Below are 144,179 nucleotides of genomic sequence, written 5' to 3' on the forward strand. Positions count from 1 at the left end.
GCAAAGCAAGCAGTCAAAACAGACAGAGGGGCAGCTGGTTCTGCTGTGGACAAAAGGGAGAGACTCTGACTCCATCTGAGGCGCAGAGAAGGGAAAGGTGAACAGGAAAGTAAGAGGAAAACGAGAAACAATGTCAGGTGTTATTTCAAAAAGAGAAGTCCCTGAGGAGAATTCCAAGAAGAAGAAAAGGGGTGGACAGGAACAGAGACCACAAGTTCAAGAATAGGAACAGGAAAAAGTATTCTTTGTTTCCCACGCCTATTAGAATGGCTATTACAAAACAAGCAAACAAATACAAAAACAGAAAAGAACAAATGTTGGCAAAAATGTGAAGAAACTGGAACCCTCGTATGTTGCTGGTGAGAAGGTAGAATGGTGGGGCTGCTGTGAGAAACAGTTTGGCGATTCCTCAAAAAATGAAGCACAGAATTACCATGTGGTCCAGCAAATTCCACTCCTAGATATATGCTCAGAAGAAGTGGAAGCACAGACTCAAGCAGACATTAGTGCACCCATGTCCACAGCAGCACTACTGACAACAGCCAGAATGTGGAGGCAGCCCAGGTGCTCATGGGCAGATGAATGAATAGGCAGAAGGTGTTGTATCCATACAACGGAAGATTACTTAGCCTTAAAAAGAAAGGACATTCTGACATATACTATGACATGAATGAAACCTAAGGACGTTATGCTAAGTGATATAAGCCAGTTACAAAATGACGAATACCGCATAATCTCACTCACATGAGGTACCTAGAGCAGTCAGATTCATAAAGACAGAAAGTAGAATGGCGACTGCCAGGGGCTGGGGGAAAGGGACGGTCAGTCAATGTTTAATGCGTACAGAGTTTCTGTTTGGGATGATAACATTCTAGAACAACATTGTAAATGTACTTAATGCACTAAATGATACACTTAAGGTATAATTAAAATGTTAAAATGACACATTTTACATTACATCTATTTTAACAAAATTTTTAAAAATTCTTTTTTAAAAAGGAAGTTCAAAACACCCCAGAACATAAGTAAATTTCCACAAATCAAAGCCAACTGCACTTAACTGTAAGGACAATAGAGGCCAAACACAAAGCAACAGACACGGACTTTGCTGGTCACCTGATGATAATCTGGCAAACCCTGACTCAGAAGGCATCTGTATGGTTGATTGAGAGACAGGAAGCGTGGTCTCCATTTCCAAGTGCTTCTGAATGGTGCACTCTCGGCAGAAAAAATTCGGAAGGTAAGGTTCCTACCTCCTTCTGCAAAAGCAGGAAATGGTGCAGGAGGCAGGAAAAGCCAGAGGATAAACATTCACTGAAAATAGCATATGTCAAAGGAAAACACTGTCTAGATCAGATCAAAATGATGATAGAAGTGATGCTTAACACAAAAATGAATGAGTTTCTTTATAGCTATATTTTAGTGTTCAAAGTGGGGGGCACAGTCTGTAAATTAAAGGGCCAAAAATGAATGGATTGACACAACCTCAATGTAGAAACTGTTATTAGAAACTTTTTTTTAACAGAAGTATTTCAGAAGCCAGAAAAGATATGGCCTCAGAGTTCAGGAAGGGTGGTAATAGCAAGATTTTAGGGAAAGTTGGAAGAAACACACAGTTCCAGGGCGGTAACCACTCCTTCAGCACTGACACATGTGATCACGTTCTAGAGGAAGGAAAGGTTTGGTTGGCCAGCTAGCACCGATTGTTATTAACAAAAACAAACTTTGGTTTCTTTGGTTTAGTGTTCTATGAGAAATAAGTAAAGCAACTGACTTAATGATAATCATTTTAAGAAACAGAAGAAAAATAATTATTAGTGACAGCCCCAACCGTAAAATGTTTTCAGATATGTCACAAAGGGAATGAATCTGACAGCACCACTGATCTTTTTTTTTTCTAGTTTTTTTTTTATTTTTATTTTTATTTTTTTTAGTAAATGAGAAAATTGGGATTCATTGATACTGAGTGATTCATGCAAAACTTCGCCATTTGTGGCCACATCAAAACTTCTCACAAGATTATCCACAAGGCATGGGGTTTCATTATTATGGCACCAAAAGAGCTGGTGAATCTAAAGAGCATCGTAAAACAAGAGAAGGCAGGATCAAAAAAAAGATCATGGGTTACAGAAGCTGTAGTTTCCTCTTCAAGGTATACGTAAGTATGAAGTGCCATGTAAATCTAATAAACACGTAATCGTATTATTTACCAGCATGGCTGTATCCCTGCGCTCAAACAGTAAGAGGAGAAAAATAAAGATGTGCTGCTTGTGTAAAGGGAAAGGCAGACTCACACAGTTCCAAATACCTGGAAAACATAGTGGCAATAGCAAGCATAAGGGACACAATAGTAAAAATGATGACGATCGGGCTGAAGTTGGAACGAGAGTTCAATTAAACCATGAAAACATCATAGGAATAAGTGGAAATGAGCACGTAGGTGCAAGACTGGTGAGAAGCCTTAGGCAGATGCTGCAGGAATGATCTAGACAAGAGACGAGGGCTGCAGTTACCACGGGGGAGACGTGCGACCTGTCAGAAGACAGCAGGAGGCTGGTGAAAACAGATCTGCTTCCAATTTTTCTGTGTCTTCATTATATATGGCTTGGGCTAGTAGAATTTATCATCTCATTGATACAGAACTTTTTATTAATGGCCTCATCAAATAGCAGGGGCCAAAGAGTCTGAAAAAGAGCTCATTATTTATGGCTAGGTGGAAGAAGAACTGGGTATATTCAATATTGAATCACTTTACAGTTGGAAGCCAGTGCCATTTGGTATTTTTGCATTTCAGTGGGTCAGAAGTGATAAGAAAGCCACGACCCCAAGAAAGTTTCAAATACCATATGCTCGAAGGCTAGTGGGGAGGGGATTTTTTCCTTAAGAAAATCTTCCTAAGATGGAAAGGCACAATCTGAGAAAAGGTAAAAAAGATCAAAGAGGCTAGGATAAAGGCCAAGCACTTTGCAAATGTAAAATAATGTACAATTTGGGGGCCAGATGGCTACAAAAAGTGAAAGATAACAATTAGGGGTCTTGTTGAAAAGAAAGGAAGAATGCAATAAGGAAGATGTAAGATAATGTTTGACATAAAGATTTTGATACAGGAAGACATCGAAGGATAAAAATTCACTCAGAAGAGAAACGAAATGAAAGTAAAAAGGATGGAAAGAAAGAAGTTAAAGAGGCTTTTATAAGTAACTCAATTGAGGGAAAATGTGGGGTTTCTTAAAACTGGGAAAGAGAAATAACAGACCATGTGCGCTTTTCTACTCAAGAAAGAAAAAAGAAAAAGAAAAAAAAACTACTCAAGTCTAAAGTAGGATGTAAATGTGCTTTAATTAGTTTTGACCAGAAAGGTATCAGTTGATGATACTTAATCAAGAACTCCTGTTCCCTTTGAAAAATTGCAGTGAGGAAATGACTATACGGTTTCCTTGCTTCCTACTGTTCTCTGGTTGACCAGCTGTTGCAGGCTTGAAATAAAGAAATCCGAGCTTACACAAGGCTTTCTGGGAAAACAGGTGGGAGAAAAATGCCACCGCCCAGACCAGAGGCAGACAACCTTGCAAAAGTGGGATGCCAGGATGCCGTTCCTGGTTCTTCAGATCCGTGGCGAGGAGTGGGGCGCTGGAAGCCGGGTAAGTGCCCTTCCAACAGCACCCCCATCTCTCCTATCGAAAACTTGCCCCCATACTTTCATATTCCATTTCATCCTTCTTCTTTGGGGCCCTTAGGTTTGGGGGAAGTTAAACCTATTTGACCTTCATTTCTCCAGATATCTATATCAGATATTCAGACGAGAGCTGAAGCTGAGAGCAGTTTTTCTAGGTGGGCTGCAAAGTTTTTCCAAGAAATCTGAAGTAAGAAATGGACACCACGAAGTATGGCATATTCAAAGGGAGGGAAGGACTCAGATCAGCAGAGACTGGGTTACCAGGGATGGCTGGACAGAGGCAGGACATGGCAGAAGAAGCCACCAGTAAGCGAGGAAAGCATGGAGATAGGAGGTAGAAGGGAAAAAGGTACATCACTCCTATTTGCAATAAAGGTAAGACTCCAGGGGTGGAAAACACTCTAGGCTTACCATAAGGTGACTTTGGGAGAGACCTGGAGCACATAGACCATAGTTTGTCAATGGGCAGACCGGACAGTAAGCCAAAAGCCCTCTCAGGACTAACCAAAGTTAGCACCGAGCAAGAAATCTAGCCTAATCATGTACCATCCAGGCAGAGCTAATGGAGGACAGCATATCCTTCTAATGCACCTAAAGTATTATACCCAGGCATTTGGGGATGAAAGGGAGTCACAATAGAGTGTGTGTTCCCCATTTATTGTCGTCTTTTATTTGGACAGTGAAACTAGAAGAGAGCGAGTGCCGAGCATATGGCTATTCATGCAAAACAACCAACATTTTGAAATTAAACTAAAAAATTCAGGTTATAGCCTGAAACATACCAACATTTCTTAATATCCCACAATAGATCCATATATTAGAAGCAATTTCTATTTTCAGTTTTATTTCCTCCCAGCATAAATAAAATCCATTATTTTATTACTTTGTGTATAACGTTGCACTGCCTCATAATTTTCCCAAATTCATGTTTTTCAAGCTTTAAAGGGAAGGCCTGCCATTCCAACATTCCATTATATAACAAACAGGTTTCTAATTTCCCTATCCATGTTCATTCAGAGACTCTGAATGCAAGTCTGTCTGCATGTTGGTGAAGATATTTCAAGGACCACAAATTCTACAATAATGCTGAAGCTTCCCCAACAGGGCTTGCGGTTTGGGTTTTTAAAGTCTTATTCTTCTTCGGCAATTACAGGATGCAATAGGAGAATAAGTAGGGGCTTTTATTTCTACACCCAGGTTTGCATTGGACTGAATCTCAGCAACAATTATCCTATGTTTGGGAACTGTAAGCTCTTCTTTCCCCTGATTCTGCAGATATTATGCACAAAGTTGTGGGATTTCTAGGATAGGTGGCAGTAGGAATTTATTTCCTTCACTACTATTCAGCAACTTAAGGATATTCGTAACCACAGCACATGCAGCTGAATTTAGCTGTTTAACAGAAATGGAGACATTTACATCTACTGCTTGGCACTTTGGTTTTGTCAGGTGACAAGAAATACTGTCACTGCACTATTAAAGTATTTTGAAGGCAAATTGAAACTGCAAGACTTAGACTTGCAAGAGCCTTCAGAGATGCTTTATTGGAGTGTTACTTTTCCACCTGAAGCTGATTGATGCCCCTTCACAGAGATGCAATTGTCTATTTGTTACAAGCTGTATCTCAGTTTTAAAGACCCAGTTTAGTTGCCTTTAGCATGCATCTTGGCAAAGCACAGCATTAGACATTGATCTACTAATCATAATGGAGTCACTTGTTAGAGAGAGAGAAAAAAAATATTTCAAGAGAAAAACTAAAATGGTGACTGAAAGAATTACCAGTCAAGCATTAATTAGAATCTGACTTTTAAACCTCTTTCAGAGACAAACTAGCTGTGATGATTTATTTCCTCTTAAGCCAAGGACCTCAGCACTACTGACACTTTGGTTGGGATAATTCTTTGTGACGGGTGCTGTCCTGTTCATTATTGAATGTTTAATAGCATCCCTGACCTCTACCCATGAGATGCCAATAGTGTCCTACTATACTCCTCAAACCCTGAGACAACCAGAAATGTCTCCAGACATTGCCCTAGGATAAAAATTATTTTTCGTTGAGAACCACTGTCTAAAGCCTTAGTTTCCTCATTGGTAAAGTAAAACTAATGAGTGGAGAGCTGCTACTAGTTTAAGATGAAATGATGCATTTGAAAGGGAATATGGTACATGAATATGAGGTGTTATTATTTTACAGACACATTTATCTATTCACACAGTGAGCTTAAGATATCTTCATGGGTAGCAGGAGATTTGGCAGGTCTCAGCTGGAATAATATCATGACGGGGTTTAGGAGAAATTCATCACCTTTTCAATGCCAAAATTAATAGTTAAGAATTTACAGACACATCGATGTATTTAAACCCCTGCACAACCAGCCAGAGAAAGGATCCCAGTGCCAAATGGGGATTTGCTCCAAATTGTTATTGAGGTTTATTCTAGCTTTGAAGATTCTTTGAAAATAAGAAATTACGGTGAGATTAGTACTTCTAGAATAATAAATAACCGTCCTCCAGAAGCTTATTAATCTCCAGTTATTAGAATAAAATTAATTCTTAAAAGCAACTAAATTATCTGGAAAATGTATACACTGTAGATGTGGTCTCAGAAGCAAACTGCTCAGAATGAAGTTGTAGATCTTCTCTGGATATTCTCCTGAAAAGACAGCTTTTCACCTCTAAGAAAAGTGAAGGGCATTGGTAGGCTTGGCTTTGGAGTGGACAGCTGAGAGGAAGGACGGCTAAAGTGTTCCCATCAAGACAACGTTTATTATCTGGTATAGCTAAATAGTCAAAAATAAATGTGAGGCCAAGTCCATGCAAAGCAGGAATAAGTATCACATAGAGGCAGAAATGGAATAGTCTTGTCCTGGGGGAAACTTAAAGAATACTGACTCCAGATATTTATACATTTTGCTGGGATCTATAACTTCTCACACTTTAAGGATGTCTTAAAAGTTTGAAAGTTTTCCTAGAGAGTTCTGTAGATTTCACTTTTAAGATAATCTGAACAAAAGTATCTATGTGCAAGAAGAGGCCCTTTGCACTCAGTTCTGTTCTTTTATTATTTCTTCCACACAAGATGACAAAGGTTGCTGAATGCGATTGTTAAACACAATTGTTTCTTTGTGCAAGCCACTTTTGCATAATGCCAAGCAAACACAAAAGAATAGGAAATACGAACAAAATGAATTAACAGAAAAGATAAAAAGAGTTTAAAATGGGTATCTTGTTGCTGCTAATGATGATTCAATTAGAGCAAAAACAGGCCATAGCATTGGGAAAATGAGGGCACAGAAGTGAAGAGAATCAACCGGAAGGAGACCTGGATTGGAGACTTACTTAACTCTCTTAAATGGGACATTAGCAAATGAATCCAAAGATTTGGAGCAATGACAAAATATCTAGAAACTTAAAAAAAAAATTTGTTCTTCATTTTAATCCTGTGTTAGCCTTCTTGAGAAACACATCACTTGATGTAGCATCTGTGATACATGCACAATTGTACTACATATTTTAAAACAACTTTAGTTTCTTTCGATTGACAATGTTGGAGAAGAAACAAAATATTATTTTAGAATGTCTAGTTTTTTTTAAATTTTGGCAGATAAAGAAAAGTTCCATGAAATAGAAGACATTTTCTTCTTGGGTTTAAACCTGTGATAAAATGTCACTGACAGACTAATTATAAATGTTTTATATATTTCATGCATATGCGCTCCTCTCTAAACCAATTTAATTCCCATTAATGCTAATCTTGTTAATACCCACTCAGAGAGGAAAGAAATACTCTTAATAAACTATTGATTTATTAGAGCAATTTAAATGGGGGATGTGCAGGAACAGAAGGGAAAAGAGGAAAAGCCACCATTTTATTCACATCTGCATTTCTTAGTTTCCCAATATTAATAAACATTAGGTTATAATTGGTATAAATAGGAAATGGGAAAAAAATAAAGTGACAAAGTGATGGTCCTCCACGCATGAAAAATAAGAACATTGTATATGAGTTGTTAATTGATATATTTTTAGTACGAGCTTCAAGTTTGGAAGTGAGACATTACGAAAAAAAAAAAGGTAGATGCTCTTTCTTAAAAAGAGGAAAAGAAAAAATGAAATTCAAACTTGTAAGTTTTAACTGAAGTGGATTTTTCCAAGAACAAGAAAAGAAGATAGTCAAATCAACAAATTGGTAAGTTTTGCTCCTGCTGCATCTTGTCCTATTCCTAGGGTGGCAGTGGCTGTCCTGTCCTCAATACAAGAATTCAATAATTTCTCTCAAAGTCAACCAAGTTTTAATCAGTCAATATTTCTATATCTCAGGGTACTTTAATAAGCCCAGAGCCAAGTTTGGCTCTTAAAAGCAGTTGTGTCCAGGTCTGAGTGGTTTCTTTGACCATAACTATGTAATGAAACTGGGTGCCATAGGGCCAGCCCGGAACTTAGAAAGTAATAAAAACCTCTCTGTCCCTTTTCAGATCATCTGAAAGCCAGCTAACAATCTCTAAAAGATGCAGATGGCTTATTTCCCATCATCCCTGGAAAAAGTGGCATAAAATAGGGAACAAGTGGAAGACGGGATTTTGTCCAGGGTCCAGGGTTTGATCTGGCCTTACGATGTCATTTAACCTCCCTGAGACTCAGTTTTCCTGTCTGTAAAATGGGGACAAGAATCTCTACGTACTATGCTCTTATACCACGTAGTAGTATAAAGATCAAAAAGACGTGCTTTTTGAAAGCACTATGGACACTGAAGTGTTGTACAAATGTACAGTATTACTAACTGGGAAATGATTTAAGAAAAAGTGCCACCGTAAGAAGGGAGAAAAACGTCAGGATAGACATCAATTTTATCAGGACCTTATATTAAAAAAAGAGAGAGAGAAAAAGATGTTCACCCTCAGGGTTTTCTTGAAATTTTTAATGGCAACTGATGCTTCTAGTTCATGACTGGGTATAAAGAACATAAAATGAAAACTGAAAATGAAAAGCATTTCGATGAATGAAGCTTTCTGTGTATCCAAATGTTTGGTGTTGGTTACACGTTACATATAATGGGGCAGAGGTGAGCATAATCTCTCAGCATTCATTGAAGAAAATACTGCAACAGATATTTTCAGCACAAATATTAAACTGCCTTGTCTTTACCGATTTGTAAAAAAATATATTATATTCTGATAATTCTTTTTTTTTTTTTTTTTTTTTTCTTTTTAAATTATGTGGTCGTCATCCATCCCAGCCAAAGTCGTGGCCAGTCATCTGGTAGAACTTGCGGTTGAAGGGCCTGTAGAAGTCCCGCAGCCTCTGCAGCACCTCGCGGTCGATGTCGGGGTGCGGCCGGCCCTTGGTCTTGCCCAGGCAGTGGGGTTTGCCGCTGCCCTCGGCCTTCTTGAGGCAGGGGAAGCCCTTGGTCTTGTTGAAGTAGAAGTGCTTGTCCGTGATGATGCGCTTGAGGCCCAGGAAGTCCTGCACGCGGCCCAGCTCGCCGGCCGGGTCGCGGACGAGCCGCTCGCCGCTCACGAAGAGCATCTGGCGCAGGGGAAAGTGGCGCAGCCAGTGCTCCAGGTGGCGCGCGTACAGGCCGATCTGCAGCGCGCTCCACGACGTGTCGATGACGCCCGCGCTCCGGTTGCGGAACGTCAGGCTCTCGAAGCTGGGGATGTCGGGCCGCTTGGACAGCGTCTGCGTGTAGTCCGAGATGGCCCTGGTCACCGGGTCGCGCACCACCACGATGAGCTTGGTGTCCTTGCACATGGCCGAGATGCGCGCGGGCGCCTCCCGCGTCACGAAGTAGCTGGGCGTCTTCTCCATGGTGATCTGCCCGTCCAGGGTCCGAGGCATCAGGTCCCTGAGATAGAGCGAGAAGGCGTGTTAGAGCCGGAGGCATGAGCGGCTGCGCCTGATCTGCAGGGACAGGCGGGGCCGTGCACGTGTGACCGCGGAGAAGGCGCCTGGCCACCTGTGCAACGGGGAGCGGCGACACTGCCCGTGTCACAGGTCGTTGTGATGGCTAAAGGAGTCACTACACTTCGACAGCTCAGAAAAGCGTCTGGCACAGAGAAAGTGCCACGTCGAGTTTGTATTGGTTGTTTTACTATCAGTCCACGGTGCTGCAAGAGATTAACCTGGGTCAGGTTCTTTAGGTGAGTGAGAGAAGAGCAAACAAACCAAACTCGGGTCAGAAGGTGACCGACGCCTCTGGGACCCGCGTCTCAAGGTCAGCACTGCTCACCCTGGCCCCCTTTGTATTATGACTGTGAACGGTGGTAGAAACACGCAAAAATACAAGCAGAATTTTGGAGCTGAAAGGTGCATAACATCCCACCTGCAGGCTGGAGGCCAGACACCACCTGAGATGTGACGGCACCTTCACACGGGGTAGAAAGAACAGGACACACACCCGTGTCTCTAAGATCCTGCTGTGTGTCACCTAGCCCTTATTTTTCAGGGAATCCAGCTTTCGGACTGCCCCAAACATATGTCAAAACACAGAGCCTTTGGCCTCTGGATATGTGCCTTTTCTAAAAAATAACACCAGGGGCTCCCAGAGATTTTGCTGCCCACGAGTCCTCACGCTAGCCTGCCTGGACCCCTCGCCACGCCTGGGAAAATATGCCATGAGCACTGGAAGGAAAACGTCCCCCTGATCCAGCCAGGTTGCACCAGCTTTATCACAGTGACCGCTGACAAATGTCTTCACTTCAAAAACCAACAAAGCATGCAGCAGTCAAAATATCATGTTCTTTAGGTGAATTAGAATATTGGCATAAACCCAACTATACTGTTTTGCTGTGCGATGGTGTTAAACTATCCTGAGCTCTTCCTCCAGTTTTCTTATAAACAAAGCAATTATATTTGACATACCATAGTGTATTACAAAAAATACTTATCGTCATGATTCCTGCAGAGTTTTCCTGTAATGAACAAGACTTATTAAATAATACATCTTTTATCTAATGATTTGGAATGTCATCATTATCATGTGCTAAATATCTTGGTTCCTTTCTACATTGGTCCAATGATAAGTGCTTATGTTATAGCATATTTTCATCTATGCCAAAGTAAATCCTGACTCTCTTGTTCAGTACGTTCTTGATAATTCTTGTCTGTTTATTTATTTTTTCTGATAAGTGGTAAAATCACTTTATCATGTTAAAAAAAAATCCCACTGTAATCTTGTTAGAGCAGAGATAGCTGCTCGGTTCGAGCACACTTTCCTACTGAAAACTGGCATCAGGGCCGGCCAAAAAGTGTGGGCAGAAGAGAATAAATCTATTTTCTCTTCAAACTTAAGTGTACAGCCATTAAATGCACTATTTATTTAAAATATATATATATATATACACACACACATATATACACACATATATTCTTATATTAAGAGACTGTCTTTCTAATTCCAAGTTTTATAAGAAATAGATGTTGATGAAATCAATATTTGATTACATATATTCTTAGATTTTATTGCAGTGACTAAATGTATTTTGTCTTTTCACTCATTATAAGAAGAATCAAACTTATAAATATCCTTATATTGAATTCACTTTTTTTCTTGGAATAAACTTCATTTGATGATGGTGTATTTTTCTTTTAATGTAGTCCTAGATTTGATTTGTAATTATTTTGTTTTGGAGTTTCTATCCATATTCATTAATGAGATGTTTCTGTAGTTTTTCTTTTGCTCAATAGCTTAATTAATTGTTAGAGTATGAATTATTCCATGAATAAAATGAGTTGAGAAATGTTTTATAGTGTCTATGTCCTAGAGAAGTTTAAGCAACAAAATAATTTTCTATTCCTTCAGTTGGGTGGGAGTTATCTACAAAGCCATCTAATGCTGGCACTCTTTGGGGTGAGTGTAGGAAAGGAAGTATGATCTTTAAATATCTTTTCACTTTCTTGTAATGAGTATTGGTCCGTTGTAATATTCTGCCTTGTCTTGTGTTGATTTTGATAATTAATATTTTTCTGAAAAATCATCCAGTGCGTAGCTGCAGTTATATCCCCATTCTTAACCATAATTTTGTATTTTTTGCCTTTCTTTCTGCCTTGATTAAATGATCTTTTCTAATTCACCAGTTTGCATTTTAGTTTTAAAGCTGCCTTCTATGTATTTATTTTTAAAATTATGCTTTGTTGTTCTTCAAATTTATTTAACTGAATGCTTCCTTCATTTATTTTCAATCTCTCTTCTCAAGTAAAAAAAAAAAAAAAAAAAAGCATTTTGAAGCTATTATTTTCCATTGAAGGACAGTCTTGGTTCAATTTCCTGAGTTTTGATGTGTACTGTTGTCATATCATAACTTTGTCAATATTTAGTCATTACATTTTATAGTTTCAATTTCCTTTTTGATCCAGGATTATCTAGGGTTGTATTTATTTTTTATGCTAAGGGTTGATTTGTTGTTTTGTTCATAATTTTGTGTTTGGTTTCTGTTTTGCATTTGTAGTAAAGGACATGCTTTGTGTTATGTGAGTTTCTTTTTGTTAACTCCCTACAATTTGTCCTGCCTACACTATTTGCTAACTATATATTGTGAAAAATGCCAAATACACATGAAAGTACAGAAAATTGTAAAATGAATCTCATGTACCTTACATCCAGCTTCAAAAAATTAATAGCTGATGGCCAATTTCCTTAAAAAATCCCCCCACTTCTACTCCTCCACCACAGCAACCGGATCATTTTAAAGTCGATAGCAGACATCATATCAATTGGTTCGTAAATATTCTGGCTCCCATCTACATTAAATCTAGCACAAATTCCTCAACCTTTATGGTAATCTGGTGGCACTGACATTCACTTCATTTAAATGATGCAGGGTTTCTCCTATTTTCATTTTCTTTGGTACTTTCACTCAGTTTATCTTTTCTTTTTTCTTTTTTTGGAGGAGGGAGTGATAATTAGACATTTGATTTCTGTTGCTGCTTTAAAAAATAAATAAATAAATTTGAAATGCCCTTTTCAAAATAACTTTTAATGTACCTCATTACCCACCCTTTAAATATACTTTGAGGTCTGGGCAAGAGTGAGCAAAGACCAGAGAGTTCAGGGTTGACACGAGGGGGACCTATATTGTCACTACCGCCTACACAACGCCAATCCCACTGTGTGGCATGAATTTACAGAACTCAGCACTGCGTGTCTCCCTTCATAGAATCAGAAATTGGCTAGGTCAGCCTACTTTGGGAGCTTAGGTTACACTTGCAATAGATGAGCCAAGAGATCTGTCCAGAGATTGCTGGAATTTCTCAGTGAAAGAAATTTGATCAAACATGTGAAAAAGTTTGGGGCTGTTAAGAGCAAACATCGAAAACACTGAAGTGATAAGAAGGAATATTTGTTGTTTAAAAAAAAAAAGTCAGCATTCCTGTCTCCTTTCCTACAATCTTCGATTTTTGACTACTTTACCTCTAATTTTGGCCACTAAAATAGAGAGAACGTACTTCACTCAGGAGCTCCTGGTTGGCCTGTCTCTGGAAGTAGGAAAAATCTGCAGGAAATTTTCTAAGAGATTAAAGCTATAGATTGTGCTGGGCTGGAGGCAACACTGTTAAGACCTCTTTAAAAAGAAACTATATTGGGCCGACCGCGTGGCGCACTCGAACCATGCAGGTTTGAATCCTACATAGGGATGGCTGAGCGCGGTGTGGCGACACCAAGCCAAGGGTTGCGATCCCCTTACCGGTCACAAAAAGGACACACACAGAAAAAGAAACTATATTTTAAATTATCTTAATAAAGTAAGCAAAAGAGCTATCCAAAATAGGAGTTTGAAGAGGAAACAGCTAAATTAAGATTTCAAAAGACAAACAACATATTAATTACTGTCATCTGCAGGATGAGGAATCCGGCTTGTTTAGCATGGGGTGTGGTGGGGTATCAGGCTTAACTCTAAGCTGACTGCAAGCTACTTTTTGTAAAAAGAAAGAAGTGATAGTCTAATAAACCTTTAAGGAAGCTCACATGGTAGAGAATGGTTGTTTTGTAAAAGGACTCACACAGGATTCTACATTGTAATCTCCCTTTTAATTTCTTCATTCACTTTTTTATTGTAATTTGGATTTTAAAGTTCAAAAAAGTGCTCATCTATCACATAAAATAAAATGAGTGTATAGATTGGAATACCACATTTCAAAGTGTTTAGGAGAACTTGAAAATTGCCCTTCCTTACCTGAGTAAGGTACATACAGTGACTGCACTCTCTGTGAGGGCTTGGGCACAGGATGGGCAGTGAAAGATTGATTCCCATACTATGAAAGGTTTGTAGAAATACCAGACAGGCCATAGGAACACAAAGGTGTGTGCAAGGAGTACACATGTGAGATTTTCCTGAAGACAAAACAGGTGGGGTGGGGAGTGAGATGTTCAATTGGATGATGGGAGGGGTAGGTCCTAGGAAGACTTAATTCCCCAGGCTAAGCAGAACAGTCTACAATTCCAACTTCATCTAAATAGTGAACAGGATTTGGAGACATTTATAGTAGGTATAGGGATCAAAAAATGGGTACAAACCAAAATTATAAGGAAAAATTAGAGAAGTGTATTTGTTTTGACCTGAAGAAGACAAGGATAAGATGAAATTTCACTAGCAAATTAAGGATTATCACAAGGCATTTTACACACATTTGCTCTTTCTCTCCAAAGAACTCAACAAGAATACATGATAGCCAAAAGGTGGAAGCAATCCAAGTGTTCATTGGTGGATGAGTGGATACACAAAATGTGGTTTATACATACAATGGAATATTATTAATCTTAAAAAGGAAGGAAATTCTGACACAGGCTACAGCACGGATGGGCCTTGAAGACACTATGCTAAGAGAAATAAGCCAGATAGAAAAAGACAAACACTGCTTGGTTCCACTTGTATGCAGTAGATAGAGTAGTCAAAATCATAGAGACAGGAAGTAGAATGGTGGTTGCCAGTGACTGTATGGACAGGAAAGGGGGACTTGTTGTTTAATGATTACAGAGTTTTAGTTTGCAAGATTTAAAAAGTTCTGGAGATCGATTGCACCACAATGTGTAAGGAGATACTATTACTGAACCCAAAAATGGTTAAGATGGTAAATTTTATGTTGTGTGTATTTTACCACAATTAAAAAAAAAAAATTAAAAGGACTCAAGAGAGGAGAAGCACTTCAACAGCATTGATAGAATTTAGTCAGACAAACGGTCTTTTTTGCTTTATGGATAATTAAACATTAGAATAAGGTACTGAAAGAGGCTGTGGTTTTGCTTTCCTTTTGCTAGTATTTGCTCGACTAAAGGGTAATATAATAATTTATGAGATTTTGTGGAACTGATCTGAAATCAGAAAATGAGGTTTGTGGCCTGTGTCTGCCCACTGCGGGCTGGGTGACCACAAGCTAGTAATTTAATGTCTCTAAGCTCAGCTTATTCATCTCATCAGAAAAATCAAGCCAAAGATTCAGGAAATCTGGACTGTAATGAGTGTCAGCATGACCATTACCATGCGGAATACCCCAAAGCAATGTTATTCAAAAAGTGAAGCCATGTGTTCTCAATTCCCAACTGCCGGGGGAACCCCACTCAATCCAGCTAACAAGGGTCCAGAGGAGATCAGAGATGGGCCTCTTTGCATGTTTCTGGGGCATCCACACTTCTGTCCATCTGCCCTTCAGACAGCGAGGGTGCCGGGTTGGAAGGCCATGAGCTGACCAAGTTTTCTAGGAGAGCAGAGACTGGCTTGTTATGGCGTAAGAGTGATGAGCTCAGTTTTTCAGGGGATTCCATTTCCCTCGATGGCGTGTGGTGCAGCTGTGCCAAGAAGGAACCTGCATGGCAGCATTTCTATCCAATCTGGACAACCTGCCACTCACCGTGCTGGGGTTTCATTTTGGATCTGGTCAGTTATGCTGGGCAAGTGTCTATGGGCCTGGAGTTGTCTGAACAGCTGTTTGTGGCAAGGGAAATGTTATGGCCAAGCAGAAACCATGATAGACATGCTAAATTGTTCATTCTTTTCTATTCAAGCCCTAAACCAAGTCTGTAGTCTATGGTGGGCATACTAAAATGACCCAGAGGGCTTTCCCTCTGCCACACTGCTGATCGGACAGACCTGCCTCCAAAGACGTGCCTCGCTGACAGTCACTCCAGCACTGGCCACGCCATGACGACCTCTGTGACCAGGGGTACCACCCAGGGAGAGCCCTCCATGGCCTTCAACAACAACACGTATTCATTGTGCACCTAATATGTACAAGAAAATACAAAAATGAAACCCACTTCATGTGCTTCATTCTTACCAATTTGGGCCACTTCCCCTGATTTCCCACTGCCCTCGTACTGTCTTGCTCCCCTCCTCCCTCTGAAAGTGCTACTGTCCCCCTGGAAGCACCTCCTCCTAAAAAAAATTTACTTCTCCACTGCATTTTTAATAAATGGTGTTTGGTCAATTGGTTGTTCATATGGAAAAATAAATCCTGACCTTTGCCTCTTACTATACACAAACCTCAATTCCAGATTGCATGCAGATTTTAATATGAGTGGAAAACAATGACACTATGGCTTTTTAAAAACCTAGGAAAACATCTTAATGATTTTGAGGGGGACAAAGGTGTTTCGATTTCTTAAAGGAGTAACCGTAAAAAAAAAAGATGAATTGGACTATATTAAAAATAGGGACTTCCTGTTTATCAAATGATACCAGTAAGTCAGTAAAAAGGCAAGTTTCAGAATGGGAGAAAATATTTAAAATACATATATCTGACAAAAGATTCATATCCATAATGTATAAATAGCTCCTATAAATCAATAAGTTAAAGAGAAACTAGACAGCATAAAATAAAAGTGAGTGAAAGATTTGAATAGGCACTTCAAACAAAAGACAGTATCCAAATGGTCAATAAGTTCATGAAAAGGCATTTAACTTCACTAGTTGTCAGAGAAATGCAAATTAAAACACAATTCTATACAATGGCACACCTACCTCAATGGCTACAATAAAAATGACAGAATTTCAAGGGCGGGCAACAGTGTGGAATAACTGGCACTCTGCTGGTTGGAGCGTAAATTGGCACGATGACTTTGGAAAACTGTTTGGCCCTATCTACCAAAGCTGAACGTGTGCACACATTGTGACCAGCAATTTCACTCCTAGGACTATGCTCAATAGATATCGAACATATGTTCACCAGCAGACATGTTCGTGAATGTTTACAAGTAATCACAACAGCTCCAAATTCAAGCTATCCAAATTTTCACCAAAACTGGAACTATATACACAAACAAGGAAATACTATACAGCAATCACAATGAATGACTTCAAATCTGTGGACTGAATTTCACAATATTAACAACCATAAAATAAAAAAGTTTACTCTCTATGATTTTCTTTACAAAAAAATTCATACGGGCAAAATTCATTTGTCCCATTAGACGTCAAAACAGTAGTGACCTTTAGGGAACCACAGGGGCTTCCAGAGTGAAAAAAAATATCCCAGCTCATGATCTGGGTGCTGGTTACATGACTGTATACACTTGGTGAAAATTCATTGAGCCGTATACCAATATTTGTGTCCTTCTCTGTATTTGTGTTATACTTAAATAAAGATTTTACTAAGCTCATTAAAAAAAAGGGTCAATTTCCCATAATGCTCCAAACACGCACATGTTTTTTTTCAAAGGGCATTTGCCAAACCAATTTTATCTCCAATATGAGGAACTTGGATCATCAAGGAAAAGGAGCTGAGCTCATATACCTGGGAGTCAGGGGCCCTCTCACGTGACCATTTCCCCTCACCCTGGGCAAATTATAAGAATAGCAGATGCCAAGCCTTGGTCCCACACAGGGCCGCTCATTCTCATGGCACTGTGAGCTCAGTCGTGTGTGCCGTACCATAGAGAATGTGCTTCAAGAGTGTGAACACAAGTACAGAGGTATCTGAAGAATGACTTACGTTTGCAAAATATTTTAGTAACGACTTTCTCACTTAATGCTTATACAGCCTTAAGAGAGATAAGGTAATTATTAAGATCCCCAATTTTCTGACAATGATGCTGAGATGCAGAGAAGCTAAGCAGCATGCTGAAGTTCTCAGAGTCAGCATAAGGAAGGTTATGGGTGGTTTTCCCTACATCTAGTGCAAGGTTATTTCTATTGCATCAGATAGGAGAAAGTCAACAGCCAAAGGGGATTAGAAAAAGAACGTAGAGACAATGGCTTGGATGGAGCAAATTCAACAGACAGAGAACCTGAGAACCTGGGAGAGTTATCCAGAAGGTAGCTGTTGAAGAATCTAAAAGACCTAAATTCTGAATTGAATGCAGATAAGTGAAGGAATTTGTCTGCTTGAGTTGGGAAGTTGTATGAATTAGACTGAAGGATGACGGCATGATTAATGTCAGTGATATATTGAACCTGAGGCAGTGCACAGGGTAGAATAAAGCAGGAAGAGAATGCAGGTGGGTATAATGCTTTAGGAGGCTCTTCCAACATAACCCAAGCTGGAGGCGCTTAAGACCTGGATTAGAGTGCTAATAGTGGGGAAGACAGGGGTAGGTGAGAACCAGACAAATATTTAGGGGAGAACTGATGAGGTTGTACAGTTGAAGGGAACAACATAGAAGTTTTCAAAGATGAAAAGTGGAAAAGTGATAGAAATTTTGCTAAAACAAACACACAAACAGTTATTTTGGAGAAGGAAGTAGTCCCCTCTCCCCCCAGCAAAAAAAAAAAAAAAAAAGTAAGTTTCTCTCTCCATAGAGTTGCAGCTAAGGATCCTAATGGGTACAAACCATTACTGGTGTTATTCCAAAATATGGCACAGGTGGATCACATATCTCTCTGAAGACATAGTTTTATAGAAAATTCAAAACTGGGAATAGGAATGTGGATTTCAGTCTTGATTTTGCTATTAATAAGCTATGTGATCTTGCGTGGATCACTTTATTTCTCTGGGCCTCAGTTTCATTATAAACAACCTAAGGCTCTTGTCCTCAATGTCTCTAGGACCTCCCACCTCTAAGATTCCATGTTTGGTGCAGGAATGTAACTCATTATCGATCTGTCAAATGTAGAGCTTTGCAGAGCTCCATACTGCTCTGTTCTAAAGTGTGGCTCCACCAATCAAATCAAGATATTGCATAAATAATTAGGTAGGGAAATTCTGCTTCAAGGGAATTAGTTTCAAAATCAATGAGGTCTGAAAGAATGCAGTTCAAATAACTGAGGCCAAGAGAAAGTGCTGAAGTCTAATTTGACGTTTCCCAAGCCTTGCAGACAGCAGAAAGACCAGGAAGTCCATGAGCTGAGCGGTCTCACTGTATTCAATAAGGCAACCATGTGGTGGTAAAGGAAACCCGTATCTTCCTCTTTCTTCTCCTGTGCCTGAAACATCAAAATAAGATGTCACAACTAGAAGATGAAGTTCAAGGATAGGGCTACATTAAAAATAACAGATCCAGAGCAGCCAGGAATTCAAGTTCAGGGGCTTTAAGAATATGAACAGAAGCAAATAAACACTTATTAAGCATTTACCATAGACCAAGATATGATGTAGTATTTCTGGAGTCTCACAACAACAGTAAAAACCTAGAATTATTATGCTAATTTTACACATGAGTAAAAAGGCTCAGAAAGATAACTGACCTGTCCAAAGACATATGGTTAAGATTGAAAAGGACAGAATGAAAATCTAAGCTCATCTAGCTGTAAGGTGTATGTTCTTTCAACCTTCCCAAACACCCGGGCAAGATCAGAGCAACTTTTTAAGTTGATGTTACTAGCCATCTTCGATATTCTGCCAAAGTATATGAGTTTTAAATGTATTCCTTCCCAAATCATCTCAGAGTGCAAATCACCCTTCCAGAATCTTGCAAACAGATAATGCACATAAAATGTTTTCCAAAGGCTGTCTTCTGCAAGGGGAGAATACGCTGCGAGGGGAAGTCGCTGAGTTGCAATGCGAAGGTAATTTGCCTTGAGGAGTAAATAAATCTGGCCCATGTACATGTACATTTGTTTAAGTCTATACAACCAAACGGAACCTTATGTCTGTTTCTGGAAGCCTCCAGCAGCAGAAAACTCTAGGAAAAACATGCTCTTTTCATGGCCACGGCGGGAAGGTAGTTCCGGTGGGTCCCCGAAGGCCTGTGCCCAGGAGCAGAGAGAACTGCTGCAAAGTCTCGGTGCTGTCAGCCTGCCGTCCCTCGGGCCAACCCCCGCTCACATCAATATTTCTTTTCCTGCTGTTGTTATGTGGGACTCCACTCAAAACGTGACTTTACTCTAACGCTGGAAAGAAAACTCCCTTTAGTTGTTGTCTGCGTTGGCGTCTGTGGGAGAGGAAGACTTATGTTTTCAAACTGGCTCCCACACTGACAGAATCTGTGTGCCATTCTAAAAATCAAACTGTCATCAGGATAAGTTAAATGTCAGACTCAGAGCCTGGGACACTTTCCAGTGCCATGGCTAGTAGACTCCTGAAACTCTGAACAATCAAGTAAAGAAGGAGAATAAAATGGTTCTTACTCCCGTCAGGTTCTATGGCATAACATGCACCAAAGCCTGTTTCAAGAGAGCAACACGTTTCTTGGACTCCAGGGGAGGAGAGAAAAGTCAAGGATTCCTGATTATTTGTTGGGAAATCTTATGAAAGAACAAAGAATACATCTGTGGTCAGATCAGATCAAAGAGTTGGCCTGAGACAGAAGGGACAAGAGTTATCTTGGATCATAAATTCAAGTCATATTCATTCAACATAATGTCTTCCAAGTTGATCCACGTTGTTGAAAATGACAGGATTTTGTTCTTTTTTATGGATGAACAGTATTCCATTGTCTATATACACTATATTTGTTTTATCCATTCAACCGCTGATGGATACTTAAGTTGATTCCATATCTTGGCTATTATGAGTAGCACTGCAATAAACATGGGAATGAAGTCATGTCCTCAACATACTGATATTTTTTTCCTTTGGATATATACCCAATTTTATATACCCAGGATTGCTGGATCATATGGTAGTTCTATTTTTAATATTTAATATTAAGAAATAAGTCTTAAAGAATTATTCTTTATGTAGTTATAAAAATAACTACAAATAACAGAAGTAAAATATAGTTAAATGAGTCAGGATCAAAAGTCTGATATTTACAAGCCCTTAAAAGTGTGAGAGAGAGAGAGAGCCAGAGTGAGAGAGATTGATTGATTGACGGGGAAACAGAGAAGTAACCAAGAAGGCGGAAGACAAAAAGAAAAGAATCTGCTGGAGATAGGCAGGTGAGAGCAGTATGTTCTCCTAAGCAGCACCACTGAGTGTTAGAACTGGGTGGAAACTTAGAAGTCCCCAAATCCAGCCCCTTTGTTTCACGGATGTGAAAAGGTCTGGTGACTGGCTGGTCCTAGGTAATGCAGCCAAATGAGCACAGAGCTGAGCTGAGATTCTGGGTTTCCTGATGCTTGGTTCATCGCTCTTTCTAAAATTATATCATTCTGCCTTAATTCAAGAAATGTAACATGCCCAGGGCTTGACCACCTTGAAGTTGCAAGTCTCTGAAAAATAAAATTCATTCTTGGAGGAGAAATTCCATTGTAGTGCTTCTGAACCGGGGAAGTTATATTAAATGTGAGTCCTGATTAAAGGAAGATTTGGCTTTTCTTCAGCCTCTCTGGTCCTTTTAACCACATTATAAGGTCCACAATCTAGAAGGGAAAAATGGAAATCTTAATCAAAGTGGGCAGCTCCTGGGCCAAAGGGAGGTGCATTGCCCAGCTCCGTGGCCGTCGCCACAGCAAATCCCCATCTAGGCTCATCGTGGCTCCTGACAGGAGCTTTATAAATGATTAGTTCGAGAGCTGTGCTATCAGCTTTTGTGCTATTGCAGACAGCTGCTTCAGAACAGAGCTCTCTCATCAGCCTGGAATTATCAGGTCTTTGCATCTGTGCAGCAGGAGATGGGGGTGGGGATGTGCTTTCCTTGCTTGGAAACCACCAATCTAGGAAAGTGGGGAAGCTGAGAGGAAGCAGGATGAGGACATGATGAGGATAAATCTGAAATTTTAGAAAGGTTCTTTGTTACATTTTGGCAATGATGGGTTTTTTGTTTGTTCGTGCCTTTTTTTTTTCCCCCTGTTTGCTAGGTTCTGGACACAGAGTAGGTGCTAAATCAATTTGTCTTTTTAAGTTTGTAACACGAAAAGAGACCTGAAGCTCTGATTTTGGCACTGGGGCCTTGGACTACAGGGATATTGTTTCTAAAATGTGCCATCAGCACCCTTTGTGAATATTTCAGTTTTCTTGATTTTGAACAGTTGAAAGTGATACATATTTTGTCTCACTGAGATCAAAACAGAAGTTCCCAAATAATCTTATTCTTACAATACAAAATAAACCTCCAAAATAATGACACCGTCATGAATTGAGGCGTGCAGACAAAACAAACTTCAGAAAGCAACGAGTGTACATTTCACACAGTCCATCATGTGACTGTACCACATGCCACCACGAAGGAGTAAAACCATTGACCCAATAAGGGCACAGACAAGAAGGGCTCTGGCTGTAAGTCCACAATTTGGAAAGTCCCACAAATCACTTACTCACACACAAACTCATTACAGAAACTGTCACTCAAGCCCAGGCACAGCACAACCCGTAACTCTGAACATCCGCTCTCATGAGTAGCACTGTTCAGGCCCCAGGGAAATGGTTCTCCAAACCCCTTGTCCTGTGTCTTCAAATTCCACATGCTGAGAACTACAGAGGTTGTGTTGCTGCCAACACTGGAGACCAACATTGCTTTCAGCTTGGGGGAGGACTTGAGTAAAGGAAATAGTTTGCAAAGAGAAAAGGCAAATTAAGTGACTTATCTAGTGCTTCCTATTAGATAGCCTGAAATAGCTTCTTGATATAAAAGTACAATTTCCTAGTATTACCGAGTGTTCGTTTTTTGGCTTCTCCTCCTATTCCAGTTCATGGTCCTAGAGATACTCACACATTATCATGTTACTCACAAACACTTGCAACCACGTGCAACTAAATTGCACATAGAGGTGGAGGGACATTTTGTATCATGTATCAATAGCAAACAATGCTACTCTGAAACTTGCTAATATATAGGTCTAGGTGACAGGTGAAGCATGACACTGATTCCTTCTAATAGAACATACATGGATGTGAAAGCTAGAATTGAAAACAGTTCTAATTTTATTAAAATGCTTAATAAAATTTAATTACAATTTTAGAAATTCATAAAAAGTCGATTTTAAATAATTTTATTTCAAAATTTTATATTCATTCATTATAATTTGTATTTTATCTTTGGATTTTGATAAATAACCTGGAATATTTTAGAAGAAAAATAACATTTAGAAGAATATAAAAATTAATTTCTTAAATTTATATTTAGAGTAATTTATATTTTTGATCAAAATATATTCAAATTTGTAAGATTGCACTTCAAAAATTCTTTGGGTCAGGGGTCAACAAACTATGGCCCACGGTCTAAATCCAGCTGGGTTTCCTTATTGTGTGATTTCATTTATATGAAACATTCAGAATAAGCAAATCTGTAGTGACAGAAAGCAGATTAGTGGTTGCCAGGGCTGAGGGGAGGGGGAAATGTGGAGTGACTGTTTAATGGGTTTGGGGTTTCCTTTTGAGGTAATGAAAATGTTCTGGAATTAGATAGCCATGATGGTCAGCTATTTTCGTAAGTTTTGTTGAAACATAGCCATGCCCATCTGCCTGCGTACTGTCTATGGCTGCTTTTGAACTACAGCAGCAGGATTGAGTCACTGTGACAGAGACCATATGGCCTGCAGAGTCTAAAATATTTATTATCTCTACCTTTTCAGAAAACATTTGTCAACCCTGCTTTAGACCATCACTGTCAATAGAATAAAATTAATATAAAAATGTTGGTCCTAACCTAATTAGTATTTTGGTGAAATTAAGGGATGAAAAATAAATCGTACTGTGTAAATATATAATAGCTCATGATTTGTGTATGTCTTTACCTTATTATTCATCCAAACATTGCTGGCCCATCAATGGAATACCCAAATGAGCAATAATAATTAAATTGAGTCGCCCTTGGTATTTTGCCAACTTTCAGATATGTAAAAGCAATAGACTTAAGCATACTTTTCCGTTTTGTTACTATGAAGGGATATTTGTCAAAACTGGAGAATAAAATGCTTTTCATTTAACAGTTTATTATCTTGATTTATAACTTTTTAAATGTTTAGACATGTGGTATGTGGGCCTTCATTTGTGCTCTTGTCTAAGGACACAAAAATGTTAAGTGTGGGCCTGAAGAAAATGTACCAGAACTCAGAGAAGTCATCATTATAAGAAAAACAAGGCAGACAGACAGGGTCTCGATTCCAAATAAGCCTAAGGGCCATCAGGAGCTCTGCTCTCCAAATGAAGCATTCACACGTACAGTCCTAGGTGGTTCTACAACAGTGGTGATGTCCCCAGTATTCCACATCTGTGTGATTCAACAGGGATCCCTCTTCTTTCAGCAGGGTGAGCCCATGAAGAAAATAGTTGCTTTCCAAATGGGATTTTTAAAAACTTAATTAAAATATTTTTGAATTACACAAGTAAAAAAGGTTCATTATAGAAAACTTAGGAAATTCAGAGAAGCACAAAATTCTAAAAAGATGTAGTATTTTAAAATACCTCCATCCAGAACTCATTCTATGCAACTTATTTATACAATTAAATTATATGAGGATACTGCAAAAAGTTTGTGAAAAAAAACAGAATTAAAAGATAATGTGAATCTTTCCATGAACTTTCTGAAGTACCCTCGTATTGACCATGCACTTACCTAAACTGCTCTTTGCACTTAGAAATTAATAGGAAGCACCATTCCTGTCAGTAAATACACATCTGCTCCTTTTTACATGGCTGTGTGGTATCCTATTATATGAAATGCCAAAAAGTCTTCTTTTTTTAATTTTATCATCACACAATGTAAACATATTTTTTGTGTGTGTGGCCCTTTACCAATTTCTCCCTAATCCTCTCCCCCAAAGTCTTTAGTGAATCCCTTATTGTTGGATACTTAGGTTGTTTCCAAAGTCACACATTTTCATTCACATGTTTAATTATTTCTTTGATGTGGAAATGAAGGCACATATATATTAAACGCTTTTGAATTGTATTGCAAAGTTACCTTTTATGAAGGTATTTATATTTTGTCTTTAAATTTTAATATAGTATTTTAAATATAGTTCTATTTCGGTATATTAAAGTACTGTTTTCTCATGTACTCAGTATTATGGTATTGCACAATTGCTGCCAAAAAACATAGGAAAATGATTTTTCAATATTTTAATACTTACATTTTAAACTAGTGAGCATTTTCCCATATATTTATTAGGAATATGATTTTTTAAAGACATTTCCTGGTTATGTTTTTTTTGCCTATTAATTTCTAATGTGATAACTTTTTTCTTAGATTTTAAACACTTTCTTTATATTAATGATATCTATAGGCCTCTTAGCTCAGTTGGTTAGAGTGTGGTGCTGATAACACCACCTGTACTGGTCAGCTACAAAAAAAAAAAAAAGAAAAAGAAAGAAAGAAAGAAAAAATATTGGTAAACAGGTACAAAGCTAAAAAGTTACAGTTGGACAGGAAAAATAAGTTTTGGTGCTCTAGGGTGACTATAGCTAACAATTACGTTGCATATTTCAAGACAGCCAGAAAAGAAGATCTTGAATGTTATAACCACAAAGAAATAATAAATGCTTAGCTAACAGATATGCTCACTATTCTGATTGGATCATTATACAATATATGCATGTATTATACCCCATAAATATGTACAATGAAGAAAATAAATGAATAAATAATATTTTTTAGTTTTTTTCAAGTTTTTCTTCTTTTTTTAATTGAAACATAACTGATCGTACATGTGAAATATGTAATGCTCAAATCAGGATAATTAGTACATTCAATATTACACAATGTACTCATTTTTGTGGCCCTTTACCAATTTCTTGCCTACCCCCCCCCCCCATATCCCTCTTTACCACCTCTGGTAACCTCAGTTCTATTCTCTCCTTTTGAAAGTTCAACATGTTATTGTGATTGTTGTATCTTTCTCACTTTCTTTCTTTTTATTTTGTTTGTTTATTTATTTTTTTTAGCTCCCACTTATGAGTGAGAACATGCAGTATTTCTCTTTCTGTGCCTGGCTTATCTCACTTAATATAATTTTCCCTAAATTCATCCATGTTGCTGTAAATGGCAGAATTTCATTCTCTTTTATGGCAGAGTAGCATTCTGTTGAGTATAAACACCACATTTTCCTTATCCAGTCATCTGTCGGTGGACATTTAGGTTGATTCCAACTCTTGGCTATTGTAAATAGAGCTGCGATAAACATGGGAGTGCAGGTGTCCCTTCGACGTGATTATCTCCATTTGTTTGGGTGCATACCCAATAGTGGGATTGCTGGACCGTATGGCAGTTCTATCTTGCTGTTGTCTGAGGAAACTCCATACTGTTTTCCCTAACAGTGGCACTGAGTTACAGTCCCACCAATGGTGTAGGAGGGCTCCCTTTCTCTGCATCCTCACCAGCACTTGTTATTCTCTGTCTTTTTGATAAAAAACAGTTTAACTGGGATGAGATGATATCTTCCTGTGGTTTTGATTTGCATTTCCCTGATGCTTAGTGATGTTGAGCATTTTTTCATGTGTCTGTTGGCCATTCATATTTCTTCCTTTGAGAAATGCCTATCCAGCTCCTTTGCCCATTTTTAAAAATAAATAAATAAATATTTTTAAAAAAGGATATTTATCCCTTGTGTTTCATGTTGCAAATATTCTGGTTTATTATTTCTTTTTTCTGTTTATGTTTTTTAAATATGTATTTTTAATTCTATCAGTCTTTTTCTTTATGACTTTTGGTTTTCCTTTAGGATGTTTTCTAAATAAGGTCTTTCTTACCTTAATAGTAAGAAAATCTATCTCTGATTTTAATTTTATCAAGTTTTGAATTTACTTTAAATTATGGTTGAGACTATATTCTAAATACTTTTCTTTTGAAATATTGAAAAGGTCACTTCCTTTTATCCAATACTGATATGCAATCTACATCATATAAGTAATTCTTATGTAACACTCATTTTGTGTATGAAGTTTTAAAATTCTCTCCTATGTTTATTTTGGCACTAACAGGACACTCTTAATTATTGCAATTTTATGTGTCTCGACTCTGACATGAAATTTTCTATCAATTCTATTCTTTAACATTTTTTATTAAATGCATCTTCTTCCAAATGTACCAAAGAATTATAAAATATTTTTATCAAGCTCCCCTCCTCTCTTACTTCCATTGGAATTGGAATTTCATAAAATATAACGACTCATTTAGGAAGGAATGACATTTTCACTATACGGAGTCCATCAATCTAGGAAGATGATAAAGCTTTAATTTATACAAATTTTCTTTTACGTTCCTCCAATAAAGCTTCTATTTCATTTTATATTTAAATTAATATTCACTAAAATTGACTTTTTTGGAGGACACCTCTTTGAAATCCAATATGTGTATAGATCTGTGTAACCACAACCAGTCAGAACACAAAACAGTTATGCCATCGCTTTGTGATCTTACCGTCCCCTCACTCCTCCCCCTGGCAATCACTGATCTGTTCTCTGTCACTACAGCTTTGTCTCTTTAGAATGTCATATAAATAGAGTCATATAACACACAATCTGTGAGACCGCCTTCTTTCACTCAGCATAATGCCTTTGAAGTTCATTCAAACTGCTGCATGCATCAATAATTTGTTCCTTTTTACTGCCGAGTAATATTCTTTGCACAGGTGCATCACGGCCTGTTACTCGTGCACTTGCTGGAGAACATTTAGGTCAGTTCCAGTTTTCAAAATTATGAATATAAATGCAATAAACATTTGATACAGGTTTTCTGTCAATACGAGTTTTTCTCTAAGCTAAATAGCAAGGAGTAGTATTTCTGGGTCATTTGATACGTATATGCTTAACTTTATCGAAACTGCCAAACTGGTAAAAGACTGCTGTACCATTTTGCATTCCCCAAAGCAATATATGCAGGTTTTCATCTGCTCCATCTTCATCAGCACCTGATATTGTCAGTTTTTTGTTTTGTTTTGTTTTGTTTTGTTAATTCTAGCCACTGTAATAGTTTTGCAGTGGTTTCGCATAGTGGCTTTAATTTACATTTTTCTAATGACTAATGATGTTGAATATCTTTTAATGTGTTTAATTGCCTCTTTGTTAAAATGTTTAATCGGGCTGTTTATTTTCTTACTGGTAAGTTTTAAAAGTTCTATATATATCCTAAATAGAAGTCCTTTGTTAGATACGGGATTTGGAAATATTTTCCCAGCCTGTAGTTAGTCTTTTCATTCTTTGAACAGTGTGTTTGGCTGAGCAAAAGTTTTTAATTTTGATGATGTCCAATTTACTAATTTATTTTATGGATTATGCTTTTAACAGCACGTGTAACAACTCTTTGCCTAACCCTGGGTTATGAAGCCTCAATGAAGCTTCTCGCAGGCAAGTTGTGCACACTTTTTGTTGAGATTATTCCAATATATTTTCAATTTTTCCTGCTATTTTGAATGGGATCTTGATGCTTTATTTTATCTACATATACCTTAAAATGTTGTTTAAGATGCAGAAATTCTATTTCTTATCCATTAATTTTTTAAAACTCTTTCTTCTAATAAATAAAATAGATTTATATTTTCACATAGAATTTTGGTTAAGTAACGTCAAATGAGTCATGGGACATCTTTGTGGTAGATGTTTTCATTTGTATATGTCTCAATATCAGTATCCCAAAGTATATGAGAGTCTTGAAAATATTTTAGGGGGTAGACAAGATATCTAAAATGTAGATGAAGATACTGATATAACAGAATGTATATTCTGACCACTTGCACAGCTGTTATAAAGTCATAATGAAGGACTGTAATGGGAGAATCATGACAGGTGGTCTAACCTCAGGTCCTCAAAGACTGTCCTTAGTATAGCTAAGTCTGACATTGAGTCATGTCCTTATCAACTTGAGGCACAGGTCCTTAAGCTGAGTTCTAAGAACGATTATCAGGAGGCAGTACATCCACAGTAAGTATACATAAAAAAGTAAAAATGAGCATATATACATTTTTCTGAGAGAAAAGTCTGAAATTTCACCAGACCCTCTAAAAAGACCATCCCATTTCAATAAGGTACATTCACATTTTCCCCACCCTCTCATTTCAAACATATCCAACTCACTGCACATATTCAGTAAATATTTATTAAATTATTATTATATGGCTACCATCAAGTTTGACCTCAAGTGCAAGGTTTTTATTTAGAAAACATTTATTGAGTGCCTACTTTGGCCAAGCATCCTATTAGAAAATGGAGCTGTATGGATAAAAAGACAATGTTCCTGCCCCCAAAGAACTTACCATCTAGCGGACAAATAAACATAATAACAAGTGTGATTTCAGTGAGGGAATTATTATAATGAGAGTGTTCATTACGTTCAGGAAGGGAGGACTGAATCTGCCTAACGAATTTAGAGAAGGTTTCACAAATACAGGGTTGCTTGAGTGAAGACTGTGAGGCGGGTAGAGCTATAAGAGGCCTTCCAATGAGTGGTTTCAATGCACGTAGTACTAAGTCAAGAAAATACAGAGGGAGCCAGACATGGAAGATGGAACTAATTACCAACTCTGCTATATGAATATTTATTTTATCATTGGGTCTCATTATAGTTTGCCAGGGTGAAAAGAGTGTGTGAGGAGAATTCTAGAAGTAACAATGTTTGAAAACATGGAGGTATAGGTGATGGTGACATATTCAGGGAACTACAAGTGGCTCAGTCTTGCTGGAGGGTAAGTATGATCGATCCCACAGTCTTAAATACACAAATATTTTATGTAAAAGGATGTCCACCACGGCATTGTTAGTAAAGTCCCCCAAACAGGAAACAATTTAATGATGATTAACTTAACACATCATTAGGGAACTGGTTAAAAAATTCTAGTATATCCATATAATGAGACATTTTACCATGTCAAAAAGATTTAGTTACATCTGTTTCCGATGACTTAGAAAGCTCTGCAAAATAGTATTACAAATAAGTTACAAAATAAGCCATAAAATGATAGAATATTATCTCATATTTGTAAAAACAGGCAACATAAAAACAATGAGTTTTAGGTTGTGTGTGTTAATAGCCCCTTCATCCCTCTACTTATCTGCCCTTTGCCATGGACTTTGCAGCTTTTTCATCATGAGGAGAACCTATTTTCCCATTCCTTGATGCTTTCTTCATCTCTGTGACTTGCTTTGGCCAATGGAACATTAGTAGTTGTAACACGAGAAGAAAGTTGAAAAACCTCTTGCATAGTCTACTCAGGATCTTGTGCCTTGCCATCACTGTGAGGACATATCTGGACCAGCTTTGTCAAGGATGAAGGACACATGGAGCAAAGTTGAGTCACCCCAGTTATTCCTGCAAAAGCCTCTCTAGAGCAGTCTTCCACCAGCTGATTCCCCAGACACATGAGCAAACCCGGCAAAGATCAACAGAGCCATCTGGCTGACCCACAGCTGACCAAAGACACACGAGCAAGGCCAGCTGAGATCCCAAGTTAGCCTAGATCAACTAAACCCTGCAGACTGGTAAAATAAATAACTGTTATTGCATGTCTCCGAGGTTTTGTGGTAATGTTATAAAGCATAATTTTAGCCATAGATAACTGATATTCTATATTTGTACCTAATATAAGCTTACCAAAAATTTGGACAGATGCATACCAAACTATTAGCAGTGGTTACCTCTAGGGAATAGAACTGTAGGTCAACACTGTACTTCAAAACTCTGAAAGTATTGATGTACCCTCTAAGAAATAGAATTGCTACATCTGCTTTGATCCATTTTCTTTCTTCTACTTTTTCTTAAAATGCCAAAAAATAGATTAGATAAGAAAATAGATCTTAATCCTGGTAACTGCCCAGGGCCTTAAGATCAAGTCTGAATGCTTACAGCACTGGCATTGTCAAGAGATTTAAAGTAGTTGCTTTTGTTCTTATTCACAACAGATAGACTGAATATCAATGAATGAGCCACTCAACCTCTTTTGTAGCCCATTTTTCCTTTGTAAAAATGCAGTGGCTCCTGCTGGGGGTGGATCAGATCATTGAGATAATGATTGTGTCTATTATGGGTAGGAAGAAGCTGTTAAAAGTACCCAAAATGCTGTGTGATGGCGTTTGGATGTGTTGTCCCCTCCAAAACTCATGTGGAAATTTGACCTCCAATGTGGCAGTGTTGGAAACTGATTGAGTCATGGGGGCAGATCCTTCACGAATGGATTAATGCTCTCCCTGGAGGAGGGGTAGTGAGTGAGTTCTCACTCTATTAGTTCCCACGAGACCTGATTGTTTAAAGGACCCTGGCACTGCCTCTCTCTCTCTCTCTATCTCTCTCTCTCTCTCTCTCTCTCTCTCTCTCTCTCTCTCTCTCTCTCTCTCTCTCTCTCTCTCTCTCTCTCTCTCTCTCGGTTCCTCTTGCCATGTGATCTGCTTGTACCTGCCAGCTGCTTGCCGTTTTGCCGCCATGAATAGAAGCAGCCTGAGGCCCGTGCCGATGCAGCCCAGAATCATAAGCCAAATAAACCCCTTTCTTTTATAAATTACCCAGTCTCAGGTATTTCTGTCATAGCGACACAAAATAGACTAAAACACTGTGCAAATGTATTTTAAGCTGAAAGTGCTTAGGACCGCAATGATGATGATGGTGGTGATGAGAAAGATTTTAGTTTTAGCCATAGCAAGAGCTGCCATGTGATCTATTAAAATCCTTAAGGTTGATCTAGTTTGGCCTATCAGATGATTAAAATAAGTTAGTTATTTTATAAAAACTGGATACTGATGGATATAGCTATTTCATTCATCCATGCCGACTGTCTATGACATGTGGTTGCTGTTTAAGCTTTACCAAGTCTAGAAAAATTAAAAAAAAGTAATCAGTAATTATTACTGATTTAGTTGGGTTGTTTACCTCACATTAAGCATCAACTAATACTTTTAACTGATTGAAAGGCATTGAAAATAACTATGGACGTCCAAAATATCAGAAGATCACATCCTCCCCCAAAGAGGTCGTAGGATGGGAAAATAGCATGAAAATGGGTCAGGTTTGAGGACTAAAAGCACCTGGTTGCATCTCCTAATAACTACGCAACCTATCAGTATCTGCATCTCAGTTTCCTCATCCATTAAATGGAAATACAGTCATGTACTGCATAACGATGTTTTGTCATTGATGGACCACATATACAATGATGGTCCCAAAAGTTTATAAGGAAGCTGAAAAATTCCTACCGCCTAGTAAAGTTGAAGCCAACATGTTACTCATGTGTTTGTGGTGATGCTGGTGTAAATAAACCTACTGCGCTGCTGTATCTTTACTGTGCCTTTTCTATGTTTAGGTATGTTTAGATACACAAATACTTGCTATTATGTTACAACTGCCTACAGTATTCAGTGCAATAAAATGCTGTATAGGTTTGAATCCCCAGAGCAACAGGCTGTACCACATAGCCTAGGTGTGTAGTAGGCTATGCCATCTAGATTTGTGAAAGTACGCTTTACAGCATCTGCATGGTGATGAAATCGCCTAGCAACCCATTTCTCACAACATATCCCTGTCATTAAGTGGTGTATGCCTGTCATGAAGGCACTCTTGCTATAGAAATCAAATTTGGTTACTTGCCACCACCTCCCGACTTCTACCCTCAAATTAGTAAAGAGCCTGGCAAAGATGAATGAAGAACTAGTGTGCCATGGCTATTGACACTCTCCCTAACTCCTAGAACCAAAAGGTGTTGACTTACAAACTTCCCTTTCCCCGGTATGCTTTCATTTTGTAATGCCTGCTTGAGTGATATAGAACAAGATATGGCGTACTTTATTCAGGACAGTTCCATTATCATCCAATTCTCTTAAATGCATAGTATGTTGGAGGGGAAACAAGTCTTTAGAAATTATATCAGTTCTAACACACATTTAAATATTATAAGATCCTGGCTAGGAGACATAAAGTAACTTGGCCCGGCATTATACCAACCAAATAGGAACAAAACTCTAGGACCCTACTCTCTAGGACACAGCAACCTCTAAAATATTTCCCAAGCAGTGTATGTCTGTAGAATTAATCTGTAGAGATTATAGCTAACAATGCTGAAGAATGTGCAAATATTCCCATTTAGGTTTTTGAAAATGCATTGCTATTCACAAGAAAACTAGAACAACATCACTACATATCAAGTTTGATGAGAGTTTGTTCTGACAACCTTGAACCTTCCAACCAAAAGCAACTTCATATGTTTTATCCCAAACTCTTTATCATATGCGAGTGTTCTGTTGGGCTTTCCCGATCGCACTGCCACCCTTTCTTTCCATGGGGCTGCAGCAGCCCACAAACGCATGCTTCTGAGTCTCAGTCCCAATTGGCCTCTTGGCCGAGTTGGTCCACAGACTCCATCAGAAGTCCCTTCACTTTGTGTTCTGTTCACAGTCTTTTGCTAATAGTCTATTCTTTTGAGGGGCACAAAAGCTGCCTGAGCTTCTCTGCCCCAGTAGGCAGGATGTTCTCTGCTTTCAGATGTCTCAGCCCTTCCAAAATATAGTCTTGATCTTGGGAAAAGAAGTAATTAGCCTGATGGGGAATAAAATGCCACTTGAGCAGTTTTCTCACTCCTGGGTTTTGAAGTAACAGAGGCCCAGGCAGGTCAGGGAGAAGTTGAGTGTTGTTGCATCTCAATGCCCCACTCAGCTCAAAGAGCAGCTACTGGCACTCGAAGCTCATTAGCTCTAAACCAACTCTGCTAATCACTCCAAGTGATGAATCAGCTTTCACAGACACTTAGAGAGGCACTCATTAACATTTTAACCTCAGAGTGCCCTGGATGGCCCCAGAGACCGAAGTCTCACAAGTTGACATAAACTTGAAGAAAGAGTATGTACTATGCTCTATAATAAGGAAAATTGGGCCTGCTTTGTGGGGTCTTCATATAAACAAAAATTGCTTTTCTTATTGCTCCTGGAATAACCTTGGCACATTATTATGGGCACTATCCTTTCCTCTTGGTAACCCTAGTATTGAGATAAATGTTTTTAGATCTATGGACACAACCCTTTGGATATGGGTTTCTCAACCTCAACACTATTGACGTTTCACGATGGATAACTCTCTGCTGTGTGGCTGTCCTGTGCGTTGTAGGATTTGAGCATCATTCCTGGGCTTGCCCAATAGATGCCAGTAGCATTTTTCTATTTTCCTTTCTCCCCAATGTCCCCTCCAAGGCACAACAACAATCAGAAATGTCTCCAGACATGGCCAAATGTCTCCTGGAAGACAAAATTATCCCCTATTGAGAACCACTGCTTTAGAAGATTGCAACTGACATTTTTTTTAAGGAAAAAATAGAATAAAATAAAACTGCATAGGATAGAAAATATCGGACAACATAACGTAGAATTAAAAAAAAAGGTATTGTTTCATGAACATGTATTTCATATTTGTTTTTCTGAAAGTATATATGCACATAAACAATGTGGATCATGGTTTAAAAAAAAAGTTCAAAATACTGATAGAGTATCTTGACTCTCAAAAAGCCAATTATTTATCTGTACCATTGCTAAGAGATGGGTCTCAGTCTCCCATTTGAAATTTCTATTTGTCCTCAATAATGTATTATATGCTTTTATTTGGTTGTTTTTAATTTAACATGGTTTTTTCCCAACAATTAATGGACACTTTATTTTCTACCTTATTAAAAAAAAGTTTGGTGATTTATCTCCCCTCTGCCTTAAATAACACAAAATTTCCCAAACAGAACATCATGCATCATCCAGTTGACTAGTGAGTCTTTACAATATGTCAAGGAAAATGGCAAAAATGTGAGAAGCTGCCAAACCCTGACATCTCAGGGCTTATCATTTATTTCAGGAAATAATCTATTAAACAATGTCTATTTAATTCTCACTTGCTAGACAGATGACACAGGGTTAGATGGTGAATATCAAGTCAAGTCACATAAGAAATGGCATTTGCTGTCAGTTGGGGACATATGACATAGACATATAAAAACTCAAACACATATATAATGGTAAAATAATGTTTAACAATATCAAAATTGCTTCAAGTCAAGCTTCATAGACCAAAAAAAGTAAGTACAGGAGAAGGTAGAAGATGGTACTCTCAGTTTCAGCCTTAAGTTTGCTGCATTCAGTCTGCAGTAACCACAGAACACAGAAATGGAGTTTCACAGGCATTGGCAGAACAGGTACCCAAGCTAACACAGACAACTGGGGTGAGCTGGAAATGCTGAATACTTGGAAATAAAACAGAAATAGGTTAAGATAGGCACCAGAGGCAGGAGGTATGGTCAAAAACAAGAAGTTTAAAAAAAAAGGGCGGGGGGAGGTTCTCATAGAAGTAGAGAGTGAACCATGGTCACCAAAGCCTGAGAAGGGAAGGGTTCAGGGAGGGCAAGAGGTAGATTAGGGTACAAGTTACAGGTACATAGGAAGAATAAACTCTGGTGTTCTAGGCTGACTACAGATAACAATATCATGCTATATATTTCTAAATAGCTGGAAAAGAGGATCTTGCACATAATTGAAATGGAAGGTGATCAGTTTCCCTAGGCTCAGGTTACAGAACATGCCTCTGGGCCAGAAGCCAAGGTTTCAGGCCTCTCCTCTAGGCCTTGCCCTAGAGGAAAGTTACTGTTGCTGGTTAGACCTATTTGGGGGCACCAACACAGGGAAAATGAGACCACAAAGAGCTGGCTTATGCAAATCCAGTGACTGGGCATCCTCAGTAGAGAGGGATTATATAACTCTGATAGCCAGGCATGCTCAGTAAAGTGGAGTTTTTCCTCTGAATGACCTTCCACTAGAGGTGCCAGAGAGCACAGAATATACCTGGTGCATGTGATGGCCTTTGACCAATGAACATGCTCCAGGAAGAGAGGAACAAATATGTGCAAGACTATGTTACGTAACTGGGAACAAGCCCCTTAACTGAATATTCATTAGATAGCATGAATATCTTTAGATAGCAAAACTATAAGAGCCAAACCCCCAGCAGAAGGCAGGGCTGCTGCTCACTCTACTGGAGCCAGCCTGCACTCTGCCTGTGGAGTGTGTATGTATTTCTTTTAGTATCACACACTTACTTTCAGCAAGTGGCTGCTCATTCTCTTGAGATAGTCTGCACTCTGTGCTGAAACTTAAGTATGTGTTTCCTACTTTTGTGTTAAACTTGGTGCAGGCCCTGCCCACTCTCTGGAGCTATGCTGCACTCTCTCTGTGGAGCCTGTACTTCATATGTGCTACATTAGACCTGTTTTCACTTTCTGCTGTGACTCCACTCTTGAATTCTTTCCTGTAGCAGAGTCAAGAACCTGGTAAGAGTACAGGGTGGGATGAAGCCAGCTATCGGGGCCCCTGGAACCCTATCTCTGACATCATAATCACCACAAAGAAAAGATAAATATTTAGGTGATGTATATGCTATCTACTCTAAGTGAATCATTGTACAATATATGCATGTATTAAAACAACACACAGTACCCCCCAAACATATGCAATTAAAAACAAAAAATTAAAATTAAAGAGAAGATGTACAAGCTAGGAAGTTCATAGAAGAGAAGAAAGGAACTAGATCTCAAGAGTGCAGCATCTAAGACATCTAAGAATCAAGCAAAAGACCAAGTCAAGTTTTGTCCATTTTTTTTCTTACATATTTCTCTTCTAGAAAAAAAGGGAATTTGAAGATCTAGCCATATATTGTGTGGAAAGTGGGTGAACTAATAAGGAAAAGACAAAGAATATGGCTGGTCCAGTTTATTTCTTGAGAAGGACATGGGATCGGTTGACTGAGACAAAGGACATGGCCACTGGTGGGGCAAAGACTGGATCTTTGGGGATCCACCTATGGGGTAAAATTAGGAAGAATGAATAGTAAGGGAAGAGAGGGGTCTCATAGAGAGGATGAAACCGAGGGAGGGCCAGAAATCAGGTAGAGAAGCACCTGTCATCAACACTGCTGAACAAGAAATACTGCAAAGGCTACCCGAGGAGAGAGGTGGAGGGATGGGAGATTTGGCAACACAGAGACTTTCTTTTGCCATTGGAAAGAGCAGTTTCCCTAGAATTTGTGTCCTCCACAGCAAGACAGGTTTTCTTAGTGATGCAGGTAAATAAATGAGAGCTATTTTTACACGGAAAAATCTCTAGTGGTTTTCTCTTGGTAAGTTTTTGCCTGCTTTTGTTCGGTTATTTTTAATTTTGGATTGCCTTTCACTAGCTGATGTCTTCTCTGTTTCCTACAGATAGTTCTGGCAATTTGTGTCTTTCTATAGATGTAAGTTACATTTTCAGTTCATTATTATAGAGTTCTATAGTGTATACTTTCAATTTCCTTTGATATTTTTGGCCATATCTAGTCTTGTTTTATTATGTTTTTGCTCCTTTTCTAATTTTTGGATTTAAAAGCTCACCTTATGCATTTTTTATTCTTTCTAGATTGATATCAAAATATATAAGGATATATATTATTTCGATTTATATCACTACAAATATGAAAGGTATATGGTGTTAACATTATAATTCAAGGATTTGAAAGAAAATAGATAGGCATTGTAACCTTGTATTGATGTTATTAATTTTATTTTTCCTTTGTTATTACTATTCACTTGCAGTCAGAGTTTAAGTTTAATGTTATTTAAACTTCAGAAAACTTACGCTTTTTGTGGCCAAGTATATAAGTGTTTTATTAATGTTCCACAGACTCTTGGAAAGACTGTTTTCTGTTTGTAAAATAGGCAGCCTTCTGATAGCTATTCGTTAAATCAAAAATAAGTATATTTTTTAAAGTTCCACTTATTTATTTACATTTTTTCCAATTGCTCTGGCAAACGGTTATTAGAAAATTCCCCCAGTATTGTGAGTTTTTTTTTTTTTTTTAATTTCTGCTTGTTCTGTGGGTGGTACCAATGTAAATTTCCTAGTTTGGCTATGGTACTATTTTTGTACAAGATGGTAACATTGGTGGAGCCTGGGTGAAGGGTACACAGGAATTTTCTGTACATTTATTTACAAGCCCATAAATCTATAAATACTTCAAAAGAAAAACATCAAAAAAATCTCTGCTTGCATTTCTAACAGCTTTCATATTTTGATGTTAAGTGATTGTCATTTAGCACATAAAGGCTTATACCTATTAAGCTATAAATTGTACCCTTGACTGCTAAAAATAGACCTTTTTGTTTTATTTAAAGTATTTTACCTTGAATTTTCCATTGTTTGATGCTAATTGTGCCACACCAGGCCTGCTTACTTTTCTTTCTTTTCTCGGTTTGAGTGTGTGTGAGTGTGTGTGTGTGTGTGTGTGTGTGTGCGCGTGCCCACAGATCTGATAAGTCAGCTTTGATCATCCTTATATTTTAAACATAATTTCATACTGTGTTAGTATGTCTCCTGTAAATAATAAAGAACTATCACCAGTTTTCAATTCCCTTTTATTACTATTTAATTTTAGTTCATTCATTTTTATTGTCAGGTCTTCACTTTCTTTACCTTAACCATTTGAGATAATTTGGATGGTTAAAAATAACTTAGTCATAAACATTTTTCCCTTAAAACTCTGTAATATCAAGCTAACGCTTTCTGAAATGTAATATTTTGAGGGAGATATTTAATCTCAACTACATTTTTCTTTTTTTGAGACAACCTGTCTTGTTGTCTAGATGACTGTAGGGTTTTCGCTGTTTGGTTTTTTCCCTTTCATCCTTTGATCAAACTTTTCTCTTTGGAATCAGGATACAGCTAGTCCGTTTCATTACTTTTGCATGGTAGCCAGTTAACCTTTCCAAATTGCAGACTGAACTCTTGAGAAAACAAATTTAGAGATTTTCTCAAGTTTTCTCCCATTTCATACTGAAACTCTATATCACAGAAAGACAGGAAAGAAGGACATTCACTCTGATTCCTCCAATTGGTTCTGTTCTTTTAAACGACTGAGTCTTCTGTTTGATCATGTTTCTGCTGCTGACATTACAGGGCGCCAGAGGTGAATCTATATTTGTCCATATTTAGGTGAAACGGCTTCTGATTTTCTGAGTTCCTGTTGAAATCTGTCAGGGCCAGAGGAAGGGAGAAGAGAAATGTTACCTTTTTTTCTGTGATTTACTTTGTCAATTAAAAAGTCAAATAAATATCCCCGAAGAGGAGGGAGGGAGTGCACACAGGAACTGCTGTGTCGAGGCTGAGACCCCAGACTGTCTGCACCGAGCCTCCAGCTGTGTCTGACATGATGTCCTTGGAGGGTCTGAGATGAGTGCCGGGGCCCCATCCTGGCCATCCACAGGCCTGAATGGTGCTTGTTCAAATCTGGCCCTCAGTGTCTCCCCAGGGGAGTCTCAGGATCTGCCCTTGGTCTCTGTGGGGCAACTCACCCCCTCGGGCCCTGGTTTCTGAGCTCTGGTATTTTCTGATGGTCCCTTCTGCTTCCTTCCCAGGCCAAGCTTTCCTGCAGTGGCTCCTGGCTCAGCTGCCCCTTCCTTGATCCAGAGCTCACTGCGTTACATCTTAGGGAAGTTTATGAATTCTTTGGTATGTGGATGGTGACGTTTCTGGTTGCATTCCTGAGAGTGCTTTTTCCTTATTGCTGCGTCTTTGGCCATGTCACCGGGGACTTGGGAGAAAGAGAGATTTAGGTACAAATGTTCCTATTCCCATATTGAACAAGGATGCATCTTTAATTTTTATATTTTTTATACTGTCTGGTTAGCCTATGATGGGTTCATTTCCTCGAGGAAGGAACAACATGATTCTTCTCACCTGAGTGTACGAGACAGATTCAGAGTGAAGTGAGATGAAGCTCCCTTGCACAGGTCATTTCCTATGGGTGTCCCTTCAGGGCCATCACACACTGTGCCATTGGGTGGGCACTATTTCAAGGACAAAGGACACTGTTGCCAAAGACTTTCTGCACAACTGCATGTCCCAGCCCCAAGTAAACTACCCTCTTTCCACTCCTCAAGTCCCAAGGCTGAGGCTACCAGTATGCAGGAAACAGCACGTCTCAGGATGGAAACCAGACAGCCGGTCTGCGCTTATCCTCCACGCCTCACGCTCGTCCCTTCACACGGGTGTCTTTCCTCTCCTGCCTGTGCTTAAAAGACACACAGCAGAGGCCTTCTATGTCCACAAAGTGTTAGAGGAAGGAGAGACAGGACATGGAGCTTGAAAAAGAAAAAGAGAATGCTCAAGGGACACAGAGTTGATTCTGTCTAATTATACTTTTTAAATTCCCCTAATTGCTCTGTTTAATTATTGATGTGGAAAGTGTTTCCTTTTAGGGAAGGAGCTGAGCAATCAAGAGCCCTCAGGACCAAGAAGACAGACATCGCCAGCTTTGGATTTGGTAATTAAGGCATTATCAGTCACTGCTGAATGGGGCAGACCCCATGGGAGGGTGAGTCCCCAGCCATCAGCACAGGGACCACTCACCGCAAAGCACCAAGAGCCGGTGAAAGCAGCGTCCTTGGAAATGCATATGTGATAACATCTCTCAGCCAGCTTCTACAAAGAGTGATTGATCAGCAGAAAGAGAAACAAACTCTGCTTCAATGTACTAGATGGACTCCCATTCTGCTCATTGATTTTCTTCCTTTTATAAACAAAAAGTTGTTCATGGACTCACAACTATTGTTGCAGCTGCTCTGGCTTTGTGGATTTCAGCTCCCTTTCATTATCAGTAATTGTTTGGGGACTTCAAGTCACAAAAGCCTAATATTTAAAGTGTCAGCACTGTTGGTTCTTCTTCTTCTTCTTCTTTTTTTTTTTAATGCATAATTGAACTATAATGGCCTAGTGCAGATATCACTGATAATATTTTCATTTTCTCACCTGACATCCTGACATCTACCTACATTCATTCCTGCTGGCCCCCAAGACAAGCAGTGCCTCCTGGGGTGATTAGAGGAATTGATACCAATACATGTCATTGGAATGAGGAAGTAGAAATGGAACGGCTGGATTGACCTACTAGATTCTGATTTGAGATTCAATTCAGAATGGAACATACAATTCAGGAAATCATAAGCCAGCATGAGCAACAAATGATTCTGTTCCCTCATGTGTAAAATGTGGATGCTGTACTGTGTGATCTCTAAGGTCCTCTCTACAGGTAACATTCTGGGTATTTGGGTCAAGTAATTAAAATTCTGATAGGCCATACAAAGATTGGAAATGTGGAAACACAGAGATGGGCTACTCAGAACTCCCCTCAAGAAAGGACTTGCTATCCATTGGTGTGAAGTGTGATCAGCTGAAAGGTTCCAGCTGTTACAGCCTTCAGTTTAAGGCCCACCTCAGCTATGAAGCCCATGCTTTTGTCTGGACGGATCTCGGTCAGTGATAGAGCAAGCATTTCACACCAAAAAAATTTTTTTATGAATATTCATGAGATACAAAGCTGATTGTCACCCCTCGTGGCATGATGGAGGGCCAGACTCACGCTGGCAGCATACCCATTACCAGAAATTGCATTTGTACCCTGTGTCCCCACCCAATTATTCCCACTTCCCTCCCCCCTCCCCTTTCCCCCCACTCCACATTGTAGCCCGAGGAATGTTCTCTCCTTCTGCAAGACCAACGCACTACTGTGGTCTTTCTTTCCTTCCTTCTTTCTCTCTTAGCTCCCACATATGAGTGAGCACATGCGGTATTTATCCCTCTGTGCTTTGCTTATTTCATTCAACGTAAGTTTCTACAGGCTCATCCATGTTGTTGCATATGGGAATATTTCATTCTTTTTTATGGCAGAGTAGTATTCCATGGTGTATATATACCATAGTTTCCTTATCCAATCATCCATCCACGGACATTTAGGTTGGTTCCATCTCTTGGCTATTGTAAACAGAGCTGCGATGAACATGGGAGTGCCGATATCCCTTCAACATGATGATTTCCATTCCTCTGGGTATATACCCAGAAGTGGGATTGCTGGATTGTATGGAAGATCTATCTGTAATTGTTTGAGAAACCTCTGTACTATTTTCCATAGTGGTTGTACTAATTTGCAGTCCCACCAACAGTGTAAGAGTGTTCCCTTCTCCCCACACCATCGCCAGCATTTGTTATTCACTATTTTATTATAGCCAGTCTAACTGGGGTGAGGTGGTATCTCAGTGTAGTTTTAGTTTGCATTTCCCTGATGACTAATGATGTTGAGCATTTTTTCATGTACTTGTTGGCCATGTGTATGTCTTCCTTTGTCTATTCAGCTTCTCTGCCCATTTTTTAATTGGGTTATTTAGTTTTTTACTGTATAATTAGTTGAGTTTTTGATAGTAGTAAACAAAAAAATTTCCTTCTAGTTTCACAAAGCTTCATCTCTTATTCTTGAACTTGCTGCTTCTGGACTCAATAATAAAGTTAAACAAAGGGTTTTATTCCCAGTCGAGTATATGGATGGTCCTTCCAAGGCTTATTCCAGTGTTAGGACTCCTGCGATGAGCCTTCTTTGCTGCAGAGCTCCCTATTGGGCTGCCAGAGACGGTCAGGTCTTCACCCAGGTCTGCCTCATCCAGCTTCCCTTTTCCTGTACAGAAGTCCCTCCCCAAGACATCTTTTGTACTTCTAACTCCATCTTGGGATCTGCTTCCTAGAGAACCCAGATGGTGACAGAGAATGATCTGCAAACCAAGTGGCATGCAACAGAAGAGGGTTGATGAATCCAGCCACTGGGGGAAACTGAGGAAAACAATATCATGAAGAAAGTGACATTTGAGTTTACCTATGAAAAATGAATGGGAGTTTAGAAAAGAAGAAAATAGGCCTTTCAAGCCAGGGGATGGACACGCACACACACAAAGGCCCAATGATATGAAGAATCAGAATGTGGGACCATGGGTGGACATATACAGTTGGAGGTGCGGGGAGAGTGGGGAGATAAAGCTGGGAAATATGAGATCCAGGGTAAACACCTGTCACATGAGCCCTAGGTACACACTCCTCTTCGTCTGCAGACTCTGATAAAGGAAAATGGTAAACCTAGGAAAATAATGAGCTGCCCAAAGCAATACAATATGGAGAATTCCATAGCATAGAACTCTTGACAGCCCCAACAAAGATACTTGACTTCTGTGTAGGTGGTTTCCTTGAATGAATAGCATCTGCTATATGTTAGGGAGAGAATGAATTGCTTGTCCTATGGTACAGTAAAATAAATCATAGCATAACTCCGATCGATCATGTAAAATTCAGTCTTTAGGCCTGTTTTCTGGAAAGACATTGATAGTTAATATTCCTACTGCTGTCCACTTATTCAGGAGAAGAAAAGTGCCTGCTCGTGGGGTCCTAAAATAACTTCTAAGACTGTTATCAAAGTCAAAAAATAAAGGCCATCCATCCTTAAGAAGTTTTCATTTTATAAATCATAATTTACTTTAATTAAAAAACCAAAACAACAACAACAACAAAATACCCAGTATTTGCCAGACTGTGTTTCAAGGAACATGTAGACCTGTGGGTTTTCCATGATAAATGCTTTGCACAGTCATCGTAGCCTTAAAAGTTCACTGTAAAAATTTACATTTGTTGAATTCATTCCCCATTCATATTTAATCACAAAATCCTCCTACCTTCCTAACCCCCATGAATACAATGAATGAAACACTACAGGGAATACATTTTGAGGGCTGACTGTGAGAAATTCAAAAGCATTTTACATCAAGATTTGATAGTAGTAAACAAAAAAAAAATTCCTTCTAGTTTCACAAAGCTTCATCTCTTCTTGAATTTGCTGCCTCTGGACTCAGTAATAAAGTTAAATAAAGGATTTTATTCCCAGTTGAGTAGATGAATGGTCCTTCCAAACTGGTCATGCTGTGGAGATTCCTATTAACAGTGGGACCTGGGAATTTTCCGCTTACTGTTTCTGAGGAGAAAATCTAACCCCTGGAAACACACTTTGGAATATATAAATAAGAAGGTCAAGACCTAGAGTTTGCTGGGTTGCTGAACAATCATCTACAGAAAGAACTTCCTATATTGCAAAATTAGGAATATTTGTATCAAGTTGTCTCGGTGTTTTTGAGCACAGCCCCATAATCTTGTGTTTAAGTTTCAGTGCTGAGATTGAAGGTTCACATTCCTAAAACAATGAGGCAAACCCGATCAACACAGCGAGAAAAGATGCACGCCAATGAGCTATGCATTCACATGAGGCTGAACACAACCCCAGAGGCTCCTTGGAAATATTTCAGGGTCACCCCACTCATGGTGAGAGGGTGGCTAAACAGGTGAGTTCTAGAACACTCCCCCGCCATTCAATCAGCATGGATTGTATTATATACTAAGAGTTGGCAACAGATTTTTTTTTGAGGAAGCATGAATTCTACTGGTACAAATATCTGAAAGCACACTGTACTCAGTCTATCATTTATCAACACACACACACACACACACACACACACACACACACACACACACACACACACACACCCCAGAAGGAAAAGGGAAATGACAAGGGGCTTGATCTCATAGGAAGAAATGCCATCCTTTTCATTTCTCTGAATAGATGCAACACAAGGTTTCCCAAGGGACTGACTCTCCTGCTCAGACACACACAAATCCCACCTAAAATGTACTTCTTAGTTTTTTACACTTAAAATAATTGGAGACGTTGAGCCCTGCAAGTTCCTCTTAACTTTATTCAAAGCTTCAGGAGGTTATGGAACAAACAAGAAGAATCACGACAATCCTAACACAATTGTTCACAAACTACATCATCTGTAGTCCCAACAAAAGCCAAAAAGGAAGACGTTATTATGCCCACTTTCCTGATGACAAAACTAAAGTATGGAGAGGTTCAAGTACCTCGTCCGAAGTTAACCAGAGAATAAGGAGGAGTCATGGGACTTGAACCCGAGACAGTCAGATTTCAAAGGCAGCACGGTTACAAAGGTCACACTAACTCTTAAAAGCCATATATAAACAACCCGTTCAAATATGGGACAAAATAGATTATTGTAAGTGTTCCTCAAGGTTAGCTCTCTTTGTGGGACTTGGACAAAACTGCTATAACCCAAAATTTAAATGGTTCATCAAAAGCTTATATTCCTGAATCGTGGCCTTACTCTTCTTAATCCTCCCGATGGCCACAGTCAGTACAATGCACAGTTGGTAAAAGTATAAACAACTGAATCTCTCAGTTTTGTGTATGTGGCTTCTAATTTTGTTAGTGTAACAAAGTAGTAAAAGGCATGTGTTTCTTCTCTACCACTCAGTGGTTTTATAGCACTTCCCCTGAAACCTCTTTGAGGTGAGCCAGTGAGGGTCCTGATTGCTCTACCCTGGCTAGAAATGAACCCAGTGGCTTTCACATTGTGATAAACAGGCTTGAGATGCTATTGAGTGTGTTCATTTGGTCGGGTCGGGCAACTATCCCTGAGGTCACTTTAGTGTCCTCTGAAATTCAAGAGAATCCATCTATTGCATGAGCCTAAACTTCTTAATCAACTCAATCCCCCGACTCTTTGGGAATGAAGCATATAAAGAGGTCTGTGTAATTTTATCATGACCTTCATGACCTCTCTCCTAAGTGAATTCAAAGTATGGATTGAGTTTGGTCAAAGAATGGCCAACTCTTTAGAAGTGCTCGTTAGTAAATAGCTCAGTCTTCAAAATCAAGAACCTAAGGTTGGATTTCCATTCATCACTTTTTCTTATAGTTGCAACTCCCAAGTAACTAGGCACCCTTGCCCACCGCCTTCTCTTTCATCAGAACGGGAGTTTGCAAATGACAGCTGCATTTTGGGGGTGGGGTGGGCTGCTGATCCTAATTACACCCCAATATCTGAGAGAGGAAAACTAAATAGGTTTTGTCCCCTTTAAAAGTGTTCTGGACAGGAAAACCCTCCTTGGATGTTATAAACTTGAATAGGAAAAATGTCCATTATCCTTCCCCACCCCCACCCTGTTCCCAGCATCTTTGTTTGAATGAGTCTCAAAAAACATGTAAATCTTGGCCCAGACTAAGCAAATCACCTTAAAAAGGAAGGTTAGAGAACTGTTTATTATTTGAAACGTCTCTCTCCAGACCTTATTTTTGATAAATTGGCTTCAGATTCATTACTTCATGATATATCTCCCTTGACATTTAATTATACTTACTCCAAACACATTAAGCGAATCAGTCTGAACAGCTTCTTATTAATATGCAAATTTCTCCTTTGAAAACCCATGAATCTGTGAAAAATCTCTTTAGGCTTCCATTAAACCCACTCAGGAAGTTGTATACCTCACACAGACACTTGCCTCATTCACGGACTCAATGATTCAGCATTTAACTAATTGTCTGAGTTAACTATTCTGGCCACATCAAGGGGAGGTGGTAGGAAAGAAAGAACAGGGAACCAAATGGGATTCAGAAGCTGAACACTTCAAAGATGAATGATCAGAAGGCCAGGCTTGAATTAGCAGCTGGTCATTAGAGTTGAAAATCAAGCCTCTTTGCAAGCGAAATCAGCCAGATGAGTTGAAGCAGCCCCCTCTGAGGCAGAGACGCCACAGACATAGTCCACCAGGGACTTCCCTGGCAATTGCTGTTAAGGCTGGAGTGAGGGCTGATGAACTGGGACACAAGGTCTCCTGCATGCAGAGTGATCTCCCATTCCAACCGCATTCACAGGAGATCAGATTGTCACTGTGTCACTAGGATCATCCTAGTTAGCGAAGGAACCTGGGGAAGACCAGAAAGAGTCTGGTCTTTATGGTCTAACTAGGATGACTCTTTCTGCTCTTCCATAAACAGTCATCCTAGTTAGCAAAGGAATCTGGGGAAGACCAGGAGCTGACTCAGAGTTCAAATCAGCAAACAAGTGGTCCTAAGGCTATCAGGGGTCAGAAGCAAGTTCTAAAGAAGAAGCCAAAGTTCCAGAAATCAGGAAATGAAGCCTAGTGCTTCAGAAGAAAGCTAAAGACCTGACAGCAGGGAGATCAAAACACTATGATGAGGAAAGGTGTTTTCCAAGAGAATCTAAGGCCTGAGGTGGGTCAGAATGGACAAAAATCAAAGCAGAGACCAACACAGCAAAAGGAGTCAGGATGTTAAGAGTTTATGAGGGAAATGTAAACTAAAATCACAGTGAATATCATCTCACCCCAGTCAGACTGGCTACTATAAAAAAGAGAATAAAATGCTGGTGAGGATGCAGAGAAAAAGGAACTCTCATGCATTGCTGGTGGGAGTGTTCATTGGTACAGCCACTGTGGAATAACAGCACAGAGGTTCCTCAGAGAACTAAAAATAGATCTACCCTATGACCCACCTATCTCACTACTGGGTATGTACCCAAAGGAAATGAAATCACTATATCAAAAGGACACTTGCACTCCTATGTTCATCACCACGCTATTCACAATAGCCAAGAGATGGAATTGACCTTTTAAATGCCCATCAGTGGATGAATGGATGAAAAATAAAACAGTGGTGTGTATACACAATGGAACACTACTCAGCTATAAAAAGAAATGCTATCCTGTCTTTTGCAGCCACATGGATGGAACTGGAGACCATCACGTTAAGTGAAGTAAGTCAGGCACAGAAGGATAAATACTGCATGATCTCACTCACATGTGGAATCTAAGGGAAAAAAAGTGGCTCTCATAGAAGTAGAGAGTAGAATAATGGTTACCAGAGGCGGCGGGGCAGGGAGGAGAAGGGGTGGACTAATGGGTACAAAACTGCACTCTGCACCCTAAGTGAATCACTGTGCAGTATATGCACGTGTTGAAACAACACACTGTACCCCATGAATACGTACAAGTAAGTGCTGAAATAAAAATAATTTTTTGTTTTAAATTTTTTTTTATAAAAAGAGTTTATGAGAGAGTTAAGCCATTCTTAGGTATCTGTTGACAGGATACCCAAGAGGGGGAAAGACGACCACTGTGCACAGTGCTAGCAGACAGAAGTCTGAAATTAGGGACATCGGGGCAGCAGAAGACAGAAGCACCAAAATGCAGCATGCAGGAGTCAGGTTCTGGTGGGTTTTATCATCTCTGTTGAATATATCCAAGAAATGTTTGCAACTAGTAAGCAACACGGTTACATATATATGTGTGTGTGCGTACATACATATATGCTTTGATTTATGATAAAAATGGGGATAATTTAACAGGTTACTGTCAGTGACATCTAGACCTTATCCTAAATACTCTCATCTTCTCTACACCTCGATCTCATCATCGTACCACAAAAGGGCAATAGCACCTGCTCTGTCCTTTTCATAGGATTCCTGTAAGGATTAAACTGAATAAAATCTGTTGAAGTGCAGTGACAGGAAACTCTGCAAAGAATCCCACATATGTAAGGTTATTATACATAGTAATATCTATACACGTTAGGCTTTCTCATTTACACACTAGTCTTACAAATGGCCTCAACTGCTTAACAGAAACTAAACTGCTTAATATAGGAATAGGAAGGAACTAATATTTAATGAGTATCTGCTATAATCCACATATTGCTTAAGGTGATTTTTGTAAGTTATCTCACCTAAGTCTTACACAACCATGAAGGAATAGGGAAAAAAAAAAAGTCATTGTCCTAAATCTTGTTTAGAAGGGGAAAGGGTTGGAACACAGACCCTGCTTCAAATGTTTCTAGACCTTTAAAGGGAAGACAAAATAATAATAACAAAAAAAAAATAGACAAAGAACTCTCTTAATATGAAAAGTTATTAATTTTTAAGGCAATTCTGTATGTACCTGTCATTTGAGATGATTATATTCATTGCAAAGAGTTTAAATCAAAATAATAATAATAAAAAAAATAGGACAAATCTGATTGTACCAGGATAGAAAGACATTACTTCCATAAAAACAACTTTCTAAAATTGTAGATAGGGTCTATAAATTGATCAAACAAAATAACAATAACCAAAAAAGAAAAATCAAAACAGAACAAAACAAAATTAAGCGATATTTATTGTGGTAGAGGATCATAGACCAGAGTATAAAGTTCTTTTCTTGCTTGTCTGAGATTCCTGCCTTATATTTAATGCAACAAATCAGAAGAGAAAGGACTGTAACATATTAAGGACTGTAAATTCCAGAAGAGCACCTCTGAGAGCATTTTTAAAGATGTCTTGAAGCAAGCTAGAGAAAGAAATTAATGTGAACTTGGGGTTTTTGAGAAAACTAGCCAGAAGTATCTATTTTGATACCTTTGTTTTTCTCAATTCGATAGATCCTGAAACAATCACAGGTATTAGAGTCTTGGTATGAAACGACAGCATGCAAGTCTTCTGCTAGAAAGAAGAGCTTGGGAGAATGCCTGTAAGATGTGGGGAGTCAATGAATCAGGTCTAACTCCTGGCTGTGCCACTTAGTAGCTGTGCTAACTTGAGTCTTTGTTTGTATGAAATGGGTTAAAGTCTAACTTATGGCATTGCTGAGAGAATTAAAGCTCGTATGATATTTAAGGTGCTTGAAATAAAGTCAAAATGGCAACTACTGTTTGTAAACACACTTCTCAAAGGTAGGATGCATTCTATTGTGCTTGGCTGGAACAGAGTGAACACAACACATGCAGTTGGTTCTCAGTAGTTATGTTCTCTAACATTGTGGCAAATACTTAATTAGCCTGTACTGAACTGGAGATGGGATGTTCAAGGGAAACATTGGGTTAGGTTCCTGTGAGTTTCTGATTACAACATTTTTGTCAACAGCTTAATTCATAACCTTGTTTTATGTGTTTTTATTTAAAGTCACCCTATTTAATATATATATTTGCTTCATGAACATTGAGCTCATGGACAACAGCACTACCATTCATGCCTGAGGGAAGCTTATCTAGCACACGTGTGTTTTCTCCATAAGGTACATTGCAGCCTTCTTGTGCTTAAGGACACTAGACAGCACTTCAGTACTAGGCTTAAGGGCCATTTTAAACAGCGAAATCACCAATGAAAAGCATAAGAATGCAAAAAATGTGTCACTAGATAGATGGCAAAAAAGAGATTACAGTATGAGATGTTGCTTCATTCAACCTCAGCTGCAAACCTCAAACAACTCAAATTTTTTGCAGCTCTCACATGTCCACAAATGGTTGTGAAAGCGCTATAGGTATTCAGCCTGGAGTTACAAACAAATTTTAGCAAGTAGACAAATTTGCAAACACAAATCCGTGAATAATGGGTATTGACTGTATTTGTTAAATGGATGAATAAAAAAGTGAAATTAAAATCCGTAAAAACAGGCCAAATGCATTGTGGGATGTCTGTTTTCCCAAGTCAGCATTCCCCCTCTTACAAAAAAAAAAAAAAAAAGTAAATACCTATGAGTCAGAAATATACCCGTTCAGTGTAAAATGGCAGCTGATATCAAAACGCTTTCACTAGGCTAATGAATGACTTCGAGGGCTTTTCTGACCCATTGGCTACACTCTGGGAAACAAAAAGTGGGAAAAAACAGATACACAGAATTATACTAGATTCTCTCATCAAGACCAGAAACTGAAATATCAGCAAATATTTCTGATGACTCCAGAACCTTCCCTAAATGACCTAGAGAACCACAGAGTTACTCCTTTTGCAGAGGCTGGACACAGAGTCATATTTCTCAGAATTCACAAGTCAAAGTTATGTGCTTGGGTTTAGTGATACATCTATGTTTAAAGCAAAAGAAAGTTATACTTCACCCCATTCTTATTTGTCATCTCCCGGAAATTCAGCTTCAGAGCCCAAGCTTTAAAGAAAGCATTTAGGTTTCAAGGTCTCTTTTCCGATAGATAAACCTGCTAACTTTGCTTGCAAAGTCAGTTCCAAGATAAATGAGTTTATGCAATTTTTTAAGATTTCTGTTTGGGGACAAAAAGAGGTTTAAGGTGTTTTAGAAAAAAGGCATGGACTAGTTTTTAATGCATTGAATGGACTTGATTTCCTTTCATTGATATGAGAAAATATGCTCCTTCTTTTGCTCCGTGAGATAATGGCCACAAGCTTTCTGCTCCACTCCTCCTGGGTACCCAAGAGAGTATTGGCCCACTCTGTATAGACACATCATTCCAAGAACAAGAAGGCAAGAGGTTCTTTGGAATTAAGACTCGAATTCCATAATATGAAGATGCAGCTTAACTAATAATGTTGCTAACTGACCCCACCAATGCTCACACTCCTAGGGTGAAAGCTGCCGATCACTTCCAGTTGACTTATTTTAACACAGAGACAATGACAGTCTCAAGTGAGAAGCTTCTTATCACAAAATCATGGAGCTAGGATGGACTTTTTGGGCATGCAAACTGCCTGCACTCAGAACGACGCCACTCTTAGAAGGCTCTTCCTTTGGTTTAATGCCCTGATATTGCAGTCTTAAAATTCTCAATGATTTTTTTTTTTAACAGGGAGCCCCACATTTTCTTATTGCACTGGGCCCTGAGAATTATAAACCTGGTCCCACGTGCAGCTAATTAGCAGCTGGGGGAGGATTACAAAGACTCCTGGCGCAATGCTTCTCCCACCTACAATAAGTGATCTGACATCAGGTCCATGAGGACAGGCCCTTCTCTGGAACTATGACAGCTCACATAGACAGACTTCTGTGTAGCATCAACTTTGTGCCTCAGAGAACCCCTGCATGGGCACAGGTGGCTGTGAGCCAATCTCTCATGCACTACCAGAAACATAGCTTCAACCCTGCTACACATAGCCCCAGTTTATCTTTATTAGAAGAATGAGCTAACAGACAGGCAGGTTAAGAATACAATCCTTTCCTGGACAAACAGAGTGGACTTCGCTCCCTCCAAGCTGCATGGTGTGGCATGTTTTATGCATATGTATTTTTATAAAGCAGCTAGAGAAACAAAGAGAACTTATATCATCTAAGAACAACAACCTGACTTTCTCTTTGGCAAGCTGCCCTGCAGTCTTTCCCTCCACAGACCCGCCACCTCTCTTCCAGGCTCCTGGGGCAGTATCCTTCCTGTCCCCATTACTTTGCCCAAAGGTGAATAAATCAACATGAAGCTCTTATTATCTTATTTTCTCTCTGCTCCCTCCTAGTCTGTCCTCCCAAGCTTGAATGGTTTGAGAAGAATTAATGCCTATGTCTCTGGCAAATGTATTGCACCTATAATTCAGTTTTAAAACAAGCATACCAGCAGTGGCCAAACCTCGGTAGAAGGTTCATTTTTCACATGAGTAATTGAATCCTTCCATTCAATTTTCTTTCAGGCATTAAGGACAACTGATGACTCACTGAAAACTTATCAAATTTCTACCAGACACTTGTCAACTGAGAGCAGAGCTATATCTTGAACAGGGCAGGGGACAGGGGAGGGCAAGAGATGGGAGTAGTAACATATTTTCCTATAGTTCACAGGTAGAAGGTTATTCCAAGGTAATGAAAGTAATAAGAGTTATTTATTTCATCAGCCTCTACTTTATGCCATCAATATTTATGTAAGGCTAAAATCTGAACTTTGATGTTTTCTTAGGTGACAACATCACTGAATTTAACTGAGTTTTCAACTAAAACAAGAAACATTCTTTAGCAGATTGCTTTAGCCTTTTAAAGTGCTTTCTATCAAGAAATACCTATTTGGTTTGGTCAGTGCTACATTTGTGTGTTTTAGATGACATATCACTTTTGTGGTGTTTTTTGACCGAACAGAAGTGACGTGCCTTACTGCTTCATGGTCAGACATCCAGCAACTGTGTTTCATGGAATGAAGTTCATTGTGGTACTGAATGGACAAGGTACCCTTTATGTTTATAGATGGTGATTCAATGTTTTTTTCTTTTCAGGGAAATTTCTTTCACAGTTGACTGAAATGGCTCCATTACAACCAACTCCATGCCATGCAAACTGGCCATGGAAGTGGACTTGTCATTTCGCAAGTCATTGAAGCCATTTCTTGCTGTTTACGTGGCAGCACTTCCTTTTCCTAGAAATTCATTCCGTTTACTCAGCTTACCCCATAATTGTCTACTTTTCCATTTCTGATCCTTATCACTGCCCTCTTCATCCCTGAAGTTTTGGATCCTTTAGAGAGTAATTGTGTGCCACCTGCCCCCGTCTTCCTTTCTAATAGGAATTGAAAACCAAGTACTAGTAAAATATATGGAAGGTGAAATTGATGAAACTATAACCCACATTTCTGACCACTACAAGGCAAGAACATCAGAAGACTCTGGCCAGAGTCTCGGCCCCCTCATCTGTTTGGTCACAAGGGAAGAGGGTGCAGGGCCCACCACGAAGGAAGACCCTGGTGTTTGGTTTTTGTTTTTTGTTTTTCTTCACCAAGATTCTGGGCAACATCAGGAGACACCAAAGCAGAAGAACCTATCTGGAGGAAAGAAAAGAGTCAGGGAAGAGTCTACAAAACAAAATCTATCAGAAACCTCTTGCCCAACTCCTATCTGCTATTCACTGCTGTATGAAAGAGCACCCCAAAACTTGATGCTTAAAACAATACGAAATGTATTATTTACCTGTGATTCTAAAATTTAGGAAGGGTTCGCTAAGCAGTTCTGCTCCCTGTGAGATCAGCTGGATCACTCATTCCGCTTTTGGCTGGGAGCTCAGCTAGGGCTGGAATGACTGAGATGGCTCCACTCATGCATAGGTCCTGAGCTGTGGTGGCTGAAGAACTAGGGGTTGGAGGGGCCTCTCTCTCCAACAGGATTGTTGCGTTCCTTATATGGTGGCACAGGGCTCCAAGTGAGCCAAAGTAGAAGCTGTCAGGCCTCTAAATGGCTAAGTGTGGACGTAGCACAACATCACTGCTACCACATTCTACTGGCCCATGAAAATCTTAAGGCCAGCTCAGATCCAACGGGAGAGAAAAAATTAAGTCTTTCATGGGAGAAGTGCAGTGCACAGATATAAATGGGGGCAATTGTTGGTGGATGTTTGGAGACAGTCATCCATACTAACTCCCAGTGTGGTTCTAAACCCAGATCCTAGCACAGATGAGGATACCAAAGGTCACTTGGAGGCGTTAGCGGTCACCCTCCATAATTCCACTTCATAGTTAGAGACATTGCCAAAGAACACCTTTTTTCCTTAAACATCACTGCTTATTTGTGATCATGTCCTCATTTCAAATTTACTTGAGTTTCAAGTCAGTTCTATCACCATGAGTCAATCAGTGGGTAAAACGGAAGCTTGTGTCGGAATCAAATCCTATGCAAATCTTCAACATACTCAGCCAACCAAGCCCAGAGAGGACAGAGCATCCTTTCACTCATGCCACCTTCCTGGATTCAGAAAAGACCTCATCTTCCAATATCATAGGAAAAGAAACATGCTGTTGAAATTTACGTAGACAAAATAATGCATGACTTGTCATTGAGTTTCTAAGAATCTGAAGGATTCTTAGAGGTAATTTTGATTTTGTACTATCTTCATCTTCTACACAGATTTTAGAAGTTCACCATGTAAGAAGTAATTCTACTTCTTATGTTCCAAACTTGTCACTGCAGAGCAATAAAGAGAAGGTGCCCCTGTGCACCTCAGTGTTCATTTAGTTAGCAAATAACCCTAAATTCCCTCCATAGAACATAGTTTAGACAGACAGGTCTAGACTGATAGGCTTATCTTTTGTGTCCCAACAAAAAGTAGTTCCTTGGGATCCATCGCAGGTATAAACAAAACATATTTTTGTACAAGAGAACATCAATGATTTGTTTCAAATTTCTGACTGACCTCTGATTACTAGACTTTTATAATTGATCACTATGTCCTTAAGCAATAATCTACAATGTTCTAGTGCTATTTTTGTCACTGAGTAGCTGCTTGACACTGGGCAAGATATTTTTCCCTTTTCTGAGTTCCTGTTGAGGGGCTTTAAAGGCACTTGAAAGCTCCAGTGAAAGGAAGGGGTTAAACATCGTCATTGTCAACACATACTCTTGCAAATTGTTTTACAGGTTCCAAAGCACTTTTATGTAATTAGCTCACTTGATTTCAATTCCTAGGGTCCCTTCCATCTTTAACATTACATGACTTGGTGAATTAAAAATGTATGATCCATTGACAAAATACACCTTTTTTCAGCAGTTTGCTTTAAAAAAAAGAGAGAAAAAAGAAACAGTCAAAGAGTTTTAAGTGCTCCTGCTGTGGGGCAAATCCGTTTCCTTCCATCTCTACATTTACATCATTTTCAAAATATTTTTCAAAACTTAAGGAGAGGTGTGACTTACTACTTAATGATCAGCTTTTGCTCACACATTTCTGTGGTTCTTGAGAGGAATGTCGAATGAGAGTCTGCTAGAGAAAAGGCAATCAATCTATCTTTGTCCCCCTTAAGGGAGACCCAAAGAGCAAAATGAGAAGGCAGGGAGGGGGTCCCCAGGACCTCACACCCTTGTTTCAGCAGAGCAACTCCCCTTTTATCAGTTTCGCCCAATTTCACTTCAGTGTAAAATTTCATGTGAACTAAGAGTTTTAAGGCCATCAAATATGTGAAAACTACTGCTTAAGAAAACACATGTGGATTTGTAAGTCCTGCTAAATATATTTATAAATTGTGATATAATTCTCCCTACTGATGCTGAAAAAGAATTTTTTAAAACTGAAAGCTGTGATAGAAACTATTCAGACCAACCCTGTATGTCCCCGAAGTCTTCCTTTAAAGTTCTACCCTGTGGTTCGAATGAGTTTTGAAAGCATGCCAAAGATTTTCTATCTCCTCAGCTGAAGAGGCTAAGTAAGACTACAAAAGAAGCCAAGTCAGGGGAAAAGAAAAATTCCAGCCATAACATTTCAAAGAATTCTTAGATGTTAATTCTGACCCAAGTGCCAAAGTGATTCACTGGCAGGTGAGGCTGAGTAATCTCACTTTGGACTTCTTAATCCACGTTCTATTAATGGATTTTAGCCACAGCTCAAAAGGTGAGGAATTAAAGACCCCATTTCCACCTCTTTTTATTAAATTATTCTAACCTCATCCTGGGTAATTCATCACTGTCTCACTCGCTCTTGGTATACATGTTGGGAATGGAAGGGCCAGTTTACATAATCAGCCCCTCCATCTTCCCAGGCATAACTTAAGAAAACAAGCCAAGTCCAGTTTCTTTGAGATCTGAGAGGGTGGTTATTCCTATTTCACATCCTGTGCTGAAGAACAGTCCGTTCCAAGAGACTCACACTCTTTGAAAACTCTCCTCCTTGAGTGAAATCATATCCCTTGCCTAAGTCTTGATAATCGTCAATGTTGTTTTAGGTTGAGGCTTTGAACATCTGGGCCAGATGGTCGACTGTTGACTGTTTACAAAACATTTATTCAGTCCACATAAATTCTGAGGGCTACTTGTAGAAAGGAGGTGTAGGTCAGACCATTCACATACTCCAGAAATATCCTCCATCTGTGAGTGGTGCTGACTTTCTCTGGTTTCTGTACACTTAATAATGTATGTTGAAGAAATGAAGGCCTTGACTTCTTTGCCACCTGCCATGGACTGAAGTGTGTCCCCTGAAAATTGATAAGTTGAAGCCCTAATTTTCAATGTGACTGAATGTGAAGATAGGGCCTTAGAGGAGGTAATCAGGCTAAACAAAGTCATGAGGGTGGGCCCCTAATCCAGTAAGTCCCTGTAAGAAGGAGAGATACCAGTAGATACCAGAGGAGCGGCCGTGGAAAGACCCAGCTAAAAGAGGGCCATTGGAAAGCCCAGTAGAGAGGTGTCAGGAGAAACCAACCCTGCCAACACCTGGATCTTGTACTTCAGCCTCCAGACTATGAGAAGATAAATTTCTGTTGTTGAAGCCACCCAGTCTGTGGCACCTTGTTAAGGTAGCCTGTGATATTTTGAAATATATATTTGGCTTTCTTCTCAGTTCCTGGCTCACAATTTCTAAAACCCTTGGACTCTCTGAAGTGAAAACTGTTCTTTTGTGTGCTAATGAAATAATTGATGATTGGGGGTTCCTGGAGAGCCTCAGGTGATTAGAGGGTTGGAACTTTCAGTCTTCCCAACACACACACACACACCTCCAGGGAGGGGGAAAGGGCTGAAGGTTGAGTTGATCACCAACGGCTAATGATGTAATCAATCATGCCTATGGAAAAACCCAAAAGGACTGGGTTCTGAGAGCTTCCAGACAGCTGAGCACGTGGAGGTTCCTGGGGGGTGGTGCACCGGGAGAAGACAGGGAAACTCTGTGCCCCTTTCCCATGCCTTGCCCTATTCATCTCCTCATCTATACCCTTTGTAACATCGTTTATAATAAACAGCTAAACATAAGGGTGTTTCCCCGAGTTCTGTGAGCCGCTCTAGCAAAATAAATGAACCTGAGGAGGGAGTCATGGAAATCCCTGATCTATAGTTGGTCAATCAGAAGTACGGGTGACGATCTACTCCTTGTGACTGGCATTGGAATTGGGGGCAGTCATGGGACTGACCTGTGGGATCTGACACTATCTTCAGGTAGACAGTGTCAGAAATAAATGGAACTGAGTTGTGTGTGAGAACAGAGAGTAAAAAACAGGTTTTTGTCCTCTAACATAGCCCAAGCGGGCTCATACAGGACCACATAGCTTTGATACCTGAAATCTACCTAAAGAAGAGAAGTTTCCTGGAGACATTATGGGTGTCTTTAAATATCTGAAGACAGCCAGATTTGTTCTCCATGTGCCTAGAAGGAAATCTAGAACTGATTGGAAATTATAAAAATCAAGAATTTGGCTCAATTATTAAAAAAAATAATTTTTAACTGTTAAGGCTATTCAAAAGAAGATCGAGAATGAGCTATGTACCTACCAAATGGGAGCGAGACCCCCTCACATACATAACCACTGGTCAGGGTTTTGAAGCATGACATCAAATGTTGGGCTACTGTGATTCTGATGACTTTAAAGAGGTGAGAGTGAGATTAAGAAAGCCTCTCATCAAGGGTTAGCACTGACTAGCTCATGATCTTGGGCAAGATGCATAAAGTCTCTTAACACAAGTTTCCAAAATCTTTTTCTTTTAAAAAAGCAGGTTTGATTTTTGTGAAAATCAAAAGAGAAGGGATTAATGAAGCATTATATAAATGGAAAGCATCATCATCACCATCACCATCATTGCACTGTATGTGCCATCAAATGAAAATATTCCGAGGGGGAAAAATACACACACACACACACACACACACACACACTCATATACATAATGTTTCCATTTATAATGAAAATATGTAAATTATATGTCTGTGTGTGTGTGTGTGTGTGTGTGTGTGTGTGTGTATTTACTTTGGGCTTGCCTAAAAAATATAAATATAAATTAGTGTCTATTGCAAAAGCAATCATACAGAATCATGAAAAACCCAAATTCTGGCAGTTCGCATTACACTGGCAGAACCAACACCAAAAGCTTAAGTGAAGTTGGAAAGAGGGTTCTCTTTTCCAGAATGGGTGAGATGTGGTCCTTATGAGCTGTGAGAGGAAAGAAACGCATGCTAGTCCCTCCTCTCTAAGGGTCTGGGACAACGCTCCTCACTAAGGCAAGACCACCTTCCCGCATGTCACCCTGTGAAGGAGTGGTCACTGCCACCAGCAGTCCTGGGGTTCCCATTTCTTTCATTCACCATTTCTCAGGCCCTATTCTGTCAGGCACAGCCCCAGCCCTCTTTGTTGCTGCTGTGGACAAGAGATACCAGGAGGCTGGGACTCAGGTGAGCTATAAGGAGCAGCTGGTGCCTCCCAAACCCAGAGCCTCTCCTTGGAGCAAGAGTAATTATTATAAATGGCATGGGTGATAGGCTGAGCAGAGATCCAGTTTTTCCGAGGGGATCTGCAAAGCTGCATCCCCTGAAAAGAAATGCAGCCACCGCCACAGACAACACAGAGGACCCTTGATTGGTTATTGTTTATGAACATGGTGCTCACACGACGGGTGATTGTCCTAATCTGATGAATGAAATGACGGTGCTAACAGGGGTGTTCAGCTGGCTACATCCCAGCACTGACCCAAGCTGGGCAATTCCCTCCAGAACATCAATTCTCGGTGCCCTTGTCAGATAACTGTTTATGGAAAGATGAATGCGTGTGGCGATCTCGGGTGAAGGAGGCTGATGTGTGTGTTGTTAATGATGGAAGTAACCAGTTTGGTAATAACCGGCATGTGTGCTTGTCAAGTGACAAGCTGGGAGCATTACCATTTCTCAGGCTCTGTGTTTTTATCTCCAGGCTGGTGTCTGATAACCACCCAAGATCACCCATGAATAAATACCGAGCTCTTCCCAGACATAATTAAACTGCCAATGCAGATATACCCAAATAAAATGGATATCTTAACGCCACCAGACAGTGCTCAAGTAAAGCAAGCAGTGTGAGGGGCATGCACAATGACTGGAGACATCAGCACTCACTCCACGGGGAGAACTCTCCCGAATAACTCGTCATCATAGAGGAGCTTTTGTTTCTGGCCTTTTCTTTTTGGTTGGCTTGTCCACATCCTCTTCTTCCCTCTCCCTAGCTGTACTCGAGAGCTAAGCATACCTCTGCGTGGAAGAGGGTTTTGATCTCTTCTGTCACACTCCACTGGGCCCCAGAGGTCATGATCATGAGACCTCTGAAATCACCCCACGGCACTTGCGACATAAATAATTCTTGGACCTGGAGCTGAGGCTGCATCTCCTCTTCCATGAAGTCGTGGGAGAAGCCACCCTTGCTCATGTCTGCATCACCCAGAGCATCCAGCACAATACTAAGAAGTGCCATGTGCATCTTTATCTGCAGCCTCTTGCCATGTTGGGGGTGGCTCGAGTATGGGAATTCTCTGAGTATGCGTATTTCTCTGCTTAATTTCCACCAGTCTTTCCTCTCCAAATTCATAAAATTGTCTACCGGGTAGACCCTCTCCTCACCACTGAGAGGTGTGTGCTTTCATCTTGTCTAGTCCTTTATCTTCATATGCCACTCCCAGGAAAAAATGGACCTGCTTCCCAAACTTCATTCTGACCATTCCACACCACTCTTGCCAGTGTCCCTTATCCTGTGGTAGATTTTCCCCACTGAATTCCCTGTGGAAATTGCACCCCCTTTTCAGCCTCTTTCTTTGCCTCTTCCCTTTACTGAAACCTTATTATCCATTGGCTTAATCTCCTCACCTAAAAAACAAAGAGATGGACAAGATCCTCTCTTCTCAAACTGCTGTGTTCTCTAGAACACCAGCCTTTCATAGCACAGTGCGAAGTAGATGTTCAATAAATATTTGCTAAATGAATAAAATATAGGTATTATGAAAAAGTGGATTCTGTAGACAAATAAGTTTGTGGAGAGTTGAGATAGATGTGTTTCATCTTTAGGATTTTTGGACCCTCTAATGTGCTAATAAGCACTATGAAACTCCGGGATCTTATGGTATTCAACATCTAGCAAACTTACTTAACCACTGAACTCGTGTTTTACAGGTTGCCTAGGAACCCCTCATAGGACACACATTAGACCAAACGATTACCAAATTTACTTCTGGCTATTGCATTCTATAACCATGTCTCTCATACAGAGTCCCACCCCTCACTCCCATACATCTCAGGGGAAGAAAAGGAGTCTTCAAATTGAAACCTCCACCCAGCATCTAACACTTTGTCTTGGCTTTTAAGGTTCTGTGATTATGAAAAATAAATATTTGGTCTTTGTCCCTGGTTCTTGATACAAGAGCTTCTAAGACTCTTGAAATTTCTGGAACAATAAGAGTGTCTTTTGTGTGCTATGAGTTGCCTGGTGTCCTGGGGGCCTCTTAGGTAGCTTAAGGGTGGGGGCTGGTCACCAGAAAGACTAAGACATGATTAGAGGGTTGGGACATCAGCATAAGCCCCCAACCCAAGAGGAGGAGAGAGGGGCTGGAGAGTAAGTTAGTCGCCAATGGCCAATGACTTAATCAATCTTGTCCACCTATTGAAACCTCCACAAAAACCCCTAAACAGCCAGGGTTCAGAGAGCTCTCGGCTGGTGAACACACGGAGGTTCTGGGAGGGTCACAGGCCCAGAGAGGGCACAGAAGCTCCATGCCCTTTTCCCATACCTTGCCCTATGCATCTCTTCCATTTAGCTGTTCCTGAGTTGTATCCTTTATGATAAGCCAGTAACAGTAACTACAGTGCATTCCCGAATTCTGTTGAGTTGTTCTAGCAAATTATTGAAGTTGAGAAGAGGGTCATGGGAACCCCCAATTTATAGCCAGTCAGTCAAAGTATAGGAGGCCTGGGACTTGTGATTGATATCTGAAGTAGGGGCAGACTTGTGGGACTGGGCCCTAACTCATGGGATCCGAAGCTATCTCCAGGTAGATAGTGTCAGAATTTAACTGTATTGTGGGACACCCAGTTGGTGTCAAGAGAGTTGGAGAACTGGTTGGTGTAAGGAAAAAACCTACATATATCAGTTGTGTTGTTGGTAAACACAACACAAAAGTCTCCATTATTTAATTAAATTGCCAAGTCCAAATTCTCATTCCGCTGCTCTAGTGCTTTCCAGAAGCCACTTTCATTGCTTTTATAGTCTGTTTGGCTTGCTATAACAAAATACCATAGACTGGGTGGCTTAAACTACAAACATATATTTCTCATAGTTCTGGAGGCTGGGAGGTCCAAGACCAAGGTGCGGGCAAGTTCGGTGTCTCCTGAGGGCCTTCCTCCTGGTTTGCAAATAGTCACCTAGTTGTGGTGTCCCCACATGGAATAGAGAAGACTCACATCTCTTCCGCTTTTCATAAGGGCATTAATTCTATCATGGGAGCTCTACCATCATGACCTCACCTAAATCTAATTACCTCCCAAAGGCCCTACTTCCATATATGATCACATTGGGGATTAGGGCTTCAATATATGGATTTTGGGGGGAACACAGACATTTAGTCCATAGCACATATCCACCATGTTTCTTAACGTCCTGGATAATATTCAGGTTAACAAACCATCTATAATCTTGACTTCCAGGCTACCATAATCCTGGGCTTCACTCATAGTCTCTACACCAAATTTGCCACCCACCAAAAAAGGCAAAAAAAAAAAAAAAAAAAAAAAGCTGTTATTGCAAAGCACTATTCAGTCTCTGAGCTCTCAAAAACTTTCTATGTGAACATTTTCTCTTGCCACGTTCCTTTTGCTCCACCACTGTCCAGCACTACTCTGACCTCAGAGAAATTCCCCTAACACTGATTGTTCCCAGTGAACCTCATTCAATCACCCTCTTCTGGCAGCAATTGCTCCTCACCACGTTGGGCTTTAGAGTTGGACTATTCAGCACTACCTGGCAAGAGCCCTCTCAACCACCACACAGACTTAACATTTTGCTGTGCCAACTGTTACAGGTGGGACACCCCAGTCATGCGTTTTTTCCATTCTATCCTCTAGGGAAGTGACTGAGAAAAGTCACAAAAGTTGAAGAATTACCAGTTTCCATAACTGAACTGTTAATGGTACTTGGAGGACCATTTATTCATCTTATTGTTTACCTTAAAACTTCCCTTTCCTCTAGGCCCACTCTCTCCCCAAATGCCACAGGATATTACTGATAGGTGTTCTATGAAAAGAAGGTTCCATGGTCAAATATATAGTTGGGGAAAATAAGGTTAGATTCAAATAAGCTTGTTCAGCAGTGACCTGATCATGAACAGCTGCATTGTTAGTTGTATGAATGAAAAATAAACTTTTGTTATGTAGACACTCAAATTTGGAGATATATTCAGAGCCAGGACTAGGGTAAGACATGTGAGGTACTTGCCTTGGGTACAAAATTTAAGGGGGGGGGGCACCAAAAAACTGAGATATGGGGCCGAGCCCGTGGCGCACTCGGGAGAATGCGGCACTGGGAGCGAGGTGACGCTCCCGCCGCGGGTTCAGATCCTATATAGGAATGGCCGGTGCACTCACTGGCTGAGTACCGGTCATGAAAAAGACAAAAAAAAAAAAAAAAAAACATGAGATATGAAGATAAATAAGGTGCAATATTTTTAAAAATTCAAATCAACACAAAGAGACCCATCATGAACAAGCTATCGATCTTTTAAATAAATACAAGATCATCATTTATCTGCTACCGCCCCCATACCTGAACTGACAAAGGTAACTGTCCCACCACTGTGGTCTACCTGAACTGACAAAGGTAACTGTCCCACCACTGTGGTCGTATCCCCACCCTGTTCAAAGGGGCTACTAGGTAACTAAACTGCTCAGCCAGAGCCCTTCGCTTTCAGGCTCCAAACTATTTTCCCTGAATTCCATTCTCTGAAATGGGGGGAAAAAGTGGGGTTTTTTTTGTTTTTTTTTAATGTCCTTTTGCATAAACTGTACTTGCTTCTATCTTCATGCTTATGCTTAAACTGCTTCCCTTGCCTGGATTTTCATTCTTTACTGTTTCCATCATTTCAAACCTTCTCTGTTAAGGTCCAGTGACCTCCTTCATGCATCTTTGCCATAACGATCTATTTTTCACACACTTAATATTTCCTTGTGGTGTTTTGTTTTTCTCTTTTATGTTTTTCTTATATTATTTGACTCAAGAATTACTGTTTAACATTTCAGATCGGAGTCTACAGTATCCTACTAAGCTGCATGCTTTGTAAAAGTAGGAAACCTGCCTTAATCCTCTTTTTATGCCACCTATAGAGGAGCCAATTGACAGGCACTTACTGACTTGATTTAGACCTGATGTTATTGCTGTCTGACCGGCAATTGCTTAATTTGGTTGTTGAACATTTTACTTTTCCCTTGACTGACCACAACACTTATAATCTAAGTACCAGGTATGTCAGGTCAAAATACGATTGCAGCATTGATCAATACAGCTTCCCTATGAAAGCATCTTCAAGGACAATGCTGAAGGTGGATTCAGGGGAGGCTCTTTCTGCCTCATCTTAGATGGCTGGCTTTGGCTTTGTCATCTCACTTGTAAATTTTTGTATAAAGACAATCCCTACGTACACTGAATTGTCCTTTTCTCCAGAACTCTGCCTACTGCCTGGAGGAACAGTGCTGAGCCCAAGTGATTAACGATTTCAGGCAGATCTGAGGAACTTTTTCAAATGTAAATTAAGACAAAGGTACAACTAAACTTTTCCTAATTCAGTAGCAGCAGCCCTTGCACTTGAGAAGTGGGAATGGATGCAGGAGATTGCAGTGCAGGGTTTCCCACACTTCACATTTTCCACTGCGTGCAAATAATTTGAGCCTTGAGTAAGCCAAGTCAGCTACCCTCTGTGCAAGTTGATCCACAGTCCTTCCACTTCAGCAGGGAGGAAAATTACAATTGATTGCCTAGAAAAGTGGCCCTTTAGTGCTATTTGGACTTTTGATCCCCTGAGTCCAAGGCTTCCAGGTCTTCCCATGATCACATTAACATAAATTCCCTTTTGTTTTTCTTGTGGCAGAGTCTGCACAATAAACAAGGATTGCTTTGGCCCAAAGATCCATCCAAAATCTAGAGCTCTATTAACAAGTAATTCCACTGTGTCTTTAAGGCTGGAGCAATTCATCCTTTCAGCAATGACAGTTCAGGGCTGGTGCACCTAAGTTCACAGGACAGGAAGCACACTGATGCCCTGACAGGTGAGGCACTGGGACTGGCCAACGAGATCACTGACAGGCCCTGTGCAGGAGAAGCTGCTTGCAGAAAGCAGTGGACCCCACAGCTGCACCCTCTGACAGGCTAAGCTAACAGAGGACATCATCGACTGCACCAGCAGCTGTACAGCAGAATCAGTAAGGATTTCTTTAATGACAATACTGTGCTTTCTCTCTTAGCTGGAAAAATTAACATCTTCTCTACTCTTGGTTCCTTTGGGGTCTTCAAGACCTGTCCAGATCAGATTATATTCTAAATAAAAAATCCATATCCCAAAATGCTAAATGGCAGTTTAAATCCCCCTCAATATCTTTGATTTGATTCCTCGCCAATCAAATAGCTGTTCACACTACTCCTTGCTTTGAAGGCTTTTCTTCTGAGGTGCCCTGGCCAGCTAGCTTACTCCTTTCTGCATGCTCCTAGAGTACTTCCTAAACACATGAAGTAATGCTAATTTCTCAAAATATATTTTTTTAAGCTCTTCATCCTTAAACCCCCATATCAATTGAACAACTTGTCCCTGAGAGTTTAGCCACAAAGTCAAGAATCATAGCGCAATACTCCAGAGAGGAAAATATGGGTTTCTGGTGTCATAGATATTACCTATCAACCAGCTTTGGTTATTTGGAAATTGCTGGTTCAACAATTCACCCCAAACTTTTGCCGCCTGTTTGGCAAAGCATAGTTCAGCCTGGTCCTATTGTTCACTCCGATTCATGGGCTGCCTTTAATGATACTCAAGCCTTTCCTTGGCTTCCAACAAGCTCAGGTTAACTATACTGATCCTCACTTCCAGTTCGTGTCATCTATTAGCGCGGGTACCCAAAACATCAACTCTTATTGGAACAAACCTAAAGCAATGTGTGAGACCCCTAGCAGAGTTTGTCACAATATGTTGGACTCATATTAGGCCAAATTTATGCGGCACAATCAATTTGAAAATAATGTTTTCCATTCCCTTTTAGTGCACATATCAGAACAATTTCCTGTTAACTGATATAACAATTTTCTGTTAACTAATATAATGCTTTGGCTTTGGTTTTAGTATGTTTTAGCACAAATATCCAGGGACAAATTCTTTAATTGAATACGTCTGAGAAGCAAATTGCTCAGTTAATCCAAGCCCCCTCCTCTCACACATGCTCCTCTCTTGGGTAATTCTTTTTCAAACTGTCAGTCGGGCTGGCTGGTTAGCTCAGTTGGTTAGAGCATGGTGTCATAACACCAAGGTCAAGGGTTTGGATCACCATATGGGCCAGCCCCCTCGCCCCCAAAATAAAACAAATGAAAAAAACTGCAGATAGGCTATTGGCCCAACTATCCACATCTTTATTAAACTTTCTCTAAAATGATACGCAGAAGGAATTTTATTCCTGTGATACCCCTGATCGATAGAGGCTTTAGAGCAAAGCACAGTCTAATAACTTTCCTATAAAAACCGTAGGCAGGAGTATGCATGAAAGTTTAGGAAGCTCTGCCACTGAAGTCATCACCAGCATGTATGGAGGCGGAGCCTCAGAGAGAAATCACAAAACATTCTTGGGGACTTCCTGACTCACAAACAGGATATCTTAATCATTTGATTGTAGGATTTTTTTTTTTTTCTGGGAGTTTCTATTGAGTGACTAGCCTGTGCTCCAGGTGGGACGGAGGTTCAGCAATTCTGTGGGCCCAGCTGCAAAGCCCAAGGCCAAAGTCTGGTGGTTTGAGCAGCTCTGAACCTTCCTCCAATTCCAGGAAAGTAGCAGGGAAATTCACAGCACTCAGGAGGTAATTGCCAGTTATTGCTCTACTGGTTCCAATTTTAGTAGCAAATGAGCGATGTATAACGTATCAAGCTTATTAAAAAAATTAAGATGATAAATAAAAGTGCCCACAAGGGGAATGAAAACTCTCAAAGTTTTACAAGAGACAGTCGTTATGAGAGGAGACATCTGACAGCCTCCGGGCCCTGTGTGCTGTTGATATCTCTGCGATGCCATCATGGGCCGGGAGCTCACAGCAGCTCAGCGCGAACCCCTGAGTGGCGCACGGCAGATGACTGCCTTCCTCGCTAAGGGGTGCTGACTTAGGAACTGTAAGTCTCCAAACCTACCAGGGCAGTCTAGTTAGAAGCATGCTCACTCAGCCTTCCTTCAAAAGAGAGATAAGGCAAAGGTTTTGTGTTTCAAGCAGGAAGAGGAAATGTTCACCCTGATTTTCAAAACCTGGTGGGTTGGAATAAGATGCCATCCCTGAGGTTTTAACAGATGCCATCTCCCTCCACCATCCTCTCCAAACCCTACCTTTCCAGCACCTTATTATCTTCAAACTGAACCATGGCGATATCCTCATGGAGACAGACTGCCCCCCACTTTATTCCATCCTGCATCCCAATGTCCCAAATTACTATTCCCCAATCCTCCTGAGAATGGTGTTACTTAAAACCATTCAGTGACACCTGGCTGATTTGTCAATAATGCACAAACATTTCAGTCTGGAATTCACAATTGTAGACAATCGGATCACACACTACCTACCTCTGCAGTGCAGTCGTCCACAGCTTCCCAGCTGGTGGCCCCAACTTCTGCTGATCTGAAACATCCCTTGCTCCCCAAGCACAGGTTGAAGCTTCGTGCTTCCTTATGGGTGGGCCCTCTGTCTTCCTGCTGTTCATCTCTGGGAAGCCTTCCCCAAGCCCTTGCTCTTATAAACCTACACACGGCTCAGGCGTGTTGGAATGAGAACAGGCAGAGGGACAAGTGTAACCCACCCTTGTTTAAAGGATGTCACATTAAACATGAAACCCACTTCACTGACACAGAGTCAATGTGGCAGCTGAGAGACAGCACAGTAGAAATAGTGCAGGCGATTGAGCCTGGTGTGCAACTGGAACGTGTGCCCAAGAAAACAGGAGTGGGTGCTGGGACTCGCCTGTCTCATCCAAGGGCTGCACATCCCTCAGGCCCCCCTGCAAGGTGGAAGCAGCTCCCTTTGAAGCATTCTAAACTCGATTAAAGTTTCTTAGGTTGACGTCTGACTATGTAGGAACTTGCTTACACATTGAGTTTAGGACCTAACCCCCAATCAAGACATGATTCCCCTACAATACAAATGTGGCACTTTTTAAAGAAAGAATAACACCCAGAAAGATATGTATATTTCACTGAAGTGCTTGGATAATCATTTAACTATCTGGGATAAGAAATAAAGCTCCATCAGTACCTCAAACCATACGCAACAGTCAATTCCAGATGTGTTAAGTTATAAATGTGTATGTGAGTACGTTGTATTATACATTAGAATCTGAAAACAGAGACAAGCAGGCAGTTATTCCTGGAGAGACGTTTTCTAAGCATAAAAGCAAAGGCACAGATTCTGAAGTAAAAGATACCTTTCTTTGGTTGTATTAATTTCCTCCTTTGCACGTCCTTTCCCCAATCTTATGTAGAATGACCAAAGGAAGACACAAACGTGGGGATCCCTCCTTGGGGACTGCACGCTTGTGAAGGGAGGCGTCTGCACAGAGCGTCCAGGAACTTCTGCAGACGTAACACAGATGGACTCAAGCTAAGGGATGGAACGTAGGGCCCTGGGCCCTCGGTACCTTTCCTAAAGCAGTAAGTAGTGCAGTATGACAATCAGTAACTAGGGGCTACACCAGGAGAACTTAAATCTCCCTAGATTTAGGGAGGGTTAGAAAGCAAAAAAAAAAAAATCAGAATGAATAGAGAAACACTCAGAAAGTCAATGACTGCAACACTAACACACAGCAGAAAATCCTCAGGACAGCGAAAGATTTACCTGAAAGCACAGGTAGCTGCACATGCCGTAGGCCAGACACAGTCAGATAGTCCACCCAGAGGGGGCTCAGCTAAACTAAATTGCACAAGAAGAGCACACGTAGGGAACAGCCGCCTGGCCCAGCAGATTCACAAACGTGAGTGGGGGTGGAGGCAGCCCAGAAACGTCTCCTTGGTAAGTGAGCTCAAATTCGATCTCTTTTCCCTTCCCACAGTTACTGAATCACTTAACTGGAATGTAGTCTTCATTAGCTGGGCCTCCTGTTTATCTGAGGAGAATCACACTCTCCACTTTTTAGGCAAATTAAAGGCCTGAATAAAACCTTGAGCATTCGAGTATGAGTCAACAACCAACTTCAGTTCTAAAAAGAGAAGCTACAAAGTCAAAGGAAAGGAACAGCCCTCAACAGGAAGAGACAACAACGGTGCATTTTGGAGGAAAAAAAAAAAAAAAAAGATTTATAACCAAAAAAACCTGCTGTAAGTTTAAGTGATCCCTGTCCATTGTTCTCACAAAACCTAAATATGGACTTTATAAAAGCAAATGAAATTGAAAATACTAAGAATAAAGTTAGGCAAAGAATCAGCTATTTGAGAAGTAGGCAAAAATGAAAAGGGGACAGGTAAAATCATGAAAAGAAACAAAAAAACACAAAAATAAGAAGGCTAATCACTGTGGAGGCCAAACTTGAAGTCTTCTCTTAGCTGCAAACAAACCCTCGGGAGGTGAGAACAGGGAGGAAAGACAGACACAGAGAAGGAAGCTTCATGAGGGGCCGTCTGGTTGTTCTGGGAAAATGATCTCGGGACCATGAATCTGCAGGCAGAAAATACTCACCACTCGCCAAATTACTGAAAAAGGACAAACATTCAATGTGTCCAGGTAAATGGTATACATTTTAAGAATAAAGACAGAATCCTACAAGTCACCTATGTGCAAAACAAAAGAAGCTAAGGCCTTTACTTCACAACGTTAAATACCCTAAGACCAGGAATCAGATACTTCAGAATTTTGAGAGAAAATATCTTTGACGCAGGAAAGCTATATTCCATCAAGACTTCATTTACAACAGAAGATTTAATAAAACAATTGGATGTGCAAAGAACCTTAAAGGCTGAACTATTACTTAAAGTACTACAATAGATGCATTAACAAATCAAAGTAAAAATTTCAAATATTATATAAAATTTAAAAACAATAAAACAGTAATTATGCTATATGTAAGTAATAAAAAAGCAAAATATGAAAGTAAATAATAAAAAAAAGAAAAACAGATTCAGAATGCTGGTTACCTACCTACCTAAGAAGGGCCAAAGAAGGCTTACCTATAATTGTACCAGCTTATTTCTTTTAAAAATATCTGTATCGATCTGTAGTTATATCTGAAGCAAAATATCAAGTCTGGAACATGAGAGGTTATTTGTATCATCTGTACGCTCAATATATTGTACATATTTTTTAAAAAGAACTAAATAATAGATCAGAGAATAAAAGGCTTGAAATCATGTAAGTGAAACACAAGTCTAAATAATTGTCATAAAAATGTTTACAAAATGCCAATGTCAAAAATAGCCCTTGGAAAAAAAAAACACAATGTCATTGAAAAGTAATAAAATGCCAGGTGGTATACGGTAACGGTGTAAGGCTTGAGCTCTGGAATAATACTGCTCTGTGTTCAGATTCTGACTCTACCACTTAATGGTCTGGTGACTTTAGGTGAGTTACAATGCCCCTATAAATCTCACTTATGCTTTTTATACAAGAGCTAATAATGAAATCTACCTCATGGGGTAATTGCAACAATTATGTAAAGCAATGAATACAAATCTGAGATACAATTATTCAAAACAATGAATACAAATCAGCCTGGAGCCTGGCACATGTGACTATTTAATTAATATTAGCTGTTAGTGTTACTATTACAACAAAAAATGGGACTGGGTGGAGAAAATGTTACAGAAAGTAAAAGCTAGAAAATTAGTTCATTTTACACAGAGAGAACAAGTAGGTACTCTTCCTCTCTGTATCCTAATTATGAAAGAAATATATTTTCAATTAAAAAATGAAAGATAAAATTAGCAGTATTAAGAATATGGGGAATACTATCCAAATTACTTTTAAAGAATTAATAAAAATCATGGTCCACATAGAAAAGTAAAAGGGAAAAAAGTTAAAAATAAATAACAGCAACAACAAAAACATGAAATGTGATGACTATTTGGCTAAACATGAGCATCACTTACAGGGACACTGATGAAGGAAGGGGAGTGAACCCATCATATTGGCATATTATTAAAAACAATAGATCCAGCTGTAGGTTGCTTTGAAGAGACACACGTACAACAAGTGGAATTAGATGATTTTAAAAATAAAATGAAGGGCAAAGAATTTGGACAAGCAAAAGATTAATAAATAAATAATTAAAATAGTATGTAAGAGTAACACCACATAAACCAGAATTTAAAGTCAAGTGCACTAAATAAGGGTTAGAGTTAAAACCTCTTTGCTGTCCCTTTACGCAAAATTGAAAAAGCCCCTCATCCTAGAGCATGCAGCCCACCCGGAATGCTTGGGTAGTTCAGTCCCTCAACTCCTCAGCTGGGCACAGCCACCCAGAGCAAACCTGGAGCAAGTCATTTCATACTACTAGCCAATGCTTCCCCAAAACATCTAGGAATTCAAACATTTGTGTATCCAAATTTTAGTTCTAGCCTATATTTACAAAAGAAAGATTTTTTAAAAAATTATATACTGTGTACAGATGGTCTGGTGGACTTACAACGGTTTGACTAAAGATTTTTTGAATTTGTGATAGGTTTATTGAGAAGTCATTCTGTCATACGTCGAGGAGCATCTGGATTTACCCATGGTTAGACCTACAATTTGTCCACTTTACGATGGGTTTAGTGGGGTATTAAATGCATTTTTTGTCTTACAGTATTTTTGACTTATAATGTAAGTTGAAGAGCATCTGTATGTAATTTTTCTTATAGGTTAACAGATATTTAACTACGTACATATATTTTTATTTTATATAAAATTTTATTACATACAAAATAAATAATTTTAAATAGCACATATATTACTATATATAATTTTATATTTTATAATGTTTTATATTATATTATTTTTTATTTTGTATATTTTAATTTTTATCTAATTTATTTACTTTTAAGTCTTGAGAAATTCAGTCTCTTTAAGATATCCTCCCCCTTATCAAATTCTATAAATGAACACATTGTGAACAGCTTCAGTGAATAGCTAACAGCAGCTAGCACTTCCTTCTTCACATTCCAGCTACAGATTAGAAGCACACACCATCTTTAAAGGAACAGAGGAGACCGAGAAACAAATGTACAAACACACATTTTGACTTTTTTTTTTTTTGCTTAGGTTGTGCAATTAACAATATTCATGTTTCAAATAGTTTAGTTTTGTTTTTTACAGCTGGACCACCAACTTTTTTCTTAATAATTCTTTAATTTCATAAATTTGTATTTTGAAAATTTTCAAAGTTAGAAGAGAGTTGCCATAGAAAGAGTGTATTGCCCATATTCACCTAGAGTCACCAATTTTTTTCTTGTCACATTTGCCTCTGTGTGTGTGCAAATGTATATACTCTAGGCATCTGATATCTCACCCCTAAATCCTTCCATATGTATTTCCTAAGAACAAAAACACTCTCCTGAGTAATCATAACACAATTATCACACTCAGGATATCTAACATTGAGACAAAAAAAAAAATTATTACATGTGTCTGGATTTTTGGTTTAGAATACAGAGTTTCCATTAGTCTGGATACCATTACTGATTATGCTCATGATAATGTGAGCTGACCTTTTTGGGGGCAAAACAACATAGCTCTATTACTAAATAGCATGGATAAATATCTCTAAATAATTGCATATTATAATTCTACTTTACTCAAAGCACAACTTCAATATGGGTACCTAAGACAGAAATCTGGGCTTGAACTAAAATGCTTAGTACTTCAGAAAAACTTTTAAAAATGTTTTCTTCTTTTAAAAGACAGAGAAAGAAAGTGCGGAAAATGAAAGTGTCATTCCTCAAGTTTACAGACTGAGGGAAGATTGCTGACACTCAAGATTAAATTCCAGCGACACTGTCCTGCAAAGTGCAAAACCTTAAGAGGCTTAGCCTGTGAGGGACGCGGATGTGAAGATCTGCTAGGAGGCCACAAGCAAATTGCTTCCATCTCCCTCATTTCTGTTCCTAACACATCTCAGGCAGAGGTCCCCACTCTCGATGCATGTTAGAACCATCTTGGGAGCTGTTTAAAAAGGCACAGATGCGTTGCAGCCTACCTTGGACCAATAAAATAGAAGTCTCTGGAGACAGAAGCAGGACACTGGTATTTATAAGCTCCCCATGTGGATTCTAAGAGCAGCCAGCACTGCGACCCTAGTTCTAGAGGGAGGGAAGTTCAACGTGGGGTGCAGCTGTGTATTTCTGTCCACCATCACCAAGTGGTTAGTCTCTCGTCTTAGGAGGTAGCACTGGACTGCATCTTCCTCTCTCTGCTGCTGATTCTCTTACAAGCATTCACCCTGAGATACTGTCAGGCCAGAGCCATTCCTAAGTGCACTGGCCACATTGTCTCAGACCTCTCACCAGGCTGGAGACACTGGGGAATTCCAGCAGGAGAGGGACACAGTACCAAACAGCGAGTATTCCACTCACACAGCATCCAAAAGACAGCTGTGCGCTTTGCCAGTGCCAGTGTCCCAGTCACAGGGTGCAGAGAGTACGGACAAAGGACGAAATGAGGAGGCAGGATGCTGGAGTGTGGTGCTACAGGCAGCTTCCCAAGTGACATCCTCAGGTGGCTCTCACTGGCCAGGAAGTTCATCTGCAGGAGAAACCTACAGCTGACAAAGGCATGCTGCAAACTCCCCTATAGATAGCTGAACGCTCAAGCAAAGACCAGTGTTTGGACCATCTCAAAATATCTAAAAATGTGAACATATGATGGATTTGACTCCTCCTCTTTCTTCCCTTTCCCCCATTGCCACGACCACCCTGTCTTTTTTGGAATAGGCGAGAAGTAACTTTGGCTCTGTCTCTAGTAAAAAGGAGCCCGGAAGCCTGCAAGAGTTTACGGAGCTCTTACCATGTGCCAGGAGATGAGTCAGACACAGCTTTGGCCTCAGCAGTCCAGGAAAACTCATCTGCCAGAGGCAGGGACACACATGTCTGCCGTGGACAGAAACACCGGTCCATTCTGTGAACATTTCACATCCTGTCACCAATGTGGCCGCCAGGGCACACACGAGGGACAGGGGACGGGGGACAGTAACCCTATCCAATTCCTGACACTGCAGCCCCCTCCCGCCCACTCTGATCTCCATTACATCCTGGGATTGAATGGCCCTATAAAAATGTCCAGCGTGAAAGACAGATTCAAAAACTGAAGAAACATTATCCTGATGGAAGTCCTTTAACATCCTCCACCCTCTGTGTTCAGGCCCTTCCCCCAGGCCCTACTATACCTTCCCCCACCCCCACCCTGGCCAGGCAGAGAATTTATAGGCTGTAAGTCCTGTTTTTCTACATTGATGGAAATCACTGGCAAACATTTCCACCGGGCCAAACTCCATCTGAAGAGTCAAATATCAAGGCACCCAGCTGAGCTCCAGGAGTCAGGGTTTATGAAGCCAATCGATGTGTCCTGAGACCGTAAACCATCTTATATTTACTATGACAGCACAGTCTTCGAGTTCATAAAAAGATGATTTTTTGCCTAACTTTAGTTGCCTGGATGGAAGGCCCTGGCTTCTTTTACAAGGGGATTGTGTATCAGGAGCGGATACCGAACCTGAAAAGCTAAGTCAGCCAGCTGTTGTTTGCTTGCTTCGTTGGGAAAAGGAATCAAGTCAAACCTAAAAGGGCCCAAACAGAATTCCATAGATTCTCAGGGGTGACTGTACATGGAAAAATATGTACCTGTTGTCTTGTATGCTGCAGGTGGGAAGCTGAGGGAAAGGAACCACTTTATCTAAGCTCTCCAAACCCGGCTTCCTACAGGGATCCCAGGATCCCGTCTGGAAAGGAGGAAAGGGATGAGCTGCTCCAGGGCTCCACCAGAGCCCCAGGGAAGGGTGGAATCATATCCTCTGTTCAGGTTGGTCAGGGGTATTGAAAGAAACTGAAGTTGGAGTAGAAGGAGCATGCAGGGATTTAGAAGGGAACTACCTGCTGCAGAAAGGGATGACAAATTCTCTACTCTTTCCGTTACCTGATGGTTTCCTGAATTGCTGGGTATCAATGTTTCATTTCACTCAAAGCATCAGGCACAAGGACCTTATGCCAGCTGGAGCCAGGGGCACTGGAGTAGGATTTTATAGGCGGTCTAAGAGGAGGAATGTAAACAAATTAAGAAAATGGCAGAGATGTTCAGCAACTCTGCAGTATTGACCCCAGTGTGTTAGGAGTGGGGGTGTGGGGGGGAAGTTATCCTCATCTCTATAGCAGCTTGACCTTGGCAGGTGGGAAATCTGGAAGATTCCTTCAGCTCTGCCACTCTCTGCCTCTAGGAATCAGTAAGTAGATGGAGTCCAGAGGGTTGTAGTCCGGCAAAGCATCAGGAAATGGCCTTCCCACAGGACACGGGTTCCCCAGCACCAGACTGAAGGCTGTGTTCTCTTTCTGGCTATGGAAATTTGCCTCTTCAGAATGCGGCCGCAATGCCTTCCTTCCCTGAACATATGTTTCTGCACTTTTAAACTGCTATTAATTAGCTGTGAGAAGGCAACTTAAAAATCACAAAATTGCAACTACGAGTCCTGGTGCCCGGCATTGAGTTTTTCTTAATTAACTATTATTGAATGAATGGATCAATCTACTATTACACAATAAAACATGTGGACTCATCCCATGGACCGAAAAGCTGAATCTACCATTGCTCTTGAGAAAGCTAAAGAGCTTGGATTGGTCTCAGGAAGTTTTTACTGTTAATCCAAGAAAGCAACTCTGCTTCCATCAGCAGTACCTCATGACATGTGTTGTTGATATTTTTTCTGTATGCTGAACTTTCTTTTGCCTGTACATGAAAACATGCAGTTCTACCCTTTCGTGTAGAGGACAACAAAAATCAAGTGTCCTGAAAAAGTTTGAAGAAAGTAGGGATTCTCTCAAAAGGTTCAGTTTCTTTCTGGAAGAGACTTATCTTTCTAAGAAAATTGTCCAATCTGAGAACCTTTTAATATTTGATTTTAGTCCATTTACATTTATTTTGATTACTTATAAATTTGGACTTCTTTTCTATCATCTTATTTGATGCTTCCTATTTACTATGTCTGTTTCTTTGTTCCTTTCTTTTACTGAAATGATCAAGCTTATTTTTATTTTGCTTTATCCCCCTCCAATTTATAAGTTATTTTTATTCTTTTAGTGGGTACATTTACATTTTTTTTTGCATAGTAATTAACTTGAGAAAATCTAAGTTGTTGATCTTGAAATCCTTCTCTCTGTCAATTGCTTTAACACTGACTTCCCCTTTAATCTTTCTCTCATTCAAATACTACCACTGATAAAATCGGTATTAATCCAAGCAACGTATCACTTTTACTAATTTGACAGTCATTGCTCATTTAGATTCATTAGCATGTTTGCCAGTTTCTTGGCTCAACATTGTTTTTATCATATCATGCTTTCCCTCTGGATTCAGTCTTCCTTGCTAAAGCATGTCATTTAGCAGTTGTTTCAGTAAAGGTCTGTGTGCAGTTAATCCCCTCTTTGTTTATCTAAAATTTCTCCATGTTCTGTCCTCTGGAAGTCTTATTAAATGCATCTTGGACCTAATTACTCTATACTCCCCATCTTTTTTATCTCTTCCATAAGTTTCTCAAATCTTTCCATTATTAATATTTTTCACCTGTTTTGCTCTGCTATCTGGTAAGTTTATCAGTTATCTTTTAGTTATTACTATGTTTTCCTGATATCTTAATCTGCAGTTTATCCTAGCCAAGGAGTTTTTAATTTTAACATCCTCTATTTTTCATTTCACATTCTCTTCGGTTCTTTTTCAAATCATTTTTATTCTGTCCAGCTTTTCATTGCGATTTTTGCATTTACTTTTATTTCTTTAGTAATTTGAAACAAGCATGTAAGCGCCTTTCATAGTACTATGTTTGTGAGGTCTGCTTCGGGGTTTGCTGGGTCCACTACCTCTTCCTCACAGTTGGTTTCTTTCCTCGTGTGAATGAGGTTTCTAATTGTGCTTCTCATGGACCGTTGTGGTTATTCATTCTGGGGGAGTCTCCTGGGAACCCAGTTGTGAAAAACCATCCAGAGCAGTTTCGGTTTTTCTTCTGCCAAACAGTCCAGGGGTTTCAGTGGTTCTGAGACCAATTCTGGTGTTGATTTCTCAGCTTGTTGTTCTCACACTTTACAGGAAGCATAAACTAAGGACTCATGCAAACATACAGCTGAGACCTGTGGTTTCAGTTCCTTGTGGGTAATTTTTTTGTTTTGTCTGAAAGTCTAGAGAGAAGACAAACTCCCTGACACTTTTTCTGAGCCTGGGAAGTAGGGTTCTCTAATCGATGAAGTCAAGGAGCATGGGGGTTTGTCAAGGCATTTGGTTTTATTTGGGGCATAGCTTTGTCTCTCAGGGCAAATCCTCAACCCCCAACCTTTAGCCCCAAGGATCTTTCTCTTGTTCATTGTCTGTGGGCTGCTGCAGCCTGAGCCTCCACTTACCGTCCTGGCAGAATTTTCTTCCTTTGAACTTTGGCTGAATGTGCTTGTTTTTGTTGTGGTGGTTGTTATACTTTATGCAGCATTCCTATGAGTTCATTGTTAGTGGGTGGAGGGAAGGGGGAAGTAGGTCACTTCTCTGCTCAGCTCAGTTTCTCTCAGTGCTGGAAATGTTTCTGAGATAACTAGATGTTTTAATTATGAGGCTATACTGGTACCACCTCAGGTGGGCAGCGAGCATGCGCACCCAACATCCACCTGCACTGCCATAAGACACGGCCGACACCCACACAGCAGAAGCCCTCCAACAGAGACTCTGCAGAATGCAGTCAACACACAAGGCCTGATTGCAATTTGAGGCGGTGGGCATGCTGAGAGCACTGACTGGCTCACCACATCTTGGGCCCAGCTGTTGACGGTCAGCTCTTGCCCCATGAATATGTATTATCAATAAAATAAATAAATAAATAATACAATTTAAAAAAAAATTTAAGTACATAAAGCCTGAATGAATCTGATTCACTGCTGGAATGCTCAGGCCATGCACTGCCAGCTTCTTGCATTTCTATCAGCACAACCAGTAAAGATTTTTAAGATATTCATTTTTTACAGCTATCAACTTCTGAAACTTGAATGCAGGAGATCTAGACTAGAAGTACAATTCAGATGTGAATTCAATCTCTTGGGAAAAGCGGGTGGAAAAAAAAGGTAAAAATAGAACTTTGGAATAACACCTCCCCGAAATCTCAATGCTACCTCCTTTTTGGAGCTGACTTATATTAACCCCTGGCTGTGACGTCCCTGGTTTTCACATTCTCTGTGCATCTCCATCTAAAATGGTCTTTAACCATTCCACACTCCTCCCACCTTCCTGCTCACATAAGCTGTGTCCTAGATGTGTAGGCTGGAAATTCTATTCTGGGAGTTGCCATTAATCCCGCCTGGAAAGTGGCACTGTGCAGAAGACAGGCATTAGCAGGTTAACAAACAGCTATTCTAACCTCTCAAAATCCTCATATAGCTCAAAAGTGATAACATCTTCGAGAATTATTGACATTCAGATATTCTCACCACATTTGAGAGATTCCTGCTATTACTCAGGGATGGGAAGTAAACGAATGATCCCGTGACACAGAAGGTTTAAGTCAGCAGTCTGTGCTACCGTTAGACAAAGAAGGTTCATTTCTACGGTATTTCAATTTCTCTCTCAAATGACTGGTTGTTTCCTTTTCCAACTAACACAAAAAAACATTTCTTGCTATTTGTCCTAAAATGATAAGTATATCAGATGCTAAGCTCTAATGCATGTTTTCATGATAAAGGTAATATCGCATTATAAACAATTTTGGAAACTAGATGAAGAAATAATCACTCATCCATAATTCTAGCATGCTGCCATTTTAAAGTATTTTCTTTCACTTTTTTTTTTTTTTTTTTTTTTTTTGCCTTATGGCTTTTAGTTAAACATAGTTAAAATCATAGCACCCATGTGTGTTTCTTATATATTTCCAGGAGTTTTAGGTTCCTAAGCATCTCACTTTTTTCTTTTCATCACAACAGTCCTCTCACTAGAGCAAGGTAGAAATGCTTGACCATATTCTACAGAAAAGGAAATGAGATGTGGGCACATGACAGTGAGGCGTTCAGCATCACAGAGGGACAGGAGAAGCCTGTTTTCGAAGCTCTCTTCTTGGATGTCTGCAAACCCAGGGAATTTGCATTGGCTGCTTCAGCCTGCACAAACCCATGGGTAGTGAGAGCTAGAGCCACAGGTGGAATTAAAGGGACATAGATGGGAGGAAGGGTGGCCTTGAGAAGCCCAATCTGTATGTGGCCTGTCCAAAAGCAATGAAACCAGTTTTCTCATGAGACATACAGTTCTGAGGGAGATTCCAGAAGAAAAATTCCCCAAAATGCTTTGTGTGATGGCAATACTGGAATAAGGATATAACCTCTACTGAAGACTGCTTTTTTGCATGTACACATTCCATGTTTTAAAAGACTCAGTCTTCTTATTTTAGCATTTCATGTTGTTCAGTTGATGCACTCTGTCAGCAAATGCTCCACTCTCCAAAGACTACAGGAAGAAACTCTCAGAGGGCGCCCACGTGTGAGGATTGCCAATCTGCCACCTCCAGGTTGTCTCAATGACTAAGTGACAACTTTCCTTAACATTCTTACAGGCTGTGGTGTCAATGCCCAGAGGAATCAGGAAAACAAAAGAGAATCCACACCACATAGACAATGAGTGGATGGAAAGATATGTAATAAAACAATACAGTAAAATGTTCCGAATTGAATCTAGGAGGTGGGTGGGTGAATATGGTGAAATTATTTTAGCTTTGCTGTATACTGAAATCTTTCGTAATAAAATGATGTTTAAGAAAAAGCAAGAGAGAGAGAGACTTTATAGAGAGATGCTTTTCTGAGTAACAAAATGCTGCTGGATACATTTCCTTTCCATCTCTCTTCATCTTGCCCCTTACCTCTATTTTGCTTCTTACCTCTATGAATTGCTTAGGAACATTTCTCTAAAGATGACCCAATAAGATCAGAAAGCATTGAATCAAACCCATTTTTGAGAGGACAAAACTGAGTCCTAAGGAGGGCAACTGACATCCCAAATCTTGCTTCCTGAGCTGCCTTGTTCAGGAGCTGTAGGCAGGTCTCCCACCTCCCAGACCGCAGGTTCCAGTATACTTTCCCTCTTAGGGGAGGGCTACTTGGAGCACTTTCTTGTGGGACCTTACCTGGAAGCCCTAGGAAGTCAATGCATTTGGACATTTTAAATAGAGGTTTAAAAAAGTTGGGGTGCGAAAGACTACCCACAAAGAAGGGCATCCGAGACTAGCACAGGGAATGCGAATGCTGCTAAGGTTAATCCAAGGCTCGTGATTGAATTAGATGTTATTAAACCTCTGGCTTCTGTTCACAGAGGCTGGGCTCCCTAGAGGAGAGGTCCTGGCTGTGTCTTAATTTGCTAAGGTCATTTCACCTGCCTGATCTTCAGACCTATGCTCTTATTCCACAGGATTAAGGAGATGGGGGATTCAACAGTTACATTCTGAGTTTCTACCATGTGCAAGGCTCTGTGCCAAAAACCACAGGAAAATAAAACACTGAGCAAAACCCAGACTCAAGGAGCTAACCATCCTGCTGGGAATATGGGAGGCATGAAAAGAATAAGTTAAAACTGTAGATATTGAACTGGGGAAAACAGACGACCCTTTTCCACCATAAGAATCTGCTTAAGCAATGGCCTGATCCTGATGGGCAGAAAGGGATTTTTATATATAGTTCTGGAGTTCAAAAGGTCCTGGAAAATATTACAACCAACTCCACTGAAGTTTTTCTCCTTATATCTGGATTTCAGTCAAAATACTGAATGCTCATGAGATGATTCACCCTGACCTCTGGTTGCCAAATCTATTCGATTTCTAGTGCTCTTCCTGTCCACATTAAGATGACCACTTCCCTGACCTCCATGGCATTACCGGGACTCTGTGTCTCATCTGCCTTCTCTGAATGCATTTTAAAATATCCTTCCTTAGCCTGATGTCCCCACGAAGGCTTCTTCCAAGGCCCCCTGCCCTCCATCTCTTAAGAACCCAACCCACCCATGGTTTCTCCTCTTCCTTCGAAGCAGATCACTCCAAGTCTACATCTGCAGTGTTATACCCCTGTCCGATGGAAAGTTCCAGCCGGGACTGAAAGACTCCCCACCCTGACCTCTCTGCCCATTCAGAACACAACACCTTATCCATATTCCCTCAGTTGTATCCGTTTCCACACTACCATGCTGGAAACTTGGAAAGAGTCATTTTTTATTCCTTTTTACTCTCCCAGACCAACCAGTCACCAAAACCTGACGATTCTTTCCCTCCAGTCTCTCACACCCAGTATCTCCCCATGCTATCCTCTGAATGTTTGTTTCCCCAAAATTCATATGCTGAAACCCCAATCCCTAATGTGATGGTATTAGGAGGTGGGGTCTTTGGTAGGTAATTAGGTTGAGATGAGGTCATGAGAGTGAAGCCCCCATGATGGAATCAGTGTCCTTTAAAGGACACAGAAGAGCTTGTTTCCTTCTCTCTGTCCTCCCTGGCACATGAGGATACAAGAAGACACCGGCAGTATGCAAACCAGGAAGAATGCCCTTATTAGACACTGATCTTCCAGTGCCTTGATCTTGGACTTCAGACCTGTGAGGATAAACGTTTGTTGCTTCAGCCATCCGGTCTGTGGTATTCTGTTATAGCAGCTGAACTAAGTCAGTACCCTAGATGGAGTTCTCACCTCCAATTTCTTTACTCTCACACTCTGTATCTCCCTAATTTCAGTCTATAACCACTGCCATATCAATCTTCCCAAAACATTTAAGGATGGGTATCCTCACCCTGCTTCAAAACTTTCCCTGTTTCCATACAGAAAAATTCTAAAACTTTTAAATTGACTTTTAGGGTCCCCTACAATAAGGTTCTGATTCTTCTTTCTTATCTCAAAATACTGCTTACAGGCAAAATGCCCACTGCAGTCAAATTAATCCTCTTACCACCACCCTGCAGCAGCATCCAGATATACCTCCCTTCTCCACTTTGCAGTTGCCCCTACCTGGAATTTTTTTCCCAGTGTCTCTCTGTTTCTCTAATTCCTATCCATTTTTTGTGATCCCATCTCCTTCAGAAGGCTTTTCCCCAAATGCCTCCCCGCCAAACAAAGATCTCTCCTGCTTTCTCAGCTCTGAAATTCCCTAATGCTTATCATCTGCACCTCTCATCTGGCATTACATGTGTCACTCTATACTGAGATTCTCCCCTGATTCCTTCATGAAATTGCAAGCTCCTGAATGAAGGAAAAAGAAAAAAGCGTCTTCCAGAGGCTCAAGTAAGTTGGATAATGGATGCTTGAGGTCAGAAAATAATGAAATTACCCACCTCCACTTTGATTTCATAATTTGCCAAATTCATAAGACATTGTAAATGAAATGCACTAGTCAAAAGCAGGGGTGTGCTTTGAAGAAGAAACTGTAGAAACATACGGGTAAGTCTGTACCTAGTCATTCCAGCCAGGGAGTTTTGCTCTCTCTCTCTTCTAATTGTGGTGATTTGTGTCAGAGAAAGAATGGAAAAACCAATTCAGCTTACAGCTTATTCTAAGGGTCATTTGGAGATGTTAGCTCCTTCTGCATTTGTCTAAGAGATTCCCAGACAGCACAAGACCATGCCAGAGGTTAGCAAGGAGTCTGCCAATAGAAGCTAAGAAGGGAAGGAAATTGTATTGGGAAAAAATGAGCTGAAAATGGACTAGTCGCTGGAATGGCTACCAAAAACCTACAAGATTTAGAAGCCTCAATAGTATTTATTGTAAGCATTAAGCTTCATTCCCTTCAATGTTAGGGAGCAAAAGAGAGGCTCCAGTTACATTGGAAAAGCTAAAAATATTTCCCAGGGAAGTTCTGTGGAAAAGCTCTATCCTGCTGTGGACAGCATATTCATAGCAAAGTTTCCCAGGAAGCAGATAAAAGTTTTACCACTCAAAGGGTGGTCCCCAAACTAGCAGCATCAGCATCACTTGGGAGCTTATTAGAAATGTAAATTCTCTGGCCCTAATGTGAGGCCTGCCGAGTCAGAATTTCTGGGGCTGAGACCCAGGAATTTGTGTTTTAATGAGCTTTGCAGGTGATCCTGATGCACACTTAGGTTTGAGAAGCACTGCCTTAGCAAATAGTGGTGGTGGTTCCATTAACAATTACTACCTAGCAAGTGACTCTAGACCTTAATAACTTAAAATATTAAATGTTATCTCACAGTTGCTGATGGCCAGGAATCCTGGAGCAGCTAATGTGGGTGATTCTGCCTCCATGTATCTTTGAGATTGCAGTCAAGGTGTCAGCTGGGGCTGCAGTCATGCAGACACTTGACTAGGCTGGACGAGCCACTTCAAGCTCACTCACTGTCTGTTGGGAGAAACCTTTAATTCCTTGCCACGAGGACCTCTCTGTAAGGCTGCTCACAAAACATGGCAGCTGACGTCCCCCACCTCAAGTTCTCTGAGACACAGAGCATGCCCAAGACAGAAAGCACAGTCTTCTTTGTAAGCCAACCCTGGAAGTTACATTCCATGGCTTCTGCTATACACTATTTGTTATGAGGCAGTTGCTAGATCTAGCCCACACTCAACAGGAGGATTAAGCTCCACTCCTTGAAGGAAGGTGTATCAAAAAATTGAAGACATATCTTCAAAACCACCACAGTGGTGTTGGGAGTGTCCAAAAACCTTTAAAAGCACATAGCATCTGAGGCATCCCATTTTAATTAATCTCCCCAGCATGGGACATCAAGGGACATTCTGAGAATTACTTCATTATTCCTAGAGCAAGCAACTACTTCATGTTTTGTTTTGGTTTGCTTTGGTTTTTGCTAGTAAACTGATCCGTGCAATTAATCACAATTTTTATCTCTAGAACTTGAAACATGTATTTGTTCGTTTGGTAGGATGGCCGACCCAGCATGCTATGAATTCATGAAACTAAAGTTTATTTGCCCCGATTCTGCCAGGCCCGGGCTGGAGGAGATATTACTGCTCTCCAGTGTGCTAAGCTAGTAGTGGCTCTCGGTTTCCAGTGTGTGCCTGGGGCTGCTTGCTCACTGCCTCACTAGAGAGAGCCTGCCTTCCCCACCGCCTTCCCCTCTGAAGAGCCTGTGGGTCTGGTGAGGAAACCAGCAAAGCCAATGGCCCCTCCCGGGAAGGAGGAAGAACAAAAGGTTGTGGACCCTCATAACAACAGTGATGCCCCCAAGCACTTCGTCTGTATTCACATAGCCCGGTACAGAACACACGCAGAACAGTGCAAATGTCAGGCTTGGAGGGAACCATTAGTAATCACCAAATTTAACCTTTTTATTTAGAAGATGAAAAAAACTCAGTCACAGAAAAATCAAGTTCCTTATATCAATTTACTAATTAATGTGAAAGCCAGGACTAGATTCCATCCAGAAAGTGCTTTCTTAGCATAGTCAATACGAGTATCATTTGTAACAAGTTGAGGTCCCAACTTTTATGTCTAATGACTATTCTAAGGAAGCCAGACAATTTTGATAACAGCTTTTGTTATACAAGGCTACTCCAAAAAGTTCGTAGAAAGATAGAATTAAAAGATAATATGAATCTTCCATGAACTTTTTGAAGATACCTTCAGTAGTGTGTGTGTGTGTGTGAGCGCGCGTGCGCACGCTTATGGTAAAAGACTTTTAGTACAACTGTTAATCCAGAACTCAGTCAAATGCACTTTCTCACACTACCAGTGGGAATACTTAATACAACTTTTCCAAAGGGCGATTGTGCAATATCTGTCAAAAGTCTTAAAAAAAATGTATATACCATTTTATGCAATCATTTTTCCTCTGGAAACTTATCCTAAGGAAATAATCGTAGGTGTGCATTAAAGATTCACTTACAAGGAATCCACTGCAGTTCTATTTGTCATAGGGAAATACTGGAACCAAGTTAAACTCTGAACAGTAAGGAACGCTTAAATGATTGATGGCACATCCAGACAACAGAGTCCACACAATCTTTAAAAAATCTTTAAAAATCTTCTTAAAAGTCAGGGCTTCTACAGTGGTATCTGGAGATTTATTCAATCCAATCTGGAGCTTGGGCCCCACAGTCTCTCCTCCTATGTATATCCAGTACCCAGTTTAGGAAAGGGACTTGGTGATATTCAGTGAATGAGTGAATGGACAAATGACAATTAGATTTTTAAGTGTGACATCAGATGCACCCTAATAACAAAGTTTTACCCAAGTTAAGAGGAATTACTGAGACCATGTTAATATAAGCAATTACTTGACAAATATGCCAATTATTTAATTCTGAATCCTTCATGTATTAAAACTAGAAATTCGTTTTCCATCTTAAATGATGCCCAAATTTGTTAATTACATTAAATATATAAAATATGCAAGCAACATGTAGCTGCCTAAATAACTAGAAGAACATGTGTTTATTAGATAAGCTGAGCTTTATTTTTTAGATCGTATTACACAGCTATAATATCCAGAAGACTAGCACTATGTATACTTTTTTTTAAAAAAACCAAAACATTCATGATTGAACACATTTTTCCATCCAAATTAAGTTTTTCATCTTTGTTGCTTCCACATCATAAAGGTATGGAAGCTCTGCCACAGGCCTCCCTGTACAATACTGCTGGGAGTGTCAATTCATACAAGTATTGCAGAAATCAGTTTAGCAGTATGTATCAAATGTTCATAGACTTTGTCCTCATGATTCTATTCTAAAAATAAACTCTAAACAATGCTTCCTCAATGCTAGAAATAGCATTACCAACAAAGATTTCCATCAAAAGTACCATTTATAATAGCCCCAGTTAGAAAGTACCTAAGGTTGAAGTGATAAGTAAATTATGATATATTCTTAAACAGGGATGTAGAAGTCATTACAGTATTTTATAAAAGATCTAAGAATATAGTTACAGAATGTTTATGTTACACTCCTAAAGCATAAAATCATCATAAGAAATTGTACATATGGTATGATCCTAATTAGGTTAAAAACAAAACAAATACGTGATACATAGTAAAATGCCTGGGAGAAAACACTTCAAACTGGTTGCAAGAGTTGTCATTTTTGCACTTGCTACATTTTCTGTAACGGCTGAGCACCTGCAGGCAGTTGTGCTATAGTACCAACACACGCATTCTTAAATCACTGTGCCACATAAAATGCACACATTAAAAAACCACAGGGCCTATGGGAAGAAATGGGGTTAGGGGACAACACTCAAAAACCTCACCAGTGGCACATTTAAAAGAAAAAGAAAAGAAAAGAACCGAATAATAGTTTCACAGTCTTACACACATTAAGTGGTTGAGAAATCTAGAAATGCCACAATAAATATGACACTTCACTTTGAAAAATTCCTAAAGTTTTCTTAAAGAAGGTTGCAGCTTGTCAGTGATTGTGACATGGTGGAAGAAGGGTCATATAAAATTGGATCATCAAAGTATCACATTGTACACCATAAATATACACAGTTATCATCTCTCAATTAATAATAAATTAATAAAAAAGTTTTAAAATTAAAAAAAAATTAAACACAGTAAAATTGGACCAAATGCCATACACCAGACAGGGATAAGTGGGACTCATAACACATGCGCTGTTATGAGATGGGGACACTGAGGCAGGTGGCAGATGGTTAAGCTGTGCACGTGTGGGTTTGTGTATTGCTGCGTGGCTGGGATCAGCTGGGTGCAGTTTTCTGCATTCATCTGGCGTTTCTCGTGGACGAAATGCACATGAGCAAATGCAAAATTCACATTATGCTCAAATACTTTCCTAATATATTAATCCCATTGAAACAAATTCATGTTCAAGACAAGCATTATAGCAGAAGTGACTGAATTTATAGATATACATTTATATGCATGATATTTATGTATTATAGCAGAACCTTCCTAATAAATAAATAAACATTGATAGGAGTTAATGAATTAATATTTCTAAAGTCATCTATGCACTCTACACTACCTCAACGAGTCACACGAATAAAGAATAAATAGATGTGAATCTGCTTGACAACGAGCAGACAAAACAAACAAGGAAATGACTAAATATTTCACTATTCAAATCAGTTATGTTATATCAGTATTTTGAGGACTTATCTTAATAGCATTATTTGATGACTAGAATAGCTACAAAACTATTTTAATAAACTTTGGTCTATCAGATAAGTACTGGACTAAATGACCCTGAGGTCGTTTCCAATGCTAATAATGAGATTTTATGATAGTGTACTTTTTTCTTAACAATAAGGCACTTTATTTTTAGATAAGAATAAATAAGCTCAGTTCCCAGAGGATCAAGATTTACTACAAACTCCATGAATTTCAAGCCATACTTGGATATAATAAAAGTAAATTCAGTCACACCATTCTGAGCCTAATATTTCAAATTAAAAAAAAAAAATGCTTAAAATATATTTTATACTTGTTGTGGTTGTCTCTAAAAAAGCCTGCACATATGTGGAATATCTCTCATTTCTATAATTTTTATATAAACATAAATTACTTTTCTCTGATTATGGAAGACACTGATGTCCTTAACTGTCTTGGCATTTCTGTGCCAATAAAACATAAACCCACAGACTTATACCTTTCTGTTTCCTAAATGTCAGCTGAGAACAGTGTGAAGTTTTCCTCTCATTTAAAAATTACCTTCACTTAAACAAACAAATGCAAAAAAAGGCCTTTTCTGGGAAACAGTTTGTCCAGCTGAACACTTCCTCTTTTTTCCTGGTGGATGTTATAAAAGGGAAACAACTCGTTTGGCAAAGTATAAGACATCATCACTCAAATCTGAGTTCAATAGTTCAAATATTTAGAGGCCTTGGGGAGGAAGAAAAATAATTTTCTGTTTTCAAGGAAAATGATTTTGTGTGAGCTTTCAAAACTGAGCCAGCACATTCTACAAAATCCTGGTAACAGGCGTACATAAAAGTCAGATGTTCAAATCAATATATTCCAGTTGCTTAAATATCCAATTATTATTTGATTCTTAAAAACTTCCTTTTTTGAAGGGTAATAATTTTTCCCCAAACCTTTAAAACTGAGCTAATAATTATGATGGTAGTATACAAAAGTCAGATGTCCAAACCAACATACTCATATAGCTGTTTAAATAAACTATTTTTTGCTTACACACTTGCAAGATAGAACCGAGATTCATGCAGTTTGCTAAACAACCAAAGAGTTGCACATGAAGTGAAACATTTAATGCCCAATGGATTCCTAAGCATTTCATAATAATCACCTTTTTGCATTTGCATAAGCACTGCTTTCTCATTAACTATACTATTGAATAATGATTTTCATGCTTCCTCTCCTTGAGAAATCAATAATCTATCAGAAACCAAATATGAAATACTGTGATGTCATTCCAAATGCTTTATTTTTTAACCAGCGCTGTCATATAGGGTAAGCCCCACCTGTGCAGGTCCATGTTTGCTTTTTTTTTTTTTTTTTTGTCGTTTTTTTTTTTTTTTTCGTGACCGGCACTCAGCCAGTGAGTGCACTGGTCAGTCCTACATAGGATCCGAACCCGCGGCGGGAGCGTCGCCGCACTCCCAACGCAGCACTCTACCAAGTGCGCCACGGGCTCGGCCCCCATGTTTGCTTTTTGATCATGTGTAAGTAGCCTGTACGGTTCACGAGACTCAGTCATTTGGTAATTTTGCACTGGTAGAGCATCTGAATTCCTGTGGAGAATTCAAAGATGGTATAGCCCTTCATTCTGCACCAACGGAGGGAACGCTTCCTTGTGAAAGAAGGCTAAGTGAACAAATCACGGGGGAAACTGGAAAGGCAATAAACGAAGTTATGAGGAAAGTCACTGGAAACCCACGGCCATAGAGAGGCACATGATGCAGGGGACGTGGAGGAGCAGATGCGAACATTTCAACATCTGTGAATTTCAGGACTCACAAAAGTCTCCAGAGTTATTTCCTGAAAATATCCAGGTTGACCATTAAGAAAATCTAAAACTGCTTTTAAATCCCCTTCCCCTTCGTGCTGGCTTCTTTGCCCTGTTATTGGCAGGCCTCTGCAGCATTTGCTAAGTGCTCCATAACCTTTCCTCTACCCTTCTAGTTTCCTGCGTTCTCCTCTGCTGCAATCATGTGGAGTTTCTGGTCATGCAACAAAACGACCTAGAGCTCTGTCACATATATGCGGAATGTCACGTGGAGGCTACCTTTATTTTAATCAGGATATTAGAGAAGGAAAGATTTCATGAACTTATTTTTTTAAACTTAAGTCACCAGCTTTTTAATTCTTCAGTTCTCTGGGTTCCCCATACTTTCTCCCTTTCCTTCCTCCCTCACCCTCTTCAAATAAATCCCCTTAATCTGTTACCATGATGCTAAAGGCCCACCCTTAGATTTTTGAGTGGACTGGAAAAAACACTGATGGTGAAATAAATAAATTATTTGCAATATTCCAATAATAAATCTAAAGAGATACCATGAGATATTTGCTGAACTTTACATGAAGATAGTTGCTGGACTCCACTTATTTTAAGCAATGTTCAGCTTGAAATGTCCCCCAGGTCCTTCCTCTCTGAGCCTCTAAGCTGGAGAGAAACAGTCCCCATCAACTAAATGAGATATTAAATACTACAACACTGTTTTATTTTTTTGCCATGAGCAATAACTTTGTAAGTCAGATAATAAAGGAAGAAATTGGTTGGGTTTTCTCACTCTCAGAGTTTTTGTTTTGTTTTGTTTTTTAATGCTTTTTCTATACCAACAAGATTTCCAGACAAGCAAAAGGAAGGTACCAGGAGCACGGCAAAGATTTCAGTGTTGGTGAGAGAAAACCTGAAGTATCTCAATTTCTTCATTCTCTCATGGAACTTCCAAGAGAGTTCAAAAATTTTAAGCAAGTTCATCTTTCTCTTCATACTTGCAATGGAATAGCCTGGTGCAGCACTGCCTTGAAAAAGAGCCACTATGCTTTTATCAAAATTTTCAAGAAAATCAAACATGCATATCAGACATTACGCATGTTCAATAATGCTGGAAGCCATAAGCATCCGTCCAGAGAGTGCAATCTGCAACTTAAAATCAAAAAACCTGGCTAAAACCTTCTGACAAAGAAACTGGTTGATCGAGTCATCATGCAAAAGTAACCACATCAGTGCAGAAACTGGGATATGTACGTGCAGTAACCAGGACAAACACACACTAAATACACTTGGAATCCTCCTTTCATCTCGGGAAGTTTTATTAACATGGATGATGAGCTACAGTGGTCACAAAGCAAACATGAGGACCTCGTTGGTCGACACCAGTCCAGAAAAGGAAGGAGTAGGCAGCGTGGGTCAGACAGGTTGGTGGTGAGCTTCCTCACTTTCCTCGTCTTTCCTGATGCATTTCCACTGACACGTCAACCCCTGCTGTCCGGCTTCTGTCACACCACAAAAGCCCACCTGGTTGCAAAGTCACCAATGACTTCCAAACTAAGCCAAACACTCTCAAATCTCTGTTCAGTCTTTCCACAGCACTTGGTGCCACTGACCTTGAAACTATCCCCCCTCCCACTGCCAACATTTTATTATGAAAATTTTAAATATGGCAAAAATTTGAAAGACTTGTAGAGTAAACACCCATTAACTCCCAACTGAATTCTAAATGCACATATTTCTATACTTTTATTGTCACATATCTATCCATCCCTCTACCTACCTATCCACCTTTTTCTTTTTTAAACGTGTTTCAAAGTAAATCATAGACACCAGTACAGTCCCTTTAAACATGCATGCAGGGCACAAACTCAGACTCTCTCTCTTTGGGGCTACAATATACACAGGTCTTTCCGGTCCTGCTCTCTTGCCAGCCTCTCCTTGTGTTCTGCAGCACACGTTCCCGTCTCGGCTGTGTTGACAGCTGGCACAGCCTCAACGATCATGCCCTCTAGATGGCTCCCAAGACTGGCCTGACTCATGAGCTGCAACTTAACCAGAGTACTTTCCACTTTTCGTGTTTAAAACAGTGTTGTTTGTTCTCCCTGATACCTGTGATTCCTCCTTCTGTGTTCTCTATCACAGTTACTAATAAATATTCAAAAGTCTTCTATTTTTCCCCCTTAGCAATCTACAGTTTTATAATTCCTACTTCCAAAAAGTCTAGCAAATCTTTCTCCCACTTCCCATCCCCCCTGAACTGCTCTAGTTCAAGAGGACATCACCTGTCTGCTAGATCCCTCGACAGCCACCTACCTGAGTATGCTGCCATATACCTACCACCAAGCATAAGTTTTCTGAAGCAGAATCAGAGGAGGTCTGTGAAATCAGTCCTCCATCGAAAGCTTTCAGTATTGATTTGCTCCCTGCCCCTGCGTCTAGAGCTGCAGGTGGCCAACATGGTGGCCACTGGCCTCATGGGGCTACGAGCTCGTGAAATGTAGCTAATCTGCACTAAGATGTGCTGCACGTGTAAAATTCATACTACGTTTTGAAGATTTAGTATGAAAAATGCAAAATGTCATTAATATAATTTATTTTGATTGCATGTTAAAACTATAATATTTTAGACGTAATGGCTTAATTGTAATATTGTTAAAATTAATTTCACCTCTTTATTCTTACCTTTTTAAGGCAGTTACTAAAAAGTTTAAAATTACCTGTACGGTTCTCATTACATTCCTGTTGGACAGTGCTGATCTAGAGTGAACTCCTTAAACACGCCATTTAGTAATCCTCAAACATCTTTCCCCAATCTTTGTCCCAACCTGATGTCTCACTCCTCACCCACACAGACAGAAAGTTGAACTAAACCGCACCGTGGGACAGTTTCTCAGCACAGAGGTCAGGTGACCATTGTGTCCTCCGTTCCTCTTTCCAAATGCTTCACATGATGCCCAGGCATCAAAAAGGAAAAAGAAAGAGCAGGGGGAAATTATAAACGAAACACATTCAAGTACAAAGTCAAGGAAACATCAGAACAGATGATTACGTTTTTTACAAAAATGACGGACGACTACTTTGATTGGTGTTTATATCATGTCTCTCCCAAAATTGAATGTTTGTGGTTGCACTTATAATCACATTTCTAGAAAATGTCATCATCCCAAACAGTCCATATTTCAAAAGTTCCCCTGGGCCAGAATGAACGATCCCATTCTCATACGGAGCAGGGAGCTCTGTGGTTTCTCAATTGGATCCTGAACTGGGAGGTTAATCACCTACATTATGCCTTCATTACACCTCCCCTGAATGTGAAGGCTCACCTGAGAGTAACAAGAGAAGTAAAGTAACGGAGAGCACGTGAGATTCTGAAGTCTTCAGCTGAGCCCAGAAAGTCTGCAAACGACAACCAATGGTTTTGTCGTTTTTAGAAATAAAGTTTTATCAGAACACAGTCACAACCATTCATTTACATATTGTCATAGCTGCTTTCCTGCTACACAAGCAGAGGTGAACAGTTGTGACAGAGACCATATAACCCACAAAGCCTAAAGTATTTACTACCTGGCTCTTTTTGGAAAAAAAAAAATGCTGACCCCCAACCTAGGGGGTCATTTAAAATTTTTTTTCATTAACCTCATAGTGAATCCATTATGTGAAAGGTACATACAGTTACAGACAGGCCTTGGGGATACAAGGTTGAAAATGGCTGAAGTTTAGAATCCATAGCATAGAATACACTTAAGTGTCTCAAGGGACCCTAAAGCATATCCACTTTAGTCTTTTCAAACAGGACTTCTGTTTACACCAGTCAATGTTTTTCAAACTTTTTTCCTATTGAGATCCACTGTAACAAATGCATGTCAGACCCAACCCTTTCTTCACGCACTTACCTATAAGTAACAGAACCAAGTTTGTCAAGATAACATTTGTCATGCTTTCTCCCTAGGACCCACCCTCACATAAGTCATCAGCTGTAAACTAGTAGCCACCCACCCTCGGTGGAGACTGATGCGCTTCGTGCACACAGAATTTTGCTTTGTTTCACTCTGGGTTTTGAAGTAGTGAATTATTTCCCAATATGTAAAAGAAAAATCACAATTCCGAGATTCTTTCAAAAAGGACATAAGAACTTTTCAGCTTGGTAAAGTCACTTGGAGCTGAGAAGTGGTTTCTCCAGTGCTCGCTCCCCAGTTCGCCACTCTTCCCACAGAGCCAATGCACCTGAAAATCCCAAGAATTTTCATTACAAGCATTAGCTCCCCTTGACCTGCCCCCATACAAATATAAAACAGATCCAATTTGTTTTCTTTCCATCATTAAACGTTAGCAGGGTGTTCGAGTAGACCCTCAGGCTTTGGAGATAGCCTTTTTAACAGATAACTGTTGTAATCCCAAGGCTTCCTCTACCAAGAAGAGCGAAGCCTCATTAGAAAGAAAAACAAGTGGCTTTTATTTCTTTAAAAAAAAAAAAAAAAAAAGCAAACCCACAACATTTGATGAAAGAAACTACAAGAATAATTAGAGTCCACCAGGATATTAAAAACAAATTCAAGTTTTTGTTTACTTAAAAGCTTTGTTTGTGAAATGAAATCACTACATCGCTGCAGTGTGTTCCTCCTGCCAGAACTTTCCAAAACATCGAGTTAGAGCAAATGCAGCTTCAGCTAAGCAAGGCGATGAGGGCAGCAGTAAGCTCTGGCATTGTAACTTTAGGTGCAGCTTAATCCAGTTCCCTGTGTTAAATACCTGAACTTAATGAGAATCTGCAAAGATTTATGACCGCGACAAACACATCATTTTTGACTTTGTCACTCAAACTAGCCTAGCGACTTTGATATTTCCTAGTGAAAGGAGAGATCTAATCCAAGTAAGAACTCCGAAGAAGAGAAAAGGAGTTTTATTCCCATAATTTGATGGATTACTTCCTACTCTGAACACTCCAGAGAGAAAAAGCAAACTTCTTCCTGTCTGTACTCAGATTTCTTCTACTAATCTTTTGCAAGCAGGCAACAGTCATAAACAGCAAATTACTTATGAGGATACAAAGGCCAATGATGCTAGCTGGGTCCCTAAATCTATAAGCATCAAAATATTGGGGAAAACTTCTGAGATGAAAAACAGAAATTTAAAGATAAACTGATCACTGATTCAATCCAATGAGATACATTAATTCACCAGTTCTGGGAAGAGAAAAAATAATGCTATCAACTGGTTCCTTTCAAGGAATATTTGTGTCACTGTTGCAATCCTCCAAAACTAAATTCATATCACTGGGGCATGCAATTATTTCTCACTGCATCCTTAGAATTGTGCCCTTGGAATTCTGAGGTCTAGTCTTTCAGCCTCACTTTGGGTAAGGCATCTCTGTTTCTTAACATGCATAAGACAATCTTTATCTCTAGGATCCCTCTACCTTCAACATTCTATTTGTTTATGATTCTATTTCACTGAAACTAAAGGAAGTTCAGATCAACAGCCATGTCTTATGTGGCCAATCCAGCTGGCAGAAAATCAATTAGGTGAACATTACTGATAACAATAATAATGAAGATAGAATAGTGTGTGGGGTAAAAATCGGGCTGTGCTCTAGTTGGGAGTAGTAACAGATATGAAGAATTTTTCTTAAAAAAAAAAAGTGTCAATTCAAGGGTGAAGATATAAAAAAGAGTGAAAAAGACAGACTTTGCCAGTGACTCAGCAACAGCACCCCAGGAGAGTACCTCGTTGGGGGAGTCTCTACATGCAAAAGGTGCCACAGGGCTGGTTAATCATAGCAGTCACTGGACAGAGGCCACCAGCTCACCTTGCCCCAATTCCAGAAGCAGCAATCATCCTTCTGATTACATCTGTGACAATATTTTGGCTTCCTCATGCAGCTGTTAGGAAGGAGGAAACTTGTTCATTTGGTCCACTTATGAGTGTTTTTAGTGGTCATGAATGGGAAGAAAAAATCCATTGAATGGCCAAAGATTTCTGATTTGCTCCAAAGAATGAGTTCTGTGATCAGAGTACTTCCATAAAAAAAAAGAGAGAGAAGTTGACAAAAACAGAGGTAGCTTTAGTTATTCCATAACAGGCCAATAGACTAATGTGCATATTTAAATACCTTTAAAAATTCACTTTTTTAACCTTATTTGATGTGTTGCCTAATTTTCTAACTAAAGGTCCAAGACCAGAATCAAACATGTACAGGTCACTCTACCACGTGGGGCAGCCTTTGAGCCCTGCCATCTTTGAGACACTGACGACTTGCAATTTAGGCAGGAACTACATGTGAGCAATTCTGTCAGAGACCAACATGGAATACCCTGAGGTGATGTGCTGGTCTGTGGAGAGGTGGGTGGGCCTGGGTTCAGCACCAGCTCTTCTATTTACTTAGCTCCATGACCTAGGGAAACTCACCCCACCTTTCCGGGCCTCTGTGTTCTGGTCTATAAAATGTAGAAAACTATAGGACCTACTTAAAAATGCAACTCATGTTAAGAACATTCAGACCACGTGCAGCAGATCTTTCCCCATTACCAAGCACATAGTGAAGGCTCGACAAATTCAGTTATTATCATCTTACGTCTAACATGATAGATTTCTTCAAATATATGTTGCGGAGTTCCAATATTTTACCATTTTTTAAAAGGTTCAAATGTATGAAAAAAAGTGTTCTTGCTGAAATGAAAAAAATTCCAAACAAGTAGAGAATGGTATTAAATCACAGAAATTATTTGTACCCACATAAGCACTCACAGCCTGTCCCTTGCACAAAAGAGGTTTATAAAACTGATCCAATAAACATAAGCAAATCAACAATGAAAAAACAAAAACAAAAAAACCCCACCGTTAGCTTCTATGAGTCTCTAGATGGAGTGAGTCTTGTTTTGCTTAAGTAAAAATGTAATGTGAATACAACTATTTTTACAGTTGTTAAAAATATCAAAGGAAATGTTTTGAGAGAGATTTTCATTACTCTGTTAAACCAGAAGCCCAGACACACAACTGTGTGTTTAAAAACAGAAGCAGAAAATTCCACCTAGACAGGAACTTTGAGTCTGATAACACTGGCAGTTAAGGCTTAGCAGCCCAAGCAGAATAAACCACCACAGTTATACGATGCCCTGGTCCTGGTCCTCCAGGGCTCTGGATGTTGGACTTTTTCTCTCCCCCACCCCCGCCCCCGCTTCCTTGAATGCAGTAATTATTCCAGGTCTATTATGCTCCTGAGTCAGGGTGCCTAAACCAAAGGTTAAAGTGCTGGGGCAAGTAAGCAGATAGAATATTTAAGCTGGCCTGAAAAATCTAGACTGTGTTGTCATCTTAGCCAATAGGAGCATACACAGTCCTGGCCCCACCTACTTACCCCATAAGCAGCCTCCCAACCTTTGACACACACATAATCTCCTCCTATGTGTGGCAAAAAAAAGCCATATGCCCAAATCTAAGTTTTCTCCAACCCCGACTTCAGTTCTTTGTTTTCTCAAAGACCTGCCATTGACTTTGAAGTTTTTGCTTTCTATCACAAGAAGGATCCGGGCAGGGGTGGGGGATCCCCACATCTTCTCTTTACATTAAACAGCTATAGAAAAGAGAAAGAAAACAAAACTGTCCCTGTGCTAGTTTCAGGGACAAGAGAGTAGGAGGGGAACCATGAGCCAACTTTATGATGAAATCAGCTGAGGGAAGGATCGGCATGTCTGGAAGCAACAGGTGCTGGCAGGCGGGGGGAAGCTGGCAGGCCTATCCCGGGGGCCTTCCAAGGGAGAGGAAGAAAGAAACGTGGAGTGAAAGGGACTTGGGGCAGGCGGAGTGCTTGGGATGAGCCCTCGTCCTTTGACGTCCACTAGGCTCCTTCTGTCTTCTTGGCTATTTTCCCTTCTGATTTTAGAATAAAGTTAGATATTAAAATTGTAAAAAAAAAACAGTATAGAGAATGTCTGTACACACTTCACCCAGACTTTCCTAAGGTTATCATCATAACCTTAGTAGAATACAATGATCAAAACCTTAACCCTGGTATAACGCTATTAACTAAACTACACACATCATTTGCATGTCTCCAATTTTTCCACAAATGCCTTTTTTTCTGTTCCAGGATCCAATCAAGGTCACCCCCCTCCCCCATATTTCCTCATTAGTAATAAGTCACAGTGGTCTCTTCCCATCTGGGACAGTTTAATCAGTCTTCCTTTGTTATGCCCCTCAATTTGGGTTTGTCTCATGGGTTCTCCTGGTTAGACTGGGGTTATGGATTTGGGGGAAGAATGCCACACAGACGAGGTGCCATGCTTATTGCACTGTATCAAGGGAATATGATCTCAACGTGGTAACCAGGGATGTTAACACTGGTCACCTGGTTAAGATGGTGTCTGCCACGTTTCCCCACAATAACATTCCTTATTTGTCCCTTTCCTCTTGCCTTCATTTTATCTGACCACCTCCCTGCTCCCCAGCCTGCCCTCTCCAGGCCCTAGACTGCAGTCACAGAAATGCCCCCTCCCCCCTTGCTGGAACTCTCAAAGCACTTTCCTATGAAGCTGTCCTGCTTGGGGTGGGCAGGATCTTCAACAGGGTCTCTCAGGTGTATTAAGGGTTAAGCGGGCTTCCATGTGCTGCCTGTTAAGAATCACAGGACCCTCCTCCAGAGCCTGTACCACACAGAGGAAGGAATAAGACTGCAGCATTACTGATGTTGAAATAAAAATCATCTGGAAGTATTTTCATTTTGAAGCCGGCTTTCAGAAACAGAGGCAAAACACACTAACAGAAGTAATCTGGGGCATATGGCATTCCTTTCAGTCAGACACATTTCTAATATAAATCCCCTAATCATTTATATCTTGGTTTTCAGGTTTATTGTGAAGTCATGTCTCTTTTATTTCTCTCCGAAGAATTAACTACCCGCCTAAAAGAAGTGAACTATTCTTCTATAAAGAGGCAAAGTCCCACTCAGTGGCTCTAGGCAGATCATACTTGCTATAAGTGCTACCTAAACCACAATTTTTTGTTGTTTGTTGCTCTCTTTCTCTCTCTCTCTCTCTCTCTCTCTCTCTCTCTCTCTCTCTCTCTCTCTCTCTCTTAATTGAGACTGCAAATATCTACTGATCACAATGAGGTTTCCAAAGCTCTCCTTTTGGGGTTCCTTGGTGATGTCTCCTCCCACTAGGTGGCACTACACGTCACATTCAAAGTGGGCTACTCTAAACAGTGAGTAGGATTTTGTTTTGTAACTTTTGCAAGAATATCTGTCACATTCTTCATGGAAAGTACTAAATTTCATTCTTAATAAGTATCTCTCCTTTCTTTTTTCACATTTACTGACATTAGACAACTTCTGGAACACAGTCTTCAAATGACCTTAGGATAAATCTCAGGATCTTAGGTAAATTTTTAGGTGCCTGAACAGTCATGACCACGTGAGAAATGCAAAAATTCAAGGGCCACATCATTGCAGGCAAGAAATTAGACGGGTGCTTCGATTCACTGAACTCCCCATTGCTTCAATCTCTATATTTTGGCTTCACATAAGCTTATTTATTAACTATATCAATATCCTCCCCCCACCTGTGAGATTATTAAACTGCATCAAATTAGCAAAGATCTTTAAGTGTTGACAAACATTTTAAAGACATTCTTATAAATGCGAAGACTAGGGAGCGAAAATATTACTTTGGTGCAATTTCCTCTGATTACATATTAAAGGTATATATTTAGTACGAAACATTTTCACAATTGTAACTAATCACTTAAGCAGAAACAAATTTTCTAAAAGCTTGTAGACTAATATCATTGGGAAACATAGCAACAAATGATGCTCTTTATCAGCCAAGTGACTATGACTGGGTGGAGAAAGATCTCCCCATAAGGAAAAAAGCTAAGAATATCAAGTTCCCAACTGGGCCCGGCAATTTGACTGATGGTAATTGCAATTTGCGATTTGCAATTGTTCAAATATGTCCCGTAGAGATATGAGGCTCTTTTTCAGTTGTTTATATCAAGGAGGCTTGTTTGTTCTGTGACACTCTTCCCCTCATGATGTGAGCATCTGGTCTATGTAAGGTTAGTCCCTGTTGTCATTAATTACACAGGCTTATTTCATTCCCATGACCCCTCCAAGATGCAGATTTGGCACTTCTTTCCTGGCCAATCAATAGACTTATTTATACAAGACAAATATTTTGGCCAGAGTGTTTTCTTTTGAAGGGGAGGGCAGGATATTGCAATGTCGTAGTGGATTTTCAGCCCTGAATGTCTATGCATTTCACATAAAGTATATCAGCACATCATAAATCTCATCATTACAAATGAATTTTCACTCACAGGTATTCCATTTCCAGGCTCTACCTAACGTGTTGTTCTTTCAATGCCTGGACTATGATCTCAATAGCCCCAGGATATCCAGGATGTTTAAGATTGCTCCAAAGTACCCCAACCAGTTACTAACTTTACATCACTTCCCCCACCTACTGGGGGCCTGCACACACACACATACGCATGTAAATAAGGAGACACGCATGCACATGTGTGCACGCACAAACTAAGCTGACTGACTAGGCTCACTAGGTGGAAAGTGTCCAGTCACTGGGAGCTCCTGGGAACTACCTGCATGACAGAAAGTACACCCTCTCATGTCCTCTAGACTCAAAGTCCAAAGCAACTACTTCCCACTTGCTCCATATCCCCCATTTCTTCCCAAGGTTCTTCATTCCATCATAAGGACAGAGTGCCTTTGGACTTCAGTCCATGTGACCTTTCATGGGTGGCCAGACTCTGCAGCTCCCCCGGCTCGAATTTCATTTCAAACTCTTCACACACGAGGGGCTTGAGGCACAGGAGGGTGGGAAATGGTACATGGAGGTACTCTGCAGCTGCTCCCAGCTGCTACAAAATGCTGATTTCTCCTAATAGGAACTGAAAGTGCCTCTGTTCAGTGTGCCTGTCGGGTGGACTTGCAAAACAAGGCCATGATCATTAGAGGCCAGAAAATTTCAAATTTTGATAAAGTCAGGGGAGCATTAACTTTAAATTCCAAGCTGAGTAATCTTTGAACTTCCTGTATGTTATAGAACAAAATGATTCTAGTAATATTCTTCTCTGCTGAAATTGTCCAGACTTACTAAAGAAAATGAATTAAAACATAGAAAATAGACATGCTAGTATAAGAGACTGAATAATGAATACTTCCTATCTTGTATCAAAATAAAACCAAAGTGTTACAGAAACCAAATATTTATATACATATATGTATATACAAAATATGTCAAAATATATATATATATAAACATATCTTTAAATACTTTATAAATAGGTGTCTTCTGTCTTTCACTTAGGAAAAAAAAAAGACGTACTTTCTAGTTGGTACAAATGTAAACAAGCAGAGAGGGAGGCCTCTTTATTAAATTCTAAGTTCACTTGCTCTTGAACTACAGTAAAAGCATTTGGCCTTGACTTGCAGAAAAGATCTCAACATTTTGAAGCTAATGAAAAAATATTCCACTTTCCTTTATAAACCCACCACACATACAGTGGAAATGGAGACTGTTCATTGTAAAGGACTACGTTCCCGTGACATGCAAGCCACAGACATTTGTTGTACTGAAATCATGTCTGCTAAATTAAGTAATGAGGAATATTTTAAAAACTCCATCAGGGTGGAGTTTTATATCCAGATAACTCCACTGAAGTGTCCTAAATTATCACTGACATACCTCCTGCTATATAAAAATGTACCTTTGTTTTACTTATTTTAGAGAAAAGATATTAGGACATTTAAATCAATAAGGAAAATTTTCTTTTTAGAGATTTTTGAATAACAAATTCATTTTCTTTGCCTTTACTACAAATTTATTCAAATAAAAGAAGTTTATTACTCTAAACTTGGGACACATTTTATAAAGTATTTTATTTTCTTCCCAGTGAGAGAAATTTATTGAAACATCTTAGCAACGGGCATTTCTAATTCTCAAACTTATTCTCTAAGAGATTTTCTTCAAACTTCGGAATAGCAACAGATTTCTCTCTTCGTGAGGACAGCAGGGGGCACTGCCACAACCAACTAGTATGACAAACTGATAGATTTCACCGGGCAAAAAAACAAGGCATCTTAGGATTCCACCATGTCAATGAGCATTTAAATATTACACAGATTTTTTCTTTTCCATAATTTACTTCGGGGTACAAATATTGGGATTTTCTTTGTGTGTGTGTGTGTGTGTGTGTGTGTGTGTGTGTGTGTGTGTGTGTGTGTGTGTGTGTGTGTGCGCGCGCGTGCACGTGTGTGGTCACAAGTACATGGTAGAAAGCTTATATTTCAAATTTTAGGCTGACTCAGGAAGGTCTTGGAACTTCCCTGTTCTAAAATATTAGCTAAATATAAGCAGCTAAAATGCTGCACTTAATATTAAGTGGTATTCTGTGTAGGAGGTATTTTTTTTTTTCACAGTTTAGTCTTCAGTCTTTCTCACAAACATCAAACTCCAAGTTCAGAGCCAAGATGAAAGAGAATTGTGAGGAAATTTCATTAAATAATCACATAATCCCGGCTCCATAGGTTGAATTTTTTTTTTAATAAGCATTTTCTATGTAATTGAGTTAAACTTAAATTTACGCATCCAATAAAAAACCATTGCAAATGGTAAAACAAAGACATTGCTCCAACACTTGGAAAATTAAATTCACCAAACCATGAAGTCTACTGTGCAGTTATTTTTGTAACCACCATAAATTGCTTTATAGAACTCTTCTGCTGGAGTAAACAATCCAAGGAGAGATTTACTTTACAGCATGCATCTAGTTTCCAAAGAAGAGAGTGGCTTAAAAGTTTATAACTCGTTTTTCATTTCTTTCTATTTTTTTAAAATACTTGTGTTTCTAGTTACCTTGAAACTTTTCTTCTCTTACATGAGCTCAAAAAGTTCTATAGAAAATAAGATCCAGGTCTGTTGATATACCGTGACCTCAAATACTCATTTCAGGAATAAGAAGAAACAATCCCACTTTGTGGAAATAAAGTTTATATGGCAAAACGAAAATAAAGGGTTTTAGTAGTAAATATTTTACCGTATTTAATAGCACCTCAGAGCCCAATGTTGTCTTAGATGTTTCAGACAGCCAGCTTGAAATGTGTTCGCTTATTATAGCACTGTACGAGGCCGAATTCAATGCAAACTGCTATAGATAAGAGTTTTAGGGGTCTTTAATCACTTCTTTCTTGTGTCCTTGATGGAAAAAACAGAGCTGCCTTTGTGCTAAAAAGAAGGACCTGTTGTTCCAGATTCAACAGGTCATTTTTATAAGAACTTCCCAGAGGATACAACATAAATGACAGAAACACAAGGGGATACTTTAAGTGGCTGATGATTTTAAATGATATATATTCTATATTAAGGGAAGGTTGTTTGTTTTTCTTTCCAATAAATGGAAAGTTACTGTTTTAATAGTGTTTAATGTTTGAATTTGATTTTTAGGACCAAATGTGTTCTCATGAGTTGAGTCACTTACTGCTAATTTGGCTCCTAAAATCAATGTGAGGGTGCGTTTGACTCTCTCAAGTAAATAAACTTGTCAAATCATGTCCATTTCTGTTTTGGAGATGAACGGTTAATATAGTGGGATTCTGAAATATATCTAAATTGTGTTGTGGCTTTTGTAATATTGTTTCAATTAAAATAACAAGGAGGATGCACATTTTATAAACGATAAACTACAACATGGAATATTCTAGCAACATGATTTTTTCTTCTACTTGGAGGGGGAAAAAGTCAATATTTTATGGCAAACAAAATCCAGGCTACACTAGGATGTATTAGAGTTTGGCTGAATCTACTATTAAAGGTGGTCTGAATTTGAGGAGACTGGCAAATTTAAGATTAAGATTTAAATGAGACTTGTTTCCTAACCTATATTCGCAGAGTTCTTCCACAATGTTTTTTTTTTTTCCTTTTTTAAAAAAGTGGGCTACCTTATTTGTAAAGAGAGTTGCTTGAAGATCTTTAGAAAAGTTTCTGCCAGTCCAGAAACAAAAGTTACTTTTCCCTATAAATATAGAAAGTACTTTACAAAATTCATTCCTTGCTCCAAACAAAAGTTATGACCCAGGGAGAATTCTTTAAAACCCAGTGACTGGTTGCTGGCCCTTGCTTGTACTTATATTTTGCATGCTACCTAGACTCTCTAGTTCTTGACACTTTTACTAAGTCTCTATATTACTTACCACCTAGGACAACTACCTGGCAAAGAGTCAAGGTAAATAAATACCTGATGGCAAAGACTGTGTTAACCACAGAGAATTGCCCAACAGATAAAGAAAAAATAAAAACAGGCTTTTCTAAGAGAGGTATCCTAGTAATTGACGAACAGGTTTCAAATTTAGGAGGATTTTTTTGTTTTTCTTTAGCTAAACACATGGATACTTTCCCAGAGTAGAAAAAGGAAGGGAGACTGACTATTTGGGGGAAAGAGAATCCAAAGGACCAAAATCATTCAGGCCAAAACTTCCCTTCCACCCCTTCTCTTGATATCTATCCACGTCCCCAGAAAAAGAAGTCACGGGATTAAAGAGGTCCCTGCATGTAAGGACAGCCACTGATCATCCTTTGCCTTCTCCGTGCAGTGGGAGGGACACGAACAGGGGGTCCCCCCGGGCTCTCCCACGTCTGCCCCCGCCCCGCGTGCGCTCACCGGTACCAGGCGAGGCCCTTGTCGTAGCTGCGGTCGAAGAAGTGGGGCTCCGCGCCCACGGCTCGCACGTCGGGGTGCACCCGCAGGAACTCCAGCAGCGCCCGCGTGCCGCCCTTCTTCACGCCGATGATGATGGCCTGCGGCAGCTGCTTGCTGCCCTCGTCCAGGAGCAGGTCCAGGGTCGCCGGCGGGGCCTCGGCCACGCTGCTCCCGGCCCCGGAGCCGCCGGGACCCCCGGCCAGACCCGGAGTCTCCTCTTCCCAGGTCACCTCGTCGCCGTCGTCGCGCAGCGCAGGCGGCCGGCGCCTCCGCCACCGCTGCAGTGGCGGGAGGCGCTTTCTCCGCGCCGCCGCGGGCCACACCGCCGGGTCCCTCGGGCCTCCCGCCAGGACGCCGCGACCCGGGGTCCCCGCCTCCTCGCCGCCGCCGGACAGCCCCACGACGGGGCCCGACAGGGTCTGGCAGCGCTCGGCCAGGCAGTAGAAGACGTACAGGGACGTGAGCAGGGAGCAGAGCATCAGCAGGAACTTCCGGAAGATTCTGCGGGACAGCGGCTCGGCCGAGGTGGGGTGGGCGCCGGCCGGGTCCGGAGCGGCCATCCTAGCCGGAGGCGACGTCGGGCAGCTCGCGGGCCATGCTAGGCTGGGACTCCGCCAGGTGCCCGAACGTCCCCCAGGCGGGCCTGCGCACCGCACTGAGGCCACATCGCCCGTGCGCCCCGGGGCCGTGCGAGCTGCCCCGGGAGGTGGCGTCCGGGGCTCCTGGGGGTGCGGGGGGGACGGAGCCCCGGGAGCCCCGCGCGGGATCCCTGCCTCCGGGCGAGGGGGCGGGAAGGGGGACGCCGTGCTTAAGAAACCATCGTCTTAGACTCGCCCGAGTCCCGAGTCTTGGGGCAGCGCTCGGCGCCCCGGTTCACTGAGAGTCGCCGGAACGGGGGGTCCTGGCGGCGGTGGCGAAGGCGCGCGTCTCAGCCGTGGCCCCGAGCGGCCTCTCGGCGCGGCTGTGCTCTCAGCGATCGTGCCTCCCTGGCTCGGTCCCGGGCAGGAGGGGACGCGCGGCTCCCGGGCCCCTGCTTCCTCCGGTCCCCTGGTCCGCCCCAGTGCCGGGTCGCCCGAGCCGTCCGCCCCGCCGCTCCACGCTGCCCTCGCGCCCCACCTGCGAGCGGCGTGGCGGAGCCGGGCTGCGCGGGACCCGTCGGCGGCCGCGGCCACGGTGCTCGCAGGCGCTGCCCCGCCGCCTCCCGGGCCGCCGCCGCCGCCGCCGCCGCCGCCACACGTGGGGCGCGAGGGCAGCAAACTTGGCGGTGACGTCAGCGGCCCGGGCAGGACCGGCCCCCGGGCGCGCGCGGCGGGGCACGGACCGGCGACGCGGGGGCCGGGCCAGCCGGGCGGAGGGGTGGTTTGCAGAAAAGGTGGCCAGGGCTCCGCAGCGGCTGCCCAATGGCACTGCAGAGGGCGGGTGCCCCTCCCCCCGGCCGCCTGCCCCCTGCGAGCCCAGCGGGGGCTGCGGCGGCTCCGCACCGCCTGACTGACAGCTACGGCCGGCCGGATCCCCGGGGCCCTGACTGCCACCCAGCGAGCCACTCGACCGAGGGGGGGCTCCCCAACCTCTGCCCCCCAGCTCAGCCTTTCTCAGCCCGATCCCCGCGCTCTGCTCCGCTCCCGCCTGTTTCCACAGCCCCTGCCCCGTGTCCCCCACCTTGACTCTCCTCCCATCCCCGACCTCTGCAAGTTTTGTTTGCGCAGCTCCCGGTGGGGCCGGGCACACCACACCCCCATTAGCCTGGGGCAGCCTCTATTCCTCGGCAACCGCGTGCACTGCTACCTGCTCAACGCGCCGCTGTGCACCCTCCAGCGAAACCCTTTTCCCCCCAGCAGCACTTTATTTATTTTATTTTTATTTTTTATTTTTTTTTCGGTTGTTCTTCCATGGATTTGTTTAGGATGAGCAAGAGTCCCCACAGGGCCCAGAAAGAAACATCCTCTTAGGAAATGAGCCAATAAATCAAGGGCAGAAATATAAAATTTAAAAAACTCAGCTCCGACTCCAGTCTCCCAGTTTTTGATGAAATGGGCAAAAGAGCTAAGAATCTTTCTTTTTAAATGTTGTTTGTGCTACGTAGCGTGTGTGCAAGGGGTTAAATGTCCTTTCATAAACAGCAGTTTCCTCTTTCTCTTGCCTCCTCTGACCCTATATCCTCTTCATGCGCTCCCCGGAGAGCAGGTCAGGAAGGGATACAAACCGCCTTGCTGTTTAATGGAGGGAGGTGGCCCGTGGAACCTCCATGAGGTGGTTTTTTGTTCCAATCCTATTTGTTCCTTATTTCTTGGCTTCCTTGTCGCCACAGGATGCCTCGCGATGTGGGCGGTCTCCTGGCAGCTTCGTACCAACCCCTGTAAGTTGTGGAGGCAGCTTTCTGGGCCCACTGTGGGTGCTAGCAAGGGCACGGAGGTGGGTGCTTAACAAGGGCCCCAGCAAGTGCAGTGTCCATGCTGCGGGAAAGTCACTAGGGATTCCTGCTGCCCGGTGTTGTCATTCACAGCCTTCCTCTCACTTGCCTTCCTGAGCTCTAGTTGACCATGGAAGTGCAAGTCAGGGAGGTCCTTTTTCAGCTTCCAGAGGGGACCTAGTGGTGGTTCTAACCCTGTGCTTGTATGGTCCTGGAACTGGTAAATTTGTGCCCTGGTGGATAAATACTCACTGCTAGATATAGTTTTATGTTTATGAACTACCAAACCCAACTGATTCTGCAACCAGTGAAGAGCTATTAGATTCCGATGCCATAAAGCACTGGACTTTTTCAGCAAGTCCTGCTAAGCTTTAATGTCCCTTTGTGTCCTAAAATTGGATATCGACAAAACAGTTGAAGTTTAATACTAACTTAAGTTCTAATGTATTTTAAAACTTCTCTCCAGGTATTTCAATCTGATCTGCAGAAGGAAGACAACTAAATAAAGACCATTTAAAGTTAGTCCAAAAGAATGCAATCCCATAAATGCTGGCAAGCGTGCCTCGGTTTCCTCACCTGGAAAATGATCGGCTACAACCTCCCTACTAGCTCTGACACGATTCAATATTGTGTGTTTGTGTTTACATTCTGAGCATAGATATTTCCTTTATGTGGTTATTATAGACACTATGTTGGAGACATGATTCTCAGAATCACTCACACAATATCCAGGGCAGCTCCGTGTGTACATCAGAAACAAAATGTGAGCCACAAATATGAGCCACATATGTAATTTAAAGTTTCTAGTAAATTTCAATACCTTAAAAAAAAAGTAAAAAGAAACAAGTAAAAGTATTATTATAATATATCCGATATATCTAAAAAAGTGATTTTAATATATAGTCAATATAAAAATTATGGAGGTCATTTACATTCTTTCTTTTCATACCAAGTCTTTGAAATTCAGTGTGTATTTTACACTTCCAGCACATCTTGATTGGGACTAGCCACATTTCAAATGCTCAATACCCACATATGGCTAGTGGCTACCATAGTGGACAGAACACGGCGGGGGGGGGGGGTGTATCTGTCAGGGTCTCAGCAGGAATCAGCACATTCAAATTAGGATAATTCATGGAAGCTTTACTAATAGAAGGTCTGTATACAAAGGAGTGGGAAAGACAGAGGCTGGCTATAGTGCAATGCCTCTGGACTAGTAGCACCGATGCTGTTGCCACACTTACATTTGAAGGAATGAGGGAAAGGAGAGGTTATCAAAACCTAGAAGGAAGAGGTCACATAGAAGAGGCCCTTGAGAGAAGCAGAGAGCTTTAGTGGTGAGACATAGCCCGCCCCAGAAATTGACAAGACAATAAGGGATAATAAGTATGAGGCATTATGTCCAGTCATGACAAAAATCAGGAAGATTGATTAAAATCTCATGATAACATTAGGCACAGTCATACTGCACAGCCCTTAGAAAATGCTTTCATTCATGCATTCAGATGCATTTATTAGAATGGAAACAAGTTGGAACTACTAATTATTATGGTACTTTGAAGGGGAAAAAAAAAAATGTCTACCAAAAGCACAATAGACTTTGTTGCACAGTTTCTTCTTGTTTCTCCCTTTCTCTTTGTCATTCTATGTTAAAGCATATGTTCACTCCTTAAAAGCCATAAGGCCTTGCCTTGGGAAAGCTCTGGGTTTCTCTTGCTATTGTAGAAGCTGTTCTGGAACTCCCTGGTGAAAGATGTGAGGTTTCTGTTCAGTGACTTCCAGCTTTCTCCTCTGCACCTTTCTCTCCCCTTCGTGAGGTACCCTCCTGTTTCTCCATCCTCACCCAGTGTCCTCAATGCCTTTCCAGGCTTGGACTTTATAAACTCCTCACTTTGCTGTAGAGAGGGTTATTGAGCTTTTCTCATAGATTTCTGTTCACAGTTTACATCTCAAAGAAAGGAATATTTTTTAAAATGACTTCCTCCCACCTGCCCAAGTATTAATAATTCATGCTCATTAAAAAAAAAAAAACTTAATATGGAATAATGAATAAAGAATAAAACAAATCACACCCCAAAATTGCATTACCCAGAAGTAACCAGGACTAATATACTCATTTGCTTTCTTTAAGTTTTTAAATATATATGTGTGTGTGTGTATGTATAGGAAGACAGAGAGAGGTGTGAATACATGATAGACAGATAGATAGATGTTGAGATAGATAAATACTTTTTGAAAAAAAAAAGACTAAGACTTTCTAGCAGTGTGGAATATATGGAGATCATCATTGGCCACCTGTAATAATGAACTCAATGTTCATGGTTTCATGGATCATTCTGTTCAAAAAATTTAGAGTGCTTCACTGGACATTTTTCTCCACCCTTTCCTCCAGAAGACCAGCATATCTAAGAAAGAACCATTACAGCCCTCTGCCATCCCATTCCTTTCCTATCCGCCCCTCAGTCTCACCCCTGCCTCCATCTCCTGCCAAGTCATCCCACTGGCCAAACCAACAAGAAAGCTGGAGCGCTCAGGGGCCTATTGATGCAACATGTCTAGGTCAGCCTCCCAGGGCCAGAGCAGGGGATGAAATAGATTTGGGAGAACAAACAGAGAATCTCTCGCATGTGCAAAAACATAGGTTTTAGGAGCTTATAATCTTGATGAGACAAAGCATGCACAGCTCCTTAGGGGGCAAGGTGATATTATATTCAATAAACTACCAGACTTTTTGCTCCAAGTTTGCCAGATTCATTTTCAGTTCTCACTTTGGCCCTGATCCTTCCTGTCTCAAGGCACATAGTGTTTCTACCTAGAATGCCACCCCCCAACACCACCTGTCTTTCAGATATCAGCTCAAAATTTGTTGTCAAGGATGCTCTATATCTTGCCCCTGGTTAGATGAAATCTCCTGGTACAGATTCTCAGAGAACCCAGTCCTTTTCCTTACAGATTTTACAAGGGTTTCTAATATGGATGTGTGGTTATGTCTATGCCTCACCTGAGATTCCAAGTGCTCGAGGGGCCCCAAACCATCGCTCATTAGTGCACCAGGAACAAGTAGCATATTGCCTGATGCAAGGACATGCCCAGTAAAGATGTGTTGAATGAATGAATGAATGAGAAAAGCTGGGGACTGGGCATTCCAGTCAGACACAGCACCAACTAGAAAACCCAAGAGACAAGAGTGGGCCTTGTACCCTGAAAACTGCTTGTGTTTCAGTGGGAATGAATGTGTGATTGGCCTGTGGAAGGTACTGAAGGGAGCTAGAAGCAGCGTGAAATGAGAAGAGAGAAGAAAGCAGGAGCCAGATTCCAAGGGCTTTGTATGATTTTCTTGAGTACCCGTCCTTGCGTTCGACATCTGTGGAGACCGACGTGGCCACATTTGCTTTTCTAGGAAGCGTTCTCTTACGGCATGTCAAGTAAGGAGAATGGGATTCCAGCTGAGTGACCCATTTCTATTAGAAGAAAGCAAAGGTGACAATCAGTCATTAACTGGAAATTAAGAGAGAGATTTGGTGGGGGTGGTGGATTTCAAAATGAGTCTTGAGGAACTGGGAGGGAGGGAGACATGGTATTTTGAGTCACAAGAGACAGGGACTTGTGCCAGTCCCAAGAGGCAGTCAATAAATATTTTTGAATGATTAACTATCACCAAATCTTCATTTCTCCTTATTTGAGCTTTAAGAAGGTGTTTTTATTACCTATATATTCATGTAGGAAGTTTCCTAGAAGCTGAGGTTTGATATTTGCAGTCTCCGGGGCTTGCCTCAAGCTTCTGCATTACAGTGTAGTCTCTGCCCTGCACATGTGTTCTTTGCGTCTCCTCTGTTTCACTCCCATTCCTGAGAATGAAGTTGCCAGGTGAGAAGTCATGTTTCTTTTCTCTTAGCACCCTCACCCAACATTTCTGCTTCATCGGTTCTTGCTCTCAAGACTTGCATCAGGATTTCACCGTCAGAAACCATCTTAAAGATCTAAAAAAAGAAAGACGGTGGTCAAGGAATGACTGAGGAGCTTTGCAAAGTCGCCCTTTCACCTGGAAGGAAACAAAGGAATACCAAACTCAGGGCCATGGTTTTAGGTTGTGCAGGTTGTGCCCACCTTGATTAATTCCAGGGACGTCATTCACATGGTAGTCATTGCAGGTTCATAATGCATGATGACAATTTTCTGTCAGATGGCAGTAAAATGTTTTGAGAAAGCAGCCCCTTGATCTAATTTGCACAGTGGTGCCAAGCGGACTCACATAGATTCTAACACTCTCCGGAATGAAGTGTGGCCTGACAGGTGTGAAGCCCGAGTGCTTCCTGCTGCACATGTTGAGGGGCAGACTAGAGGTAGGGAGCTGTAACAGTAAACATCTCTGATTTTTGCCTGCCTTTCTTCTAATAGCAGCTCTCCTGTGAGCAAACGCTCCTTCCTATACTGATGCCACAAAATCCTGATAGAGGCAGTCTCTACCCTAGAGCTTGTAGTTACACACACTGATAAATGCTGCTGTTGTTTTCAGTGTTCGATTCATTTCTCTCAATTTTATCGCATTTGGTTTTCTATTCTACCATACAGACTTCCTTTCCTGCCTGGCCAAACGCTCCTGCCAGTGATCTTATAATAACCCCAACCTGTGCTGCTTGATGCCCAGCCCACAGTTGAGACTACCAGGAACCACCCGCTCTCACCTGCTCTCCTGCCCCCAGTACACCAGCCTGATCTAAACTGCAGCCACCTAGCCTGACTCCAGACAGCTTAGCTTAAACAGAGGAAGCTAAGTCTGACATTTTAAATTGTCCTTTTAGTCACCCTCTGAGGGTTTTAACACATTACTAAAGTATTTACTATGAAACAGGAGTGTTTGCTTTTGAAATGCAATTGATTACTCTTACTACAAATATACCTATTGCTTTGGATTACATGTGCACATCATTTCAATAGTTTTTTAAAGCTTTATTAATTGCAAATGGAAACCATTTGCTTCTCTGTACTTATTTCAATCACAACAATACTAGTAGAATAAAAGACTGATTCAGCTCTGCTTGGGATATAAAGTTATGTGGTCCCCAACCCCAAATTAATTTATAGTCAAAACAAATACAAACAAAGAGATATAAAAAATTAGGGTCCAGGTTCTTCAGACCTCAAATTCAAGTGCCTGACTTCTTGTTCTCAGTCCCAGAAAAAATGAGCATAGCATTTTAGAAAATAACTTTGAGAAGTGCATGCTGGGTCAGATGGAAAAGCTAGAAGTAGATAATCCAGGGGGGAAGCTGTAGTTAGATGCCAGCCATGAAATCATATCCACCCCAAACTATGATGTTAGCAGAGTGTACAAATAGAAAACATCTAAAATATCTTACCAAAAAAAAAAAAAAAGAAACATAGAACTCTGTGATAGGGTAGATACAGCAGCTGAAGGAAAAGTAAAAGTCAGAGTCACTCCAAGTGTTGCCATTGAATTGGTCCTTTCACGTTGCCCTCGTGTCTGTTTGCTAGTTGGTTTTGTCTTTGCAGTCAGGCATGCTGGTTTCCTGCTCCAAATTGACTTGGACATGTGTCAGTAGGACCAGAGAGGTGGACTGAGTGGGCAGCAGAGAAGTGGCCAAGCAAGGATAAGGTCTGGGTCCAGCCACTTTCAGAAATGAAGCTACAGCCATAGACATGAGTCACCTCTCACCAGAGGGCAAAGCAGGCCGGACATAAGGTCGTAGTGACTATTTTGATTGCTGGTTAAATTATATGCATTCTTACTGATATCACACTGTGGGCAAAATTGTTCTCTCAAACTCAGGTGAGATAGTGATTAAAAATGTATTAATTGCTAAACTGTGAGTGATTGAGAGTGAGTTCAAATAAAATAAAGACAGAACTCCTAAAGTAAGCAGAATTTAAGAAGGGCCTTGTAGAAGTAAGATTTTTGTGGAGGGAGATGAGCAATGTGGTTGTTTCAGACTGAGAAACAAAACGAACAGAATTTATTACTAGGCGATTATATGAAATGTTGTTTACGAATATCAGTGAGCAAAACTCACGGTAGTTTGGACCAGAGGGATGATGAAGGAGGCTGGTCCTCACTGAAGGCTGGCACAGTGTGGGGCACTGTGTGGGGCACCGAGCCTTGTTCCTAGCAGGTCTTTTCTTGTCTTTCTTGTCACTTCCAATATTGGAAGTGGCCAGAGTGTCCCCAAGTATAAGCCTTTCCTGGGAAACATTTTATAAGAAAGCATTCTGTGATGAAATAAATTTGGGGAGCCATATCCCTTCTTGATCATTCCTGATAAACATTAGCATATTATACAGTCTCAGAGATAACTTGGTAGTAAAGAAACCAGTGACATTTTGCTTAATTCAATGTTTTCCGAGCCTTTTGGACCATGGACTCCGTTCACCCACATCCTACCCAGTAACATCCATTCTGAGGACTACACGTCAAAAATCGAAGTCCTAAGATTTACAGGGCTTGCTATCATCAGGAACCTCAGAGGACAAATGTTTTCTGAACACACTGGGGCCTCACCTGCGTATAGTAAGGGCTTGGCTTACTCTCAGACCAGGTGGGGGACACTTTACCAAATATCTGGGATTTTCTTTGTTCTGTTATTTCTCCAGGGACCAACTTTTCCCAAGGGGCAGGGTTTTAACTAAGGTCCTGACAAATGGCAATTTTCATGAATTATTGACTTGGCCAAAAAATAATTGGAAAGGTTGATAATTACATAGACATTTCCTCATGCTTCTTGCTTCTGTCCTGAGTGAATCTTTTCATATCTGTGACATATGAAAGAAGTGGTTACTTATCAGGACATGAATTAGCATGCAAAAGAGCCAAGAGACATTTTTTTTTTTTTGAAGACTATCCAGGTTTTCAAAATTGGCTATAACAAAAATTAAGCATTAGAAGAAACAAGAACTCCTAGTTGGAAAATTAGATATTTAAATGTCACATAGTACTAAAAGTTGATTCAGTGAGGGTGAGGGAGTTATTTGCTTTGTTCTTGACTTAGTTCTCTGAAAGCAGAAGTCACTGAGTCCATAATTTTCTTTGTTTTATTATAATATTGGTAAGTTATTCTATTTTAAAGATATCGCATAGTTTTCATAGTAGATAAAAAAGTTAAGTTAATATTTTAGATAATTTTTAGAAGGATTGGGGGCATATATAATAATCCTAAAAAATAAGGGGAGTCTGGGTGAGTTTCCTTGGTTCCCCGTCTCTAGATGAGACTTACAAGTGATCCTGTGCTGCAGGAGAGGGAGATGCTTAGAGAGAAATGTTGCTGGTTCCTGAGCAAGCACCACTCCTAAGCCACAGTCGTAGCAGGAGCTGGAGGAGAAACACAGATCTCTGGTATGCCTGAGGGAATCTGAGAGCAAAGGAGGCCTGTGCCTGGACCCCCAGGGAGGACCCAGGGAAGGGGCAGCCTCAAAGAGATCGCCCACCCCAGAGGAGTGGGAAAGCAGAAAAGGAGAGGGGCTGTGCATTCTCAGCAGAAAGCCCCTGCGACAGCTCTCCTCACAGCTCCCAAGGCATAGGGTGTGGAAGAAGGGCACAGACACAACTGAGAAGCAGCAGGGTCTGCAGAAGCCAGGGGATCCAGAGCTGACAGCTGTGACAGGTGTGGACGCGTGACCAAGGACCAGATGCCCCATGGATAGATAACAGTGCCAAAGCCCAGATTCCCTATGATGCCTTGGCATTCTCTAAGACCATCAGAAAATTTGGGGGCAGGAACAGAGGAATTTGATAAAGGCCAAGGGGGAGGAAGGGGGAACCATGACCTCTGAGATGACCCAGAATGGACCAAGAAAAATGGGCCCTCAAAATGGGAATTCAGTTCAGTTTTCAAAAAGAACAAGGAAGTTATTTTTTGCACCCCTGATTGCCCATTCTGAGCTGGTGTGTCTGCAACACTCACGGAAGTAGTTTTACTAAATGAGTTTACTAATGAGAATACATAAGGCATGCCTTAAAACACCTACTGATACCACCTTTTTCAGCAAATGGTTTTTATTTTTCTTTTTAGTTCTAATTATTATTTTCTACACAACAATATAGATTTTTCAATTATATGATCAAGCACTAAAAGTGAAAGATTAGTTACTGCTGACTTTTTATGCATATTGACCTGGTGAAAATTAAATGTAGTTTTAAAGTTAGGATGGTTTGATCTCCTACAGTCTAGGCAGCACCTGTTTGATCAAGTTAATACATGTTCACAAGGCTTTTAAGAATTGAGATACTTTTAAGACAAGAGATCTCTTCTGCTCTCTTAGCTAAAATAACCTCCTTTTCATAGTTCTCTGGAATAGCTAGTGAAGGCATGAACAGATCATACAGAAGCACATAGACACACATAAACACAAATAGCTTCATATTTATTGCAAGAGATGTGAATTGATTGTCCTTTGGGACCCTTCTTATTCCCTCTGATGGAGACTGATTTTTTAAAAAATAGAAAAGAAAATGATGAATAGAGTTGAGCATGAATATTAACTGGAATTAGAATAATCATTGCAGGTGGTCTTCAGTATATTCAATACTCCGCTCAAGCAAATTTCACCTTCAGCAAGTTAGCTCATAAAGCACATAAAACTCATGGAGATGGAGGAAAATAAATAAAATTTTAGAGATGATAGAAAATATTGCATTACCTGCAAAATCACTAAAAAAGCTTTGTGGACAGTTGGGTAACTGAAAAGGAAGTAGTCAGCAGGTACCAAGAGGAGAATTTTTATTTTCTGTCCCCCATGGGGTTTCTATTCCTGCTCAGAAACGGGCTCAGGCTCCTCCAGTGTTATTCTCAGCACCCCCTCCTTCACGGCTTCCTTCTCCATTGCAAATTTGCTGCTGGAAATAAAGATCCAAATGATGTCAGCCCCAAAGAACTGATGCCCATCTCCTTTCTTTCTTTATCTACTAGTTCTTTGCAAGTTGTACTTGAGTTTCTGGGACAGAATGACTGCATCAGCTTGTGTTTTTGTTCTTTGGTTATTTTTGTAAACATGAAAACATATTACAACAGTAAAATGAATGCACATTTTTAATTCTAATTATTATTTTCTGCACAATAATATGGCTTTGGGGAGAATGTTATTGAGCAACTAAGAGGAAGACTAAGTACTGTATATTTCTATCGTGTGTTACCTAGGGCTGCGGTAACAAATTATACAACAGAAATTTATTTTTTCATAGTTCTAGAGGCTAAAAGTCCCATACCCAAGGTTTTTGTTTGTTTGTTTGTTTTGGCAGTGGCGGGTATGTGAATCTGAACCCTTGAACTTGGTGTTATAACACCGCTCTGTAAACAACTAAGCTATGAAATCAAGGCTTGACATGCCCATACTCCCTTGAAAGGTTCTAGGAAAGAATATTTCCTTGCTTCTTCTCAGCTCCTGGTGGCTGCTTTCTTTGCTGTTCCCCGGCTAGTAGATGCACCCACCGCTCCAATTTCTGCCTCCACATTCACACGGTCATCTTCTCTCTGTGTGTTCTCACAGAACACCAGCGAGTGGACTTAGAGCCTTCTGTAATTCAGTATGGCCTCATCTTAACTGAAATCTTAATTTGCAAAGACTCTCTTTCCAAATACAGTGACATTCCCAGGAACGAAGGGGTAGGATTCGAGCATATCTTTTGGGAAGACACAACTCAAATTCAACCCAGGCCACCCATGTATCAATGCAATTAGCTTAATAATAATAGCTAATCTTTTGGGCTCTATGTGCCAAGCACTGTTTTAGAGCCTTGCAATTATTATCTTATTTCATTTTCACATGGCCCTCTGAGAGTAGGTTTTATTACCCCCATTTAACAAATAAAGAAATTGAGGCTGAAAGAAGATAAATAAACCCAAAATTGCACAGCTAGGAAGTGACAGGAGCAGTCTGTCACACACCTCTGTCTGACTCCAAAGCTGATGATCCTAACCATTAGGCTGGGCATCTCCCTAGTGAAAGAACTTACTCTTAAAAGGTACTCTTATTTTATCTCAGACTTCAGTAAAACACACTTTTCCAACTCAGTGTGCAGTTCCTTGCTGTATCTTGCTCACACTTGTAGGACTAATAGAAATGTCCTCAGATGTTAAAACTCCTAAAAGCTTTCTTCTTTTGGAGCTTCTGCTTATTCTTACTTTTGTCATTTCCTAGGAAAGACCTGTAGTCCATTTTCTTGCAGACTTGAACACCTCCCATGATTCTTGGAAAGACAGAGAGAGAGAGAGATTGATTTTGCCAGTGCTGTTTCTCTGAAGGTATCTTTTATTTCCAATCCAAGAAAATGAGAAAAAATAAAAGAAAGGAATATTTTATCCATTTGATTGCCTCTTCTCTTTAGTATCTTGCCCTTTAACTGTTGGAACAATATTAGCTAGGGCTGCAAAGATAAAGTTTAACTTTACAAATTAAACACTAAAAGCCCAGGCTCCACCTCTAAACTTTTTACAGTTTGACCTCTGACATAGGCCTTACTCTTTTAACAGACTTGGAATAACTAAATCCCAGATTATATAAGAATGTGACTTTTTAAGACCCATTTACACAGGACAAAATAGCATTTTTAGACATGGCTATATTGTGACTTAAAAATCAGTTTCTACTTTGCTTGTATATGTTTTGGTCTCTCCATTCATAGATAGAAGAATTCAAGTTAATGTGCTAAATACCTTGAGAAACAGAGCAAGACTAGAGAGAGTTACTGAGAAAGAGAGATTCTGAGTAAATTTTATAAGGTAACCATCTACCTTTTTAATCCCCAAATGATGAATTACTTTCTCTACTACCTATTCTTTCTTTGCTGACTTAAAATGACACATTTGTCTTATGTTTAACTTGATACATCCCTGAATCTGTCCTGAGACATTTTTTCCCATTTATCTGTCACTTTCATCAGAATGACTCATTATTATAGTAGTACACTGTCACCTCATGACTCCAAACCCTAAACTACCTGCTATAGACTGAATGCTTGTGTCTCCCCCAAATTTATATGTTGAAACTCTAATCCCAAAGGTGTTGGTGTTTAGAGGTGGGATCCTTGCGGGATCATGAGGGTGGAGATCTCACAAATGGAAGCAGCACTTGTATTGGTCCGTTTTCTGTTGCTCATAACAGAATACCTGAAACTGGGTAATTTATAAGAAAATAAAATTTATTTCTTACACTTTGGGAGGCTGGGATGTCTAAGGTCCAGGGAGCACATCTGGTGAGGGTCTTCTTCTTGGCAGGGACTCTGTAGAGAGTCTGGCAATGCAGGGTATCCCATGGCAATGCAGGGTATCCCATGGTGACGCAGGGTATCCCATGGCAATGCAGGGTATCACATGGTGACGCAGGGTATCCCATGGCAATGCAGGGTATCCCATGGCAATGCAGGGTATCACATGGTGACGCAGGGTATCACATGGCAATGCAGGGTATCACATGGCAAGGAAGGACAAGATCACTCTCATGTGCTCACTTGCTGTCCTTGTGAAACCTCCAATCCATTAAACCTAATAACCCATTAAACCATTAACACATTACTTCATAAATGGATTAATCCACTCATGAGTACATAGTCCTCATGATTCAATCACCTCTTAAAGGCCCCACCTTTCAATACTGACACACTGGAAATCAAGCTCCCGCATGAGCTTTGGAGAGGACAAGCATTCATACTATGGCAGCACACTGCTGGAAGAAACATGAGAGAGAATCTAGGTCTCATCTCCGCCATGTAAGGATGCAGCAAGAAGGTGGCCGTCTGTAAACAAGGAAGAGAGCCCTCACCACAATCCAACCTGCTGGCACTCTGATCTCAGGCTTCCAGCCTACAGAACTGTGAGAAATAATAAAAGCATTTGTTGTTTAAGCCCAAAACTGACTAAGACACCACCATTCCAAAATGTCTTCACTTTTCTCACATACTTATTTTGCCAGAAATTTTAGGCTTATTAGGTTAATCGCCCCCAAAATATGCCATTTACATTTTTATTGAAATTTCATTACACTTATTGATTGCTTGGGGGGTAGGGATTCACATACTTATAATATAATCTCTTCCAAGAACATGGTGTGCCTTTATCTCCTCATTCAATTATCCCGTTTCATCATGCAGGAAAAATTTTTCTCTGTCTTCATAAGATCCCTACATCATCTTTTGTAGCTATTCCTATATGATTGAGATGTATGATTGTTTTGTGAATAAATCTTTTTTCCATGATATTGTTCATGATTCTTTCTTTTCTGATATATAAATGAGCTATTAACTTTTCCACATAAAGTTATGCATTGCTTCACAATGGGGGTACATTCTGAGAAATACATCATTAGGTGATTTCATCCTTGCAAAAATATCATAGAGTGTATTTACATAAACCTAAATAGTATAGCCTACCACACACCCAGGCTTTATGGTACAGCCTGTGGCGCCTGGGCTACAAATCTGTACAACATGTTACTCTACTGCATACTGTAGGCAGTTGTAACACAGTGGTAAGTATTTGAGTATCTAAACATATCTAACCATAGAAACGGTATGGTAAAAAGACAATAAATGGTACAACTGTACAGGACACTTACCATGAATAGAGTTTGCAGGATTGGAAGTTGCTCTGGGTCAGTGGGTGAGTGAGTGGTGAGTGAGTATGAAACCACAGCACATTACTATATACTGTAGACTTTACAAACGTTGTACACTTAGGCTACATTAAATTTATGAAAAAATAAAGTGATTTTACTACAACATTATGATGGCTACAACATCATTAGGGGATAGGAATTTTTCAGTTTATTATAATTTTATGGGACCAATGTCATGTATGCAGTCTGTCATTGACCAGAATGTCATTATGAGGTACATGACTGTAGGCATATATATTCAATAACTACCATCCTTACCAGGCATTTTATTCATTTCAATGGTTTTCAGTAGACAATCGTCTATAGATAATGAAGATTTTAAATCCTATTTCCAAATATCTAACATGCGTTTTTCTCAGTATGTTGCATTGTTTAGAACTGTAAGAATAATGCAAAATAGTAGTAAAATAGCAGGTATCCTTCTTATGTTTATGTTAATAGTGTGGATGCTTCTATAGTTTGATCTTTAAGTATAACGTTTGTTCCTTTTCACTATAGATTCTTCATCTTATTAAGAATTAGCTAACTTTAATTCTAATATTAAAAATACATATGGGTTATAAATGGTTGTTAGATTTTGTTTAATGCCTTTTACAGCCACTGAGGTGCTTGGTTTTTTGTTTGTTTTTCTGTAATCTAGTAACATTTTATGTTACATCAATTTGTTTTAATGTTGAAGTATACTCATATTCACCTACTTGGTAATGTGGTATTATCATTTTATTACTCTATTGTATGTATTGCATGTGTTTGGATAAGATTGTATTTGGGGCGCTTGCATCGCTATTCATTCCAAAGACCAAGCTTTTGCTGCATTCAATTTTTATCAGGTTTGTTATCAGGATTAAACCACGTTTCCAAATTGACATGAAAACTTCCTATTTTTTTCTGGTTTTTTGTTGTTTGTATTTTTTCTATTTTCCATGGAAGTATATGAATCACTTGTGGATTCCATATTTCTTGAAAGTAATATAAAAATTATCAATAAATCATTTCAGGCCTGGAGCCTTAATGAGGAAGGGTACTTATTGGCAATTAGACTTTTTTTTATGGTTGTTATTTCAGATTTTGTATCATTTCTTAAATAAGTAATTATTCCTTAAACTCATTCATGAGAAATAAGCTGAGCACATTCATCCACATTCTCATCCACTCAAAGTGAATCTATTACCTTATGGACGGGGAGGAAAAATAGTAACATGTAGACTGGAAATGGTGCAGGATGCATGAAAGCAAGATGAAAGAATAGATTGGGTACGTGGAGGCTACTTCTGCCTAAAATAATGTAGGAGACAACCATTACAGGGGTGAGAGTGGTCCCATGTGGTTCCAATGCTATTGTCACAGGAGGATTTGAAACATGGGGGGACGATTCATCAGGTGGTGAAACCAGAAGTGATGCCCAGCTTCTTCCCCGCTCCTGCCCCCACACGGCCTGCTTGTACTGCCCAGCTGTGGAAAACCCTCGGGGGTTCTGGTCCGCAGAGGCCACCCTGGCAACAGCTCGTGCCCCCATCATGGTGACCAACCGTCCTAGTAAAGCAGAGGCAGGAAAACAGGGATTCTTACAAGACTTGCCAAATATGAGGCTGAACCATATGAAATTGCTGTCACTGTGGGTTTCAAAACAAACATCTGTAATGACATTTGGTTTCACCTCATCTGAACCACCAGAAAAGGTCGACACTTAATTGAATTAAAGAAGAAACACCTGGAGAGAAAATAGCTAACTGAGGAAACAAGAACAGCAAAAACACTTTCAATGGTAAAATTAATATTTGTGAGAATCAAGAGTATTGCATTCCTAGAAAAGAATCAGTAGACATCTGCCTTCAGATCGGAATTTCTTCCCACAAAATCTTTACCAATCAAAAAAGAAGTGAGCATGAAGAAGCAATTTACCTTACTCCCATTCTAAAATTCATCAATTTAAAAAAAAATGGAAAAGAGGGGAAAACCTAATTCAATTAGAGCAGAGAAGGGGATAAGGCTTGATTCCGCTCCTACACCTGCCTTCAGTCTGGGGAATTGACATAACCCTGAAAATGTTACTAAAACCTCCAAGTCTGGTGAGGAAACATCTTTATCTTTTGACTCTTCTGACCAGTGAATAGTAGAAATTGCTTCCAGCGAACATAAAATGTGTGAAATAAATTACTGGGTAGCAAAGTGAAAACATCGGTGATAGAAAATGTTTTCAAGAGCAAGCAAAAAATAGAAAAATCTAAAAGAGTTATGGGAAAAGTACATTTCTGTTGACTTTTAGGAAGGCAATTTGCCACTCTCTATCAAAACAAAAATGATAAATCCCTCCAGGAGTTTGTGCTAAAGAATTACTTGCACTTGAGCCAAAACCAGTGTATATAGAGATGCTCAATTTCAGTGCTGCTTGTAATAGTAAGATTGCTGACATCCTAAACATCCATCAATAGAGAAGTGGTTAAATAATTAAAAAGACAACCTTTCCGGGGAACACTCTGAGACTGTAAAATTGAATGAGTTAGACCAGCATGTCATTATGAGGTTTATCATCAACTCATTTGCTTAAATGAAAAAGCAAGTTTCAGGGCAGTAATGGACAATATGATCTCACAGGTAGATTTTCCCCATATTACATGGAAAATATAAATACATACTCGTGTAAATGCATCAATGGGGAAAAAATGAACACTCAACTCATGACAGTGTTAAGAAAGAGAGTACATGAGAAGGAACACTGGAAAGGGCACATGCTTGCTTTGCTATACCTAGTTGTTTGACTTCTTTCTATGATTATATACTAATGTTTCATTTGTGTAATAATTACTTAAAACACATTAATTCATGCTAAAATCATCACGTTTATCAAGTAGCAGGTGGTTTTCAGTTACAGTTTTTAAAAATACACCCATTAGCATCATAATTTCCGATTCTTATTTAGTACATTTGCTTATTTACCTTCTTTTTTTTATTAAACTTGCTAGAGTTATGTGCATTTATTTATTTTGTCCACAAAAGCAACTGAGAAATACCACACCCATTTCCTATTTTCCAAGTCATTGATTTTTGCTTATAACTTTATTTCCTTTTTTCTTTCCTTAGATGCATTTTGTTATGCTTTTCTAGAATCTTGAGCAAGAACAGAGATCATATTTTATTGATTTTTATTGTTTTCTTATTTAGTAATAGAAGTGTTTAGGATTTTAAGTTTTTATTTGAGTAGAACTGTGTCCACATTCCAAAGTTTTTCTATGTGATGTTTGTATCTAACACTAACAGTGCTCGCTATGTGCCAGGCACTATGCTATGAGCCTTATATATTGAGGTAGTCCATTTCTGTTGCTTCAAACAAAATACTTGCAACTGGGTGGTTTATAAAGAAAATGAAATTTATTGTTTACAGTTGCTGAGCCTGGGAAGTCCAAAGTCCATCTGGTGGTGGTGACAGTGACCCAGGGATCTCACATTGCAACATGGTGGAAGCGGAGACAAGAGAGAGAAAGAGACAGGCTCTCTTCTCTTCTCTTAAAGCCCTCAGAGCCACGCCACTGACCACCATTTTTAATCAGTTTACTATGACATGGTCCTACAATCTAATCACCTCCTCAAGACCCCATCTTTCAATTACCACAATAGGATTTCCCTCCCTCTTAACAGTCACGGTAAGGACCAAGTTTCTAATACATAAAACTTAGGGGACACAATTCAAGCTTCAGAGAGTTTTGGGGGGACATAATTCAATCCATTACGTATACAACTTCCCATTTAATCATCATAACAACCCTAAGAAGTAGGAACTCTTTTGTCCCATTTTCTGTGTTAGGGGACTGAAGCATCTCTGCAGAGCTAGCACGCCCCTCATTCTTAGTTGGGGTGCTGTGGGAAGCATGGATACAGCCTGACAACAGGACTGCGTGGACACATGAGCCAGGACTAGCTATTCCTTGGCCACAATGATTGGCTCAGGACTAAGCAAGTTACCCAAACACACTTAATTGGAGTTTTTCATGAGCCTTTTGCTGGAACTCTCAGGAAAAAAAAACAAACAAAAAAAAAAAACTTTCTTATGGAATCTTTAGCTATAAAACAAAATAAAAACAGAGATCTTTGCCCCATTGTGCATAGGGTTTGCCCGAGATTGAAGACAAACACGGGAATACCTGTGATGATTTATGGAGAAAATGAGACAAATTCCTAATGATATCATCTGAGCACCTACAAATGTAACTGAAGCCAGAATCATTCCTTGAATTTTCTGGTTATACAAACCAATAAATTCTCTTCTTTGATTTAGGCCAGTTGAGATGATTTTCCTTCACTTAGAATAAAAACAGTCCAGAGAGAGCTAAATCCCTCAGATTCTGTAACTATTACTTGGTGGATCCAAAATACGACCACAGGTAATCGAATACCAGAGTCCATGCTCATAATCATTAAACTCTATTGCCTTTATTTATTCACTTATTGTTTAGTCATTAGTTTATTTATTCATTGAACACCTACGACTCTAGAGAGATTTGGGGCTAGACCATTTAGAGTTTTCTAAGACAGGGAAAGGAGGTAGAGAGGTCTGTCTATTTGTGATGGGAAAACATTGAGACATTTTGAATAAGAGTAATGTGATGTAATTTACTTACTTTAAAAATTAGTGGTAAATGAAGATGCATGTAGGGGGACAAGAGAAGAGGCAGGAATACCAGAAAAGAGACTTGCAGTTTTCCAGGAGAGAAATCTTGCTCTCTTGAACTAGGGTGTTTTCGATAAGGGGATCAGTAGGAGGGGATATTTGAAATGTATTTAGAAGGTAGAGCCAAGGGACCTGCTGGTGAATTTAAAAAGGAAAGGGAGGAATCAAGGATGGCTCCTAGGTCTTTGGCCTATGCAATTCAGAGAATGATTGTGCCATTTACATAAATACGTACAGAAACACAGATAGCTCAAAATGTCTGAGGAGTAGAATGGCTCAGGAGCCGGAACTAAGAGTACAGATTTGGTTGTACTAAGTTTGAGATGCATACTAGATATCCATGTGGAGATGTCTACTAGAAAGAGACAGATCTGGAGCTCAGAGGAGAAATTAGGATTAGAGATGCAAATGTGGGAGCCACCAGTTTATTTTATCATGGAAATAAATTTGATCTCGTGCTGAGCAGAGAGGATAAGAGAGTACAATTAGAAAAGTGAACAGGACCAAGCTCTGAGACATGGGACATTCCCATATAAAGATTTAGGAAAAGGAAGAGAAGTATCTTAATCCATTTGTACAACTATAACAACATACCTAAAACTGGGTAATTTATAAAGAACAGAAATTTATTTTTAAGCAGTTCTGGAGACTGGGAAGTCCAAGATCAACGTGTCAGCAGGTTCCTTGTCTGGTTAGGGTTCAATCTCTGCTGCAAAGATGACGGCATGAATGCTGCATCTTTGGGAGGGGAGAAATTCTGTGTCCTCACATGGCCGAAGTGGGGACGGGCCAAAGGGCAAGCCAAGAGCTGTGTGAAGTCTCTTTTACACAGCCTTAATCCCATTCACCAGGGAGAAGCCCTCGCGGCCTAATCACCTCTTAAAAGCTCCTCTTCTTCACCCTATCACATTGGCAGCACCTGAATTTGGGAGGGGGCCCATTCAAACCATAGCAAAGAGCCAGAAAAGAAACACAAGCAGCAGCAGCCAGTGGGCTTGGAGGAAAATAAGATCAGCATAATGAGGTGGAGGAAGAACTTGCTTCAAAAGCATAGCAGTGTCAACCGGCTCAAATGGAGCTGGTGACCAAGTAGAATTAGGAGGGAGAATTGGTCAGAATTTGACAAAAAGGAACTTACTTTTGAGCTTGGGAAGGATGGTTTCATTAGGTTGGTGAAGTCTAGGGAGGACTTCATCTTTTTCAGGTAGCAAATATTATACATGTGTTAGATGTATGTCTCCTGATGCAAATGACCTAATGGAAAGGAAGAACTGGAGGGGAAAGCGAGGAATATTTTTTGAAAGGTGAGATATGTAATGGTTTATGTTGATGAGAATAAGTCAGTTCATAGGGGAAACATAATAATTACTGGAACTAATTCCTTAGGGAGGTGAGAAATAATGGGCTCTGGTACCCAAGTGGAGGAAATGGCCTTGGGGAGAAGCAGAAGGCAAACTAGATGGCTACAGGTGCATGTGATCCTGGCATTTGGTGGTGGGAGGATGAGTTATGGCATTCTTTCAAGTACCTCACATTCTGACCACCCACCCAACCTTCTATTGTTCAAGCTTACTTAGGTAATCCCATTTCAATATTTCTTTTATCTCATCAAGACCTCCAATGCACTTTGTCCTTATCAGTTTTTCACTATTCATTTCTGTTTTCTCAAAGCAGAGTGAGGGGTTTGGTGGAGGAAGCTTGAAATGGGGAGTGAAAGTGTGAAATTGTGTTCTCTAACGAGGGGAGAGTGAATTTACCTAGAAATATCGTGCAGACAGTCCACCTGGCATCTGTGGTCATAAACTTAAGTACAACAAATCAGCACGGTTGCATTTTCTTGAGCCATGTTCAGATGCCTGAGTACAGGCTGAAATACATGAAGATTTGGGACCAAGCAAAGTGAAATTTTTTAAACAAATACTATAAAGTGAAAAAAATAAAAGGGAATTTAAGGATGATGAAAGGGGGAGATTATACGAAAAACCATGGAATCTAAGCTGGGTGGGAGAAAAGAGGAGGCAGAAGTAAAAAATGGAAAAACCAACATATATGAGGTGAGTGACTATAAAACTAGGATGTGATGATTAGAGGGCTTTTGGAGATAGTGCAGTTATGAATACTGATAAGATCTAAGGCAGTACTTTTAAAACTTTTTTGACCTTGACCTACAGAAAAAAAAAAATCTTATATTGCAACTCAGTGCACATATATATGCACCTTTATATATATATATATATATATATATATATATATATATATATAATTTGTTTGTTTGCTCATTTGTTTGTTTGATAAATTTTTGCAAAATGGTACTGATCCTTACTACTGAGAAGCACTAAAATGATAACAGAAACACTCTTGTATTTTCCAGTCTATTCTATTTTATTAAAAATTGCTGGTTGCAATCTACTGTATTAAATTCAAGACATATTAATGGGCTATGATTTGCAGTTTGGAAAACACTAGTCTTAGGTGTGACTGTGGAGGTGGGTGGCAGAGATGGGGAGAAGGAAAGAGTTGTTGAAAATGTGGAGGTCGAACAACAGAGGAACCAGGACTTGGGATGAGTCATCCACAAATGTAGCTTGAAGTCACCACAACTGACAGTGAGTCGTGTTTTTCTCTCTAGTCTGTAGCCACTATTCACATGTAGCTACATAAATAAAACATTTTACAATGTATATTGAGGTATAATTGATATACAATAAAATGCACACATTTAAAATGTGCAATTGGTAGCTTTTGACATACACTTATACATAATCACAATCAAGATAATAAACATATCTATCACCCCCTTTGCACTCCGTCTCCCTGTTGCATCTCTGACCTGGTCCCCAGGCAGCCTGATCTTGCTGTTTCTATACATTACTTTGCATTATCTAGAATGTAAATAGAATCATACATTAATGGTCTCTATAGTCTGACTTTTTTCAGCATAATTTAAGACTCATCTATGTTGTTGTGTATAGTTCGTTTCTTTTTATTGCTAAGTAGTTTCATATGTATTGTTCCCTGATTTGTTTATCCATTCATGTGTTATGGATATTTAAGTTGTTTCCAGTTTGGGGCTATTACAAATAAGTTGTTATGAGCATTTGTGTACAAGACTTGTATGGACATATATTTCTTGGTAGATACCTAGGAGTGGTTGCTGGGTCATGGTGTCTGTTTAACTCATACATTTTCTATTTCAAACAGAAATCAGCATGCCCTGTCCTCCAAAGAAAAATCAATATACAGATAAGCCTGTCTTCTGCCTAGACTACGTAAGCCAACTTTAGAATCTGTATAATTGTATCTTTGCCCATTTGCATGCAGAAAGGAAGGTTTAATCTCCCACTTCCAATTATCGCAGTTAAATATTTGCCTGAGATCTACGATTTAAATCTATGCAATTTTAGCTCCAATATTTTTCTAGGAATTCTATTTTGAAAGCCTAATTGCCTCCGGAGGAAATGCTACTTTCTTCTTGTGTGTTTGTAATTGATACTTGAATGCTTTATTTTTTTAGCATGACCAATATGTTAACTCAGTGACTTACATATGCTGGGCTGAATTTGATTCAAATGTGGACACAGATTTGAGAAGACAGTAAAAATATTCAACTTATTGGTGGATGATTAGTAAAGATACCTTTTAATTACATCCATTCAAAGAAGAAGACAATATAACAGTGGTTCTCGTGTCAGTATGCCTCAGAATCCCATAAAATACAGATTGCTGGCTGCATCCACAGAGTTTCTAACTCACTAAGTTCACGGTGTGGCAGAGAATTTGCATTTCTAACAAGTTTTAGCTATGGCTGTTGGTCCAAGGACCACAGCAAAAGGGCATTCAAAGTTTTTCTAGAGTGTGAAATACTCAGAAAAAGGATCGTTCTGGAAATGTCGAAAAATCATTTTAATAGAGAAAACAATGAAAATATATATGAAAAGCTGAAGAGACTCCTTTAGTCCCAGGTATCCAAATCAACAACCATAATAATAACGATCATTCTTGAACAAACAGTTTTTATGTGCCTTACATGTGCAAGGTACCGAGGATAGAGTTAAGAACAAGAGAGACAATTCTGGCTGTTACCAAAGCGGTGGCCTGAGAAAGGCAAGAAGTAAATAAGTTCAAATACTGACTGATGCTCTGAGAAAGAAAAGATATATGGACATGTATGTGAGGAAAATGGAGTTAGTATAGTCAGGCCCCCTCGCCTCATATCTGGCTGGATACGATCCAGCACATCCATTGTGAGCAAGTTATATAAGGGTGGTGTAACTGCACATGCGTGCCCATACACTCCTTGGCTCATTGCCAATGTTGTGTACTTTCAGTATGGAAGACAGTAGCTCTGAAACACTGGTGGGCACAGCTCACTTTGGAATAAAGCATGTCTATCTGTTATCAGCTGCCAGAATCTTTTTTCATCTACCTGACTCACAACCTGCACAGGAGGGGGCAGAGGGATCTGTGATTCAGCTTGACACTGTAACATGCAGTTAATAAAGGGGATGAAGCAATAAAGATACAAAAGTCATGTCACACATTTACCTGCTCACATTACACATAGTATATCTAATTTTTCTCCACCACAACCCCTCCACGTATTATTCCAATTTGCAGAAGAGAAAACTAAGGTTTAGGTATTTAAAATAACTTTTCCAAAGTCACCTACCTAAAGCTGGACCTGTATCTAAATTGTATAACTCAAAACCCCTAGTTTCCATGATTCCTGCCTTGTATTGTTATTAATTATTATTTGCTATTACACAGTAATTTTAATCCATACTACTACCACTTATGGAACATGTAAGAGGCATTAGCTAGATGCTGGATGTTTCATCTATTGAGTAGCAACTCTAAACCTGCAGCTCTGCTATAGGATTTAGAAATGCTGAAGCGGAAAGGAAACCCAGGCCCATTGCCTGTGCTCTTTCCACTCCATTGCATTTGCAGGTGTCCATGGGCCAAAGGTGTGCCCAAGAAGATTCTTTAGCAAATGTTCTTTATCAATTTGGCCAGTACACATGACTCACAGGGCAGCACGCATTTGCCACCAGCCATGGCTTCTGTTTCATAACTAACCTTGCCAGGTGTCCCGTCAGAATGCTTGGATCAAGTAGCAATTATAATGGAAGTGCAATGTCATTACTCATATGATTTTGAGCTGCAGAAGTTTAACTCCATTAAATTTACATCACCAAATAGACATAATGAAGAATTATCAACAGAAGGAAAGTAGGTATAAATTATACCTTCATGTACATTTGAATCATGGTTTAGATATAATCTAATACTCAATCACTAAGTGTAGGCACTCTTAATTTGGCAAAGTTACTATTTAAAAGAAATCTTGAGAACTTTTACACAGACGAAATTCTAATCATATGCCCATTGGAGAAATAAATTTGGGTATATCAGACCTAATCTAACATTCCCCTTTTATAGATGAAATACTGAGGGTTTAGATTAAATAGTAGCTAACATTTTATATAGTGCTGTTCTAGTTTCTTTACGCATATCCATTTTTTTGATCTCCTTTAACAGCCCTACAAAATAATTATCATTTCCATTGTAAGATGGGGAAACTGAGGCATGAGAAGATTAGGTGATGTGGAAGGCTGGAGGGCAGTCAGGATTTGAACCCCGAACACCCACGTGATTCTACACTGCTGTGTACAAGCCTGCAATGTAGAAGTAGCCATTACCCTTGGAGTGACTCATGAGCCTTCCACTCATTTTCTCTACTTTTTCCTTCCTGCCGTTCACTCTAGACATACTTGTATGTGCCTCTTCACACAAAGAAGGAAAAACATAGGAAGGAATTATAATACTGCTAAACTGGAAAGGCTCTTTTTTTTTTTTTTTAAAGCCTTTGAAATTTAGACATCTTTCTGCTCTTTGCAAGAGCATTTTCTGCATTTATTAGGAAGGAAAAGATACTTCCAAATCAATACACTGAATCTTTAAACAAAGGGATTGGAGCAGATTCTTATGGTGGGAGAAATGAAGAGGAAATTATATCTAGGAAGCTTATCAAAGCTTTGACATTCTAAAACAGTTTAGAAAGAGAGGGAAAGAGAGAGAGAAAGTTATGTATGTATCTGTATGTACAATTTTTTGAAGTAGAAATTTAAAATATATTTTTAAAATGTTAAAGACTCAGAAAGCAATACAATATGGTATTTTCTAAATAAAATGATTTTGATATGAAAATATCATCTATACAAATGACTGGGGCTCAGACAAGACAAGGGATGAAAATATCTGGGGAGCCCAGCCTGCGGAAAGAAAGGCAGCCCTGGCAGCCCTGGCTGTGTGGCATCCTCAAATGGGCCAGGCATTTTCCTTAGTCTGTGGTCACCAGACTTACTAACACTACTTGCCTGACTTTGACTGAATCAATATGATTCAGTAGCTCCCAGAAGCATAATGTTTAAAGAGTGTTAGGGAATTAGGTTGTCCAGACTCTTTTCAAGGCTAAAAATAAAAATGAAGGACTCCCTGGCTGTGTTTGTAACTGTACCAGGCAGTTTAAAAAAAAGGGGGTGTCGGGGGTTCTATCCATAAACACTATTTTTACATATCCAAAATCTCGATAGTCAGATACTTTTCCCTCACCAATTTAATATTCTGAACAATAACTAGATTCCCAGCTCAATAGTAAGGAGAGGCATATTTGTTAGGTATTTCCCAGGTGGTATTTCAAACACCTTAGTTCCTTTAATCTTCCAGCATTTCATGACGTAAGTGTTATCATCTCCTTTAAATGGATAAGAAAACGGAGTTTAAATCTGTTTCGTTTATGTTGTTTTTCTTTATATTACAGAACCTTTTCATACTGCCTATACTCACTGTTTGTGAGGACGATGTGTCATTGAGACTGTAATGAAGCATACAGGTAAAGTTCAAAGGGATGCAGGAAAAATCAACTCCATCTATTGGAAATCAAATATAATTCCTAGATAAAAGTGTCATCATGCATGAATGAATAAACAGAGGGAAATGTAAATGTAAGGACATCAGTCACCAGGAAGAATCAAATTTCAACATGGCATCCTCTGGTTTATTTTAGAGTGCATTTGCATGGCTCTCAGTAAAATAAAATCAAACATTGGCTCTCTGAAACAATAGATAAGAACGGGAAGACAGGACAACAAACTGAGATTGAAAGGGAGACTCTGTAGGACAAAACAAAGGGAAGCTTGAAGATTTAATCTAAAAAGGGATAAAAACATTAAAATTCATTAGAAGCAGTAAAAGCAAAATTTATCCCCAAGAAGATAGAATTAGAGAATGGAGAGTAAATTAGAGAAGTTATTTCAGGATGGCAGGAAAAAGAAAGATAACTTCAAGCACGAGAAGGAAGAAGATAGAAATAGAGAATAAAGAACTAAGATTGCATATGTTAACCTGTAGTGTTCTCAGGTCTTCTTCAGAACAAATGTAACCAAACCAAGAATCTATTTAAAATACAGGAAAACTTTCCTGAGCTGAACAAAGCAAAACAAACACAGTTAATCCTTACATGAAAAGAAGTGAATAGGTGACACCATTAATAAAAAGAGAGTATTTAGACAAATCAGGTAGAAAGGAGAGGCTGTCTAAACATGGTGGAGAGTCAGTTAGCCTCAGATCTTCCTGCAATTTTAAATGCTCACAGACAACAGGGCAATATGTATAAAGCTTTAAGAGAAAACTATTTTAATTATTACATACCTAATAAAGTGCTTTTCCTCACCAAAAATAAATAATAATAATAATCAATATAAAGACTATATACATACACACACACACATATATATATACATATTTTTCAAAAATCCTGATAGTGTTATGTATTTATATTTATGGAAAAAAATCTATTGGAGATATAAGTGAAAAACAGTATTTTTAAATGACTGATACTGGATATTAAAATTATTAAAAAGACTAATTTTTTATATGAAGCTAGAGAATTACATTTAAATGGGAAGAGCAGATATAAAAATATAATAATTTGAAAGTACAAAACAGGATTTGATATATAATTATGATGGTTAATTTTAGGTGTCAACTTGACTAGGTAAAGGAGTGCCTAGAAACCTGGTGGTGTTTTCAGAGGAGATTAGCATGTGAAACTGAGTGGACTGGGTGGGAAAGATCCACCCTTGATATGGGCAGGCACCGTCCAATCTGCTGGGGTCCTGGAGGGAATGAAAACAGAGGACAGGGTGAATGTCTCTGGTTATCTGCTGGAGTTGCAAAACCCTCTTCTGTCCTATCCATGGACATCAGAGCTTGAGACTCTTCAGCCTTTGGGTTCCAGGACTCACACCAGTGGCACCTCTGGGCTCTCAGGCATTTGGCCTCAGACTGAGAATCACACCATCAGCTTCCCTGATTCTGAGGTTTTGGTCTTGCACTGAGCCACACGACCAGCATCGCAGAGTCTCCAGCTTGCAGATGACCTGTCTCAGGACTTCTCAGCCTTTATAATCACATGAGCCAATTTCCCTAATAAATTCCCTCTTATCTATCTATCTATCTATCTATCTGTCTATCTATCTATCATCTATCTGTCTATCTATCTATCTATCTATCTATCTATCTATCTATCTATCTATCTACATATCTTATTGGTTCTGTCTCTCTGGAGAACCCTGACTAATAGAATAATATGATGTCAATAAATTCTGGAGGTAATCTTGACTACAGGTTTTGAGAAGCTTTATATTTAATTAAAAATTTTAAGAAATTGGGGAAAGATAGAACCAGCACCATCTGAAATAAATAAAAAGAAAAAAATAGAGCAAAAACAAAAAGCAAAGACCCCCCCCCCCAAAAAAAAATGCTATAACAAGGAAAGTACCAACCACTTTTAATAAACTTTGAGAAATATCATCCACATCTAAAGCAGCAGCCTCAAACATCTCCTCAGGAACTTTTGCAAAAAACAGAGTAGAATTCTATATCCAGCCAACTTGCCATTCTCAAGTAAAGATGATAGGATGACTTGCACAAATACTAAAAGGACTCAGGAACAATGTTGCCCATGTATTATATCTGAAAAACTAACTGAAGACACAATTTATCCAACAAAGAATTTCAAAAGAAAGACATCATAAATAGGATGTTAAAATTCATTTAAAAGCATAATTAACTATAAAAGGTGTAATAAATTATATTTTGTATAGTAATTTAATTTTAAGAAACTGGAAAAAATCTCAAAGTGTGACAAGAAATGAGAGGACATATAACTGAGTTCATGTTTCATTGAGAGGAATCAACCATGGTAGTTTCATATTTATAGTTTTAATATTAATAAGTAAAAGTTAAAGAATGCGTATCAGTTATGAAAGACATCACTACTAGGACTACAAGCAGACAGTTTGTCTTCCAAATTAACACAGGAACATGCAAAATTCCCAGATCCTATGAAATATGAAATATAGAAAAATAGAAAAGAAAGAAAATAGAAGGGAAGCTAAAGAAACAGAAGACAAATTAAAATGATTGAAATGAAAGTAAATATACTTGTTACATCTTAGGATAAAAGAGACATCTATTAAAAACAAAATATTTTAAAATTGGGTCAAAAGATAAAGGATATACGTATACGTTTCTTAGTATATATACTAGTCTCATGGGAGCCCCAAATCTGAGAGGACACTCACGTAGTGTTTGCCTATTCCAAAGAACTCACCAGGGCCAACAGTTAGATACATCAGTTTATAGACTTATGGGAGTTGCTGGTGGTGGCTAGCCAGCTGAAAATCTGTGCCACAGTGGGGTACCTACAACAGTTATATAGTGAACAGATCAAAGTAGAGGTTTAAATCATTGGCATGCTTACATGTAGACCCTCACCCAACTCAGAGTGCTTCAGAGATCTGGCTGAGTAGACAATTGAACCTACTTGCTACCCTCCTGGCACCAGAGTAGTTTAACAAGAGTGAGCTAATTCATTGACTTAGGGTTCCTGTTTCCTCCAGTCTTTTGTTGGTCTTAAAGGGGGTGTTTGTCTTAAAGGAGATGTGCCTTTCCTTGGGTAACTACCTTGGCCGGGGCTAGTTTCCCAGGGGGGAGGGGGAAATCTGGTATGCACAGGAAGGGGGAATACGTCTATGACCAGCATTTACCCTATAATATGTTTATGAAAATTGAGCAAATTACATCATAAAAAAATCAATTTTTTTTCCAAAAAAGCATTAATTTGATTAATCATATTTTCTGACCAAAATGCAGCAAGACAAGAAAATGATAACTAAAAAATAATGGCAAAGTCATAGCACTAAGAAACTAAACTAATACTTTTCTAATGAATACTTGGACAAAAGATGAAGCCAAACTGCACAATTAGCTATTGATTGCTGGCATTTACTGAACAGTTACTATGACCAGATATACTCCCCAGTTCTCTAGGTACTCCTTAGTAAACTTGAGAATTAGAATTTAAGCCCAGGTCATAGCAGTGCAGAGCAGAGTTCTGGAGCTGAACTATCTGGGTTTGAATCTGACTGTACCACCTATCAGCGGCCTGATCTTGAATAAGTTACTTCTCTCTCCTAGCTGCAGTTTTCTTATCTGTAATACGGGATAATAGCAGTATTACCATCATAATAGGCTATCACAGTTGAATTTTGTGAACAATAAATGCGTTAATACTCATAAAAGGCTTAATAGAGTGCTTGACTCAGGAAGTGCTCAATAAAGATGAACATCCTTACTGTTAGTATCTCACTTTACTAGCTCTTTAGCCATGGCAATGGAACACCCCACAGCCACACTTATGAGATGTGCATTTTATATCTTGTTTCGAGGGTGTCTTAGCAAGACTAATAAGAAAATTTTAGCACATGCTGTTATCTTTGAGGAAATAAACACAGTTTCTAACTAGAGGGAACTGGAAGACTGAGAACGCCATGACAGTAAAAATACAAATAGAATTGAAAGATAATACATATCTTTCCATGAACTTTTTGAAGTACCCTGGTAAGTCTGCCTTGCTAACTGCTGTTTCCCCAGCACTTAGTAGGTCTTTGCTGACTGACGCACTAATTTACAATCTAGTTAGGGACATAAGATAGACACTTGAAAGTTTATTGACTATAAAAGGAAGAAAAGAAATACTCAACAAAGGAATAGAATTTGACCAAAGAAATGCCAAAATGAAATTGGCAGGGTTCATACATCTCATGGAAAATTTTTACCTGAATTGATACGCAAAGAATATGTAATCAAATGCAAAATTGTGTGATAGAGATTATGCGGGATTAGCAATTGAAAAAGGAAGGAGCTTGCTGATGCTTGGAAGAATCAGAGGCTGATGGAAGGTTCTCTTTTTAGTGCTTAGGATTTGGATAAGTGGGGCAAAAGGAAAGGCCTTTCAAGCAAGGGGAGGCACATACACACCAGCGTTAAGTAGGAATAAACACGGGCAGAGCTGACTGAACAGGTCTAGGAAGAAGTAACAACTCCATTAAAAGGTGTGGAACAAGGTGTCTTGGCTGAGTGGCCTACAACATGGTTACTGTGAAGTTTACTGACACCAGTTTTTGAGGGCTTCCTTGAGTTCAGGATACAGAGAGGTCCTTGTCCTTCTCATCTATATGTGAATGCTCAGGATCACCTGAACAGGTGCCTCATTACATCCTCTAGTTCAGATGAGCCTAATAGCTCTCTGAAAAGACATGTGAACCTTGCCCATAGGTAGGGCCAGACATCTGCAAATACGTCTGAGGATTTCAGGAGGGGTGTGTGTATGTGCATGGGTGTGCAGGCATGTGTGTATCTAGTTTACAGGTGTAGACAGAAGGGAGGCTACTGAGAACAAATCACCCTAAAGGAAGAACTCATGTGTGGGCTCAACTCAGGACAGAGCAGGCATGGGGTGGAGACTCCAATGGCCACATTGTGATTGATCATGGTCTCCCTGGGTAGCAAAATTAAAAATAACAGTTTTGCAGGCCACTGTTTTGGGAGCATTTTTTCCCGAGAGGACTAGGAGGCAAAATCTGAAGAACTTAATCACCAGAAGTCCCCATGCCTCTCCTAAACATGGGCTGGTGATGAGAATCACAGGAGAGAGCAGAAAGTGTGAGATGTCCAGAGACACATCACCAAGAATTTCAGGTGAGGGTAGTAAACCGAGAACAAGCATCCCAAGGCATCAAAGGTCAAAGGCGGTCCCTCCAACACCTGACCTGCAAAGGCAGACAGACAACATTGCAAGAGAAGGAGAAACAGTCACAATAGAGGACACACAACTCATTTTATGTACACTCTTAGACCGCATTTGCCCCATAGACTACTCACAAACACACTCTTTTTGGGCCGTGTGACCTAGGGTTTTTTTTCCTTGATCAAACTCACCTGGGATACTTGTTAGACATGCTGGAACCTTGTTAGGAATGCTGGAACTCCCACCTGCCTCTATATATTGAATATGAATCTCTAGGGGAGGGCCCAGGAAGTTCTACATTTAGCAAGAACACCAGGTCATTCTTATCACTGGGGAAGTTTGGGCAGCACTAATTTAAGAGTCTTCCATACAGGCTGAAGGGGAGAAGGTGGCTGACCACTTAGCATGCAGAGGCTATTGACACAGCAGAACCGTTAAAGTGAGTGATGCTAGCTGGTGGGACGTGGAGGACGTTTGGGTGAGAGTTGTAAACAATTTTGAATTGCATGCTTGGCGGATGTCAGCCCGTATCTGTGGCATGGCATGCATTAAACAGACCACAAATCCTGAGCAAGGGGGACAGTCTGCCATCAGCAAATGTATCATAAGTCTTTCTCCCTGAGAATTTTCCTGATGACAGTGTAGGAAACAAATCTAGATATTACACTGAATCAATGTTGTCATTAAGAGATTTACAATTTCATCAATACTATAGGCACTTTTGTCAAAGGAACCACATAGGAATAACAGTATTAAATGCCTGACAGTTTTAGAAGTTATTTATATGTTTCTCTCTCTATAAATCCATATATATTTTTCCATCAATAAGAAAAAAGAAATATACATTAAAAAATAGATATACTCATTTGAACAGCTACCAGCTTCCACTTAAAGTATTCTCGATTCTTAAATGGCATTCTAACTATAAACTAATTAAAGTGCACTTAAGTTTGTCAAGCAAATCTTGGGAGTCAGAGTAAAGTTTTCTTGCCCCCAATGGCAAAGCTTTTGCACGAGGCAGAAAGTAAAAGAATCATGGGACCTCATTGGGGAGAACCTTCTACATCCATCTTTCTGCCTTTGTGTTATATAAATATTGTGTGCGTTGCAAGTTGGATATATCCCACTGCTCTAATAATAGTTTGGTGAAGTCCACATAAACTGCAGTGCTTTGGCCCACCAAGAGAGAAAGTCATTCAAGTAAACTTTCATTTCTTTCTGGGATTCACCCCAGTCCCCTCCTTTTTTCCCACCCCCTTCACCTTCACCCCTCTCTCAGCCCAACTCTGCCCTTCCCTTTAAAAAAGTTGCATTAGTTCTTTACAAGTGAGCAGGAACAGAACCAAATGTTTCACATCTGCTCTCTGAGTTCACGGATTAGCATGAGAATGAGTAGCCAGTGTTTCAATGATGCACAGTCCAGTGCATGAGAATGGGGGCTCAAGGCCGCTATCAGAGAGCTCGCTGGCTCCTGCCAGATGTCCTAGGCCCAGGACACAAAAGCGTGAACCCAAGGTTTTAACTAATCACCTTTCTCTGGGGCTAATCACTCAAGAAAAGGTTTTGTTGTGGGTTGGAGAGGGTCAGGTTGGTATTTCTCCAGTGATCTGTAGCCTTGCCCAACCCCTCTAGCCTTAGCCCTTCAAGGCTTTCTAAAGACACCTCTTATTTCTTCCCCCCAAGTGCAGGGCTCTGAGGGCAAAAGCTGCATGCCAGAGTATGCCGAAGGCACAGGGCAGCAGGGGGCCCATTAATCAATGGTGGCCGTGTTGCTGGTCCATCACTCACTCCCTCTTTCTGAACAATGGAGACTTTAGCAAGAATAAAATGGCTCAATGGGCATGTGCAAGGTCAGGCTTAGTGGCAATATGGTTCCAGAATCATGGCAGTTGGAGGAATCCTGCACTTTCTGCAGAGAAAGTCCATCACCTGTGGAGCAGTAGTTCTCCATGTGTGGTCCCTGAGCCAGCAGCATCAATATCTTCTCTGCACCACTCTGAACTACTGAATATGAAACACTGAGTGGGCTTGGCAATCTGTGTTTATCATGTGCCCTCCAGGGGATTCTCAGCTATAGAAGTTATCTTTATTCCAAAGTAAACAAACTCTAGACAAATGCCTCTTGGTTTTATAGACTAATTATATATTCAGGCCTCAGCCATACCCTTTCTTATCCTCGTCCTAGTAGACGGGGTGGCTAACCATCCTGATATGTCTGGGACTAAGGGTATCCGAGGATGCAGGACTTTCAGTTCTAAAACTGAAAAATTTTAGGAAAAACTGGGACAAGTTGGTCAATCAGACCCTAACTGAAGATTGGGGCCAATGTGGATATCCCTGAGCCTACCTGCACACCCGCCACCTGACTCTCCTCGCCCCTGCTGTTGGGGTCAGGGGAGACCAAGAGAGATTGAAGAGATTGACAGCAGCCAAGGAAAGAATTTTAATAATTCAAATTATTATTTGAATAATTTAAAAAATATTATTTTTGAGCAAAGGAGGGCTCAAAACACCCAACAACAACAAGATAAAATGAAAACAACCACAAAAGAGGCCCATGGATTTTTGTATGAAGAAAGTTTCCTCTTCCTTTAGAGAACTGGCCTAGAAGCTTCTTTCTGAACTCATGATGAGAGGGTACATTCTTTGTCTCCTCAGCAGAAAATCACTAGACCACTTAATTCTTCATACCACCACTATACATTCTACATATATTAATTATGACAGTGCCCTGTTTTACCCAGGTTTATCTCTTCTGCTTCTGTGTGGGAAGTTGTAAACAGGGATCCCAAGTCAAAGGAGAGATTTGAGCCAGAGACATAGTTTAGGGAGTTCCCAGAATTTGAGACAGTATTCAGAAAGGGAAGAGCTGCCTTTGAAAGTCTATTAGCAATGAGATGTAGGATACAGGTGGAGGGAAAAGCGAGTCTCACTATGGATTGGACAGGTGCTTATGGCAAAGGCATGCAAAGGTTACAGCATAGCCACCCTACTTGACCTTGAAGTCTTCCACCACAGGAAATGATGCAATCTGGGGGCATTGCAGAGTTAGACAGGTGGTATTTGGTCCCTATGATGAGAAGAAATGGACTGGTAATGACCATGAGGAATATGCTAATTTTTGCAAAGATAAGAATGCATTATTAAACTTCTGATTGAGTTTGGGAATGCTTTGTTTGAAAACTGTAGAAAAAAAGAAAGGGAAAAATTATGGTACAGTAGAAAGAGCATAGATTTTGGAGTTAGACAAAGTTGGGTTTAAATCTTGCTCTTTTGCTTATTGTGTGACCTTGAGCAGGTTACTTAACCCTCATTTCACTAGAAATTGGGATTAGTAACATTTATTTCAAATGGATTCTTTGAGGGTTAAATAAGGAATACATGCAGCATGCACTGCAGAGTACCTGGTACACAGTAGGCACTCCACAAATGCTGAGAAGCAATGGGATATAGCAGAAAGGGTTTGGATTTTTGCTGAAAAAAAGACCAATTTAACCTCAGAGTTCAAGATCTGGGAGAGGCAGGTCCATGAACACCTGAGATGTTCACTGATTTTTCTGATGGCAAAGGCCAGGCACGTTGAGGGGGTGGAGGGCCTTGGCCTCAGGACTCCACCTTCCGGTGAGTGCTCCTCCTGCTGCTGTGACCCTCCCCACGTCTGTAAGGGTTTGGGATGGAGGATGGAATCAGTGTTGGACTCCACCAGACCTCTGGTTTGTGTGTGTGTCTTCTGTTCTTCAAGCAGCAGACGGCAGTGGAAAGAATCGTGCAGTTGGAATCAGCCACTGGGGTCAGAGCTCCAGGCTCCGCTGCTTCAGATGCATGAATAGGTCAAAGCACTCACTGTCCCCAGGCACTTCGTCCCAGTGGTCCTAACCACAGCCTTGTGAAGCAGGCACGACAGGTAGGCTACTCTGATGTGGGGTCACACTAAGATGTGACCCCAAAAGACTATGTGAGCTGCTGGGTGTTAGAAAGACTAAGTGAGGTGGTAGGTGGCACAGTTAGGACTCTCAGAAAGTCCCCATGATTCCAAAACTGCCATACAGCACTTCTTCATCCAAGCCACTTCCCTTCCCCCTCTGTAAAGTGAAAGAGATCAGTTTTATGAACTCTTTAGGAAGCTTTAGAAGGTACAGTCGAAAGCAGCCCATCTATGATCTGGAGGCTGTATTTTTCCATAGTTTCCAGTGGCACATAGTGGCATGTAAAGAGCTGTGTGACTGGGGAGATTACTTCATGTGTACATGCCTCAGTTTCCTCACTTGTGAAATGGAGATAAAGAAAAGAATAGTAACCTCACAGAGCTGTGACATTTGCAGGGAGTTAATATACATAGGTGACATGGAACCATGCTTAGTACTTAGGGCTGTCAAGTGTTAGCTGTCATCCCTGCATTGTAGAGTGGATCCATCTCAAACTGATTTCAATACGGGACTGGAAGACGAAGGTCTCCAGATTTAAGCCCCAACTCAGGGCTCTTTTCCCTGTATTTGCTTAATTCCCCACTTCTAGCTAGGCTCACTGATTGTGGTATGAGTTGAAACACCGCAATGGTGACAATGATTAATGTTTGCTGAGCATTTACTCTGTGCCAGGCACTGTTTAAAATCTTGACATCAGGCTACAACAACCCCAGTGTGCAGATGATTAACAGGGGTACAGAGAGGATGAGTTACCTGTGGTGGCTAGTACACGGCTGAGCCTAACCTGCGACCACAGAGGCGAGGCAAGCAGCATGACTTTAGAAGGCACCAAAGTGAGTGGAACTGGTTTCTCAGCAAATTCAGTGGCTCCCACAGGGCTGCCTGCAGCCGCAGTTATCCCATAAGGGGAAGAGCGGAAGGGACAGACTTAAGAGCTGATCTCTTAGCAGCAGTTGCTTAACAACCATTTCCCCTTGTGTTTGTAAATCATAAGTGGATGACGATGTTTTTGTAATCCCAGCCATGATATCTGTGGACCAGCCGCTGGATGATTTTAGTGAGCATGACGCATCTCTGGCTGGCCAATCCATTTCCAGTCCAGAGTATATACCAAGCAGCATCAGGGAGGGAGACAAAGACAGCCTCATTCCTTGAGTGTTTTTGTTGGAATGTCACAAGCAGATGGCAGCATGAGTCCCGCTGTGGTTGGGACAAATTGAACAAGTATCCAGCACCAGCTTACCAGAGGCTCCCTTCATGCTGTAAATCAGGGTATGAAGCAGCCTGAGGCCCCAGTAATCAGAACAAGGGGCAGCTCCATCACCCATCTAATTGCCCACAAGCACAGGGCCAAGAAGAAGTGAAACAAAAGGCAGACCCTCTGCAGAATGGGCCATGGAGAAGAGCAGCCCAAGCCGACTTCCATGGGCCGCTGGACTCTAAATCTTGAATCAGGATTCAAGTGCTATTTAGCATCAGTGAATTGGGACTTGAAGCAGAATTAATTGCCTCCAAATTGTATCTTTCCTCCCAGCCATCCATTAGCTTGCTCTGGCAGAAGGATAATGACACTTCATGAAATATAGCTGCAAAACCGAGCCTGTTCATCGCAATCCTGGAATGAGCTCAAAAACATAAAAACTTTCAAATACTGTATTTCCTCCCAGGGTGAGAAGAAATAGAAAGAGTAGGTCACTATTGTTGTCTCCTAAAAGAAAAATACGTTTGTATGTTTTCAAATAATGGTATTTCAGAACCTTTCAAATAAAATACTATAAAGGAATGTGTTTTGTTTCAAGTCATAGTAAGAAGTGTCTGATCTTTGCTTTTGTGAAGTTGTTTTACCCAAGTTGCACCACCTTCTTGATGAAGGTCATGGTCATGAGAGAAGTAATTGGGGACAACCAAGGCTGAGACAGTGTTGTGACACAGTTGTCCATGAGAGTCTTTTTAGTTACTTTGGGAAATGGGTGGAGAAAATTGTAGCTAAGATATGGATTCAAATAAATACTGACAGGCACATAAAGTCACTGGCTTCATTAAAAAATAGTTATGCCAAAATAATTTTAAGTCCCTTTGAGGATATTTAATGTTCAGAATGAGTATCAGGAAAATGTCAATGAGGTATTTAATGCCTGTATTCCAGCTAGCAGCCCAATAGAAGCAGATATGTTCTGGGATCACTGATGCCACCTGAAGTTCACAGAGGAGCTGAAAAGACCTAACCAGTAGTGTGTCTGTATATTAGTGTGTGATCTAACTACAGTGTGTATATTACTCAGCTCAGGCTGTCATAACAAAATACCATAGACTGGATGTTTTATAAACAACAGAGTTTATTTTTTCACAGTTTTTGGAGGCTGGGAAGTCCAAGATCAAGGTGGCTGAAGGATTGGTGAGGGATCTTCTTCTAGCTTGCAGACAGCCGCCTTCTTGCTTTGTCTTCACATGTCCTTTCCTTGGTGTGTGCTCTTGGAAAGAGAGTGAGCTCTCTAGTGTCTCTTCTTATAAGGACACTAATCCTATCAGATCAGGGCCACACCGTTATGACCTCATTTTACCTTAATTACCTCCTTATAGGGACTATCCCCAAATACAGTCATGGTTAAGGGTCAGAGTTTCAACATATGAATGGCAGAGGGGCACACAATTCAGTCTATCTATATATGGTTTAGAAGATTTTGAAAAATTTCACTGCATATTTTGGTTATTAGAAGAAAATAATATTACCTAATTTGTGCTATTGTTTAACTCAGGGCCCTCAAGCCAAATGCCCACAAAGGAAAGATAGGGCATAAAAATGAATGAAGCAGTGGTTGAGAGAAGGCAAGCAGGTCTCACTCGAGCACAATGTTGCCAAGTAAAAATGCAAACCTAGTATTATCATACAGATTGATTCTTCAAGAGAATGGAGAAGTTCTTGTTTATTTTTTAAATGTAAAACTTTTTCTAAAAATTGGCTTAATTGTTAAACATATAAATACATGATCCCCTCTATGGCCCTTATCCAGCCCATGGGCTTCCAGTTTGAAACTTCTGGTCTAAATAAATGCTATTACCTTAAGACAAAGCCAGTGCTTCAACAATTACTGATATTCATGGAATCTCAGTTACCTGTGCCCGGAGTAAGTAAGTGGAAGCAGAGTACACAGTGTGAGCTAACACGGTTTGCCTGGAAGGAACCGAAAGCCCTCTTCGAATTGGTCCTCAACATGAAAGCCCTGAAGGGAAGGCGAGGTTACCAAATGTTAATATCTTTTTATTCCTTTCCATTTTCCATACCCCCACCCCAAGTTTATGTGTTTTAATTTCTTGCTGATTGTAATTCAACAGAGAGAAATAATAAGAACCACTAAACTCTTTTGTTTACACGTTGAATCAACAATGAAGCAATCTAACAGCTGACACTCATGTGGGTTCTTTAAAAATAGCCTTTGGGTTTTCTAGGAGGTTTTGAGATGTGGGAAAGGTCTGTAAACTGGAAGGCAGGAGTCTTGGGGTCAAATCTTGGCCCTGCACTAACTAGGTATGAAACCCAGAAGTCTTATCCTCATCCTTTGCAGTGATGTGGCTTTGGTCGGGTATTTTCTTTGTTTGGATGGTGGGCAGAGGCTGAATTTGAGTAGTAAGCAGATTCAACTTGTGTGTGTGTGTGTGTGTGTGTGTGTGTGTGTGTGTGTGTGTGTGTGTGTGTTTGCTATGTGTGAGGCACTGAGCTTGACAGTGGACTTGCTGGTAAGATGATTAAAACACAGTCCTTGCCCTCAAAGATGCTGTAATCTGGTAGAGAAGATTATAGTCAGATAATATTTTGTGGTAATAGTCTATGTTCTCACACTTTCTCTTTTATTTTCTCATGTTCCTTCTTTTAAGTGAAGTATCTAGTTCTGCCTTCCCTGCTAATGGAGAAAACCTGAATAGAACATTCTAGAAAAAATTCTATGGAATTATCTTCATAATCTTGAGAAAGGCAGATTTCATAAATAGAATCCAAAACAAAACAAAACAAAACTAACCATGAAAGAAAATACTGATAAATTGGACTTCATTAAAATTAAGTACTTCTATTCATAAAAAATACTATTAAGAGAGTAAAGATAGGTCATAGACTAAGGGAAAATATTTGCAATACCCATAACCAACTATGGACTTATATCAGAATACATGAGTAACTCTTACAAATAAATAGTTAAGAAAAGAAAGAAAGAAAATCCATTTAAAAACTGAGGAAGAAACTTGAATATGCACTTCACAAAAGAAACTATCCAAATGGCTAATAAATGCATAAAAATGTGTTCTATATCATGGACATCAGGGAAATGCAAATTGAAACTACATTGTGATATTACTATGGGTCCACCAGAATGAATAACATTGAAAACAGTGAAAATACCAAGTGTTGATGAGGGTGCATAACAATCGGAATTCCTACGCATTGTGGATGAAAGTCTAAATTGTACAACCACTTTGGAAAGATGTTTGGCAATATTTTCTCAAGCTGAACACACACCTAATGTATAATCCAGAAATGGTCCTCCTGCAATTCTATTCCAAAAGCAACTCTACTCCATCACAAATGAGTGCCTATGTCCGCCAAAAGACATGCACAAAACTGATCATAGCAATTTTATTTGTTAGCCAAAAACTGGAAATAATCCAATGGATAAATAAAATGTAGTTTATTCAAATAATGGTAAACTACTCGGCACTAAAAAAGAAGCCATTACTGTCCCTTCCACCAAATGGATGAATTTCACATTTAAACTATTGAGCATTTAAAAAAAAAAATAAGAAAAAGAAGAGTTTACATCATTCCATTGAAACGATGTTCAAATGCAAGCAATCTAATCTGCGGTAATAAAGGTCAGAATAGTGGCTACCATTGAAAGGGGTTATTGACTGGGAGGACAACATAGGAGCCTTCTGGTTGCTGGAAATGCACTTGATTATGATCTGGATGGTAGATACCTAAGTGTAGACATTGAAAACTTATTCAGTGGTTTTCAGCGGAAGTGAGAAATCTATGGCAATGGGCCAGTGGGAGAAAGGGTGGGAGGCACTTATTTCTGATAGGGTAGAATTGCTGTTGACATAGAACAGAACATATAGAATAGAATACAAGAGTACTTCAAAAAGCTCATGGAAAGATTCATATTATCTTTTAATTCTATTTTTGCGTGAACTTTTTGAAGTACCACACATAAAACAGGACACACCTACTACATAACACTCCTCAGATAATTCTAACAGCCAGCCAGCATGGAAAAGCAATGCCTTAGGGGAATATAGAGTAGTTGTGAGTAAGTAAGAGAAATAATTCAGGCACAATAGACAATTGTCTTGGTTAGAAACAGGAGGAAACAGGGACCTTTCCTACATATTCCACAGTAACCTAAATAAAGATT

At 40.1% G+C, this 144,179-nt stretch overlaps 1 protein-coding gene across 1 annotated transcript; it reads right to left on the reverse strand.

Annotated features, from left to right (window-relative positions):
- Positions 1 to 8,899: 8,899 nt before the first annotated feature.
- HS3ST3A1 (heparan sulfate-glucosamine 3-sulfotransferase 3A1) lies at positions 8,900 to 103,554 on the reverse strand. The gene is made up of 2 exons (XM_063112824.1): positions 102,956 to 103,554; positions 8,900 to 9,521 (listed from the first exon to the last, which is right to left on the reverse strand). The coding sequence occupies exons 1-2, from the start codon at positions 103,552 to 103,554 to the stop codon at positions 8,900 to 8,902; spliced, it is 1,221 nt and encodes a 406-aa protein (XP_062968894.1).
- Between the last annotated feature and the right edge of the window lie 40,625 nt (positions 103,555 to 144,179).

The sequence above is a fragment of the Cynocephalus volans genome, chromosome 10 (genome assembly GCF_027409185.1).
Source record: "Cynocephalus volans isolate mCynVol1 chromosome 10, mCynVol1.pri, whole genome shotgun sequence".
In the NCBI taxonomy this organism is placed as follows: Eukaryota; Metazoa; Chordata; class Mammalia; order Dermoptera; family Cynocephalidae; genus Cynocephalus; species Cynocephalus volans.

Excerpts from the sequence above, each read along its gene's own strand:
- HS3ST3A1 (XM_063112824.1), bottom strand. The coding sequence starts at position 103,554 with ATGGCCGCTCCGGACCCGGCCGGCGCCCACCCCACCTCGGCCGAGCCG. Across the intron at positions 9,522-102,955 it reads AAGGGCCTCGCCTGGTACCG|GGACCTGATGCCTCGGACCC; the intron begins GTGAGCGCACGC and ends GCTCTATCTCAG.